Genomic DNA, 122,323 nt, shown 5'->3' on the forward strand with positions numbered 1-122,323 from the left:
AGTGCCTATTTGACCCCCAAGTAGAGTTACTGATATATGGGAGGTAGGAATCGAGGTCTAGATTTGAGATACAATTCTGGAAGGTATTGACATATAAATGGCAATTCTGTATGAGAGAGATTGAATCTACTTGGGGTGGGAGGCACATGGAGTGAGAAAAGGGTCTGGGACTCGTCTGCTACTGTTCTTTTTTCTCCTTTCTTCCCAAGACAAATTATTTTACAGGCTTATATATACCGGCTGCCTCTACTTTAACACTACCATTTCCTTCTTATTCCTCATATAGTCTGACTCTGCTTGAATTAGACCATCACCATTCTTGAACCCCCAATTCATAGAGCATCAACACCTGATAATAACACAAATAATTATGTCATTTGCTAACTGGAATCTTGTCAGTTTGGTCACTTCCATTATGGGGAAAATCAAAGCTGTTACCTAAATAAGCAAACGTGAACTTTATTACATGTTCAGTGTCTCTAAGCACTCTGAGACCCGACTCTTTCTAAAATCTTTGAGAGACTGAGTGCTTTGGAACTTCAGCAGACCTCTGATTCTTTGCCCCTCCAGGCTGTCTTCCACATATGCAGGCCCTGAGGCTTGCCTCATTTTGCTCGCAGTATTTGATAAATGCATAACTGTAAATGAGGTGAGATACTTTAGTGGGTATGTTTAGAAATCCATCGGAGTGTTCCAAATGATTTCAGAAGGAATCCTTTCTGTGTTTGTTTTTGTTCTAAGATGTTTTTGTTGTTGATTATGGATTGGTCCACAAGATCTTTAAAGAAAATTTTTTTTTCTATGTCGTATACCCCTGCCTGGAATATATTGTCCTGTGCCAGATAGAATGAAGCCACTCAAGAAATAGTCATTAAATTGAATTCTTATCCCTGGAACAAATAAATGGTATCCAAGAAGGATAGGGTCTAAATTATTGGGCTCTCTTTGAAGTGGAAAATTTGTTTCAGAAGTCAACTAGGTAAAGAACTGCAGTTGTTCTCTCCTGGGATGACTTTTGAAATGAAAGCTGACCACAAGGGAGATCACTATGACAGGCCTTAACCCTGTTGGATTTAATCACCTATGAAAGATCTTTCCCTATTGTGCACATCAGGAGGCTTAGAAATTGGATGCAGGCTACTCAATCACTTTCAAAAGTCAGCTCTCTACAAAGGAATTGGAAAGAAGGGTTTCATAATTCCTATAGTAAGAAGAGCTGCCACAGTAAAATAGCAGCAATTGGGGTTAGGTAGGCCCCCTTTCCCATGCAGATTCCCCACTAAGTGTTTTTGTTTCTTGGTTTTGTTAAAATAAGATCCAAATTATGGTTTCATAATTTCCCCATCACTAGCCCTGAAATGAAGTTACTACAGCCCTTAAACTGGAATGACTCCACTAGCTGCATAGCAAAGCTTTGTCCAAGATTCAAACCAAACTGAATGTTTGAGGGTTTGGGTTGTTTTGAGTTTTCTAAACTTCAAGCTTAAATTTTCATGAACCTTATTGCACTTCCTGATCTTTTCTGGGAGAGAGAGTGGAAAAACTGACCTTTTTGGTGCCAGTGTTAGAAGCGGCCCTCCAAGGGTTGTAACTAACTGCACGGAAAGAAGGTAGGCTTAGATAGGAATATAGTAAGATAGTCAACTCTGGAACTATTTTCTAAAATTGTCTAAAGGCTTCTCTTACACTCTATTCTCCTAATACCTACCACTTAATTCAAACATTCAGTGGCAAAACCAGAGTGCAATGTTCCTAAAAACCATAGCATAATGAAAAAAGCAAGCCAGCAATTTTAGTTCAGAATTGAAATAAAATAGCTATTACCTAGCATAAAAATAATAACTACTATTAAACAAGCATGGCAACATCCTCCATGCCATCTTGGAGAAGGAACTGGATGGGAAAGAGGGATGTTCCTATTTAAGCCTTTGGGCTTAGAAAAATTCATTGAATTCTACAGATCCATGAAAACGGGGTAGAATTGTATGAGAACAAGAAGTTGTGCCAGAAGCAAAGAAAGTAGAAGAAATAAGACTTCATGGCAGAGCCATCTGGTATAGTAAAGACAATGCAAGGCATGGATAAGACATAAAATCAAGAATTGTGTCATTCCCAGTAAGTGTCCTGCAGTCTATTCCTGGCTTGGATGGATGCCAACTCAGAGCCAACTCCATCAAAGAGAGAGTCAGAGTCCCATATTGATGGTTCATGTCAAGAGGGAGTTTCAAGGAAGACTGACCCACCAAAATCAAGGACGAGGAAAGGGCAAATGTAACCACAGCATCACTAGCGCTCCCTCCTTTTTCATCACTGTAATGGATAAGTTGCTCAAACACAGTTCCAGTGTGGTTAAATACAAAGTCAAATGCATCCGAAGTTGTTTGGCATAAACTTTTGCATAATAAACAAACACCATATTGACCCAGCCAAAGCCTCTCAGAGGAAACATACAGGGAGTCATTTGCAAGCAAGCCAAGTTCTGAATGAGATTCTCCACAAGGCCTGCTGAACGTCCTTATCTTGGAAGTACGTGGGACCTAGGCCTCTTCCCTTATCCCACTGGAACCCCCTTATCCAAGCAAAACCTGGGTATTTATCTAAAGAGATTAACTAAGGCAAGCCTGGTGCGTCATACTGAGATGCTTAGTCTCCCTCTACCACCAATATTTGGAGATAAAAAAACAAAAAACAACAACAACAAAAACCAAAAAAACCTTTTATTCAAATCTTTGTAAACATTGCCTTGAACAGTCCTAACTATCCATAACGACTCTCTGAAGGGAGTTAGTATTCAAACAACACTAACCACAGGAAAATCATCAGGTGTGGGGAGTTCTAGGGTCATGACAAAAAGGAAACTGCTAGTCACAGACAAAACAGGAATGTGGGAAATCAAGGAAGTAGATCAAAATATGCAGGAGGCAGTCGCAATCTGCAGCTGTGGAATCAGTGAGAATCAGTAACAGGATGGCCAGGGATAAAATAAACTATGTGAGTTATAAATCACTTTTAAAAAAGCTATTCCTCCATTAAACCATATCCCCATATGAATCCTGATATAATTAAAGCAGCGGGGATGAGTTGTTTTTAGTTCATTATTTTTCCATAACAAGGTTTAATATGGAAAATTCAGAATACAGATGAGCACAAAGAAAAGTAAATACATGTATTTTAACTAACTATAAACCTACTACCCAGAAATAACACTGCTGATATTTCAGTGTATAATCTGACACACACACACACACACACACACACACACACACATATGCTTAGTGTTTTTAAAAGGTATCCTAAAATGCTTTTGCAACTTTTTTCATTAAATATTAAAAACATCTTTTCATGTACAAAAATTATACCTACATCATCATTCTTAGTGACCACATAGTATGGCTCTACCATAACTCGTTTAGCCAATTCTCTACTTACAGTCATTTAAACAGTTTCTAATTTTTCAAAAAACATTTTTTTTTGTATATATATATATATATATATATATATATATATATATATATATATATATCTTGGCATACTTTCTGATTATTCCCTTAGGAAGGATTTCTAGATTTGGAATTACTTGGTAAAATGTATTTTGGTACAGAGTTTCAAATTACCTCCCAAAAATGTTACATCAATACATACTTCCACTAGCAGCATATACGAGTCCTTATTTATCCACATCTTCACCAGTTCTGACTTTTAGCATTATTCTAAATCATTGTCAACCTAATGGGAAAATTATAGGAACCTAGCAGCGTTAACTTGCATTTTATTCGTGGGATGACTTATTTTTTGTAGTTTTGTTGTTGCATTGCCGCACAGAAATTGGATTTGAATATTTACAAGGTATGAATATATTCTCTAATAGTTTACCTTTGGGATTACATATAGGTCTTTTCCTACCATAAGATTAACTATTTTCTTATGTTTTCTTCTAGTCCTTTTATAATTTGGTTTTTAACAATTTAAATATTCACTTATCTCTACACTGCATTTTCCTATAAGGACTAATAGAGTTCTAACTTTACTTTTTCCCAAATGGTTAGCCCATTTTCTCAGCAGCAGGCACACATTGTTACAGGAGAACTACAGAGCTATTCCCATATATAAAAGTGTCAAGGGTCCCCAAAACCACCCTCAAACTCAATGATTCACTAGGACTCAAAGGATTCAGAAATCATTTCACTCATGGTTATGGTTCAGAATAGAGAGCAGAAGTAGCAAAAGTAAAAAGCATATGGGGCACAGCCCAGAGGAAACCAGGCTCAAGCTTTCAGCTGTCTGCTCCCAGTGGAATAACATGGGATAGAATTTTTCCAGTAACAATGTATGACAACATATGCAAAGTGTTGCCAACCAGGCAACCAGGCAACTCCCAAGCTTGAGTGTCCAGGGGTTTTATTGGGATCATTCATATAGGCATACAGCACTTGTGTAACAGACCTTAGTTACTCTAGCTCCAGAATCCAGAAAGAAGGCAGGTGTTCACCCTAAATCACATTGTTAGCATAAACTATCTGGACAAACTGGTACAGCGTGGCTCAAGGCCTCAGGCATTAAAAAACATTCTTATTAGACAAAACATTCCAAGATCCAAGCTCCCAGTAGCCAGCCAAAGCCCAGTCCTGAAAATGGGCGTTTCTTGGGAATATGCAGGTTTGGCAACCTAGACCTGCTGAGTTAACCCTCTCTTACAGAATAGGAGAGCTAACGATTTTGAGTATTGACACTGGCTCTATCATACTGAACGTATTTGTCTGCAATTCTTTTGTGTTGATTTTTGTAGTCTTTCTAGCTAGACACTCATATATCATTTGTGAACCATGGCAATTTTGTCTCCTCCATTCTGTAAATACCAGAATATATTTTGTTTCTTGTTATTAATGCATTTCCTGAAATTTCCAGAACAGTGACGAATAATAGTGACAGCAATAATAGTGACCACATAGTATGGCTCTACCATACATAGGGCATTAAGTCTTATTACTGATAACAGTGGAATTGTTAATGTTAATTATTATATTGGTGTTGGTTGATGACATATGTTCTTTTTCATATTATTCCTAATTTATTAGGATTTTTTTTTTTTTTTTTTCACAAACAGCTGTGGAATTTAATCAAATCCTTTGGGGACATCAACCAAGATAGTCATAAGCTACTTAAGGAAATAAAATATGAACTAAGAATTCTATATCCAGCAAAACTTATCTTCAGTGATAAAGGGTACAAGTGATTAACAACATACAAAAACTCAGGGAGGATTGCCCCCGTGAGCCCTTCCTGAGGAATCTACCAGAGAATTAGCTTCATACAACCAAAATGACTAGAGAGACAACAACGCAAGTCTAGTAATGAGCATGAAATAGATAGTCAGCTGTAAAACTAATATGAAATGAGTAGTAAAAGGACAGAAGACAGTATGTAATGGTTATATGTTCAGATAATGGTCAATTCTTGTACAACTCCAAAAAATTGAGTGGGCTTATATAAAAAATAACACCTTCTTTAAACTCTCCGCAGTAATTATATTGGTAGTGGAAGTATTAGCAGATTAAAATTTTGACGTTGTTATGTGTATAATTTAGGATAAAATAAACGAGCAATTATGAGACTCTAACATCCTTTCATCTTTGCAAAGTGGGATTTTCAGTGGGAGGGGATAGGGAGATACAGATACAACACAGAAGACATTAAGTTAAAAATCCCTGTAGTTGAACTTGAAGAATCAGTATGAATTCATCAGATATTTTATTTAATAAATTATTTGCCGGCTTAGAAAAAATGACCAACCCAGCGGCAATAAGATCTCTGCTCCACATAATGTGGCACTGAAACTCTAATTCTCGCTTCAAGACCTCTTGAAGAAAGAAATTCCAGGTCTAGGGAATGATACGTATGACATGAACCTGGACCACCAGATAGCAAAGGAGCCATCAAAGGTTCAGGAGCCCCCATGAAGCAGCTCCCAATGGCCAAAGATGAGATGATTTGAGCTCCAAGTTGGGTGACAATCTTAATTGATTGAAATACAGCAAATATATTTAAATCCATGAGTTCAAATTGATACATAAAGAAAGTAAATGATCACCTTTTGAGGACGAGAGGGAATCAATCCATTATTTTGAACACTAAATAAAGTAAGAGAATGAAGCATTTATCTTTTGTTTCTTATATACACTATCACTGGGTAACAAAATATTAGGTGAGGAACGCATCTCTTATAAAAGTATTCTAAGTAATAAAAGATAAAAGTATTCTAAGTAATAAAAGATAAAACTTGAATTAAAATATCAGCCTTCTTGAACCCCCAATTAGTAGAGCATCAACACCTGATAATAACACAAATAAATATGTGCTTCAGATAAAAAAACAAACAAACCAAAAAAAAATACCTCACTTATACTCTTGTGAAAGGGATCAAACATGAGTCTTATCAAATCTCTGGATCCTACTACCAATTTTCCTGAAATAAGGAGGGCAAATAAACATGAATTTCACCGTGAGTACATAATCAGCAAAATCTTGACTGGGAAATTCTATAGGTCACATATTTCAGGTTAATCAACAGATAAACTCTAAGAAAAAGAAAAAGATAGAGGGGAAATCTGTATTTTAAAAGAGACTTAAGTTACGTCAATTTTTTAATGAGCAAGACTGTGTCTAGGCATGCACACTTGAGTATTAAAAGTACATAAAAATACGAAGAACTAGTTACTATCGTAGTTACATTGGGGGAGTGACTGGGTGTTGAGATTGAGACTGGGCACACAGGAACTTGTGGGGTGTATGGAAAAGTTCTATTTCTTTACCTGGGTGGTGGTTATTTTGTCTTATAATAACTCATGAAGCTATACATTTGTTTGGCTTTTGTCTGTATTTGTGTTGTTCTACAATAAAATGGTGAAACATTCCACTAATATTTGCTATTTGCATATATTTTATTGGTCAAATATGAATTGCCTAATTAAAATAGGTGCTTAGAAAATGTTGCTGTCATATTTTAAAACGAGCAATCTGAACTATATAAAGAAATAAGTCCAGTTTGCATGATGACATCCTTCATCAAATGGCATTAATCATTCATGCTAGTGTAACATTATCCTGCATTAATATAGAAACCACATGATGGACCTCTACTAAAGAAAGATAGGGCAATATGACTCATTTTAAAAAGATTTATTGGGTGCCTACTATGTGCTTGATTTTTCTTTCCTGAATGAATGATAATTCAGGTCACAGAAATATTTGACTAGCTACGGCCAAACAAAATTTACCAAAAATATTCCATTATTTACCAAAAATATTCCATTAACCAGTTTCTCCTTTATAAAAGCAAAGAGTGTATTTTCTTAGCTTTCTATGTAGCTACAATGAAGTTACAACTATACATCATGAAAGTTGACTCATCAGTAATTTCACAGTGTAAAACAGCAGAGTTTTCCCAACTGCCCACTGTTCACCAATAATAATAGTTGCTAGCCGGTGGGCAAGACTGTAAGCTACCAACACACTATCCATACTCATAATTTTCCTTACTAATAGAATTTCAATACTATTTGGGGTGCCAACTGGATCTAGCTAAAAATTATTCCCTGGCTTCCCTTGCAAAAAGGAGTGTGAGAGGTGAATAGACATACCTTGTGGGGCTTTCAACTGACATATGCCGCTTTGCCTTTGCCCTCTTCTGCCTCCCTCCAACCAGGAAAACAGATGTGATGACTGGAGTTGCAGCAACAACCATGGTGACCTTGAGGATGGAATCCAATATTAAGTGTGGCCAAGAAGAAAGAGGGAACCTAGTTTCTGATGACATCATGGAGTCAGCACACTGGCTCTGTTCTGATTATTCCCAAGCTTCTCTTTGCACAGGAAAACGAAGTCCTCTGATTTATTTCAGTACTGTTATTGTGAATCTCTGCTACTCAGCTGATTATTAACCAATACAGTAATCCCTCTGGTCATTGTGGGTATCAATGGTGTCAGTGTCCAACAAGAAAGAGCACACACAGATATACTACTTTAGAGAAGTTTGAATTAAGTTTCAAAAATCAACAAGAAGTAAATAATTCTCCGAGGTGAAAATTCTACTACATAGACCTTTGCATATTAAAGAAGAGTTGCTAGGACATAACAGCATAAGCAAGACTTGATGATTTGAAGGGGAAAATGAAATTAAAATAATAAGTAATGGTAAAGTGCCAATCTTCCTGGTTTGTTTTCTAGAACTTTCTATGGAATGTCATTGGCAACATTGGCACCAAAAATATTAAGTAGGCATCTATATAACTGCAAATGATACAGAGGTAAGTACTGTTTGAATGAATTCAACAGCGTAACCTCTGCCTCCTAGGGAAGATTCATATATGCCTATGTCACAACGTACAAAGAACTCCAAAGACACAATGATTGCCATCAACAAGGAAAATCTACTTTTTGACAACTATAACTGCCAGTACACATTTCTTTCCATCACTGGCAAGACCTTGGCTGGAATTCTTTTGGATCAGCTACTGTTCAATAATGGCAACTGTGTACTCCCAGAATAACTGTGGTTTTAAACCACAGGGCAACTGACATAACCTTTGCTCTATATCAGAAATTTAAAAAATACAGAAAACAGCCTGCATCTTACTAAATGTACTGACTGCAGTAAAACTTGCGATGCTGTCTGTAGACCTGAACTATGAATTACCAGGGAGCTGTGGGTGCCTCCAATTCATAAGGATTAAAGAAGCTGGTGGGACAGTGCGCATTAGCTAATCAACAGTCATCTAAACAGCTACCGTAAACCCAGGCCTATGCACATCAGTTATTTGTATGATTGTCTATTTAATGACTGTCTCTCCCCTTAGAATATAAGCTCCTACAGAAGGGCTGGGACTGCCTGGTCCATCACTGAATCCCAGCGCCTAGCAGAGCGCCGAGCATATACTTCTAGGTGCACTATGACCACGTATTGAATGAAGAAAGGTACAAGAGAGTTACAGGACACAATACACACATTACCCCACTGGGGTGACAAAACATAAAATAATTATATCTTATTATCTAGATTCATCTTCACAGTTTCCACTGTCTAGGCTGGTGTTATCCGAAAGAACTTTCTGTTGTGATGAAAATGTTCTAGATTTGCACTGTCCGGTATGACAGCCACTAGCCATATGCGGCCACGGAGCACGTAAAATGTGTCTAGCGCAGCTACACTGTATTACCCCATCCTCATCTTACGCTCTGTAGCTTCATTTGGTTTTTATTGAAATTTCAATTCAGAATTTCTTGGCGTTTGAAGTAGAGAACTGGGAATCCTAACGTATGATTTTCCATGAAAGTGTTCCTTTCTCTCACCACCACTGCCCCCAAAACTATACACAACTGAAAGAAATCTAAGAAAGATGGTTACTAGGTTGCTTGCCTGGGAATTCCACTCTACCAAGTTGTAGTTAAAGAAAGGGTAGAAGAGAGGTGAGTCATCTTTAACTATCTAGAGAACTAATAGCATTTCAAGTACACAATATTAAAAGTTAAGGTTACAAAATCAAACATTTAGAATACAAATAAATCCATGGAAATAATATCCCCATAATAGTGCTAGAGAGGCAGACCATATCCCAGCCCAAGCGGTGCTGGAGGGCTAACTGGACTGTCATATTGCAGAACAGCCATTCAGTTGTTTAATACACATTTATTGACTGCTTACTGTGTGCCAAGCATTATATAAAGCACTACGATACAACAATGAACAAACTGATGCAATCCCTGTCCTCATGGAGTCTACATTTTGGTGGACAGAGACAGCTGGTCAACAAAGAAATAAGAAAAATATACAGTATATCAGGTGGTCTTAAGTTAGTTCTCTGGAGAAAAAAGAAGGCAGGGAAAAGCAGCAGGGCGTGTAGGGAAGGGGCTGGCCAGGGAAGACCTTACTAAAGAGATAACAGTTAAGACAAGACTTGGAGGTAAAGGAGAAAGCTGGCAGATACTCGAGGAAAGAGAATTTCAGGCAGGGAAACAGCAAGTTCAAGGAACAGCCAATGGCCAATGTGCCTGGAGCTGAGAGGGCAAGTTTAGGAGTGCAGAGGAGATGAGAAAGTCAGAGACAGCACCAGAGTAAGGAGGCTCGGAGCTGAGCCTCATGATGGTGAGGGGTAAATGCCCATACAAGTAACAGGAGGAAGATGCTCCTGCCAGAGGGGGACAGGGCAACGATCAGGAGCCAAAATTAATTTCGGTGTATGAGAGGAACACAAAGACCAATACAGCTGGAGTGTGATGAAAAAGGGAGGCAGGGGCCAGGCCAGGTAGGACATTGTATCAGTAATCGCCTACTACAGCAAAGCTGTGCAGCCAACACACACAAACTCCATGCTGACAGCTTGTGCTTCTGGGGTCAGCAGGGAGTCCACTAGGCAGCTCTGCTGACCTCCACTGGACTTGCTCTACTGTCTGCTGTTTCAGTGGATGTCTGCTGAGCAAGGAGGGCCTCAGCTGTGGCAGCTGGGGCTCTGCTCCACGTGGTACTATCTTCAGCAGGCTAGCAGGGCCATGTTCTCATGGCGATGGAAGAGGTTCAACAGGGAATCCCCAATGTGCAAGACTGGTTCAAGCCTCTGCTTGCATCATATAACATCTCATGAGTTCAAGCAAGGCACCTGCTTGAGGTCAGAGTCAAGGAATGGGCAGGTCACCCTGCTCACACTGGGAAGGTAGTTATGTGGATGGCATAGGTATAGAGAACAACGAACAACTGAAGCCAACAAGGCAAGTTCCTACAGACACATAGGACCTTGGGACTAATGAGCATAAGAAATAATAGGATTCTGTTTTCTAAATAGGATAATGATGTACTACAAATGTCGTAGGAGTTTAGAAAAAGGGATTTGGCTATAATATTCGGGGAAAGCTGCAAAGAGGGAGAGTCTTGAAGGATATTTTCAATTTAGATGGGTAGAAGGATAAGAAGAGGGAATTTGAAGAGCAGGAATAACATGAACAAAGTTCTGATGGCAGAAAAGAGCCCTGTACATATACAGAATGAAAAAAAAACCCCGACATGTATACCAATAGCAAGACGCTTCCATCTGATCTAGTTTCTATTACAAACAGAAGAAAATGAAGTAGAACAAATGAATCTCATATTTATCCTACTTTGTGGAAACCACTGCATCTCAAAATGTTTTGAGTCTAGGGTTCTCAATGTGAAAATCAGGAATGTCTGAGGGCTGAAGGCAGCCAGGAGAGTACAAACATAAGCTTCCCAACATGTGTAATGATGAAGACACAATGCAGTATTTACCATAATGTGAAGAAACCTGAAATTATGAATCAATGTATAAATATAACAATCCTTTTTGGTAACCCAATGTTGAAAACTAGCATCAGATTGTTATTTTGGAAGCATGCTATCGGATGACTCCAAAATTGCTAAGAATCAAAACAAAATCCAAGAATCATCTTTGCAAGGCAACTGAAAAATTTGGCCTCAAACATGTTCATGTAACCCTTCGATGTTACTTATATCCTGATGTGTGGCATTAAAATTTTAAGGCAATTCTCAAGATATTAGTCTAACCTCTAAAAATGGGTAATGTACAAGTCACTAAAACTGCCTCTTCACGTGGCTCTTTAAACAATTTTGTTAAAATTGCAACATATCGTCCAGTAATGAGACTCGGGGAAACAGCCAGTCCACCAGCGCTCAGAGATGAATTTGAATCTTTATGCAATTAACTAAAAAGAGGAAACCATACGCAAAGCAGGCCCATAATTCAAATACACATTGGAGCCACATAAATATTTAAATCAACTTACTGCTGCAACAGTGGAACAAAGCTTGAGGATAACAATGTTCCTACTCACCTGGTCTCATATTCACCAGGCTAATTCCAGCAGAGCATCACCAACTCTCCCCACATCTCCCACCCACCATCCCACAAATCCACTGTTTTGAGCATGATAAGATATCCTACCCACCCCCATTGTTGGAACAAAATTGAAGAGCTCTACAGCCTCCATGACTCTCAGATGGACTCCATATTCATGAAGAATCGCTAAGCACTCCCTACAAGCCTGGATACAGGAAGCCTTGGATCATTCCTCTGAGCCCTCAAATTGAAGACAGACTCATGTTGATTCTTCTCACAAAGACTGGAGTCAACTATCAACCAGATTCAAACTCTCAGAAGTATAACCTCCTAATTCCACTGCTGAATTCGGATTGGCCTAAATGCCACCAGGGGCTACCCTTCCCTGACAACTACATAAACACCACCCACATACAAAAACACCACCTCCTTCTAAGGAAGTTCCAGGATTAATTCTCTTGCCAGCCAAATCCACCTCACCATGTACCCTATTGTCCTTGTTCTCCATCAAAATGTGAGCACTCTGGTCACCTATTTCCCCCACACTCTCATCTCCAAACAGCTCTGTGCTTCCTCTCCTCTCCCCTTCCAACCTTTGTACTATGCCTTCTGGGTAATAAATACCCTTAGCGCATTCTCCATTTCACTTATCTTTTTACCACCACACATACTTAAGGGTTGGGGAGGGGAATGAATGTCCTTTTTATTCCACACTGACAATAGCATGTAAAACCTTCTGTTATTTGAGTCCCACAAACTCAGCAATGCCATTTCTTTCTCTTTATTATCATGCTATGTCTTCCGTCTTTAAATAGAAATCTTCCCTTGGTGTCACACTCTCTTCTTTTCACAGCCTGATTTTTCTGCATGCCTCAGCATAAACTGTTTGTATATTGTTTATATTCACTATCTCCACTTATTCATTTCCCATTCTTCTGTAATTCCTCTCCTATAGGAGTTTGGTCTCTACCAGTGTCACTGGAACTTCAGGGGTCACCAATAACTACCGCATGGTCAAATCAAGGTGAAGTCTCAGTTCTTATCTTACCCAGTGGCATTTGGCACAGCTGATCACGGTGCTTCTCCGCATTTATTGAGATGATCAGATGATCATGCTTTTTTCTCCTTTAGTCATTTAATGTGGTCAAGTTCATTAATTTTTTGAAAGTTAAACCATTTTACATTCCTGAAATAAATCTGAACTGGTCATGAAATACAATCCTTTCCATACAGCTGAATTCTATTAGGTTTATTCTGTTTAGAGTTTTTATATGTATGTTCACGAAAAAGATTGGCCTATAATTTTTCCCTCTTTTAATGTTTTTGTCAGGTTTTGGTACCAAGTTTATGCTAGAGTCATAAAAAGAGTTGGGAAATGTATCAAAATTCAATCAGAGAAGCAGAACCACTCACATATATACACACATAAACATACATGATTTGTTACAGGGATTTGATCTCGGGCAGTTGTGGAAGTCAATTAAGCAGTCTCCATATAATTGTTCCATCTGATCCTGGAGTTCACAGGGCAGGCAGTTGGGAAGGAAAGATGGATGTAAAATAGGGAAGAGCAAGGACGAGCTAGAATCCAGAAGCATGAGTTGAAACCAAAGAGAATAGACTGAAACTCATATCCCATCTAGATGCATGACATTGATGATACGGATATCTTGCAGGAGAGCTAGTGCCCCCCCACACACAAACACATCCCAGGAGTGAGAGAAACTGAAAGTGGATCCAGGGGAGGGTAGAGCAGTTGAAAGCCTGACTGCTACCTGAAGCCAACCAGATGAGCCAGCAGATAAGCAGTAGCATGTGTGAGCTACAAAATGGCTGCTGCTTACACGTTTGTCCTCCAAATCTCATACAAGAATGTCTCTTATGGCCCACTCCAACTAGAAACAAATACATAAAGACAACATTGTGGAAAATGTAATTCAGCCCAGGCAAGTTGATGTATTATAAAACTACCACAGAAACTGTTTCCTCTTTTGCTATTTCTGATGTTTATGTAAGATTGGTGTTATTGCTTGGAAGAATTTACCAGTGAAGCCATTTGGGCTTGGAGTTTACTTTGTGACCAAGGGTTTTAATTTATGGATTCAATTTCTTTAGTAGATATAGCAATGCTTTGATTTCCTGTTTCTTCTTGTGCTAGTCTTCTGTCTGTATTTTTTCATACAGCATTTGTCTATCTCAGGGGTCAGCAAACTATAGCCCTAAGATGTCTGTATTTGTAAATAAAGTTTTATCGGGACACAGCCCATTAACATATATTGTGCATGGCTGCTTTTGTGCTGGAATGGCAGAGCTGAGTAGATGTGACTGTATGGTCCAGAAAGCCTACAGTATTTACTATCTGGCAGTGTTTACAGAAAAAGTTTGCCAATCCCTGATCTATCTCATGTAAATTGTCAAATTTATTGACAAAATTTGTTCATAATACTCACTTATCTTTTTAATGTCTATCTGTAGCAATGTCCCCTTTTCACATTCCTAGTATTAGTTACTTGTTGTTTTTTTACTTTCTTTTCTGATTAGTCTTACTACAAATTATTAATTTATTAATCTTTTGGATTTATACAAATTTTATACTGTATTATTGCTTTCTATTTTATTTATTTCTGCTCTTATATTTAGTAATTCTTTCCATTTTCTTTAGGTTTACTTTGCTGTTCTTTTACTAATTCCTTAAAATATAAGCTTAGATTATTGATTTTTCCACCTGTTATTTTTCTAAAATATGCATTTTAGAACCATATAATCCTTTATAAGCACATTAATTAAATCCCATCAGTTATGTCATATTTTCATTATTTTCAGTACAAAGTATCTTCTAATTTCTACTGCGATTGCTTTGTGACACCACACATTATTCAAAAGTGTGTGGCTTAATAATTATACATATATAGATAGTATTGACTATTTTTGTTATTAATTTCTAGTTTAATTTCAGTGTAATACAAAAATATACTCTATGATTTCAAACATGAAATTTATTGAGATATAGATTATCCAAAGCAGTCTCGAAAATGAACTAAGTTGAGCCATTTACACTCCTGACTTCAATATTATTAAAACTACAGTCATGAAGATAATGCAGCACTGAGATAGGAATCAACAATTAGACCAATGAAAAAAATCAGAGGGGCCAAAAGTCAGTCTGTACTTTTGCTGTTTAATTTTCGACAAAAGCACCCAAGCAACACACGGGGGAAGGGAAATCTTTTCAACAAGTGGTGTCTAAATAGCTGGATATCCATATGAAAAAAAGGACCTTAACACTTACCTCACACTCACACCACACCCAAAAGCTCATTTGAAGTGGATCACAGATCTAAATGTAAAAGCTTAAAGCCATAAAGTTTTTCCGAGAAAGTATAGGGGTATATTTTCATGTCTTGAAGGTACATGAAAAGGTTTCTTAGGACACAGAAAGTAATAATGACAAAGGAAAAAAAACTGATAAATTAGGCCTTACCAAAATTAAAAACTTCTGTTCATCAAAACACCAAGTAAGAAATGAATAGTCAGGACACAGACTGAGCCATAACACACACACACACACACACACACACACACACACTCATACACATATGGCAAATAATTAGTATTCATAATGTATAAGGAACTCTCACAACTCAATAATAAAAAGAAACAACCCTCCCCCCCAAAAAAGCAGAAGATTTAAATAGACACTTCACAAAAGAAGTGTGTGAATAGTTAATAAGCACATGAAAAAGTGCTCAACATCATTAGTTATCATGGAAATACAAACTAAACCACAACAAGATATCTCCACTCATCTACCAAAATGGCTAGAATTAAGAAGACTGACATCAAATGTTGGTGAGGAGGATGTGGAGCAACCAAAACTCGAATACATTCTTAGTTGAAGTACAAAATGGTATAGCCACTTTGAAAAACAATCTGGCAATTTCTTATAAATTTAAATATACATCTACCCTAGGACCCAGCAATTCTATTCCTAGGTATTAACCCACAAGAAATAAAAACACATGCCCACAAAAAGACTTGTACAAAAAAGTTTATAGCAGCCTTATTCACAATAGCAAAAAAAAAAAAAAAAGAAAAAAGAAAGAAAGAAAGAAAAAACTAGATATAATTCAAGAGTCCATCAGTAGGAGAATGGATAAACCAATTGTGATATATTCGTAGTAAAATAAAATAATAAAATGATGGAAACTACTGACTCACATAACATCACAGATGAAGATCAAACAAACTGAGTGAAAGAAATTTTATACAAGATTACATGATTCTAGAACAGGTACAACTAATTCACTGTGGAAAAAATCAGAACAGTGATTGCCTCATTGGGGTAAGGAATGGAGGTGGGGGAGTGATGGCAATTAACTATGAAGAGGCAAAAGATAACTTTCTGGGGTGATGGCAGTATCTTATCTTGAAGAGTCTGGGTCACATAGGTATATGTACTTGTCAAAATTCAGCAAACATACACTTATAATTTGAACATTTCATTTTTTGTAAATTGTACCTTAAAAGAAAAAAATTATAAACAAATATTAAATTCTGGTTAATGATATGCATGTGGAAGTATTTACTGGAAAGTGCACTGATGTATGTAATAGATTTTGAAATGCATTAAGTGAATATGATGATTAATGGAGGGACAGAAAGGTGGATAGGTAATAAAAACAAGTGTAGTAAAATATTAAAAGCAGAATCTAGACGGAGATATATGAGTTATTCATTACAGAAATTTGGGAAGGTATTCTAAATTTTCTTGTATCTTTTGTAAGTATAAGCAAGCAATCTTGGCTTTTAGACTCCTAAAATTAGCCATAAAGAAATGTAGGGTTCTCCAATGGTACTGTAATAGCTATGTATGGTGTCAGATGTTAGCTATTATCTGTATGAGGTGTGTAAATGTCTAATCATTATGCTGTTTTGTACACCTGAAACTAATATAAATAAATAAGTAAATAAATAAATAAAAATAAATTCTGGGTTCTTAATAAAATAATGACCAATCCCTATTTGATTTTCATTGAACTTGCTGGTATCACACGGCACAGATATGTTAATTGGAGGAAAGAGAATTTCAATTAAGTTATTTACAAATATATGGTGTTAGTAGTCGGTCTTCAGAAAATGAAGATCGCATTTCATATAAACATTTTCCCTTTCCTTGGTTTTCCGAACCACCCAAGCCCATCTGGCAATAGTTTTTCTTCTTCAAAGTTCCTTTCTGCCACTTGGGGATACTTAATTTTCAGCATCAATGGAAAAGAAATCTACTATGCTCCATTGCACATCTGAGTAACCAACATTAAAAAAAAAAGTTATCATGAAGAAAAATTGGAAACTATCTCCATAATTAAATGATTATGGGAAAACCTCACAATGTTCAGGGGCTATGACAATTTAGGCAAAATAAAACATTAACTAACTTTTCTCAACTGTCAAAATGGTTTGGATTCAGTCCGAATTTTGGGTGAAGATCATCATCCAGTGGAAATTCAAAACAAAATACATAATTATTGATATTTATTACACTTCCAGAATAGCAGCTAAGAAGAAAGGTTACCAAAAAAGGTTACCATTGACAAGGACTTTTGTAGATTAAACAGCCACTCTAAAGCAGGTTCAAACCCTGGGAAACAAACCAGGACACAACTAACAACATAAAAAAGATTTTTTTAAAAACCTACAAACAAAGAAGTCAGACGACTTCAGAGTCTTATAAGTACACTCTTAGAAAACATATATGCTTAATAAGATTTAAAGAATCCCATGAGAATCAACAGCTAACTACACCCATCTCTGATAAAATATACTTAAAGAAATCAGAATATTAAACAATACCATTCAGAACTTAAAATATAGCCCTATAACATCAGAATTAAAAAGGAAATCATTTAATATACAATACAAATACATTTTGTACAATGGATTCAAATTTGCTTACAGAGAGTTTTCCACTAAAGAATGAATTGAGATGTTCATTTATAGCAATGTGGCAGACTACTTATATAGAGACTACCTCTCAGTAAAAAGCACATTAGAACGCTACTTAAAAACATCTTTTATAAAGTATGGCTGAATTGGTGGTAAAATAAAGGAAACCATAACAGGCCAGAAAAGAGAAAGGAGGATATTTCACAGGATTTAACAAGGATTAGAGCCAGCATGGGTTCTGAGAGATTCTGTGAATTCCTGGTGACCTAGCGCTTGGTTTTAATGTCCCACATGTGCTGGGACAAAAGGCAAAGAAAGTTTAGGACCTATGTAAAACGAGAGATCAGATCAGAAACTCAAACATAATTCTGGGAACCCCCATAAAGATGTAAAGTAGAAAAATCAGCTAGAAAGAAAGGATGCTGGTGTCAACAATGGCTTTGAGAAGGGGGAGAGTGGGGAGAAATGTGTACAGGTCTGACAATTAAATTCCCGAACTTTGTTGCCAGGATTTTGCTAACCTTGTCTTTCTTTTTTTCTGCCCCCTTCTTCCGCCTCCCCACCACTCCGGTTCAAGCCGTTGTTTCTCAGCCTAGTTGGATACAGCTCCCTGGCCCATGCTGGTATAAGCCCTGCGCTCCACCCAGCTGAGGCAGTTGGTTGCCAGTCGTTGGTCACAGCACAGCAGCTCACTGTAGCCCACGGCAGCCCCCAGCCACTCACACTGGCTGCTGGCCACTCACGCTGGCCACCAGCCACACCTGGAAGCGCACAGTAGCCCGCGGCAGCACACACCAGCCCACAGCCACGCAGGCTGGCTGCCAGCCACTGCAGCACAGCAGCCCCATGGCAGCACACAGCAGCCCACTGCAGCTCACAGCACCCCAGCTCCAGGAAGAGCCATTGTTCACAATCTTAGCTGTAGAGGGCGCAGCTCACTGGCCCATGTGGAAATCGAACCCGTGATCTCTGCGTTAGGAGCACGGCGCTCCAAACTCCTGAGCCACCAGGCCGGCCCAACTAACCTTTTCTGATATCAGAGGGATTACTCATTAAGAATTTGTACCAACTGGACAAACAGTTAACCAAGTTTTTCTATTTGGAAGTGCTGAAAAGGCTGAGTGAAAAAGTTAGACGACCTGAACTTTTCGCCAACAATTCATGGTTCTTGCATCACAACAATGCACCAGCTCACACGGCACTGTCTGTGAGGGAGTTTTTAGCCATAAACAAATAACTGTATTGGAACGCCCTCCCTACTCACCTGATCTGGCCCCCAATGACTTATTTCTTTACCCGAAGACAAAAGAAATATTGAAACGAAAGACATCTTGATGACATTTAGGACATCAAGGTTAATACGACAACAGCTCTGATGGCCATTCCATAAAGAGTTCCCAAATTGCTTTGAAGGGTGGACTAGGCGCTGGCGCCAAGGGGAGTACTTCGAAGGTGACTGTAGTGATATTCAGCAATGAGGTATATAGCAGTTTTTCTAGGAATAATTCACAAATGTAACTGTCTGACTTCATATATATATATAGTTCTAAGAATTCCTAATGACAAAGTCATACTTACTTAGTTTGGTATTTGCACTGATTGTGACCTGAAAAGCTTCAAGCACAAATTTTAGTTTAATGTAGTACTGTAGTGGTAGTGCTCCAGGTGCCTGGCAGAAGCAAACATAAGAATGTCAAGAATCCCTTTGGATACAGTTCAATAAATATATGCACAAAACGAAAATTCACTAAATACATGAGGAAGACACCATGAGTTAGTATCAACAGAAATAACAAACTGCAGAATCAGACAGACAAATACAGCAGATACTGGAATAATTAGATACAAATATAAAATTAATGTTTAAAAAAAAGTTTTATAGATTTAAAATAATAAAAGAGATTTAAAGTGTGCTGAATAAAAAATATAAAACTGTAATTGACCAGGCAGATCTGAAAAGGAACCAAGAACTTTTGAAAATAAATTAAATTAAAAGCTCAATACACAGATTAAACCCCAGATCAGTTAAAAGTGAAAGTGCATTGGTGAACTGGAATATAACTCTGAAAAAGTTATTTAAAATGCAGCACACAGAGAGAAAGAGAATGTAGAAAAGAGAGGGTATAAGACACAGAGAAGAGAGTGAGCAGACAGGATATACATATCTATATATATCTATATGAATATATAGATATACATACATATATATCTATATATAGATATATCTATATATGGAATTCCAGAATGAGAAATAGAGAACAGGGAAGAGGCAATATTCAAAGAAATAATAACTAATAATTTTCCAGAATTCATGAGAAACACAAACCTTCAGATTCAAGAATCCAAGCCAGCATAAATTAAAAGAAATCCAGACACATCATGTGAAACATCAAAGTAGAACATCAAAGCCAAAGAGAAGATTTTAAAAGCAGCCAGATAGAATACAGATTATCTATAAAGGAATCATTATTAAAACTGACAGCTGAATTCTCAGCAGTAACAGTGAAAACCAGAAGAAACTGAAATAATAAAGTACTAAGAAAAAATAATTGTCAACGGAATAACTATAGTCACTGAAACTGTTTTTCAAGAATAGCAAAATACATTTAATTTAAAAAAAACAAACCTTAGTTCATTACTAACAGACCTTAAGTTAGCATCTAACTTAGAATACTTCAGAAAGATGTATGAACTGTGATCAGAAAATACAGTGAATGTTTATATTATAAAAAATTTATTATAGTAAAAGACACATTGCCATTAATCCCCCTCAAAATACTCCCCCTCGCTTCAAACATACTTATACCATCATTCTTGCCACTTTCTGAAGCAGTTCTAGAAGCTGTCTTTCATATCTTTAATTGCACTGTCATAGCTGTCTCAATGTCCTGATTGATTCAAAACGTTTACCTTTCATGGTCATGTTGACTTTGGAGAAGAGCCAGAAGTCATACGATGCCAGATTCGGTGAATAAGGTGGATGAGAATATACCATAATGTTTTTATTTGACAGAAATTGCCACACTAGAAGTGATGTGTGACACTGAGTGTTTCTGTTGTGATCACAAAATACAGTGAATACTGCTGCCGAGTGCCGTCCAACGGAAAGGCAAGGATCTTCAATATGGGAAACAGCGCGATGAAACTTAGAAACAGTATGTGAACTATGGTTCAGAGAAGATGTTTTAAAATGTGCCGTAAATCATCCTCCATCATGACAATGCTCCATGTCACACATCGCTCCTGGTACGGCAATTCCTGTCAAATAAAAACATCACGGTGTGTCCTCATCCACCTTATTAATTGGATCTGGCACCGTGTGACTTCTGGCTCTTCCCCAAAGTCAAAATGATTCAGGACATTGAAGGAGCCACAACAAGTGCAACTAAAGACACTCACAAAAGAGGACTTCCAGAAGTGCTTCAGAAAGTGGTGAGAACAATGGGATGAATGTGTTTGAAATGAGGGGGAGTATTTTGAGGGAGATTAATGGCAATGTGTCTTTTACTGTTCTAAATTTTTTTATTTAAACATTCACCATATTGTTTGATCACACCTCGTACTTCAGAAAGAAGATAAATGTTTGTTAAAGATCTCAGATGTAAAAAACAATGGTGAGAAAAAAATGTTAAGCTTGTAGGTAAATCTGAAAACTAATGGTAACTGTATAAAAAAATCTCTAATTTGTTCAATAAAAAATCAAGACAGAACTTAAATCTTAGAAAATAATAACATAAATTAGAAATAGTGGTGACTAGAGTTAAGGATTCTAAGGTCTTTACAATATTTGGGAGGAGGACAAAAAGCTAGTTAACTTTAAATGTAAAGAACTGAGGATGCTATTAAAATGTCTAGGGCACATTCAAAAGAATGAAAACTTAAACATAAACTAGAAGGCAATAAAGGGCAAGAGAAGGGAACACATTAGAATAAAATTCACAAACTATGATAGTAGCACTGAATCTCAGTAATTAAGTAAACAGAATAAATATAAACGGACTAAACTCGCCAAGTAAAAGATAAAGATTGTCAAACTAAAAATTCCAAATTCAGCTATATATTTGTAATAGACACAAATAAAACACAAAGGTACAGAAAAAGTGATAGTAATAGACACATTATTAAAGCTAGAGAAGGTCATTTTACATGGTTTGGTTTATGAGGAAAATGAAACAATTTCCAATTAGAATGTCCGATAACATAAGCCAAAACTAAATAAAGCAAAAATTGTGAACTACAACAAATTAGATTCTAGGCTATTATCATAGCAAAAGATTTACAGACATCTCTCTTAGTAATTGATAGCTCATGAGACAAGAAATCAATAAGACACAGAAGATTTAAACAACATATTAGCATGTTTCATCTTATGAATACATATAGAACCCTGCTCTAAACAATGTATACATATTCTTTAAAACATAAATAGAACTTTTTATGCAAAGTAAAAATTTTATAGGCCACAAGGCAAGTTTCTATATGATGAACCACATGAAATTGCTATTTGTACATCAAAAACGGTTGAAAATACTTAATTACACAAGACTGTATCTAAGGCAGATTTCAAATACTGTACATGTTAAGATTTCTGACAAAAACCCAAGTTAGTTGGAACTTGGTACTCTCCCCCAAAATTTCAATTCCCATATATTTGGAATGTTACAAATATCTAAGTAATTGATGGGTCAAAGAAGAAATAATAGTGAAACTTATAAAAACTTAGAACACTGGATATTCTTCCTATCAAAATTGTAGAAGTTAGCAAAAATGATACATAAAAGGAAACCTATAGCCTTAAATGCTGATTTGTTTTAAAAAGTCTAAATATTATGACTAACCTTTCCAATTTAAAAAGTTAGAAAAATAGCAAAATAAACCTCAGAAAAAGTAAAGACATAATAAAAAGAAGAAATTAGTGAAATAGAAAAAATATACAGTGAAGATCAACAAAGCCAAATGTTAGATTTTTGAAATGGCTAACAAAATTCATCAACCTCTAGCAAGCCTGATCAAAAGACAGTGGCAGAGAGGAAGACATCACAAATAAACATAATTAGAATTAAACACAAGTACAGATGGAGTGCGGCTTAAAATATTTGGAAGACAATATTATTAATAACTTTATACTGGCAAATTTGAAAACAAGTGAAATGGACAAATTCTACAATAACTTAAATTCTTAACACAAACTGAAAAAGAGAGAGAAGCTAAACATTAAAAAATTTCACCACGAAAACATCAAATCCAAATAGTTTTTGCAAGACAGAAAAGGAATAAACCTTGCCCCTCAGTTCATTTTATGAAGCTAGTACAACCTTATTGCCAAACCAGACAAAAGCAATATAAGAAAGGGAAATTACCAATCAACCTCATTCATGATAATAAATACAAAATGTACTAAATCACATATTAACAAATTGAACCCAATAACCTTTTAAAAGGTTTGTGTCATGAACACATGGTTGGTTTAACATGAGAAAAATCTGTTCATTTCATTTACTACAGGAAGGAGAAAAATGATAATGATCATCTTAATAGATACAGAAAAAGTATTCGATAACATTCAATAATTCAAGAAAAAAACTATTAATAAGGCAGAAATAGAAGAGAACATCCTGCAAGTTATAACGAATGTCTATAAAAAACCTAGAGCCAATCGCATGCTCAATAGCATGGTGAAACATTAAAAGCACTCTCCGTAAAATCAGTAATTCTGCAAAGCTGTCTGTTATCTCCATTTCCAACATTTACTGGAGGTTTTGGTCAGTGTACAAGTATATGCACACAAAGATAGACACACACACACACACACACAAATACAGAAGGACTTGCAAGGAGAAAATAAAATGCCATTATTTTATTATTTATGTAAATTGTCTTCTTGATAAACCCCAAAGAAGTAATACATCTATAAACTAATTGGAATTAAAAAGTTTAGATGTAAACTTTCCATGTAAGAGCAAATTACATGTATACAAACCAGCAATAATGTTAGAAAAGGCAAAATTTGTTAAAAGATACCATTGAGAATAATTAAAAATAAGGAGTTTAAGTATAATTAAACTATAAAGACATACAAAACCTTTATGAAGAAAACAATAAAATGTTACTAAAAGATTAAATTTCTAAATAAATATGGAAAAGTACCATGTTCATGGATAAGAAAACAAATTATCTTAAGGCTGTCAATTCCCTCCCAAAATCTATCTATAGAGCCAATGCAATTCCCATCAAGGTTTCTCATACAACTTGAAAAGCTGATATTCAGATTTATATGGAAAAGAAATGGACAGGAATAGCCAAGGAACTGCTATAGAAGAAAAACTGATAGGTGACTAGGGGGCTGAGAACCTCGTCCTACCAGATGTCAAAATTTATTTTAAAGTTATAATTAAGACTGAAGATTTGGCAGTGGAATAAAGAGTTCGGAAAGAGACTCACACATATATAGAAACCTGATATATTACAGAGATGGCATTGTCGATTATTGGGGTCGGGGGTACCGGATGAATTATTCAAGAAATGTGTAAGGACTTTTGGAAAACGTAAAATTGTATCTCTATCTTATATCATACACAAAATTCCAGAAAAAGTGAGAATTTAAATGTGAAAGAAGTCAAAACATTTAAACTTTTAGAATATATAGATATATGTTAATGAACTCAGGGTACATAACTAACAAAGAATATCCAGGATGTATAAAGAACTCCTATGAATCAATAAGAAAAAGACAAATGACCCAAAAGAAAACGGAGGAATATTGTTTGAAAGGCATTTTACATAAAAGATAAGATAAATGGCTCATAAACATATGCAAAGACACTCAACCTCTTTGGTAATTAGAGAAATACAAATTTAAAGGAGAACATGATACCCTAAAGTTGGCTAGGACGCGAAGCATTGGGAACTTTCACACCCTACTAGCGGGAGCATAAATTGTTTGCTACTACTCTGTAAACATTTTGGTATCAGTAAAGTTGAACATGCACATACTCCATGACCCAGGAATTCACTACCTACTAGAAATATATCCTAGAAAAACTCTCACACATATGTACCAGAATACATGTACAAGAATGTATTCTCTTACTTGGTGGGGTCAGGATTCGGAATTAACTCTGAAATGTTTAATTAAAAATCATACAACATACTCATCTTCCAAAATTAATATTTATGGAGCACATAAATAGTCTCTTCATGAATTTCTTATTCATTAATTGCTAAATATCAGTAATATCCTTTTGTAAATGCAGAGATAAAACACATCTGACAGGTCAATTTGAGATACAACATCAATGACTTTTTGTTGACACTGACAGCCATATCCCCATTAATCACTGAACACTAGATCAAGTATTTATAAAAGAAAATCCTTTTTGAAGATTATTTCAATTTAACCAGAATTAATAATAAATAAAACTTTTATCCGTATCACCATTTAGTGAAATAACTTTGGTTTTAATATCTTACTTAATCAGAAAACATACGGAAAGAAACAATAAGAATGTGGAGAGCCTGGTATCCTGTGGTCTTCCTTAATAACAATCCATTTTCAAGACACTATAATCTACTCAACAGGAAGCATTCTAGCAAGGATCTTAATCAGATTCTGAGAAAATGCACACTCAAACAATATGCCACTAAAACCGAAACAATGAAGGTATTAGCAGCTATACAAAAGGTTAGCCCCTATTTGATGACTCATTTCTGACATGATGAGTCTGTCTTTGAAGTGTTTTCTATTCAAGCTAGAAGATATATAAAGGTAGGAATCATTGATGAAGCAGGTTGAGGAATTTTCTTCATTTTACACATCCTTGTTTGCCTCTATGCAAACATCGAACTAAGAACAGCAAAAATGAGTCTCTCTTCCTACCTATTAATACTAACTTTTTCTTTGCTTTCTCAAGGCATTTTCCTTTCAGCATCAAAGTCCATAAGAAATTTAGAAGATGACATGGTATTTAATACATTTAGGCTGGGGAAAGCCTTTCAGAAGGAAGATACTGCAGAAAAATCAGTCGTTGCTCCTTCCCTGGAACAATATAAAAATGATGAGGGCAGTTTCATGAACGATGAGGAAAACAAAAATTCAAAGGTAAGTGGCAATATGACTTATCCTTTATTTTAATGTATATTTGAATGATTTTTATGAATCATATAAAAGTCAGTACTTTTATAAACAGAAATATGTGCAAATAGTCACAATATGCATTAGGACAATTGATGAAATTTCATATATACCAGGTTGTTCTTTCATCCTGGACAACAACTCTTATCCAAAAGTTCCCCCCCGCCAAAAAATAAAAAACCAAATGTGTATCGAAGTATTTTTTTAAAGGCAAAATGGTATGGAGCATCTCTGTATTGATCAATAAGAATATCATGCTATTGTATTATATTACCATTCCCAATAAGACAGTAAAACACAAATCAACCTTTTCTTTACAGAGTGCAGGATCCAAACATAATTTCCTAAATAATGGTCTGCCACTGAATCTGGCTATAAAACCTTATCTTGCTCTGAAAGGATCTGTAGCTTTTCCAGCTGAGAATGGAGTTCAGAATACTGAATCAACACAAGAAAAGAGAGAAATGGGGGATGAAGAAAACTCAGCTAAATTTCCTATAGGAAGGAGAGATTTTGACAGTGAGTAGTCTTTTCAAATTCAATTCTTATATCTTAATACAGAGTTTAACTGAGTTTGGATCCAATCATAACAAAATTAAGTAAGACCATGGTTCAGTGACACTTGATATGTGATCCCTGTCAAATATGTGGGATTAAAAAGCATTTATTAGTATTATAATTTTGATTTACTCAGAATTAGCTATACTAGATCCATTCTTTTATTTCTGATAAATTTTGTGTGATGACAGCAGTCCTTTAAACAATTTAAACTTTTTTGTTTTTCCATTAGTGCTCAGGTGTATGCTGGGAAGAGTCTATCGACCGTGTTGGCAAGTCTGATACCTGCTGGTCCACGTCATCTTTTCAGAAGAAAACAAAATCATTTAATTGCCTGTGGGGGGAAAGCCCTTAATGCTACTATGACTTGCATTATTTTAAATGTCTGTTTTAATGAAAATAGTATTAAGAGCTATCAGTAACCTAAATGATATGCTTTATCTGTGCATTAAACTTTGTGAATATTCTGCATAATTATGACTTAGTAGTATTTTTTAAACAAAGCTTAACATACTAACCTTACATACACTCCAGACCAAAATAATAAAGCATCATAATTTACACCTTGATCTCTTAAAAATTAAGTAATGTCTTTGGTGAACGGTTTATGTATGTACATAAATCTGAAGCACATAAAAGACAAATTCATAGTCTAAAAAACTGAGTTAACTTTGTCTGGCCAGTAATCAGTTTGTTCTTGGCGGTACACTTGTTGCTTTTTGCCACTCTAGTTAGTTTGCCATCCAATTTATTCTGCAAATCGTTTGATGTCTTAGGTATCTGAACATTTTTATGTCGAGGTGGCTCATTTCCACTATCACAGAGAATATTTTCATCATCTAAATCCACCTGTTTCCTTTTTGAGCTTTTCTTTCCTGCCTGACTAGTTGATTTTCTTTCTACTTTTTCATTTTTACTTCTGTCCAGATGAACATTTCCAGAACTTGTTCCAATTGTTGGTCTTCCAACAGATGAATTTACACCTTCTGTTATGCAAGATGAAAAGAGGAAGGAATTATATAATATTTAGTATTATTACACATGAGAATTTTACATAAACTTTAAAAACGGCTAAAGAATTTAAAAAATGTATGATTTGCATAATCATTTGTACATTGCATAAAATGTACAAATAATACAATAAATTACATGATTAACAAATACACTACATTACTATCACATTACTTTTCATTTTACCATATCACTTTTCATCCCCACAAACAACAAATACTTGCTTTGTTTGAATGTATGACATTTAATCCTTAAATGCTACAAGTTATTTCTTAAATACATTTAGTTAAATCAAACTGTGTCCTATTCCTATCTATAAATTTGTACTTAATTTTTTAAATAAACCCATCTTTGAAGATATACACCTTTACATTTCACATTTTACACTTTGCAAAAAACAATCTAGTTTCACTTAAGTTTTGTAAAATCAATTAGTACACTAGAATTAATGTTATTTAATTGTTCAATAAGGTCAGTTACCAGAACAGTCATTTTCCATGTGAGGAACACACAATGGCTTTGATGAGGAATTAACATTATTCCATGTATTCGTGCTTATCAGGCAGTCATCTTTATAAGTACAAGAAAACTGGGATCTAATTAAGGTTTGCTTCATCTGGTAATAGGAAGAAAAAAAGAAAATATGCAATTTATTCTTTATTTTTATTTATTTTTTCATCTAGATAGAAATATACTCTATAGTAATGACGGTATCAGAAAAATTTCCCTTAAAAAGTCCATTATTCATTGGGAACATTTAACCATTGATGTTTCAAAGTTTGCAAATTCATATTCATTGCTACAACTAGCATTTTTATTCATTTTAGTAATACCTATTTTATGTATATTTTTCATATTTTTGTAACAATTTAAGAAGATCAATTTTAGACTCTTCAGAGGACTTTTTAACACACTCCTGTGTCTGAGCTGCTTTAGAAAATGAGTTTTATAAGTTTAATGATAATATACATGATATACATAATCCTAGAAAAATACAGTTCTTCCTCCTAAAAGTTACAGAGTATAACTCTTTTAGGGGAAAAAAAACACACACACATGAAATTCAAGAAATTAGAGAAATTGAGGAAGAGAGAAATGCTCAGATGAAAAAGAGAACTAAGAGAGGGCAAAAGAAACAAAAATAGAAAACTATCAAAGAAATAAACTGAAAGAGTCAACAAAATGGTGAGTGAAAGACATTACTGATTAAAAACTTGGAATATTTAGGAAAATAAGAAAGATGATTCAAATAAATCATTCTAGGAAAAGTTGACCATGTAATTTAATGGGTGACTATTTAAAACATACTCTTGCATTTATCTTCAAACATGAAAAGGAGAAAAATTAGAAAGTAGTTTTGGAAATGTGTTCTGCAAACATAAAACCAGTAGCTGTTTGGGGGATAGAAATTAATTTCAGAACAAAGTAATCTATACAGATAATGCAAATTTCAACAATTACAGCTGATATGTAGTAATGCTAGCTATAAATCCTTCACAGAAGTAGACAAAGTTTAAATTTCAAATAATAAATGATTAAATGATTAAATAAAAAGGACTAACACTTCAAAGTATAACTATATTATGCTGAAGATTAGTTACAGAACATTTATTGATATAGTTCATGAAGTCTAAAACAGCATGACTTTATATTATATATTCAGTAGTTATATATTATCTTATATATATGATATACATATATATTTATATATCATATATAAGACATAATATATATGATATAGAAATATATATATAAATATATATCATATATATGATATAATATATGTGATATATAAATATACACATATATGTGTATATTTATATATCACATATATTACATAATGTATTAACCTATTCAGATATTTGCAAAGATAATGGCAGTAAATCCACTGATATGGTTTAGAAAAACAATTAGAATTTTCTCTGGTCCAACTGCTTCAAAAAGCAGATTTTCTCAGGGTGACAAACGTTATATCTGTCTCACTAATGACATCTATGAGAGCCTCCAGTTCCCAAATCACTAAAAATTATGTTTAATTTGCTTGAGGATTAGACCACTGGAGTTTATCTTCCATTCAGACACAAAAATACACAAAATTGAAAAAAAAATGCGAAAATGTAAAAGATCAAAACTATTTTTTTAAAAAGTCAAACAGAGTAGGCATAATAATGGATGGAATGACAACCTCACATCTTCATGAATGCACACAAATGCAACTACTATTATATAGTTTCCATCATGAGATGCCCTAAAATATAACTGAGTTTTAACTAGCCTTTTCTGGGCTTTATTCATTCCACAAATACAGAATTAAAGCAATTGACAAAGCCAGTCAATGAATTTTGTTAATAAAATGAACTTTATATTACATCACACCATTACTGTAGGAATGTCATCTAAAAACTTTTATTTCCACATGCAAAACCAGAACTGTTGACATTATCTTTTTACACAATTTTTCTTTTGTTTCACCAAAATTATTATTGCTTTAGAGAATTATAAAGTTATTGCTTATGAAGAGTTATAAAGAGTATGGTACGCCCATGAAAGCAAATGAATGCTGCTGAGTGGTTGGCTAGGATCACGCCCATAGTAACCAGACACTGATGGGTGGCCTCCCACCACAAACTCTTCATCAGAACCTTCCATAAAACACTTTAAATAAAAATACAATAATTATACTATTTAGTACAGCTAATCGATGTTTTCTCAATCTCATGGTTAGCATGAACAAAAATTTCTTTAGAAAGCTGTGTTACTTTTATTAATTTTTAACATATCTAAGTAAAAACCTTTCTTTGCTATGTAAATATAGTCACAAAATAAGTGCCACAGCTCTTCTTATAACTAGATTTCCTCCCTTCAGGCCCCCCATTGAGAAATTCTCCAGCCCTTAATGACAGCAGGGCAATTTCAGAAAAACTAGAGTTAAAAGGCAATAGATACTTAAAATACTGAGAATAGGTTCAGGTATGAAAGGAAAAGAGTTAACCAATTTACTTAACATGAAAAAATATTATTTATAAACATATCAAACCATAGTTTTATGGTAATCTTGGAATACTTATGTCCAAAAGAAATGAGAGTGGTTATCTTAAGGGTATTTTCTTCTTTTATAAAAGATTATATATGGGTTTTCTTTTCCCTACCCTATATAAAAATTTATTTTCTATTAATTTGCGCTTATTAAATTCCAACTATGTGACAGACATACAGTATACTAAAGAGAATACTAGGATGGCTCCTATAATCACAAAGACATTCTACTTATAAAATTTACTGTTGACACACAGCTGGAAGGAATAATAAATAAATTGGATAACAAAATCAAGATTGAAAAGATCTCAGAAGGCTAGAACCATAAGTAGAAAACAATAAGATGAAAATGAATAAGGATAAACAAAGTTCTGTATTTAAGTTCAAAATATCAGTTACAGATGTACTGGATGAGGAGAACCTCACTTAAAAACAACATATGAAAGAGAGTTAGAGGTTTCAATTGATTGTGAACTTGACTGGAGTCACCAATATAATGTCCAGCTAAGAAATCAGCACAGAAAGCAACGTGATAGGAAAGGTACCAGATTTGCAGTCAAAACAGCTGGCTTCTAATAGTGGCCCTATCACTTATTAATTAGATGACCTTGGGTAAACCTCTAAACTTCTCACTTATCCACACATAAATGGGAATAAATTTATCTCACAAAATTGTCAGGATTAAATGAAGTTAAAAACATGAAAGGACTATATAAACTCTAGAGATCTATGTAGATACTATGCAATTATTAATGTAATAACATATAGGATGACAGTATTTCTATAAAGAAATCTGTTGAATTAGTTTCTCAGAACCAGGCCAACTCTAAAATGATTCTAGGAATGCAGCTCAAAAAATGAACTTATAATCAGCGTCTTCATTTTAGTTATTAAAACAATACAAGCTACATTGGCTTGTATTTATAACTTAAAAAAGAATGCTTTTCCTTTGTTCATAAAAGTTGAATTTTTCTGCACAAGATTAGTGGCTACATAGAATTGAGATTACTTCCTGTTGCAAATCTTCCAAATCTCTCTGTGTATTTGATTTGGAATCACAAATAAGCAAAACAATTCCCTCTTGAAAGTGCTTTTGAAGTACTAAACAACTAAGAATAATGTCCAGATTCATACATGGCTGTTAAAATCATTTTATGTTCAAGTCACATGAGAGAAAAGGACTGAAAGTTTTCCTTTGTAGAGAGATCTCCCCCCTTTTGGAAAGATTTCTATCCACAGTAAAATTGCAATGAACTTCAAACTTGCCAAGAATTGGAAAAGTCCTTTGCCACAAGCTCTTTTTAAATTGAAATTATTAGTAGGTTCCCAGTTTGAGGAAAATAGTACTTCACATAGGAAAGCTTGACTCCAGTTAAATTAAGACGAATGAGTCAAAAATATTGAAAAGTCATAGACAGTCTCAGAGTTAGCTGTATTCATAAGAAAATCAAAGTTCTAAGCCCCCGTTATACTGAAAAATAGATCAACAAGTTTGAAAACAGAAATTATTCTCAACGTACCTATTAAATACATAATTAAAAATAAATATTCTAAATTTATCTTTTCATTCTTATTAATACATTATCATATTTCCAAAAGAACAGAGATTTGCTATCCTCATGGCATATGAATTTATAAATATATCAAATGATCCACTAGGCTATCAAGTGCCTAGAGATAGCCTGGTATCCAGGAGGCATTTAATACATGTTTGTTGAATGAATTAAGTAAAACTATAACAGACTATAACCAGTGTATTCAAGTGGATGGTATGAGGAAACAGAAACATGAGTAAGCAAAAGTTTGGAGGTAGAAAAAGACGTACATAATCATATTCTACTCTTTAATAGAGAGAAAGGAAACCACATGAGACAGAGAGAAGTAGACTGGCAAAGAATAGCTAAGTCACTGTAAGAACAAAAGCTTTGAGACAGAAAAACACGTACAGAGTAAACTACTCAGATCAGTAAAGTCTTGAGACCAATTTGGTATAGAAATGAGAGAAGTATACATGCAGAGAAAAGCTAAATCACATATAAGCATAGAGAACCAAACAGCTGAAGTCCTTAAGCTCCATTATATCCACCGTTCCTTTCAAGTTCTTAAATATTCCGCCTTTCTCTGGTTTCAATGTACCTATCCTTACAATAAGCTTTACAAAAAATAACTGTTCCTTAAAACCACAAAAGCCACACTTTCCTTAACCTTGCCCTACATTATTTATTCACTTATTTTGTACAACTACCCAATACACAGTCACTTTATACTAGTAAGGTAATCTAATATTTTCATCAGGTTATTTGCTCAGCCTGAAATGCTCTCTTCCATTCTCTCTCCCTATTTAAATCCTATTTATTCTAGTTTCTCATGGTCAGAGCGCCATTTCCTCTATTCATTATGGGTCTCTAGTTATTGAATCTCTAATCCACTAGAACTGCAACTATTTAATATGCTAGCCACATGTAGTTAATTAATTAAAATTAAAAATCCAGTTTCTCAATTGCAGTAGCCATATTCAATAGGCAAATGTAACTGGCACTTACAGTATTAGACAGCACAAATACAGAATATTTCCATAGAAAATTCTATTGGGAGAGCACTGGTTTAGAACAAAGCTTTATAATCTATGTCCTATGGCACTTTCATGTGCAGCAAATGAACTCTCAAAGGACTCTGGGGCATTATTTTGTTTTCTGGGTCCAGAATATTGCAACCCACATGCAACTTTGTATTAGTAAAGGAAACCCTGCATCTGTTCCCCATGTCTTCTAACTACTACCTGATGTGAAAGGACCAATTAAGCTTTGGAAAAAAATTACAATCATTATATCTTCAAATATTGTTTCCATCCTATTTTCTCCTCTCGTTCTGGGACTCCAAGTAGGCAAATGTTAGACTTTTTCTCTGTGTCGTGCTCTTCTCTTTTGTTTATTCTTTATTCTCTTTGCTTTAATTTGGAGATATTTCTAATGACTTAACTTCAAGTCCACTTATGCTACCGAATGCTATGTCTAGTCTACTATTAAACTCATCTAATGAGTTTGTGATTTTAGATGATGTTTTTACAGTTCTGGAATGTCTATTTGGTTCTGTTTTATAGATTTTAATTCTCTGTTGGAATTCCCCAATTTTTAATCTATTTTCCCCATTTTTTTCCTCTAATTACTTCTACATATTGAAAAAATTTTAACTCCTTGTCACCTAATTCTAATATCTGGATCATTTGTGAGTCTGCCTCTATTGTTAGTTTTTTCTCTTGATTAAAGGGCAAACCTTCCTTATTCTTTTCATGTTCAGTATATTTTATTTCATGCTGGATATTGTGTATAAAGAAACTGTAGATGAAGAGTCTTCTATCAAGAAGAGTTTTCCCTTGTCCCTGTTAGGCAGACACAGTGAAGGGCTGATAACCTCAATGCAGTCAGGGACTGAGCTGGGTTAGACCTGGGTTGCTGTTGTCATAACTCATATTTGACTTCTGGCTCCTATTTCTTCCTCAGGAATGTCCTTCCCAGGCTTTTAACCGAGAGCCTTGTGTATCTCTGTCACTTCTGACCTGAAAGTGTGGGGGATTCAGTCTGCCCTTCGGAAGTTTTTCCATTGTGCTCTTTAGCATCCCATCTCACTTCATTTCCAAACGTAGCAAATATCTTGAGAAGCAGCCAGCCATATGTTTCAGGCAGGTCCCACTCCTCAAGCAAAGCCTGTCTTCTAAATACGTACCATGTTTCCCTGAAAATAAGACCTAGCCAGACCATCAGCTCTAAATGCGTCTTTTGGAGCAAAAATTAATATAAGACCCAGTCTTATGTGTTATGTTATGTTACGTGATGTTATGTTATGTTATGTTATACTATATTATATTATATAAGACTCGGTCTTATAGTAAAATAATACCCGGTTATATTATATTATATTATATTATATTATATTATATTATATTATATTATATTAATTATATTATATTATATTATTCCTGGTCTTATATTATAGTATAATAAGACCTAGTCTTATTTTAATTTTTGCTCCAAAAGACGCATTAGAGCTGATGGGCTGGCTAGGTCTTATTTTCGGGGAAACATGGTACCTCAAGACCACAGGTGCTGTTAATACACTGGATTGAAGCTCCGTAGCCTTCCACTCAGCTCCAAAGTTCAGCATAGGTAAAAATAAGTGTGCGTTCAGGGCTCCTGAAGCTTCCAAATTGTTGCCAACCCCTTGAGACAGCTAAAGTCTCTGTTGGTTCCTCTTTTCCTTAGGAGAGTTCCTTTACATGGACCAACACCAATCCTCAGCTCACACCCAAAACTGGCAAACAATCCTTAGGAAGAAAATAGACTGCTCACCTCAGAAGAACTTTACCACCGCCCCCTAAGATTTTTAGTTAATTTACAGTGCTTTGCTTACATACCGTGTTTTCCTGAAAATAAGACCTAGCCAGACCATCAGCTCTAATGCATCTTTTGGGGCAAAAATTAATATAAGACCCGGTATTATATTGTATTATATTATATTAATTATATTAATTATATTAATTATATTAATTATATTAATTATATTAATTATATTAATTATATTAATTATATTAATTATATTAATTATATTATATTATATTATATTATATTATATTATATTATATTATATAAAACCCGGTCTTACAGATTTTTGTTTCCTCATTTATAAGTAGAAATAGATATTCCTCTGAATATAAAATCCTATGAACACCTTATGGAAAGTATTTGTTAACATATTCATTTTAAGTGCTCAAGTTTAAATGTCCTACTGTAGCTTACTTGTCTATTATAGTCAATTATATCATACATTATATTAAAATAAGATCGGGTCTTATATTAATTTTTGTTCCAAAAGATGCATTACAGCTGATGGTCCTGCTAGGTCTTATTTTCGGGGGAAACATGGTAGCTTTCCTATGTCTCTAAAATATATTTTCCCCAATTTATCTGCCTTTTATTTTGTTTCTATAGCAGAAATGGTATTCTACTATATCCCAATTAGAAACAGAAGCCTCCAAATCTTTGAGCGATTTCTTGATCCGGTTCTCTCCTTATCTGAGAGCATTTTATTTTTTCATCAGTTACACTTTCAAGACTACATACATTGTTATCCCTCATTTTTCTGTAGCCTGAGGAATAATAGAGGCTGAAGTACTATTTAGCTGAGGAGATAAGTAGTTTGAAAAATTTCTGGGTTCTGTGCTCTCTTCTAAGAATTTATTATGCATTATGTATATTATAAGACAGTTCACTCCCCTACTGAGGGATTGTATTTCATTCAAATGGAAGGAGATCATTTGCATAATTTCCCCAATTCAGTACGCAGCACTAGAGCCTTCACTTGTATACCCTTGAAAGTGTGTAAGCCCCAGGGTTAATTTTCCACATTTTATCCACATTACTATCCAGTTGCTACTTCTATTTCTCTGACAAGAAAGAAAAAATAAAACAAGAACACATATACTTAGTTGGCTTCTCAGTTTTGGAAATATTGGTGATAATTCTCAGGATTTTGTCAACTCACTAGTACAGTATCTGGGGAATGGAGCTAGATTAAGTCACTAAGTCAGGCAATGCTTCTTCACTCTGAAATCTTCAGTTTCTTTCCAACGCCACAGTTTTTGAAGTTTATTGTATCTAATTACATTTTCTCTGTTGTTTGCTGTTGAATATTTTTGCTAGCTTTTACTATTTTGTACTCACTTTAAGTATCATTTCGAGGGGAGGGAAATTCTATGAGTTGAACTCAGTCCACCATTTTAATTTCGATATACTCTAAGTTTTCTAATATCCTAAAGGTTAAACTTGGATATCGAATGAAGAATTTTCTAACACCATGAGCACTGGACTGCCCGGCTGCTTACAAAAGTAACATGTTGTACACCTGAAACTAATACAATATTGTATGTCAACTGTTACTGAAAAATAATTGTTAAAACAAGCATCACAGTTATAGCAGTCTATTTTTTTTTTACACTATCTAAATCCTAATTTTCACCATCCCAACTACTCCATGTTTTAAAGATCCAATATTTTCCTGATCAGCTCACAAGTCATTAAGTCAATTAATGCTGATGATTATTCTGACATACAATATAATATAGGGGGAAATATTAGATTCCAAATAAAGAAAAGACCTATATACATATGACCTTTCAGCTGCTTTAAACTAAGGTGGAAAGGAATAAAACAAATTAATTTACAGAGATATTTCCTGGAAAAATCTTAATAAAAAGGTATAAGGGTACTTGTATAAATTGCTTGGAAATTGGGGGTAAAATGGGGAGAAAACATTCTCTAAAGGTTCCTATCAAAACCATGAAGGTCTGGAAGAAATTTCTGATTTCCCACACTGGAAAATTTATTTGACGATAACAGACAAGTAAGCTACAGTAGGACATTAAAGTTGAGGACTTAAAATGAATATGTTAATAAATACTTTCCATAATGGTTTCATAGGATTTTATATTCAGAGGAATATCTATTTCTACTTATAAATGAGGAAACAAAAATCTAAGTAAAGTTAATTTGCCCCACATAATAATGCCATGGATATTTCACAATCAAGTATCATCTACATGAAATTCTAAGTTCCCTAATATTTTCTACCTTTCAAGTGTTCTTTCCAAGACAATATTTCAAGTGTAGATCATATGTTCTTTCCATGACAAAAAAAAAAAAAAATTGTATGCCAAACGAGCAAAAGTAACAGGATAATAAGGTAATAAGCTGTTAAACTACTTTTCCATAGTTACTTAGTAGTAAGTATTACCAACATTTTTTTGTTATTGCAACAAGTACTCTACCTGGCTATGGTTCAGCTGTATACCTGGCTAAACCAATTATTTTCACACTTCTCCTTTATAAAGAGTACTGTACTATAAAATATAATCATAAACACCAATTTCTTTGTTTTTCTATTGCCATTTAGTTTCAGAGCAATGTAGACTAGGCCAACTCCACTATTAAAAGACAAAAGCAATGCAATTATAATCTCATTAGTATTTAACCATAGCTTTGCACACTGGCATAAAATATTTAATGGTAGTTATGAGACTTGAATAAAGCGCTTTATCAGGATTCTTGTCTCATCTGTAAATGAGACTAGATTAGACAATCTCTCTTCTACTTCCCAAAACTTTCTAAATTTCTCTATACATTACATTTGTTTGTAATATACATTTTACAGTAGTTGACTCTTACCAATTTCTAAAAAAAAAAACCACCTCTTTCTTCAGATAAATATTTTCATTTGGATTTACTTAGTTCTAACAAAATATCCCAATGACCTTTAAATGAAAATATTAAAGTCTCTCAGTATCCATAGCAGGGAAAAAAATTAAAGAATTTATGTTACATTTCTGTTTCTAATCAAGTCCAAAGAATAGATGTTTTTTAAAAAATCTCATGCCTTGATTATAAATACTTATGGTTAATATAACAAAAAGTTGACAAATTTTATTAGAAAAAGTGTATAAAACTCAATGATATATTCCACAGGTATTAATTACTAGCAACTACTAATAACCAATAGAAAGACAAGAGTTGTTAATATATACAAATAAACTAAATGGGTTTGGGGTATGTAGATGAAACAGATAATAACAGAAAGCTTTGCTAATTGGAACTAACTCTCCAAAGGGGAATAAAAAGAGCGTACAAATTAGAGTTCTCGAAGTTGTATCAAGATGAATAGTTATTTGATAATTTAAAAACAGCTACAAATATTACTTGAAAATTTTGTTCAACAAATGAATGAATTCCTTCCCCAACCACAAAAGAGTGCCTGGCACATAGCAGATACTTAATAAACGTATGTTGAATAAATGAATGAGGTAAGACCGAGTTTCATTTTGAAAAATAAGACCAAAAAATTTTTAAATGCTTGAAAAACACATCATTGATTACTTCTAGGCACCAATGATTCAAATGAGGACAGAAAATCTTAATTTAAACCAAATGAAAATATAAAGAACAGCTCTTGTCAATGAACAATGTCAAATGTTCTCCTTGTCTCAATCTACAATTAATTATATTTTGCCATCTTCAGACAGGAACAAAACTGAAATTATATAGTCTCTGAAGATTCAGTTTAAGATGTTAGAAATGTAAATGAGAAAACACTTTTATTTCCCCCTTCATTCACTGAACAGATATTTATTGAACACTTATCATAGCAGGTGTTCATTCCTTTCCCTTTTAGACCCAGTGGACTGAATAAGTCAGAGACAGATTAGCCAAGATTATATAAAAGAAAAGTGTCTGTATGTCAACTGACATAACTCATTTTCCACTTAATTCCTGTTGTTCCGTGTACAATGAATATTTACAACAACCAGTTCAGCTTTATATATTTATCTCTTCTAAAAATAAAACAATTTTTATCATTTTCATAGCACTACATTAAATTGTACCTTAAGTGTTTTCTCTTCCATTGACTTATGGATGCGTTCTCTTAGGGGTTTCACTGATGAATTATTCACTTGTGTGGGAGATCTAGGACCAAAAACAGCAAAAGTTTAATAAACCAAAGTAGCTTTTAAGCTAGTTTCTACCCTTCCCCTATCCAAAAGCAGTTAGAGAATAAAAAACAACTGAATCTAGTTGTTTATAATACTATATTAAAAACATCAGTATTCTTATTCTAACAGTTCTAAATGTTAATAATTTACCAATTAATTCAGTCACTAAATAATTGAGCTTCTACTATATGTAAAATACTTTTTGTGAAAGGTATAAAGTTCCTTCACTCATCAGTCCTAATTAAGGCATTCTGAAGTCTAAGAAAGGAAAACAAAATATCTACCTAACTAAAATTCAAAATAAAAAGGAACAAGTGCCATAACAGAGGAAGTCAAAGGAGAAAAACATAGTTTATAAGGAGGGTCAGAGAGGGCACAATGGAGAAGATGCTGGAGCTCAGGGGCCAGACGAACATGGATTCCTCGATAAATCCCTTTTCAGCTCAACAGAGCCACAACCCCTTCAAGTCAAAAGACCATTATATAAAAATAAAGGACAGTCTATTCTAAGAAAGACTAGTTTATAACCTTACATTGGCATATATTCATACACCACATTTTCCTTAATTTTATCATGTCAATGCAGACCATCCAAAATTTACTTTACCATGGACTGGTTAGTTGTTGCACAATGAAAAAAGGAAGTGCCAAGGTAACTGTAAACCATTGAAATCTATTTGGTCACGTGATCGAATACAGAAAAATGTCTCTCTAAAATGGATGTGGGGATTAATTTTGAAAAAACTCTATAGACACAAAATGACTTTCTCTAAGAAAATGGTAGAGTTAAATCTTAGCGAAAACTTATATCATTTATATTTCTACCTAAAAGTAGACTCCATTAAACAGAAGATAAAAGGAGAAAAAACAAAGATTCATTTTCTTTATACTCTTTTCTAAGATTCTAACACAGGGTACAAGTTAATCATTGATAAAATAAATTTCCACTGTTAGGAAAATATTTGGGTATTTTTAATGTAGAATATGGAAGAATTGTATTACTCGCAGATATAAAAGAATAATCATGGAAAGCCGGTGAAGCAGGTGAGATTTAAAGGAATCAGAGGACAACACTAAATGATAAACCATTGAAGTTTCCCTTTAAAGAGAAAAGATAGTGAGGCACAGGAGAGACAGTACATGAAGTAATCATGGATGCACATGAACAATTTTAGACTAAAATTAGATTTCTAAAATGTAGCTCAAGCAGAAAACAGGGAAGATCAAATGGTAGGCTGACTATGTAAAAATTCTCCACAATGTACTAAATATAAAGTGGTTGCTCTAAAATTTTTATTGTTGTTATAAATGAATGCTCGTTAATTAAAAATATCATCGACCTCCTCAATTCTGACCTAACTGTTGTTAAAACTGGAGAGTATCAATGTCTTGCACAGAATACCAACACTAATTTAGTGCGTATTTTTCTTTATAATGTGAGAAGGAACCGGTAAATGTCAATTCCAATATAAGCTGGGTGTTTTGCTCTCTCCTTTTCTCAGGCAGAAGACCACAATCCTTGGAACAGAGACCTCGGGCTTTAGAGAAAGACATCTTTGCTACTTGCTAACTTAGCTCTCTTGGGCAAATTACTTAATATCTCTCTCAACTCTCTAATTCCTCACTTATAAAGTGAGGATACTATTAAAACAGTTGTTATGAGGGCTGAGATAACATAAGTGAAAGCATTTAGCAAAGCTCTTGACACACATAGCAAAGCAACTAAATATTTCCAAAGCGAAAAACAAGAACAAGAACAAAAAAACAAAAACAAAAAACACCTGTCGTACTCACACACAATACTACCTTTTTGTATAGAACTTCCTCACATTCAAATGTGCAAACTCTTTCTAACTTTTATTTTCTCTCTTCATACTTTTCTGTAGTCTCCAAGCTTCCTACCATAGCATGTATTTCTTTTACAATCAATGAGGTGCTTATTCAAAAGTTCCCTTTATAGGCTAGAATTAACATTCACATACATATAACTTCCACATTACTTACCTGAAAAGTGTAAGAATAGAAGTTCCATTGTGATGACTTGTGCTTTCATCGTTATATAAAAGCTCTGCTTTGTTTTTGGTAGGAGCCCTGGCTGCTTCTTCATCCAAAAGAACTAGTAAAGTTTTCACAGTATCTCTGCCACAGTATGCTGTGCCATGGTTTATGGCATAAGATTTTGGCTAGAACAAAAAATAATTTTAAGAAAACGTTATAATCACCCCAGCTGGGTCAATCAGTCACTCTTTTCCATTTCATGTGCCACTGTTCTCCTTCCTCCTCTGTTGTTTAAGTAATAAAAAATCAGCCATGAGAAGTGGCTTTAAGGTATGTATTTCTCCCTCAAGCCATACAAAAATCAATCTTATCAACTACCAGAAGCACAAAAGAATAAGAAAAATAGTTATCATCAAAGAATGACAATTAAGTTCTGGTCAAAATAACATTAGGTTCTAAGACAGAAAATTTAGCTCCTGTCTAGCTATGTGACCTCAGCCTTATGACATAATCTCTCTGTGTATTTTTTCTTTATTACCAAAGAGATGGGGTTCTAGTGATCTGAATACCAACCCCACAGATAGCTGTAAATATCTACTCATATACAAAATTGAAAAACTAGTTGACATTCATTCATTCAGGATAAGTACCGTGTTTCCCTGAAAATAAGACCTAGCCGGACAATCAGCTTTAACGCGTCTTTTGGAGCAAAAATTTATATAAGACCCAGTCTTATTATAAGACCAGGCAGAATATAATATAATATAATATAATATAATATAATATAATATAATATAATATAATATAATATAATATATACCAGGTCTTATATTAAATTTTGCTCCAAAAGCATTAGAGCTGATTGTCTGGCTAGGTCTTATTTTTGGGGAAACAGGGTACCTACTAAAAATCCCAAGCAGTGTGTTTGAAGCTAAGGCTACAAAGGTAAAAACCACTGTCTGAAGGAACCCACAGTCTCCTGGATAAAATTAATAAGTAATCAATAATTGCATTACAGAGTGTTAAGTGCTATTTCTAACAGAATGTATACACAGTGCAGTGGGAGCACACAAAAGGTAGTGATCAATTTACCCTAGAATCAAGGATGGCTTCATGGAGGAGGAGAGACACAAGGGTAGGAGAGAGCATGGTACTTTCAGGGACAAGGTAGCATGATATGACTACACAACAGGATAACAGAGAGGAAATTATATGAGATGAGCCTGGGAAACCTTTGTGTATCGGGCAAAGAAGTTATGGCAGTCTGTTACAGAGTTAAAAGTTCTTGGTTTATTAAGCCAGGAAATAAAATGATCCTATTTAGATTTTAGGAGAATGATGGCCACATGTAAAATATATTCCAGGGTAAGAATGTTATTACATCTGGAGACAGGATGACAAATTAGACTGTAGTAGTCCAGCTTAGAACTGAAGAAGATAGTAGCAGTGGAGATAAAGAAAAAGCAGATTGAAAGGGAAGAGCTGGAAAAATTTAGTAACTAGATAGAATAAGGGAAAATATATCATAACATAATATTATATAAAGCTATGTGTAAGCACTAACTCTGCAGGCATTTCTGGCTGGGTTTGATACCAACTTACTAGTGTGTGCTATGGAACTCTGGGAAAGCTGCTTGACCTCAATGTGTTCGGTTAAGTCACTGGTAAAATAGGGGTGATTATATTGCCTAACCAGTAGGGTTGTTAGACAGTGTGCCTAGATATTAAAGTTGGCCTTGCTAGGACATCCACTATAGCTGGGGAACTTTCCTCAGCTTTCATCAACATGGTCTTGGCCTCCTTTGACCACTTGGCTGACTCAGGCTACTGGTGAACTATAATGTATAACCACACTGGAATTTTAACCAATTACCTATCACAATCTGGTGCTTAACATATATATTTTTCATCAGAACCAGAGAAGTCCATATTGTTAATATTAATTTCATTGCGAATCACTGGAATGGATTTTTCAAAGATTTCTGATTTGGTTGAAAACATGCAATTAAGATCCACATCATTTGTGCTTTTATTTCTCGTGACAAGAAATGGAAAAGATTGATGCTCTTAATTATTTGAGTTGTGACAATTCCTGATTTATACTTCTAGTAACAACCTGGTTATCATTTGAGCCAAGCTAGTCACAGGAAGTGTTAACACACATGGGATACATGGGGCAATAACCCAGAATCTGCCCCATCAAATTAATCAAAAAAACATGCATTCTAATAAAAAAAATTGCTAAAAAGAGTCCCCAAGAGCTGTGAATAAATAAGCAATAAAAAATAAGCAAAAGTCTTTACACTGGTTATCACAATGACACCTAATGAAAAGCGGCTTTTGTTACTTGAATAATTAAACTGCAACAAATGGATGAATACTCTAAAATTGTGTTGTAGTAATAAAAACATGGTAGTCAATTTTTTAACTAATACTATAGTTATAATACTGTATGATGTTTGATTATCTATGTAAAAAAAAAATAAGAAAGAAGGGCATGTTGTAGAAATATATACTTAGAAGATTTCTAAGTATAGAGAAATTCCGAATGTTGGCAGTGGGCTGGCAATGGAGGTAAAAAATAAGAAATCATGGAGATGAAAAAATTCTATAAAAGAAAAATAAACTGCTGAATAGAAAGCACTACTATTGAAGTTCTATACACTGCCTAGTACTGGGTTCAGAACCAGAGAAAAACCGGACACTTATTTTATATCTGAGTAAATGGAAACATAATAGTTTTATCGGAATAATTATTGAAAAATATGACAAAAATATGACCAAAAAGGGACAAAATATATGACAAAATATCCCTCAAGAATTAAAAATTTCTAGTGCTCAAAGGGATACTGAAGAATATCCAATGCCCTACTTTAATACATACAATTTGGTCCAATGATGCTATGATTTAACCAAGTCGAACATAATCCTGCATAATCCTATTGAGAAACTTAAATTTTCAACAACATAACACAGGAAACACATTCTTGTGACTGAAGTGGCAATCGCAAACCATTTCTACAACAAGTAGAAGAGAAAATGTTTTGTTTAGCAGGAGAATAACAACAAAAAGCTCATTACCCGTGCAGGACTGATGTCAGTGGTGCAAACACCTACGTCTCCTTGTTGAGAACTGATAATATTTTTAATCCTTAAATCCAAATCCTGAGCAACTTCCTCTACTGCTTTATAAAAAGGGTCCCTGCTGTTGTGACCTTTAATCAACTGCATCTTTATCACTGAGAGTATCCGACTCCCTGCAATGCTGAAAATAGACATAAGATTGCCTTTGTCACAACGGTATTAGAAATGACAGTATGCTCGTAAGCTTGAAAATATAATCCTCAGAGTTAATCAACCCTTTTCAAAAACCATGGCTTTGATCTTATAAATCAAACATTAGCACATTTAAGAAACGGATGAGAACATTTAGAAGCCAAAGTAAAGTTTTTCTAAAAGCGAGTCATTTCAACAAGGTAACTTACTTCTTCCTTAATTTAAAACCTTAGTGATATATGATATATGATATAGATCAGATGGAGTTATATACACACAATGTACCTTTAGCTACAACTAAGGTAAGAAAACAACTACTTTCATTGAATATCTAGAATCCTACATCACTTTAATGTTGAAACCAATTCGAAAAGTATTATTACCCTTAAGTCACAGATGAGAACAGTGAGTCTCAAAATGGTTAACTAGTGTGTCTAAGAACACACACTGTTCTGGGCTAGGAAGGAGACTGACCTGAAATGCATGACATCACTTTACAATATGATAAGGGTTATTATATGGAAGAAGAAATTAAGCTAGTTAATATTGACGCTGGTTAGTACTGATGGAAAGCCAACCAAAGACTGAACCGACGACGGCCAGCAGACAAGCGTCTTAAAAACCCTGAGCTCCATTGTTTCTTTGTGCTAGCCTGAACCTGAATGATTGGGTTGCAGTTCCTGCTCTGGAAGGCAGACAGAAAACCAATGTGAGAAACAGAGAAGGAAGGATTCGGGTCCATGACACCAAGAAATTAGAGGCGTCCAACAATAGAAGTGGGGTTTTTTTGGAACTTGTGTGATCTCCATATCTCGAGGAGTGCCTGGGAAGGCTGCACAGTGCCCCAGGAGAGGATGGTGTGGTCTGAGTGTGCAGGCAGAGTGCCTGAGCACAGGTGGCAGCTCCTCTACTTTCTACCTTGGGTATGCGATTTAACCTCTCTGGGAATGTTCTAGTGGCATAAAGGAAATGATGAACTGAAGTCATCCTCACTGCCTCATTGCCAGGCTTTACGTTTAAGGGAACAAGCCAGGTTCCCTGACAATCATTGGAAATACAACTGCTCACATTTCAGTAGCTGGTCCAAACAGAGAAGGAAAGTTACAAAAAAGATTGCAGAGAGACTTATGTATGGTAGTATATGAGGCCAGTGTCTCCCACGTTTGCCTGCTCATCAGAAACATATTCAGTATTTGTTTAAAGATCAACTCCAGACCCCACCCTATTTGAATCACAATCTTCAGAGAAGGACATTGAATGGTTGCATTGTTTTAAAAGTGCCACAATTGATTCTTATGATTAGACAAGCTTTGGAAACATTTCAGGAACAAATTAACTCTTTGAGAAAGGAACTCTATTTTACTAATCTTCATATTACCAGTTCTTCTGTGTGATAATCTTCGTATCACACATAAGGAATGATTAATATGCTTGTTGAGTAAATGACCACTATCACACACAACAATCTGAAGTTTATAATAGTTAAGACAAAAGACATATATTTTACTATTATCTGTATTATTATTATTATTATTATTATTTACAATACAAAAGCACTTACGGGGTTTCTACTTACAATTCAGCAGACTAGATACTTTGGGGGAACATCTTATTGAGCTGGGCAGGAATTTGGGGAAATCTCCAAGTACCACCCAATCTCTCCCCAAGAAAGGAACAAGCAAGAGCTGAAGTGGGAAATTAGAAGCCGTGAGTGGTGAGCAAGCAGGATGAATGGGGTTTTCCTGAGGACAAAAATCTCTAGTAGCACCTTAAACAGGGCACAAAGCCCAGGGTGGGAGTGGGACCCCGGGGACTTTCAAATTGCATCTGAACCTTCCAAGGGGAAAGGAGCTAGTATGGCTTTTATGAGATTTATTCTATGTCCTTTATATTTGTAAAGCTATTTTTTTTAACATTTTCTATTGGTGATGGTGTAGAAATACAATTGCTTTTTGTTTATCGATGTTGTTCCCAGCAATGCTGATGAAATCTACTATTAATTTTAATAACTTGTCTTTAGATTCCTGGAGTTTTCTACATATAGAAACATACCACCATCAGTTAAGAGCTGTACTTCTTCCTCTTCAATTGTTATACCTCCTATTTCTTTTTCTTACCTTACTACAGTGAATTGGACATCTAATACTACACTGAAAAGTGATTCGAGCAGGAACTCTTGTCTTGTTCAAAATCTTAAATAGAATGCCAGAACATTTTCTCATTAAGTAGGTTTTCATAGAAACCCTTTATCAGGTTAAAACCCTTCTTCTTAGTTCATTTTACACTGAGGGGATAGCTGTGTAGGGTAGGTATGTATTGATAGACTCGTGACTTTGGGAAGTCCTTGGGCTTTGTCCTCTGTCCCCTCAGACTTTGGTGGCTGTAAGAACAGCCTCTCCAACTCATCACATTCAGCAAATACTCTCAAAATAAAAGCTGGCTTCCCTTCTAGACTTCCCTTTCTGGCTTTCTTCCTTCCCCTAGTTTTTGGCTTGTATTTTCATTACATTTTCCTGTTTATCAATGCATTTCAGAAGCATTTTAAAAATGTTATCCAGCATTATAAATTATTGTCAATGAAGGGCAGACTAGGTACGGCGGACCTAGTTTACCATACATCCACAATCAGAACCCTCATAATAGACTCTAAGAATTGTTTTACGTATACAGACACTTTCTTTATCAGTTAGTTTTTCCTTAATTTTCAATTAAAAGCACGGAAAGTAATTGGATGAAATGTAGCCAAAGTGAAAACACAATTGACATTATGTGCTTTACCTGGGAATTAATCTCTAATGGAAGAGTTCTGGGAAAGATTCAAAAGGATAATAAAATATGAGAGTGTCTTAGGCAATTACAAGAACGCCCCCTCTCCAAAAAAAAAAGCTTTAAATGATATTAGGTAAAAGTCACTTTTGCCTCCCTTTTCTCATTCCTTCCACAAGAGCAAATATACTAAATTTTAAAGATGATATAATGCAGTGATTGTATTTTATTTACAAAAAAATTGGTAAGACTTGTGTTTCAGACTTGTCAAGGTCAAGATGTTGACCCCAAGCACCACTGTTATGACTAGTCTGTTTCTATACATTCACTATGTACTAACCAAACATTAACTCTTAAATACCTGCTCAGCAACAGAGTGGCTAATTCAAACACTTGCTTCTAAATCTTAGAAACTCCTGAAGTTGTAACTCAAATTACACCAGGACATTTGTGCTAGGCACTGGTAATACAAAATGAAAAAAAAAACCTTTCTCTTTAAGAGGTCACCATTGACCATATGATAATGAGGTACTGAAGGTATAGAGGAATTTGAGTAGGGAGGTACTCAGGAAGGATTCCTAGAAGACCCATTATGACTATTCTGGATAAACATTAATAGAAGAATTTAGGTGAAAAGGTAAACTGCAGCTCCTGACTACGAAATGCATCACATTAGAGGCCTATAACAGAAAGAGAAAAACGAGACGAGTGAGAACAAAACACAATTAAATCCCTAAGCTTGTATCAAAACATAGTGACTGAAAGAGAACAATGAGCAATAACACAGACAAATGATTGGTACTACTTTCACATAATTATACTACCTTTCCTGTATACATAGTGACTGGCTTTTCTCTACCATCTTCATGAATTTCATAATTATTTGCTAAAAGAAATTCTATCTCTAATAGATAAACGTGGTTAAAGGTGCTACATACAAAGTAACAAAAATGTTTCTGAAATGTTTTTAAATGACAAAAATATAACATTAGGATTTTGGAATGGATAATTTCAACCAGATTTCATATTCTATAAATACATGATGTTTAGTCCAATATGTATAATGCAGATGTGCCATTACAAAGTTGTTGTGTGCATAGTCAATAATATGTTAATAACTCTGTATAGTGCCAGGTGGGTACTAGACTAGTCAGGGGGATCACTTCTTAAGTTATACAAATGTCTAATCAGTGTGCTGTACACCTGAAATTAATATAAAATAATACTGAATGTCAACTGTAATTGAAAAATTTAAAAAGGAGGGAAAAGGTGAAGGGCAAAGGAGGTCCAAATTTCCAGGTATAAAACAAGTAAGTCATGGGTACATAATATACAGCATGAGGAATATAGTCAACAATATTGTGATAGCGTGGTACAGTGTCAGACGATTGCTGGACTTATCGTGGTGATTGCTTCTTTAGGTGTGTAAATGTTGAGTAACTATGGTGTACACCTGAAAGTGACATAACATTGCATGTTAGCTACATTTTTTAATACAAATCTTTTTAAAAAGTTGTGCAATAAACTTGAAATACAGAATTTTAAACATTTGAACAATAGGGAACTAACTAATTTATGTAACCTGAAACCTCTCATTTAAGACATTTTTCAGGTAAAAGTATAGTATGCATTTTATGGTGGCACCTACTGGCAAAGGGTAGAAATGCAGCCAAGCTATAGCTGAGATGGTCCAAGGAAAATCTGGCAAGGGGGAGATAAAGGTGAGAATAGATTCTTTGATTTCTTCCCTGTCTATTTAGTCCCCATCCTTTTTAGGACGCAAAGATTATTGTGATTCCCTACCATCACCACCCTGTTATAAGACAAGTAGTACAAACTTATCCTCAGTTACAAAAGTTAAATACATTTTTATCTCTAAGTTTTAAGGTGGAGAGACAGAAGCTAGAGCTGAGAGACAGGCAGGAGTTAGAGTGTACAGAATTTGTATATCATATATCATACTGAGATTTATCCTGTACCTACGATGAAATCTTCGAAGGGTTTTAATCACGGAAGTGACATTTGCTGTATTAGACAGATCACTGGCAGCTGTGAGGGCAACAGGATGGGGCAATTTAAGATCAGAGGCAGAATGAACGACTCAGAAATAAGTGAAAAAAATTCAGGCAAGAAAAGATGAAAATCTGAAAAGAGACAGTATGAAGAATGGAACTAAGTTGCTATAGGAATAGAGATGAGAAAGAATACTAAGAATGTTAAGTAGGAAGAATTGATGGAGGATGGTGACTGAAGGGACAGAGAAAGGAGAAGAAGAGTTTCAGACATGTCCCAGGTTTCTGCTTGGGTGACTGTAGGGAGAGAGGCTTCATTAAGCTGTGGGCACTTAAAGAGAAGTAGGGTTTCAGAAAAAGATGAATATCCAATTTGGGACAAGTTTGAGTTGCCTTTGAGGTAACAACCTATAGGAAGTTAAAGGTACATTTTTTATAATGAATGTCAACTACAATTTTATACATATATATATATATATATATATATATATATATATATATATATATAGTTAGTTAGCTAGTTACAAGAAGCGGAGTACAGCATTAGGAATAGAGACAATGGAAATGTAATGGCTCTGGGCGATGTCAGAGGGTAGTGGATGGAGGGAGAGGGGGTTGCCACTGTGTGAGGGATATACATAATAAATGTCTAACTATTACATTGTTTTGTGCACCTGAAACTAATAAAAAAAATGTTTAAAAAAAAGACACATTTTTGAAATTCAGGTTTGAATTTCACTGAAATGTAGGTTTATAATTTGCATATATGTAGTCAGAAAGGTAGGTGGAAAAACAAGAGAATGAAATCTCAGAAGTTATGGGGGAAAGTTCTAAGAGAGAAAATGATCAAGTCTGAGGACTCAGAAGAGAACAAAGGCTACAACTCGAAGATTGGGAGTGATCTTTGGCAGAATAGCGTCAATGGAATGGAAAAGTGAATGACTGTGAATCATCTAAGTACAGACAAGTTACTAAATACTGAGTATCTACTCTGCCAGAAACTGTGCTAGGGCCAGGGAATAGCAGTGAAGAAAACCAATAAAGCCCTCTTAGACTTTACAGCCTAGTGAGAAATATATAACAAATGATTAGAAATTGGGAAGTGGAGTCAAGAACAGTATTGTTTTTCAAGAATTTCAGCTATAAAAGAAGAAGGAACTGAAAAAGATGATGGTTTGAAAAGATGGTTTGTTCGCGTTTTTTTCTTAAAAGCTTTGTAGACTATGGCTAAAGTACTTGTAGAAGAGGAAGCTGAAACTGTAAGACAAAATGAAAACCAAGGAAACAATGTCCCAACAGGTTACCCATATTGTGCCCACTGTAGGAAATGTGCTATCTTCTCCCCATCTGGGTTTCATTTCACCCCCATTCTCCCTATCTGGATAACTCCTTCAAGTTCATCCTTCAAGATTAAGCTCAACTATAACAACCATCCAGGTAAGCATTCCTGACACTCTTAGCCCTGGCTCCCAAAACCTAAGTCAACTGTCCTTTCCTCAGTATATCCTTCTATTGTCGCATGGGTAGGATATACGTTTTTAGGTTTTAATAACTTTACTTTTTAAAGTCATGAAATGAATATATGCCTAATATATACCAAAAAAATCCTAAAAAAGAAAATAAAGATGTCTCAGGTGGACTATTTAGACACCCACTTGAATATACCTATTATTTAGACACCCCCTTTTTCAGTGTCTTCACTGAAACATAGAGAAATTACTCATTATAACCAGATAGAATATCCAAAATAACTGGCTGCTAAGTTACTGAAGAATTTATATGAAGAATTTAAGTCTATTGTCTCCCCTTAGATGCCTCTAAAATGCGCGCCTACCCTGTCACACACATGTACATGTACAAACACACTTCTACCTTCTTGGTAACTTACCCCACCCAGAAATTTCTTCAAAGGGAATGTAATTATAATAAATTACCCTGGATTGAATATATGCATTTATATCTGCTCCCTCCCAAAACCAACCTCATTAAAATGCCAAAAAGGCAAGAAAGTTTTTTAAATCAATAAAGGAAAAGAGAATGGGAGAGGAGACAATAGGCAGTGATAGCAGAGACGTATCCTGAAAGTATGGAATGATGAAAAGCAGATGGACAAGTGGCAACTGACTACCCAGAACAGAGAAAACTAAAAACTAAGTAACTGCTAAAAGAGACACCAATAAGTAAGTACCATGTTTCCCCGAAAATAAGACCTAGTCAATCAGCTCTAATGCATCTTTTGGAGCAAAAATTAATGTAAGACCAGTCTAATTTTACTATAATATAAGACCTGGCCTTATTTTACTGTAATATAAGACCAGGTCTCATAATATAATATAATATAATATAATATAATATAATATAATATAATATAATATAATATAATATAATACCTGGTCTTATATTAATTTTTGCTCCAAAAGACGCATTAGAGCTAATTGTCCGGCTAGGTCTTATTTTCGGGGAAACATAGTAGCAGCCTGATAGTCTCAGAAATGGGAGGCCACAGTGAAACTATGGTAAAGATGAGGTTGCAGATAAGAAAGTTGGCTGAAAGTCTGCATAATGAACACTTAGACCCCTAAATCTCCTTTCCTCTTCTGACCAGTTAGGCTAGTGCACTTCTCTCACCTCAGCATGGAAAGCAGGATGACTCTGAAGAAACTAAGCCAGAGAGGCTCCGGACCTAGAGGCACCAGTACTGACAACAGAGGGATTAAGTAAAAGTCTGCAGCTCAACTGGGCGACTCAGCATTTACCCACTTGGCCTCAAATCCCGGAATATTGCTAGCCAGAGGTAAAGCTTTCGGAAAGAGACTAAAGGATGCCTCCTCTGTAGACATTTTGGGAAAGTCCCAAGAAAAGACCTACAGTTACTGACATTTGGAGAATCCGCAACACAGGAGACACAGACTAGCAAGCTATGATGAAGACCACTGCACAGAGCTGTTAATCAGCTTTAGAAGGGCCTCATTCTTAAATAGCAAAGGACAGTTCAGAATCAACATCCACTTTTGGAACACCTCTAACATGAAAGAGACCAAAACAAACAAAGACACTCAACTTTGATAAAACAAAGATCATACGGGAAGTAGATAATCTTAAAAATTAAAGATAATAATCTTAGAGCAATAAATGAAACATGGTAAGACCACCTATAATCAAATGTGAGAGTAGAATAAAGATATTTGCCTCCCATTTATTTTTTTCTCAAAAAGCTCTTTGTGCAAAATAAGGGGTTTACCAATTTAAAATAAAGTCATGAGATCCACAAAACAAGGTACAAAGCAAATTCACAAGGTGATGATAAAGCTTCACACTTGCCACTCTGAAACAGGCCTAGCCAGCAAAAATACAGATTGAATGAAGAAGATGGACTCTCCAGAAAGAATGTCTTCAAGGGCGAAAATCAGAATGGACAGATGACTAATATTAAGAAGAAATTATATAGTTTTGTTGACAAGCTCAATAAAGAATTGATGATAAACATATAGATAGTAAAGAAAAAAGTAGATATTAACTTTAGAAAACAACACAAAAATTTGTACAAAAAAGGAAGTATAACCACAGTACATCACATACTTTAGCTATAGGCAATATTTATAGAATCATAACTATATAAACCAAAGATTTAACCTGAAATTGTTATATAACTATATTAGAAGGATGAAGGAAGAGAAGTATGCGTATGTATCTCTGTCTGGGGGGAGGGGCAGTGATGAGAGGGTGAGTGGTTGATGAATGGGTTGCGAATCCTCATCTTCCCTGGTAGGAAGTTAACAGATAATATCTAAAACTGAAAAATCCAAAGTAGCTGCATTTAAATTTCGTTTAAATGAGGTAAACATAAAACAAACATACACAAAAAACAATTGGGCATTTTTACAAGTCTGTAGTACCATTTGACTTCAACAAAATATATGTACATCACTTTGCAAAAAATAAAACATTTTTAAAAATTAATTATCTACTATCTCAGGAGAAATAGCCAGCCTATATATACTATCTGAGTTCAAAAGACTTCACTGATACTGACCATAAGTCTAGTCAAAACCCTCTTCCAAATTTACTTTCTTATAATGAATATCCATATAAAAAGATATGTAGAAGGATGAAATCCAGAATAAAAGCCTGAAAAAAATTCTTCTTGGAACTTGAAATGGAAAAAAAATTCATAAAATAAAATGTAGTGGTTAAGAGAATGGGTTCCAGGGTCAGAACTGGTTGAATTCAGATCCCAGCTCTGCTGCTTAAAAACAATGTGACTAGCATAAATTACTTAATCCAGTGTTTCAGTTTCTTCCTCTCTAAACTGGGTCCCTACATAGTATCTATCATGTAAGGCTGTTGTAATACTCAAATGATAATCCCCATAAAGAGTTTAGTACACTGTCTGACACATAAGTGTTCAATAAATTCCAGCTATTTTTATTAGTACTGTGTAATGGCATACCAGCCAAATTGACAGATCTATCACAATTGCTAACATATACAATCTATTTCTGTCGCTTCCAAAATTAATCTAAAAATTATTCACCATCCAATACACTTATATTGTAAACGAATCTATTAGATTAAAAAGGAAAAAAAAAAACACAATCTCTTACTTCCAATGTCATATAAACACAAATTCCAGATGAACCAAAGATTTATGCATAAGAAAATGAAAAAAAAACAACCCTGAGAATTCATAATATCTTCATCACTTTCCTTACTCATTCTTGACATGGGTTTCCTTTACTGCTAAATAAAAAGTTTCAAGAAATTATCTATTAGGTCATTTCCAGTCCTAAAACATCTGTTTCTTCCAGATAAAGATAAATGGTAAACCCTCTTCTGTAATCGAATTCAATTTGAACTTGTCTTTTGACTCTGGCAAAAATGTTGGAATCACAGAGAGGCAAAACTTTAGGGGGAAAGGTCATATTCCATTCACTTAGATATTTTGTTTCTTCTCCCTACTGTTTGGTCTGATGATTGGTCATTTCAATAGCTCTTACATTCCTGCCTCTGATTCTGTGAAGTTGTAAAGGTAGATTAGTAAAATACATTTGCAAATTGTGAAAAGTCATTACCTTGGATTTGATATTTCTCCAAGAATCTCATGTAATTTGTCAGTGAAACTAATAAAATTATACAATCCTTTTACATGTGTCCTTAAAGGATCAGATGGTGATGGTGCATAGCCTTTCCCTCCAAGCTCCAGTGTTCTAATAAATGATGTGGCCACCTAGGAATTAAAACAAATGATTCAGTTATATTTAATGATTTAAAACTACAATTTACTTTAGGAAGCTCGGTATATTTATATAATTCTGGGCATACAAGTAAAGTGAAGCACTTTTATGACTCATACCACGCTTTAATTCAGAAGCAAATAATCAAAGAAACAGGTGCCATGTGGAATTCATGCCAGCAAGGTTGATAGCAATGCAGGTAGAAACCGAGAAGCTGAGTTAGGGGACAAATTAAGGGCACAATATGTTCACAGAAGTATATCATTAACTATAAAGAATTAGTATATATATGTATTCTTATAGAGATTGACAATTGGCTACTGGAATTGTTAAATTGAGCAAAGGGGTGTTTAGTGTCAACTGTTGATTTATTCACGGTTGGGCAATTAATTCAACTCTTCCAAACTGTAGCTTTATTTGTAAAATAAAGATTTAGATGAAGTAATTACTAAGTCCCATCTAGTTTCGTATCCTATGTTGTTTGATCATGCATAGTTCAAAAGGCTTGCCTTTATAATGATAAAAACACATATATGATGGCTATATACAAAAGCATCTCCATCAAAGATGAAATATTCTAAAGCAGTGTTTTCCAAAGTGTATCCTAAGACAAATTCTACGAAATTTGAATAAGTTGACGAAAAGTTCCATGGTCAAATAACTTAGGAAACAACAGATTAAATGATAATGTTAACCTAAGAAGATTTCTTCATGGCAGGACTCCTTGAAGCTTTTGATATACAAACATGAATTTATGCATATCCAATAAGGGTATACACTATTTCTAAACATTTTGCCCTTAGACACATTTATTCAAGAAGCATTTAACAGGAGCTTTTTGCCTTTGGCTAGCACTCTATAGAATACATGTAGAAAAACACTGCTTTAGAGAAATTCTCCCTTGCCAAATTTGAAGGACTTAGTAAAAAATAAAAATGCTATGGATTTTCAAATACAGCGGTAGGACATAAAATAACAATTTAAAAGTTATGTTATGGTAGTTACAATAATTCTATATTATGGAACATGGACCCCACTATTCAAAGAGTCTTTATTTTAAAAATCTTGAAAATGCAACATATCCATACCAAAAAGAGAGACATCTGTTTCTCTCGAGCAGCATGTTTCAAATCGGTGAAGGCTTCTCTTCCAAGTCCTCTATCAGGAATATTGAGAATATGAGCCAGAGCCAGGTCATTCTTTGAATTCACTAGCAAGTTCAAATATGAGTAGATAATTTTCTTTGCTAGTAACTTCACCTATACAATAAAATATTGTTATTTTATTTTCTTTATTGAAGTTGTTCTAAATCCGCACTTTTCATACGCAGTGAAAAATACTTGTGATCATTCAATGACAATATCTCACTCAGATCTTTGGAAAAAAGAATTGCCAAATAAACCCAAAGTTTGGGTTGGACAATTTATATATCCTTGCTCATGAAACCAACTTGCTGCAATGAAAGCTATGACTAAATACCAACTATCATAATTATTGAAAAATGGCTCTTAGAAAATGAGGGTAAAGGGGACCAAATATATGGTGATAGAGAGAGAACTGACTCTGGGTGGTGAACACACAATATGATATATAGATGATGTATTATGAATTGTACACCTGAAATCTATGTATTTTTGCTAACAATTGTCAACCATAATAACCTTGAATTTAATATACATATATAAACAAATTTTTAAAAAATGCTTTGGGGGAGGGGAGTTATCACTTTCTGAAGGGTATAAATGATAAATGTCTAACTATTACAGTGTTTTGTACATATGAAACCAATAACAAAAAAAAAGAAGAAAAAGGGTCAAACAAAAAAACTAATTTTGGAACAGAAAAATGACACATTACTCAAGAACAATAGTGCATCGAATACTGGGGGAAACAAGGAAATTAAACTGTGCTGAGAAAAAAGTGTGCTAATGTGACATGAAGATATTTAAATTAGATGCCTCAGCGAGCACAGAATGTAGCAAAAGAGTTGGAGAAAGAAGTTTGTCCCCAGTATTGTTCCAGGCAGAGGATAACCGGCTGGGAAATACTACAAAAAGGGAAAGAGGAAACTAACAGGAACACAAGAATGCTAGAAACTAATGCAATATCGAATGTCAATTGCAACTGAAAAATAAAATAAATAAAAGAATGCTATGCAAAAACAAAAAAATGCATTGTGAGAGCTGCAAAATTAAATAATGTTGAAAACTAAAAAAAAAAAAAACAACGAAAAAAGAGAATATGATATAAAAGACAGTCTAAAACCTGCATTTCTGATGAGGCCTAATCTCAATCCCCTGCATACATTTACCATTAAGTAACAGCCAATAATGAAGGCCCCTGAAGTGTAGGGCATGGGCCAACTGATACTATTTGTCCTCTGCCTACGTCCCTGACAAGAATATACATAAGGGCTGAAATTAAATGGTTAAGTATTTGGAGAATTACTAAGATACTGACTTTGACAAAATCAAATAACCAACTAAATATTAAAATGAAGAGATTCAACCAAATGCTAAGCAAACAGTTGATGTTGACATTAATAGGCCTAAAACAGAGCTAAAGATCATTCAAGCACAAGATAATATTGGAGAAAACTTTACATGGGCCTCAGTTATTTCACATATATTGTGCTTGTCCTTCACAGTCAGATAAAGGGCATAAAGAGAGTTAAAGATGTAGCAATAAAAAGTTACAAATCATTAGGAAGCCTCCAAATAATTGTTAAGGAAGTCTCAAGTTCATATACATCTGAAAAGCACTTTTAAAGATAATGTACTTTGAATTATTTAAATTCCATGTGAAAAACAATTCTTGAAACAGGGTCAATTTTAAAAAACCTCATTAGACCGGAAAAGGTTACCTTAAATATGGACTTGAAATATAATTTAATTAATTAAAAGACGTTAAAATATTAAGTCTATGAAACTTTTTTTCTTAAATATTAAAGATACTAGCATTTATTACCTTTGCCGAAAGGTTCCCTATTTTCCCAATATAAAGCAGCCAGCCATTCACATGCTCTCTTTCTTATCACTATTATAATTCTGCATATCAGCCAATTATAATTCTCTACATAGATCTTAATACTTTCAGATACTTTATTTTCTTAAACTTTCTAATACTTCATGAGTTCCATTAGAGCAAATGATGTATCCTTAGGGATGAAAAGAGTGACTGGCATTATATTAGGAAATCAATCCATTTTTGTTGATAGGTTCTCAATCAGTTTTTGTTCAATGATGAATGAAAAAAAATTAATACATATAGTAGGCTCTTTTAGATATTTCAAAATTGAAACTATTGATGAAAACTTAATGTAGGATCAAATAAGTGCTCATATGTTTTTACTACATTGCCTTAAAAAGACAAGTACTCTAAGGTGCAACTAAATTAAAATCATCTTTAAGATCTGCCCTAAAGTTTTATAAACTAAGATAGATCATAGTTTTCTGCATAGATTTCAAATATCCTTTTCTCTTTACTTTCACAGTAAATCACAATACTTCATGGGAATCTATAATACAAAGATTTCCATTTTAACCTCCCAGTGCAATACTCTGTCTAAAACATCTCTCTTCTTTATCTCTTTGACATTTGGGGAGAATAACACAATGTGCCAAAAATCAAGTCAGAGAACAAGTGATATTCACACTGTAATCAGAAATGTTTTTACTTTTTCTACATTTAATTTCATAAAACTACATTTAGTTTCACTGTGCTTCTGCTGTCCCAAATTAACGAGTATTTAGCAGTATGTGTATACCTGACCCTTACTGAGTACAAAACCAGGTCTTAAACTCCCACATCTACAACTTGATCTTTAAGGCTAGCAAATGTGTCCTTCTGATGCTAGGCAAACATCAGGGAAAAACATCTTGCCGTCCTCACAGTTAGAGTGTTTCTTTTAACTCATGGCTGCAATTGGAAATCTATCCCTATCATTATGGTCAGATAACATGGCAGTTATGGTTTCCTTGCTCTTGTATTTGCAAGTGGGTTATAAAGAAGCTCTCTGGAAAAGCATTTCACATAAATACAGTTACGATGTCCAGAAGTAAGGGCCTAAATTGAAAAAATCCACAAGATTGAAGCTTTCACCAAGATACCAAAAATAAAGATACCGTTCTATTCATTTGTTTAATGAACTGATTCTATCCATACCACAAAATATTTGCAATGTTTTAGAATTTGAACAATTTTACTTAAGCTTTCTGACAATTCCAAATTTCTCCTATTCCTTATTACTGAAGCACAGATATTCAATCTCAATTTGAAGTCAATTTTTCTAAATTAAGAAGATTAACAATTCATACAGGTATTGTTTACTTTCTTTGCCAACACATAAATTACTACAATAATGACCCCAAAAAAGTTGGATGAGAACTGGTAGAATTTTTTATTTAATTGATGGTTTTCTTTTGGGGCCTTTATTCTATTTTTCCCTTCATTACTTCAGAATTTCTAAAGCAATAGTTTCATATCTTAGGAAAAAGAAAATAAAAAGTAAAATAAAATAAGGAAACAAAAATATTGTTTCTCAAATGCATTCCATTCATCTATTTAAGGACTCTGGTGTGGCATTAATAAGTACATTTGGTGATAAAAATATATCTTTGGCTTTGCAAGACTGCAGACCAAAAAGTTAATTTGGAATTTTAAAATATATGGTCTTCCAAAAATACTTTGTAAAAAGAAAAATTAGAAGTCTGCAAGTAACAGAAAAATGGCTGAGGGTATGGCTGCTACTTTAATAGTCCTCGTAAAATCTAATCCATCAGCTAACTATTAGATAAAATTCTCCTAGAAAATAGAATTCAAGAAGACAAAAGATAAAAAGTAGAGGATTAACACAATGAAACTATCACTGTTTTTTAAATGAGAAAACTATATACTCAAAATAAAGACCCATAGATTTCTATATACTGTAATCCTTTTTCATGGGTATACCTTTAAGATGTTTTATACCTGTAAGCCAAAATTCTAAAAGCTTAGGTCACTTTACCTGCAAAATTAGCTAATTGCTCTTAATTAAAATGCACAATAACAAGTATTGTTTTCTCTGTGTAGAGTTTGTAAGACAAATCTAAAAGAAGAGATCTGTAAATGATCTACCTCTTGATATATGAATGTACTCCGTAAGTATCACTGGGAAAAGACCAGGTAATTTGGTAAGCGGTCTGCCAAGATTTGGGGCAGGAGAAAAAAATGAAGAGAATGCAAAATTAATTTTGAACATGAGAAAATAGTTACGAATCACTAAAAGGAAATCACAAATCTGAGCAGGAAACATTCAAAGGTGGGCTTGGGATATTTTCTTGTACCAGAAAAGGAGGAGTGCTCAAAAGTCTAACAGGACATGTAAAAAAGACACAAAAGTCAGCTTGAAGGGGATCCCTCTATTTTAGCATCAAAGATTAATGACTATAATTGATTTAAAAACTCCAAATAAACTCATAGACACAGAAAACAGTTTAGTGGTTACCAGAGTGTAAGGGGGTAGAGGATTGTAGAACAGGGTAAACAGGATCGAATACATGATGATGGAAGGAGAACTGATCTGGGTGGTGAGCACACAATGTGATATACAGATGATGTATTATAGAATTGTACACCTGAAACCTAGATAATTTAACTAACCATTGTCACCCTATTACATTTAAGAAAAAGAAAAAAAACCTCTAAATACATAAAACTCCATGAGTCCATAGCAATATATATAAACATAAAAAGGAGAAAGATCAATTTTAAAAATACCTAATTAGCCTTCTGTATTATAAATAACTATTAATTATACCAACTCATAAACGGGAAATTAAAGAGAAAGAACTAAGTAGTAACTCTGCCATTTTTAGGGAAATGTACTTCATCGCAGTTGATGAGTTAAAGCTCTTAGTTACTGAGAAATGGTAGCTAATTAATGAAAGACATGACAGAGTTAAAAACTCACCATTCTGAAAACTCTAAAGAAATCATTGATTCACACAAGCATGATCCACACATGCTTAAAACCATTGGGTGAAAGGTTGTTGGGAAACAGGAAATTTAGTGTCAAAGTATCACCCCACAGATCCTTGCTGACAGCAAAGGTAAAGCCACACCTTTATACTGGAGAGAACTGACAATTCGAGGCAACCTGAGTTTGTCTCCTGATGTGATACAAAATTAAATATTCAACAACAGTTATGAAGTATTTGTTCAGAAATGTTAAACCTCAATCTAAGCAAGCTTTTAGATGCAATTTATTGGAAATAGAGAAACTTCCAATTTATTGGAAATAGAGAAACAAGTTAAATAATACCAGTAGGCATTAATCTGCTAAATAAGGGAAAAAGTAAGACTAAGGGAAATTCTGTTACATTAAGAATCTAAAGAAACATAAAACCCATTTTGGGGATGAATCAAGAAATTTGAATAGGGAAGATAGCAAATGATATTATGGAATACTTAAGTTTTCTTATATATGATAATGATATTGTGCTTATGCCCTTATTTTCAGGAAATGATATGCTTAAGAATTTTAGGGATTAAGTGTCATGATGTTAAGTGTCATAACTTAACTTTCAAATACGATAGAAAAAATATCAGATGCAGATATAAAGCACATTAAATCTAGGAAGTAGGTATACAGGTATTTATTTGAGCGAAGTGATAAAACACATATATTTTTAAAGTGCTATCTGTATAGCATGGGACTTATGAGAGAACCTGCCTTTGCAATTTTTCCTGAAAAATGAAGGTGATTCATCAAATGTGTTAACTTACTGGGACAGTGGATTTGGAAGTCGGCATATTCTAGACCTTTTATATACTATATTTTTAGATATGTTGAACGTAATTCTACTGCTTTTTCCAATACTCTTAAACTTCCATTTTGTCAATGGTGATTTCATTAACCATAGAAACTTTCATAAACATAACTCCTATGGTTAGTTAGAGGTTACTATATTTAATTACGTACCTAGCATTAGCAGCTAAAGGTAAATTATATTAGACCAAATCTGTACTTAGCACTACTTTTCTCTGGTTGGTTTGTACAACAAACCTTGTTACCTAAGTTCATAATGCCGCCATTATTCTACTGCAAAGGGTACAGAACAGATTTCCCAATTGTACATATCTTCCCAAGAAGCAAAGAAGTAACTGAAGTTTACCAAATAGTCAGTTCTCTGTATCCGAATCCGCAGGTTCTGCACCTGCAGATTCAACCAACCGAGGATCGGTATTTGAAAACAAAAAAATGTTCCGTTGTTGCTGGCATGCACTGCGTAGTTGGGCCTATGATGATTGCATCTGTAGTGAATGTGTACATTTTTTTTTTTCTCGTCACTATTCCCAAACAATACAGTATAACAACTATTTACATAATGTTTACATTAGGGATTATAAGCAATCTAGAGATGATTTAAAGTATACGGGAGGATGTGTGCAGATTATTTGCAAATATTGCATCATTTTACATAAGAGACTTAAGCATCCATGGATTTTTGGTATCCCAGGAGGGTCCTGGAACCAATTCTCCAGTTACCAAGGAATACTGTACAAAGATTCAAAGAACTCTGACAATCTGGACCTTCAACCACTTTTCTGATACTTAGAGTGATACCTATTTTTGCACAGTGGCTGTTACTTTGACCTAAAAACATGAAGTAACTGATTATTATCATGCTCTTGCCAGTATCCATTGTATTACTCTTCACAAAGTTACTTAAACAAAATTTTTTTAAAATTTTTAATTAAAAAAATAACTATAATGTACAACCAAATGCATAGTGATTTGAAGGGGATCATACCCTGCTTTCATTTACTCACAATTTATCATTACCTTTTCATTATCCTGGTTGTGTTTACTCATTGATGATGTCGGTACATAAAGATCAGTTTCATCATCTATTGCATACTGTCTGCCAGACAGAAAATCCTGTAGTTGACTCTGTAGGAAATACAGAATATTACTAATAAAATGCTACGCCAACTCTAAAAAATATTTCACACCTAGCTCTGCTCAGTGTCCCTGATGGTCCAGTATACAGAATATTACCTGACCTTTGTTGGCAGTCAATAATATACAGACATGAAATTAAACTTCCTAACAAAGTGCTTCAATCTGTTTCCAATGGCATCTGTACTCAGAGTTTTACAAGTTTAGAGTTAAAAGATGACCTTAGAAATTGAATCTGAGCCTTTTATTTTTATGAAAGAAGAAAAAGACAAAGACAAAGTCTTATCTAATGCCCAGAATAAATGCTTCATTTTGGAATCTACATAAGTAAATCTGGTATCGTAAGCAGCACAATATTTCACACAAAATAGTTTCCATGAAAAAATAATTTATAAAGAGATATTTGCTTTCACCTTGCCATGCAACTCAACGTCTCCATATTATTTCATTTATTCTAAGGAATCTAAGATTACACACACACACACACCATTCATAATGAGTGAACTGGGAGCAAAGGTACAAACTGAATTAACAAAGCCCAATGAGATTGTAACCCACTTTTCCGCTTACATATTGAAAAGCTTTAACTAAAATAATACCAGTATATACTTCTTAAAAAGTAATAGCATTTGCCACAATTCTACTGATAGGATGAGCTGGTACTCATAAAGAGATCATCATAAAGAAAGAAAAAAAAACAACTAGAAAGCCTAGGATTTTGTCATATACAATTTTTCAATCTCAAAATTCAAGATCACTAAGAGAATTTACTACGTGACAAATTTTAAATAGAAGTACTCCTCACACTTCTGGTTCTGATGTTTTCAGAAAAGATGTTGAAAGCAAAAATTTACTTTTCTATAAATACAATATTGTTAATGGGACAATATTACCTCTGGTTAAAAACTGTTTTCATATTTAATTACATGTAAAGTGCATTATTCTAGATCAGTTCAGCGAATCTTAAAGTATTGTCCAAATTGAGGACCCATTTAGGGGATCCAGAAAGTCCTCTCTTTTCCAACTATGTGGCAATGTTAATCTGACTTTTCTTGATATACTTCAGAAAACAACATATCAAACAAAAACAGACATAAGAATCCAGCTATTTCTATCACACGTGACATTAAAGATATTTATAAAAATGTAAAACAATGTCACTATTCTCACAATTTTTTTGAAGTTATTCTTTGTTATTTATATTAACATTTAATAGGTGTATTATGAATATTTTTAATAACTAATGTTTTAAACATGTCTCAATTTAATGTTTAATATGGTACATATTGATAGATCTAACCCACATAAACAAAATTTCCTTGTAGTTCTAAATAATTTTTAAGAGTGTAAAGATGTTCCCATACCTAAAATTTTGACAAGGACTCTAGATAATATATCATAAAGCTTTCTGAGGGAAGCATAAAACTCACAATATATTGATACACCATTAATTCTACTGATTTCTTAAGTTGCTACTCATTCTATTTTTATCCTCTTATTAACTTGGAAAATGTACTATATTTTTCCATTCCATTAATGGCTACCTTCACTTTTTCTGTACTCAAATCAGACCCATATTTCTCTACTATTTTCAAGTAACATACCTGCTACTTACCTCCAACAAACTACAGTGCTTAGCAGTTTTCATTCTAAATATTAGAAACTCCCTCAGTGCAAGCCTTCCATTTTAGCACATATATTTCCAGTCTATTCATGTTATTTTAACTATACACACACTCCAAGTTTCACTGCTTACTACCATCTTCCCCTAGAGAGGTTATCTGTTCCATTTCATCTGTTTAGTTATTATGGTCTTTGGAAAGGTAAATTCTTCACCTGAGGTATGAAGATGACATAATTTAAATTTTTGCACATCCTTGCAATTTGGCTGGTGAATGATACTTGGTATCTGTTCCTTTTTCGCCTTCTGGACTCCAATCATTTGCATGTTAAATCCTCTGGATCTAAACTCCCAGTTTTACTTTTCCCTCATGATTTCTTTATATATTTTTCTTTGTGCTTTAAATATTTATTGTACTTGACTTTCAGGATACTAATTTGAGTCTGAACTTATCTGTTACATTAGGAAAACTTTTCTCTTTCTTCCTTTTTTTTTTTTTTTTTTTAACATCTAGAAAGTCTTACGTTTAGGTGTATCCTTAAATTCCCTTGAGTATGTATTTGTCGTTGTCATTCCCCTCTAGCAGCTGTTTGGTTGGGCTTGTGTTTCCAGCTGACTCATCTTTCCCTGGCTGCTGGAACTCCTTCAGCAGCTGCTGCTCTTTGTCATTGGCTCTTTGGAGCTCAGCTCAGACTGTGGAGGTACCTTAAGTGATGACAGTTCTGTAAGTTATGCAAGTTGAAATGGTCTCTACTCCTTATGGAGCAGCAATGGAGAAATAAACAAGCCGCCAGTCACCTGCGTAGACCAAGGGAAAGTCTTCTGTGGTCTCTCAAGCCTCACTAACAGTAAGTCCATCCATTCAGCTACTTGTTGGCTTCTTGAGAGTCCCCCAGAAAAGTCCCCAGATCTTTGATGGCTGCTAAGTTCTTCATAGGACCTATGATTTCTGCTCCTCAGCCCAGGTCTCTGATGTCCTACAGATAACTGGTCAGTTCATGAGAAAGCATGCTCGGTACCAATGCTCTTGATAAGACTCATTATAATCCAAGCCTTATATGCCATGGGTACCATGGCCCTGCATCCATGTTCCTCGCGAGAGGAAATATAAAGTAGGAAATAAAGGAGAAAGGTGGCTTGTTCAAATTATCATGTTCCCAGAGCTTGCCTGTCTTACCTTTATCTTAATTCCTCATAATTCCTGCCTTATTTAGGTGACAATAAATAAGAACCAAAGAAACCTTATCAGGATTATGAAATTTCAGGATCCTGAAATTCGGAACTGTTTGGAATTTATAATATATATGTTTAAAGACACTTTTAGCATAAATTAAATTATATTTAATGCATTTTTGAGAACTTAATTTAGGGATATGTTTTCCTGCTCACTTTTCGCTCATTGGAAATTTCCCTAGAGCAAAAGTAAGTATCGGAGATGAAGTTATTAGTCTTCTCTGGTTTAAATACAGAAAATTTTCTACTTCATGTACTGCCATCTCAGCAGCTTCCACTTCATTCCTGATGTTCTGCAGAGACATGTTGATATGTGGAGACACAGAACTCACTCAAATGTGGGCCCTTATATATCATACTATAAGTTGGTTCACCGAATGAAGAGACTTATTAGAGGACTCAGACTGGGGCAAAGGAAACATCTGAAAACAGTGTGTCGAAAGGCTGCCGGCAGATTATGCTCTCATTGGCTATCAGGAGATCTTTGGTGGTCCTACAATCCAATCCGTATTGGACTGTATGTTAGATTAGCCTCTCTAAATCGACTATGTGAAAAGCAGTCAAAACTCATCTCTACAAGCAAGCAAATAAAATACTGTGTTTCCCCAAAAATAAGACATACCCAGACAATCAGCTCTAACAGCGCCTTTTGGAGCAAAAATTAATATAAGACCCAGTCTTATATTATGTGAGACCCAGTTCTATATTATATTAAAATAAGACCAGATCCTATATTAATTTTTGCTCCAAAAGATGCGTTAGAGCTGATTGTCCGGGTAGGTTTTATTTTCGGGGAAACAGGGTATAGTTAGGGAGGATTAAAAAAAAAAAAACTATCTTCACGCACAAATTCCTTACCATACTGTGGGTGTGCATGTGTGGGAATATATGTAAATGGATGCATGTATGTTTTGAGAAAGTAACAGTAGGGCAAAGGTTTCCATCATAACCCAATGAGGCAGAGACAGCAAAGGGCCCACCAATATCCATTCTCCCCTTCTTCCTTAGTAACAGAGCTTTTTTTTTTATTCTGGCATGTTACTACCCAGGATAAAGACTATATTCCCCACCCTCTCCAGCATATCATGTGGCCATGTTACTAAGCTTTGGGCAATGAGATGGAAGAAAAAGAGCTGTGTCTCTTTAAAAGGAGAGTGTTGTGTTCTGTTACTACTTCCTGCTGCAAGGAATGCTCATCTGATATCTGGAGCTGTAACTGCTATCCTAGACTAGCAATAATTTTGAGGGTAGAGGTCAAGAACTAAGATGTGAGAGTAGAATGGCAGAAAAATCCTAGGTATCTGATAACCATGGAGCTATCACATCAGTTCTGGATGCTTATCTTTAGACATCTTTTTATTAAAAAGTGAAATAAACTTCCATTTTCTTAAACCACTGTTATTGTAGAGATTTCTATTACAAGCAGCCAAAACACTATTCCCAAGTATCAGATAGAAATATTTATAAAATATTTAATGTCTTAGAAAATACAGTAAACATTTCCTTCTAATCATAGCTATAATTACTTAGTTATTACCACTATTTAATACCCACTTTATTGACAACAGTAAATAGTAAGATAAAAAAATATTTTCAACACTTAAAAACTAGACATATCCAAATGTATTCTAAAACAATTTATTATTTCTAATGGAAACAAAACGAAACAGCAAGGGTTGCTACTCCATTAATTTTAAAATTTATACTCCATAAAAAAAAAAAATAAGACAATGTATGTATGTGCAAAAAAGGAATAGTGTATATTACCTCATGTATATTTTATCGTGCTATCCTCACAAAATAATAACCCCATATCAGTAAAATAGTATTATTAATCCATAGAAAGAGCCATAACAATCATTTAAACAACATATGCCAAATAATGTACATTAAAACAAGAAAGTAAAATATAAAAGCAATCGTTGACATAATTCAAAAAGAAATCATGCATTTGGGGTTGATTTCTTTGTTAAAAACTTTATTTAATAAGAAGCTATTCTTATATTGCACCCAAACAATAACACAGAATTTACCACCAAACTATTTCTTTCAAGTAATGACTAGCTTTCAGGTAGCTAAATTTTCCATTCTTAATATCCGAAAAGCAAAAGCATTTGCAAGTTACTAATAAATGCTGATACCATAGTTTAAAATAAAAACAAGTCTAGCCAAATTTTCATTTGATTAAGATAGAATTGTTTAAAAAAATACTTACGGGGGATATGTTAGCATTAGTTTCACAATTAGAGGCAACGACACTACATTTTTTATAAACATCGATCAGGTCTAACATGTTACTATTTTTTAAGAAAGCATCGTAAGTCCTCCTAATGTCCTCATAATGGTCAATCATTTCCATATTTTCAACTGGTAAGTTCAATTTCTCATGTAGTAAGTATTTCCAGGTCAATAAGACATCGCTGAGAGAGACTGTAAATTCTCCACTGTGCTGAAAGAGACAACGCCAAAAATGAAAAGATAAAGTTGGGTGCCAGAATATTAACCATCTTATAATTGGGATGGAAAGTACAAACTGAATTTTGTTATAGCAAAGTATACATTGAATTCTTGTGGATTTGAAACGGACATCCAAGTTGAGCTATGGAATAATTTTAAAACCAGATATAAAAGAAAAATTTTCATGATTTTATAAAATATGAACAACTAACTATGGTAAGGTTGCACATGACAAAATTGACATATAGTTATTGTCTATTACCTGAACTTTACTAAATTTCTTCTACACAAAGCGGGAGAATGGGTAGGCACTGAGCTGTACTTTGTACTAGTGAAGAGGGAAACATTTGATTCTGTTAATATTTGGTTCATTTTAGTTCTTCTAGCTAATCTAGTATTTTTAATCTCTTACTTAAAACTGTCAATGCCATAGTGGAATTCCACATAAGGGTTAGTCTTAAAACGTGATCATAAAATTAAATTTTTAAAAATTATGTTTCATTTCTTTTTTTGCCATTGTTTTCATTAAAATTTATTGGGGTGCCAATGGTTAATAAAATTACATAGGTTTCAAGTGTACGATTCTGTAATACATCATCTATATATCACATTGTGTGTTCACCACCCTTCACCATATATTTGACTCCCTTTACCCTCTTCTATAATCTCCCCTCCCCCCTTACCGTCTGGTAACCACTAAACTGTTGTTTATGAGTTTTTGTTCTTTGTTTGTCTTATTCCTTTCTTGCTTTCAGTTTTATATGCCACATATTAGTGAAGTCCTATGGTTCTCGACTTTTTCTGTGTGACTTATTTCGCTTAGCATAATAATCTCAAGATCCAACTATGTTGTCGCAAATGGCACTATTTCATCTTTTCTTATGGCAGAGTAGTATTCCATTGTGTATATATACCACATCTTCTCTATCCAATCATCCATGGAAGGGCACTTTGGTTGTTTCCATGTCTTGGCCGCCATAAACAAAGCTGCAATGAACATTGGAGTACATATATCTTTACAGATGTTTTCAGATTTTTTGAGTATATACCCAAGAGAGGGATTGCTGAGTCATATGGCAATTCTATTCTTAATTTTTTGAAGAATCTCCACACTGCCTTGCATAGCGGCTGCACCAATCTACATTCGCACCAATAATATATGAGGGTTCCTTTTTCTCCATAGCCTCTAACATTTGTTATTATTTGTCTTGTTGATGATAGCCATTCTAACCAGTGTGAGGTGATATCACATTGTGGTTTTTATTTGCATTTCTCTGATAATTAGTGATGTTGAGCATCTTTTCATATGTCTGTTGGCCATATATATGTCCTCTTCGGAGAAATGTCTATTCAGGTCCTCTACCCATTTTTTAATTGGATTGTTTGTCTTTTTGTTGTTGAGTTGTATGAGTTCCTTATATATTTTGGATATTAGCCCCTTACCGGAGACATTGTTTGCAAATATCTTCTCCCATTTGGTTGGTTACTCTTCCAGGGAAAGAAAATATCATTGCTAAAACCTTGGGTCAGAGAAGAATTTTGATTCTTCCCCGCTTCAGGGACACACTAAACTTTTGCAAAGGATTGCTAAAAAGCCATAGTCAGGTTTCTTACTATATATTGTCAGATGTTACTAATCAAGCAAAATTTTCTTTTTTTCTCTTCTTTAATATCTACATGATAAATTAGTTCAGTGGACATTTGAAAGCATTTTTTGATTGCATTCTGCTCCCACTTTATATCCCAAATATTAATAATGGTGCCCTCCAAAAAATGTCAACCCTAATTCAGTAAAAAATCCTAACTACTCCTTTCCAATGCTGCATGAGTATGTGGTTTTGTGAAATGTACCGATGTTGCTCTCTTCCACAGTTAAGCTCAGTTAATATGTTAGCAGTTTCTGCTAACACCTAAAACTTTCCAATAATTGTATTTAAAGATGGGTGGATATTTAAATAGAACTATAATTCACTGGAACTAAATTGTAACATCAGATTTAGCCAATGAAGAATAACAGGAAGAAATCAAACAGAACCAAATAATATAGTACTATTTCTAAATATCTGACTCTTTCAAATCTATATCTTTGTATCTCTTATAAAAACCAGCCACATTTTCTAGTTACTATCCAAATTTAAGACAAAGTGTACAAACCGCCTTAAAATAATTAACTCTTTGCTCATCCATATGAAAGCAACTAAGAAAATTATCCTTATTGTCTTGAGAGTGGGGACCTGTTGAGTCATAGTTATGAAAATTAATTATATTTCATGGAACTAGTTCAATAAACAAAAAAATCAGCAACTCTGAAACCTTGGATCCATAATCCAAACACAAGACCGATTTTCTAATTTCTCAGCATTGAATCAAAAATTTTATACTTTACTTCCCAATCCCACAAAGGTTACATACTACAAAATCTCCAAGTGGTATTTAAATTAAATAAACCCAGTTATTTAGAGTTTCAACATTAATTGTTTTATCTCAAAAATTCCTATAACTATTTTGGAATAACATCCTTCATGTTAAAAACAAATTAAGATTTTGCTGAATGTAAATGTACAATTTATTCTCTCATTTTGTTGACTAGAACTAGTTCAAGTGAAACTATGCAAGCTCTTGATCTTGTGAGAAAAGGTTTTGACTAGATTAACAGTGTTTATACTGGGATTGTAAAAACATTTTAAATCCAAATAAAAATGCACTCTAGATATCGGTTTTCATGATCAGGTGCCCACCATGACAGCATATTCTATTATTCAAACCAGTAACAACTGATTGAGAGAGAGTCTGTGGTCAAATCAGAAAATGTTTTGCTAGGAAAACATGCCAGCTGGCTAGTATCTGAAGGAAGTTCAAAATGTTCAATGCTTTAATTTTTTGATGGACATAAGGATTGTATTTCACAAGAATAAAATGAGAAAAAGCAAGAGTCAGACTTTTTTCAGAACACTTGCACTTTGTATATTTTACCAAAGTTATTTATAATTATTCAAAATTTGAAGTAAACTTGATGTTTTTACCTCACTGGGATTTTTGTTATCAAAAGAGAAAATATAGCAGTCTACATAAGAACATTAATTGGCTGTGTGAACTTGGGTAAGATACTGAAATCCCCCGGGTCAGTTTCCTTGGTTATAAAATGAGACTATACAGGTTAAATAACACCTGATAAATCGTAGGTAATAAAAAATGTCAGTTTCCTTTCTTTTCCTATTCAAAGTAAAATAATTGTTAGTTTACTGGGGGAGGGGTGGTAGATAAATATAATACAAGTTTTAAAACTATTTCTTATGATGTTACTCTTAAGTCATTTTCATATCTGACAGTCAACCACAGGTGCTGTGATTGTTTTCCATGAAGTTATAAAATTAATCTTTGTTTTATCCAATAGGGCATTTTTAAAGTTTTTAAGGCTTTTTAGGTGAAAAATAGCCGTTATAACATAATTGCCAGACGGAGTCAAACTATGAAGCCAATTCCAAAAAAAGGAAAGGCCTAAATATTATTTGCAACCTAATGAAGTCATATATACGTTCCATATAATGAAGTAGTGAATGAATCTATAACAGGTTAAATCTTTAGCAGCATAAAACTGCCAGAGAGATGTCATATGATTTAAGCTAAAATATCTTCCTCCTTTGCCCAAAACCTAAAACTCAAAGATTATTTTCTTTTTCCCCACTAAAGCTATTAAAAAAACAAACATGCTAATAGACTAACAATTCTACCAGGTATTCAAAAGTTTTAGTATAGTCAAATTCAGTTATAAGGACTATACTTTAAGGACTCATGTTCTGAAACTTCAGAGAATTAAAAACCTAAATAGACTGCACACACAGGGTGCAAAAGGTAGGTTAAGGATACATACAAACAAGTCCACCCTTTTATTACTGTATGCCGCTTATGAATGCACCTACAGGCATATATGTATATTGTTTCATATTGCTGAGTGACTTGGTAGTCTGAGCACAGCTGGTGATGCCTGAGCTAACTCTGTACATGGAGAGTTAAAGCAAAACTGAACTGCAAGCCGCCATCTCCACTGCACACATGCACACATCTACACAGGCTGTGAAAAGCTCAGTTGCAATTCACCCCTCCTCCTTTCCCACCCAGAGTCTGAACTTTCACAGTGAATAAAGTGAATTAACAAGTAGAAAATTAACAAGTAGAAAAAAACCCGGCATGAATGCTACATGGACAAGCCCTGAAGGAAAATTGACTTGGATTATTTCAATATGTCAAAATTTTTACAATGAGAACTAAAACTTTTTAGGCTATATTCTAGTTAGCTTGTTGATATACTTATTTTTTTAATTATTCATAAACAAGCAAATAAACAAGAGGTAGTGATTTGAATATGCTCTGTTTGATTCCAGAACAGCCTTCGATCACTAAACAATAGTGATTCTTAATAATTGCCTCAATTTGTCTCTCTCCTTATTTCCCAGTGTATGGTCATCAAGATTTAACCTTCAGCTAGCCCGTTCCACTTAAACAACATCCTCAGAATCTATTGCTTACCTTAATACATTTCTTCAGATTATTAAAGAAGGACAGATTTCACAAAATGCTCAAGCAGTAACATTGGCAAAATTTGGATACAGATTGTAATGGGGAGCAAAGGAAAGAGACTGTACAATGACTCTTAGATTTAGTCACTGAGTGAACGATGACACAGGCCACTGAGACGAAGAATATGAATAGGAAGGTAAGCGGAAGGAGCAAACAACGTGGTCCAAAAACTGACGGGGAGACAATAATGGGACATTAAGGTAAAATGTCCAGTGAGTCCTTCATCACACCAAAGCCAGACTCAGTAGAGAGGTCTGGCACATAACTACTGGTGAAACAACATAAGGGAAGTATATCCAGTGGAAGTGGGTAAAATGGAGCACATTGGAAGCTATCGATAAAGTGTATAACAAAGAGAGTACCTAAAATACAAGTAGAACACTTTCAACGAGTAAGAATGAGATGAAAGCAACTAGAAAGCAAAATAGCAAAGGATAGAAACAGTTTAAGAAGAGGATATCCATATGATCAACTAAGCATTTAAAAAGATGTTTAAATGCTCCAGTTATCAGAAAAATCAAAATGAAGTCCTTTTTCTCTTTTCTAATGAATTTTGACAGCATCTAAATTGGAGAGGTAAGAAAATGGTATTCTACACCATTCACATAAACGTAATTCTAGCAGACAAGTTGAAGAGCAGCAGGGTAGTATCAAGTCAAATTACAGAGGCATCTATCATATGACCATATGGGACCTAGAGAACCTCTTGTTCAGTGAATAGACATCTCATTTCAGTGCAGAAATGTTTGTAATATTAAAAATTTCAAACAACCCAGAGGACTGAAAATGAATAAAATATATTAACAAAGGATGACTGCTAAAATTAATGAATCAGGTCAACTTTTCCATCAGTACCTGAAGAGGTCTTGAAAACAATGTGGGATGATAAAAACAAGATGCAGAAAGAATGTATAAAGAATGTATGCCATCTGTTATAATTGTATAATAGACACATTAACATACACGTATGTGTCTGGATCTGCAGATAAACCCCTCCTAGTAAGAAATAGCTAAAACTACAGGAGAAAATAGGAAAAGCATGACTGAATTGTCCGTAAGAGAAATTACAAAAGGTCAAAAATAATAAGAAGTGTCAATATAGAGGGGTAAGCAAATGGTGGGGCCTGCATTTCCCTGGTATCTACCAGTCCCTGGCACTCAAGAAAACCTGGTTTTTATGAAACCTGAGCACAAAGTTTAAGAGACAGAGCTGAGTACAAAAAAGGCAGGAAGCTGGACCAGAGACTTTCCCTGCCCATACAAGCCAAAGCCTCTAAAGGCCAACTCTCTTATAATATGTCCAATAGAAAAAAAAAATATGCATGGCGGAAGGTGGTGGTTAAGACACCTTCCTGTGAAGGCATTTCTGAAGTATCCTCAGTATGTGCCTACTAGCTAATTTCTGCCGAGATGGGGACAGCACTCATCTACCTTGGCATAAAATTGGAGGTTTATTCCCTGGAGAGGATAAAATACAGCCTACAGACTGAAGGGTGCAGCTGAGGAGAGGAATACCTGAATGAAAACCATAGGAATCACATGACAGTTTATATTCTAAATTTTGACACCCCTTTCAGGCTCCCAACACATTGCTAGCTCAACTTCATACGATTCATGCAGGAGGAAAGAAGACTCTCTTCTGAGGAAACTGTTCCAAAAGGGATTTCCGAAATATATCACATTAAAGCACCCCCTCCGCCAACCAAATGGCCAGGTCAGATCAGGATGACAAGCCCTAACCCTGGACACAGAGCGTCCAATGAGCATTTCAGTGACTCTAGTGGCCCAGGATCATCAGGGAGAAAGTCTCTAATAGGAAGAAAGGAAATCCTTCCCAAATAAAACTAAGAAAAACAAAAAACTTAGAGGAAACAGATTATGTAAGAAGAAAAAATACCTCAACAAAATATTATTAATAATCTCAAAGGAGAAAATACATCCTTGAAGCAAGAACAGTATATTTTAAAAAGAGAGATAACAAAACAGAAGAGCTTTTGGAAATAAAAAGGATAACAGCAGAAAATCCAACAATTATCAAACCAAAAACTATTAAATATTGAATATGTTACTGAACATTGGTTGGAAGAAAAGCAAAACAGGGTGAATGAATAAATAAACTGATAAAGCCACACAATGGAAAATTATTCACTGTTAAAAAGAAATGAGCTATGAAACCATAAAAAGTTATGGAGGAACTTAAATGCATATTACTAAGTGAAGAAGCCAATCTGAAAGGCTACGTACTGTATGATTCCAACTACATGACATTCTAAAGAAGGCAAAACTATGGAGGCAATAAAAAATGGTCATCAGGGATTGGGGAGAAGGAAGGATGAATAGGTAGAACACAAAGGATTTTTAAGGCAGTGAAACTATTTTGAGCAATACTATAATAGTGGTTACAAATCATTATACATTTGTCAAGACCCATAGAATGTACACCAAGACCAATAAAGACTCAAGTCTGCTGCTTACTATCAAATGGTTCATACAGAGTAATAATAACAATATGTACATACATGTGTATATTTTTATTTATGTATACATACAAAAATATAAAAGAATGGTATTGCAAATGTGACAAAATGTTAATAATTGGTGAATCTAAATGAAGGGCATAAAGGAGTTCAGTGTAGTATTAGTGTAACTGTTCTGGAAGTTTAATATTTTTTCAAAATAAAATGTCAAAAAAGTACTACTTCCATTTTTTTTCAACAAACCTAAGTAAAATTGAATTTTAACAATGACTGGAATTAAAAACGAGGAGCAAACAAATTGGACATATAACTACGATCACCATCATCCTGTCAGCTACACCGGTCCTTGCGCATGTTCCCAAACTCTTCTCTTTGGTCTCCTGCCACAGGACCTCTGCATATGCTGTTCCTCCATCCTCATCTTGCCCCCCACTCATCTGCCTAGTTAACCCCTCTCTTTCCATTAGGGCTCCGCTTGATCTGACCAGGTCAACTCTCTGGTCTCATAGTATCGTCTACATCTTCTTCCAACAGGTATAATTTTGCATTTCTTTGGATTCTTTTCTTCTTAACGTCTGCCTCACCTACGAGGCAATAAGCTTCAGGAAGGCAGGAGCCATGTCTGGTTTGCTCACCATTTTTTAAATAACTCCAAGACTTATCACACTGCCTGGTGGCACATAGTAGAAGCTCAAAGAAAAAAAAAGAAAAGAAAGGAGAGAAGAAAAGGAGGGAGGAAGGAAGGGAGGAAGAAAAGAAATCTGTGGAAGGGAGGAGGAGAGGAAAGAAATTAATATTTCTATGAACAGCTATCATTGGCCTCCTTGCTGTTCCTTGAACATGCCCTTGTTATCTGCTGTTCCCTTTGCCTGGTAGTCCCTTTCCACCTAAATCCCCATGACTAGCTCCTTCTTCCCATCTTTCAAATCCGTGCTCAAATGGCAACTTCTAGATGAGGTCTTTGACCACCCTATTTCAAATTGCAAGAGCTCCTCCACCCCAAACTCCTTCTACTCTTTAGTTGGATCTCTGTTTTGCTTTTCTGTGTCGCACTTATTATGACATAAAATACTAAATATCTTACTTAGTAGAGTATTATCTATTTCTCCCGACTAGAGGATTAATTCCATAGAAGCAGGGATTTCCTTCAGTGCTATATTCCTAATATTTAGAAAATTGTCTAGCCCCTAGTAAAAACTCAGTAACTATTTGTTGAAAGAATGACTGACTGACTGACTAAATAAGAGAATTTTGTCAAAATTTTTCTATGTTCAAAATGTATCTTCATGTACATTGTTTTAAATATGCAAAACTGCCAACTATCCATGCGTAGGAAAAATCATCTCTTGTTTTAAGATCATATAATTCCTAATTTTTAGGTGTTAAAATATTCTTCCTTTTTCAAAATGATGGTTCTAGTAATTATTTTTTCCTCAATGGCCTTATTTGCCAACATGAGAAACGTTTGAACCGATCAACGTCCAATTTTTTTTGGAAATTTTACTAATATATGAAATCAAAAAGCCTGTATTGACATACAGGATTGCAATAATACATCAGAATGTCATTTCACTATCTAGCCCAACAGACCCATGAATACCAATTCCACCCTTCCAAAATCTTCTTCCCTAGTCAAGACGGTTCTCCTTCCCATCTTCAAACCATCATGATTTTGATGCCCCTGGCTGCTTCTTCTGAGCTTTCCATTCTTTCATTCCTTCTTTAAACCCTTCCCATCCAAAGACTACCCTTCCTTTATACTATCTAAAAGTCCACAAGTCTTTCCTTACCACTCAGCCTACATTTATCCTTCTTTCATGGGTACACTTCTACCCCTTTAGGTAGAGCTCATTCCAAACACTAGTTTGGGCCACACCAACTACATAAAAATCACTTCAGGGAGATTAAACAAAGATGATTTCCATAGTCAATGCAGATTAAGAGAATCAGAATTTCCAAGATTGGGACACAGGAGCCAATATATTTCAAAAGCCCTCCAATTATTCTGACTCATAGCCTGGCTTAGGAATAATTAATCTATACCACAGATTCTTAAATTAGTCGTAAAATACTTCGCTTATATTTAAGTAAACATTATTTATGTGTGCTTTCCAGAAACTTTCATCTCTAGAGACGAAAGGAAGTCATAAAATAAAAATAATTTTTAACCCTAATCATATTAGTTGCATGTTTAACTTAGGACTTCAAACTAAACATCAAATGTGCATATCCCCTATGTTAAATTATACATAGGAAGACCTTAATTTCGAAACAAATCATTTCAAATCCAAGAGTAACTTTTGATACATATATGCAGAAGCATTTGTGAATGTCCATTGATATTACCATAGGAGGACATCTGTTGCAAAAAAAAAAAAAAAATGAATGTAATGAAGTTTATTCAAATGGGCAGCAACCAAAATTCACTCAAAAAAAAAAAAGTTAACCTAAATACAGTCTACTGACCTGTTTGTTGTTCTCTGCCATGCAAAGCTGCAATGTCAAGAGCATGGAGTCTGCACCACATACAGTAGTTCTCTCCGAATCACAAAGTGTGTGCCAATTCCTTCTGAAGTCTTTAATCATATCCAAGACAGACTTCTGATTAAGCACAGACATCCTCTTAAATTAGGACAGAATGCAATGTTAAAAAGCCTTATTCTAATTGGAAATTAATATTTAACATGTGTAGCAAGCAGAGTTAGAGAAAAATAAGTAATAAATGAGAGGTCATTTCATATTTACTAAGATTGCTTTTAATTAAATTTAGGAGAACAGAATAAAACAATTTCTGCCCAATCATATTTTCCTCTCCTTTCATTTCTTAAGCCAAATCTTTTGAAACAACAAAATACATCTTTCAATCTGAAAATTCTTACAAAACAGATATACCAATTCTACAAACTTATAATTATAGACACAGACATAGCTAATTAAAAATATTTGTTTTGAAATAGATGGTAATATCTGTGGTAGATTGGGGGGGGGGGGGAGCCAATTTCCTCCCATCCTTATATTATCCCCAAAGAGATGGTGTATTTTTCCACCCCTTTGAATCTGGGTCGGTCTTGTGACTTGATTTGGCCAATAGCATGTGGCAAGAATGACACTGTGGGAGTTCCAAGCCTAGACCTCAAAAGGCCCATGTAGAAAGGAGTTAATGCAGCAGGCCTGACTGCTATCCTTTCAAAGGCCTGCTTACAAGGTTGGCCCTTGGCTAGCGTCTGGGAACTTAGATTTCAGGGGGGTTTCCGGTAACAGTGGCTCACTGTGCCCACACTGTTTGTACAAACAATACAGTTTATGCTGAACACATGCTGCCTTCTCAGTCTGGAATTTTGGAACAGAGACAGAGGGTGCCTACGTGTTCAGCCCCAGCAAAAACCCTGGGCACTGAGTCTCTAAAGAGCTTCCCGGACAGACAACATATGTGTTGTCACAACTTGTTGCTAGAGGAATTAAGCAAGTCCTGCATGACACCACTAAGAGGACTTTCGGAAGCTTATGCCTGGTCTCCGTTGGACTTTGCCCCATGCACTTTCTCCCTTTGCTTATTTTGCCTCGTATCTTTTTGCTGTTATAAATTACAGCCATGAGTATGACTATATGCTGAGTCTTCTGAGTCCTCTTAGCAAACCAAGGCGGACTTAGCAAGACCAGGTGGTCTTGAGGGCCACCTGACATAAAACCTTGAAGCTTTAGTTCTTCCTCTCCTGCTATTCTCAGATGTGGAGAAGTCCAAGCTAGTCTACTGGAGAGGTCATGTGAAGGAGATCCAAGGCGCTCCAACTGACAACCAATATCACAGAAACGTCAGTGAGGTTATCTTAAGACTACCTAGCTCCAATCAACCTGCCAAATGAACTGCAGCCACATGAGCGATCCCAGAAAAGGCCAGCAGAACGACCTCGCTGAGTCCAGCGCAAATTGCTGATCCACAGAATCAGAAGCAAATACGTTGTTTTAATGCCGCTAAGTTTTGGGGTGGTTATACAGCAATAGATAACCAACAGAATAGGTAATTTAGGAGCTTTCTTGGCGCCAAATCCTTTTTAAGAGCTTAAGATTTATTACCTCATTCAATCTTCACAAGAGTCCTGTGAGGAAGGTCTATTATTATCCCCATTTTACATCTAAAGAAAGTGATGCCCCATATCACTCAGCTAGCAAATGGTCAAACAGACCTAAACCCAAGATGCCTGCCTAACTCCCTAAGCTGTGCTCTTTAATCACTATGCTACCTAACTTCTCCTGATAGACAAAAGCCTTTTTAAATAACTGGATATAGTTCCAAGGTTTTACATACCTAAGCCTATGTAAGGCATTCAATTCCTTTCTCTGAGTTTACAGAGATGCCTAAAAGTTTGGGGTTTTCTTCCTACTTTAAATATCCAAGTCTCCAACATATTCACAGATCATTATCTTATTTTGGGCATTTTACCATACACATCCCATTTACTTACTCTTTCTGTGATTTTTTTTCTTCTTTTTTTATGTGGCATAAACAAAATCCCATATATTTACTGTGTATCTTGGGTTTATGTGATAAAAAAGAGGGGGGCATTTAAAAAAAAAGAAAATGGGCATATGCCATTTACAGAATAGTAATTCATAGACATAATTAGCGATGTCACTTAAAAATACAATTATAAGAATGTATATTAAAGTATCTATATAAATACAAATCCTAGTAAATAGCTAAGAATTATATTTCTCTTCAAAATATCCCCCTAGCTCTCCTAAGAAAAAAAAAGCTTCGGTGATGTGATCAATTTGTCTAAAATAAACCTTTAGTAGTAAATTATTCACTGGTATTATTTAAAGGTACTGTGAGTTCAGATTGCTAAGAATGAAGACTAATCTGGAATTAGACTGTTCTAAATCCTGGCTCCACTTTCTAGTTGTAAGATCTTTACCAAGTTATGTCACTTCTCCCTGCCGCAGCTTCTTTGCACTGAAAATGAAAATATTAACAGTTCCTATCTCACAGGGTTTTGTGAAAAGTAAATGACACAAATATAAGACAAGCTTTTAGAACAGTGCCTGGCACACATAAAAGCCAAACATCTCATCCAGGAGTCAGCACACTTTTGGGAAAGTGCCAAATAGTAAATATTTGAGGAGTACAGGCCATAGCCTCTGTCACAACTACTCAACTTGACCTTGCAGTGTCCACGGACAACACATAAACAAATGAGCTCAACAAAACTTAATAAAAACGGAAATTTGAATTTCATATAATTTCCACACTTTTTCACACGTCACAAAATATTCTTCTTCTTTAGATCTTTCTTTTCCCCCAACCATTTAAACATGTAAAACCCATTCTTAGCAAGGGAAATGGCTATTCAAAAACAGGCAGTGCCCAGGATTTGCCAACCCTGCTCTAGTCTCAGCTCTTCCAGTAGCTAGCTAGCTGTGCGAGCCTAGTCAATAAGCTTCACACCTGACTGCCTAGGTAGAGGTATCATCAAAGAGAAAACAGGAATAATACCTTCCAGCCAGTTTCAAGGAGTCAATGAGAATGAACATGCACTCTGAGTGTCAGGCTGCACTACACAAAAACAATAGAAGGCGGCAGCCATCATTACTCTTGTTCTAAAAAACTGGATTAGAAGCTGTACTAGGCCAAAAATTGAAAAACAGGAAATCACCACTGGGGAAGCAGTGTGAGATGATTAAAAGAACTACACTTTTGAGTCAGACAGACGAGGGTCCACATCCAGGGTCTCCCATTTATTAGCTGTATGCCTTTCGGTATTTAAAATCTCTGATGAGTATTTATGTCTTCATGTACAAAAAAGGGGAGGATATCTCCTACTTCATAAAATCATGAGACGTCAGTGAGACAAGTAAATAATCCACCTAGCGCCTGCACTCAGTAAGTACTCAATAAAAAAATAGCAGTCGTTGCTGCTACCGTTATCATTGTCAGAATGTGTGCCCTAAATGTCCCCTGAGAGAACATAAAAGGGAAAGGACGAATGGAGCGAATTGGAGTCTGCCTATGCTTTGGGAGTGGGACCCTGGCTTCCTGCCTAATGAATCTAAGTAGGGCACTGAGGGCCTCAGTCTTCAGCTCCACTCATTACTAGACACGGCAAACTCGGTTCAACACACCCAGACCCAGTCAGGCTAAAGAGCGAAGCCGCGGCACAAATAATACCCTAAACGGTCACATGACGCCTGGCTGTCACCGGAAAACTGGCGGCCTGAATCGCCACTTAACGTGTGACAGGAGGGTAAGGAAAGGCGAGACTCACCTGGCTCGGGGGAGAAGCTGGAGGTGCAAATCCAACAGAAGTAAGGCGCCGCCCAGCTGCAGTCTCTCTACAGTTCGAATACTCCCGGGTTACATTTTAAATCTCGCGGGAGCGTCTGGGAGCCAATCGCCGCGCCCGCCCTCTGACCCGGAAGCCGAATCGACGCGAGCCGCGGGAACCCTGGGTGGAGACCCGCTACCCTCTGGCCGCTTCCCGGTTTCCTCTGGTGCGTATCAAGGAGCCCAAGGGGTCGCGCCGCTTCGCTACCGAATGCCTCAAGCTCCCCGGGCGGTTCTCCACCCCTCTTCCCTCCGACCTCGGGCTCGGGGAGGTGGTAACGGGGTCTCACGGGGCCTGCCTGACCCTGGGAGAGGCGTCGGGGCTCTTTGCAGTAACTTCTTTTATTCCCTCCCTCCTCTACCCTTCCCGTTTTAGAGGGGCGAGTGCAGCCCGCCCTGTACTGCGAGACCCTGATCATGTAGTGAGATTGGGCACTACTTTAATGGGCAGTAGGGGACCGAATATCCTAACATCGAATCTTTTGCACTTCCCATACCACTGTGCCTCTGAGGGCATCTCACCTGCTGGTCACCCTTAACAAATGTTGTGTCCAGGACGCCCACTTGCGAGAATACTAGTTTATAGGCACCCAGAGGTGGGGCTCATCTGAATCTCAGTAAATACTCATCAGGCACTTCATAATGTTTGTTGCCGAGCCCAACTTTTCAGGACCACTGCATCCAATTAAAAACAACAACACAACTCTTTAGAATCGGTAAATCTCATCTGGGAGTGCTACTTCCAGAGTGCACACCAGACCACTATAGGTTAGTTGACTTTCGTGCCTGGTTTTATGAATATTATTTTTATATTACACATTTTGGCACTCCTTCCAGATCCTGTATTTTGTATCTGCCAATGTTGTAGAACTTTCACACTGAACCTTAACTTATCCCTGGATTGTGAGCTCCTTCAAGGTCAAGAGCTCTAGCACTGGTGTCCAGCACATAGTAAAGTTTTCAAATTCTGGGTTGTCTTATGAGCTTGGCAAACTAGTTAATGTACTTCATCTTGATTTCTTCATCTATAAAATAGGAACCATTGGTAGTACCTCCCTCTTAGGTTTATGCAAATATTTGGTGTGACAATGTCAGTAAAATGCGTAACATGGCACCTGCAGTTAGTGCTCTGTCAATGTTAACTATCATTAATTATTTATAAATATATCTAGTATTAAAGTGATTTCACCTTCATGTACTCTTTTAGACAGTCTAAACAAAATTATGGTGATTTATGCTGCAGGTAAAATTCACAAAGTAAATAAATACATTAACTTTTTGAGCTGTCTTTGGAATTTGCAATACCCTGTTCTTATTTTGATTCGTTTGCTGAAAGAGTAACATGTTGCTGGTTTCTATCCAACTGTATCTGTGCTGTAATCCACAGTTTCGTGACCTTGTGCAGTAGAAGGCTGTTTTTACAACTGCTCAAGATTTGACATACAAGATGAAGCAAGATGCCACAAGAAATGCTGCCTACACTGTGGATTGTGAAGATTACGTGCATGTGGTAGAATTTAATCCCTTTGAGAGTGGGGATTCAGGAAACCTAATTGCATATGGTGGCAATAATTACGTGGTCATTGGCATATGTAACTTTCAGGTTAGTGTACAAAACTACAGAGAATCACAGTGACACTATTTCACTGATAAGAAAGGTTATACAAACTTTAGTAAAATTTTCCAAAACTTGGAAAATATATTAAGTTTGAATGTTAAAAAAAAAAAAAGACAGACATGAAGAACTACAGAGAAAGACATTCTCAGTAATATATGCCTGAGATTCGTGTAAACATTAAATAGTGAAAAAGAAGAATATAACATTTCTTGTTTGCCTCATGATTAGAAATGGAATATTTTCACAATTGAAGGTTGTGATTAACTGACTATTAGTATATAGGGAAAACACCAATTAAAGTAGATCTAATTAATTATTTAATCCAATTTTTCTACATCCCACTTTGAGAAGGAAACAAACTAATGTTGAGAGTCTAAAAAAAGATCCTCCAGGAGATTTTGTAACTCATGATTTCCTTCTTTCCTATTAATATGCTCTCATACTTTTCATCCACCTAAAGCATACATCTAGAGTATACAAAGTATGGAATCATATTAATTGAACAGGGAGTTTAGCATAGTCATTAAGACAGTGAACTCTGCTGTCAAAATGCCTATGTTTTTACTCCTGTCTGGCTTTACCTCTTAATAGATATATGACGGTCAGCATGTACTTAACCTCTCTTCTATAAAAATGAGGAAAATAATTGGGTTTTTGAGAATGTAATGAATTAGTACGTGTAAAGTTCGTGGAAGGCATCTGGCACTCTTAATACATGTTTTAGCTGTCATTGATTTGGTCAACAGTGACACACAGGCACAGACCCATATTTAATCACCAAACTTAAGATTGCTTTGTGGTGAGCACATCCATGTTTTCTGACAAGAAAGCAGTTCTACATGTAAGAGAGACTGAACAATAAGGGCTCAACTATCAGGAATCGCTGATTAATCTTTTACCAGAATGTTATTCGTAGCACAGTATTTCTCAAATTAAGGTTAATCAATGAGGTAATTTGAGAGTGACCAATTTTCAAAGATTTAAAATAACTTTATCTCACTAGAGTGATATAAACATTGTAAATAATATTTCCTCTTTATTTAGGAGGCAATTCAGTATCTTTCAATGTTTTGACATCATAAATGTAATTTAGCACTTTACAATAAATGTCTAAAGTTATACAAAATTAGACTGCATGCATATTTATCCTAAGGGGAAAGTATGAATAAAAGGCTTCAGTTTGTTGGTTTCTGAGTAGAAATTATTCCACATTGTCTTTTAGGGTTGGGTTAGGAATTTCTAGCTTTTAGGCTAAATCTGACTCTTAGACTGACTTCAGCTGGACTACCAGGTTAGGATCATAAAAAGTCACATGATTAAGAGAAATGATAAAACACTTGAAAATGTGTGTTTTTCTACAAAAGAACCTACAAGAGAATAAAGCAGCCCCCTGTAGTTGAAACTGTTTACTTCATTACTTTTTAAATTAATGGCTGTGAACATAGAATTGTATTCAAAAATACTGAAAAAACATTAGGTGTGTCTCTAGTTTTACATTCAGCTAAGAAATATTGAGAAAGTCAACAAGGAAAAAAAAATTAGGAAAAAGGTATGGCAGAGGTGATGGGTAGCAGAACGAGAGAAGTTGGAGCAAAAGAGGGAAAATGACAAAATGAGAAAAAAGAACTAGCAAAAACATTTGTAATGCTCCATTATGGTTTGTAGGCATATGCATTCTCCCTGTTGATCCTCAGACCTGTGAGATTGGCAGTGTAGGTCTTATCCCCAAACTTCCTAAGGAAAGAGTTGGATTTTTATTAATTTGGCAAGTAGTGAACACAAATTATATTCTGTGCCATGGACTGGAGATATGATTAAACAACTGTTCCTGTCCTCATTGCGTTTCTATTCTACTTCAGAGAAGTTCACAAATTTGTGTAACTGGTAAATGAAAAAACAAGATCTAGACCCCATTTTTAAACCCCCTTCTGTGCTGCTGCTCAGATTAAAGCCATGGTTCAAACATTTTCGGAGGAGAATTGATTTCTAATAATTTGCCCTTGGGGGTTCAGAATAAATTGCTGCTTCCCTTTGACGTTATTTTTTACCTAATTTAACATTACTAAACATTGTTCTTATTCTTTCATGTTAGAACCTTCAAGTTCCATTGCACCCAATTTCATGCCTCCCACTTGCCTTCAGAGAACACTAAAGGTGAATTGAAAGATTCCCACATTCCTCTCAAAAAGGCAATCCTCATTCTAAGACTTAGGAACACACTGCCGATTGCGTGAATTTGAATTTCAGCAAAGCATTTTTCAGAGTCTCATGGTAGAAATTGAATCTGATGGAAATTTGAGCCGAATGATAAGTAGCATTGATTGGTATCAGGCATTTGAAGTGCAGATCAGGTTCGGGGAACTGGTGATAAGTATGCTAAAAAAAAACAAGGACGTTGCTCTCAAGGAGATGTTTAAATGTAAGAAAATTTTATAAAAGTCCTGTGTGTAAAGGGGAGAGGGAACATGAAAGTTTCCTTTCAAAAGGTCATCAATAATGAATCAAGTCCTCTGCTGGGACTTGGGTGAAAACACTTGATTTAGGCAAGTACATTCAATTTATATAGAACATGAAGCTGAGACAAATACCTAATGCTTTGAATAGCAGACTCATTTAACAGTTCTTTTTGAATGTCGTGTGCCAGTCTCTGCTCAGAATGCAAATATTGTGTAATAGAGTGAATTAACGGCCCACTTGAACAAGCTAGAATTTAATAAAGATGAACATAAAGTCTTAAAATCATGACTGCTAGAGCTAAAAGGGAGAATTGTGACTTCTGGTTTTTAGTCACCTGGATGTCCACCATGAATCAGCGCAGTGATTCAGCTGCCAGAGGAGCTAATTCAGTGCTATCCAACAGAAATATAATACGAGCCACAAATACAAATCTAAATATTATAGTAACCACATTATGAAATTAATTTTTTTATCTAGCATATCCAAAACATTTTATGTACAACCAATATAGAAAAATACTAATGAGATACATTCTTTTATGCTAAATCTTTGAAGTCTGGTGTGGAGTTTGCACTGTATAAAGTGTACACATCTCAGCTTGAACTACTGGCCACACAGCAAGTGCTTAAAAGCCTCCTTTGGCTGGTGGCTACTGTACTGGACATCACAGCTCTGTATCTTCTGTAAATTGACAGTAATGTTTAATGGGTATCAGTTCTCAGTAGTGTATTAATAATTCAAAGGAGATTATAATTATTTAAAGACATATTTCACAGTGGTATTAAAATGTTTAAAACTCACATAAAAAAGGGATTAGACTCAGTGGTAAATATATTTTGTAGTATTTCTCAGTTCTGTTGGAGTGGAACTGCTGCTTTAAGACTGGTGCTGAATCTCCTCCTTTGAGTGTATTCACCTAGGGGGAATCAGCTATGGCCAAGTATTTGCCATCACTGAAATAGACTTACTCTGTATGGTTCCAGAGAGCAAAATTTAGAGCCATGAGTAGAATTTACATTGAAAAAGATCTTGGTTTAATGTTAAAGAGAACTACCCTCAGTTGGAATAAGCTCCCCCAAGAAGTAGCCAGTTCCCTCTCACGGAAAGTGCTCAGAGGAGGGTTGTGCAGTGTCCTTTTTCAGATGTGGTATTAGAGATTCAAGCATTCGATGAAAGAAGTGGACTAGGTAAACTTTACAGTCTTGTCTAACTAAAATTCTGTATTTGGCTTTAAATGGGTGGGGTGGGAAGGACTGCCAATTTCAAATCCTTAGAATAGCCCTTTCATCAACTTGGCTTTACCCCAACCTCAAATATGCTGGAGCCTCGTATAATGATTTGTATTATAGCAAGTTTTCCAAAGTATCTTAATTTCCTGCCTATACAATACTGCCTACACCCAAACTAAACCCAAAATAGCATTTGTCTGCCGATACCACACACACACCCTGGCCTTTTAGTTGGCTCAATGGCAGACATTGCTGCCAGGAAAAAAGGTTTCACTGGTAATACATAAAGCTCAGGCTATACCGTCCCTGGTTTTCTTCATCCCACGACCACCCAATAACTCCATATATACTTTGGATAACAAATCACAGGACCTAATTGTCAACACCATTGTTACAGTAGCAAAATAATGTGTGTTTTGATGGTTAAAAACTTCATATTTAGAAGATTGATTTGTCAAGTGTGGAAAAATAGATGTAACCCAAACTATGAAGTCAACTGTGATTAGGCTTCTAACATTATTTTAAAATTGCTTAGTGGTTGCTGCCTTGGCACATCTGGCTATTAGCCATACAGTTATTATATACACAAATTATGAAGTAATAAAATTTGACAGTGTTTTTCTTTTCTTGATAAATGCATTTTTATCCTGTTTTCACTTACAGAAAAATTTTTTGCTGTTAACTCTTAAGTTCACCTGAAATGTAAATTTATTTTCAAGGGTTATCTGAATTATGTAGAGAAAGATATGTAATATATTTGTGAAGCGACTTCGCTAAGATCTCAAAGGCTATCCTGGAAAAATCAACACATCCACTAGATTCGATTAAAGTATATGGTATAAAACTTTGCATTTAGATTCAAGATGAATGGAATTCTTAAAACCATCCATCAGATAATTCCATTCCGTGTAGGTATTCTATTCCATTAAATATCAAGTTTCAGCTGCTCTAGATTTTTTTTCCCTGATATTTTGTATTCCTATACATTTTTATAAAGGATAACTATAGTCACTTAATACAAAAGGTTACTTGGGAAAATTTGTCACATAATTTTTGCTTTCGTCTCTAGACCCAGTTACAGTATTGATTTAAATAACAAAACCATGATTTATTGGTTTTTAAAATCATATTTTAAATTTATAAAATGTATTTTAAAATATGTATTAAAAGAATAATTAAATAGATCCCTGTATACCTACTACTTAGCTTAAGAAATGGAACATTAGCAATTTTTTTTGAAGCCCCCTTGGGTATTCTTCCCTTACTGCCTTTCCTTCTCATCCCCAAGAGGGAACCGTCTGAAATTTTGTGTTGGTGATTCCTTGCTTTTCTTTATAGATTTAACCATATCTGTAGGTGTTGCAAATCAATGTTTTTCATGTTTTAAAACTTTATGTCAATGAAATTATTCTGTATTATGTCCTTCTATAGTTTGTTGCTATTGACATTATATTTGTTAGGTTCCTCCATGTTGTATATTATACACTGTCCCAGTCTGAGTGAGGATGGTGTGAGTGGCTCCCTGTGATGGGAGGGCATCCTGTCCAGGGTGGGCTCCCATCTTGTACCCTGAGCTGCGGGGAGAGGCTCTTGCCACCCAGGACCCTTAACTGGAATAAGCAGGGTTGGAAAATCATTATCTTGTTATTAATCTTTCTTACGTGTATGTATAGCTTATATTTATTTCATTGTTTAATATTAGAAATGTTTAGAGTCTTCTTTAGAAGATTGGTGATGTTTTTGTGACCAGAAATATGCCATAGGAACTTAACTCTTATTTATATCAATTCGCCTCTGGTGAAACTGGGCTCATTACACATTGTTCACAGGTTTCAAGAACCTGTCGATGACATTCAGTGAGGACTTACATGGCCTCCTGACAAAGTCTGCATTATAATGAAATACACAGTAGTGTTTGTTCTCCTAACTTATTATAACATTTACTATGTGTGTTTAGGAAGAAGAAGCAGACATTGAAGGAATTCAGTATAGAACACTACGAACCTTTCACCATGGAGTCAGAGTCGACGTCATAGCTTGGAGCCCAGAGACGAGACTTGATTCGTTGCCCCCAGTAATCAAGTAAAGTTTAAAATTATTAAATGCAGTATTTATTAATGTCCTCAGTTTTAAGTGATCTAAAGCCTTTTATCGTTAGAGACTTTTTTCCTCTGTTTGCATTTTCCCCGACTCTAGATAGTGGAAGATACTTTAACATTTGCAATTATTCCTAATTTAATTCTAAATTTGTAATTTAAATATGTAGCCGTGGCAGTGATGCCTTGAGCACATGTTTGGGCCTAACTACAAAGCTCTTTACCTGAGATTCATCTGAATCATTTCAAGTCTTCACAGATTTTTCACTGAGTTTACCACTTACTGAAAGTACAACTCTTAAAATAAATTTGGTTGAGTTATCAATCAGTCTTACATTTTTATGTTTAACAGTACATAAAGCTGTAGTTCTGGTAAACCTTGGGCTTCAGTTTTTGTGAAAGCATTTGAAAAGAATGATTGCTTTTTTGAGAAAAAACTCTACCTGCTAAGGCCCTCTTCACAGGGGCAATAATATGTCAGATTATTTAAAGTCTGTTACAGAACACTAGCCTTGTTTCCACAAATGTCAAATCTAAAAAGTATCTTCTTTTAAAAAACAGCCTTTAGCCAACCATAGTTAGCTCTTATTGAGCTAACCTAATTTTTTTTAATTAAGGGATAATTTACATAGAGTGAAATTCTCAGCTCTTAAGGATACAGTTTGATCAGTGTTGACAAATGCATACACTTGTGGTATAACCCACTCACTGGTAATACACAGCATTTCTTGCACCCCGAAAGATTTCTTTGTGCTCCTTCCTAGTCAATCCCTGCACTCCATTCCCTAAAGCCACCATTGATTCAGTTTCTATTATATTACCAGAAATGAGTTTTGCCTATTCTACCACTTCATGTAATGGAATGATACAGAATGTATTTTTTGTGTCTGGCTTAATGTTTTTGAGATTCATCCATGTTGTGTATACCAATGGTTCATTTCTTTTTATTTTTGAATATTCCATTACATTGTAGAAATATACCCCATTTTGTTTATCCATTCTCCTATAAATGGACACTGGGCAATTTGCAGTTTTCAGCTATTATGATTAACGCTGCTATGAACATCTCTGTATACAGCTTTTAGTGGATAATATATGGTTTCATTTCTCTTAGGAGTAGAATTACTGAATCAGAGGGTAGATGTATGTTTAAAATTTTTTAAAAATACCAATTTCCATAGTGGTTCTACCATTTTATATTCCCACCAATAATGTAAGGATACCCACTTTACCTACTCTCCAACATTTATTGTTGTCAGTGTTTAATTTTAACCATCCTGTTTGGTACCACAGTGACATCTCCCCGATGTGAAATGAGTTGAGCATTTTTTCATGTGCATTCTATTTCCTATCTAAGGAATTTTTGCCTACAGTGAGATTGTGAAGATGTGCTATGTTTTGTTCTAGAAGCTTTAACAGGTTTTAGCTAACTGAATTTTGAATATCTCCACAATAGTCAAAATACATATGTCATTGTTAATAGCCAGTGTGCTGTTCATTTTCTTTTAAATTAAAAGGAAGTGTTCACAGACTCTGGAGCTAAAGAAGAGTCAGTCAGCAGTATGCATTCTCTAGCAGATTTTGATAGCTATAGAAACCGTGTTCTTCCCATGGTTTTGCTTGGCGCCTGTTTTCCTGTCCTCTTAATGGATTTGCTGTAGTGTTTCATCTTTTTTGTTGCTTTTGATAAGCTGCCTCAAATCCTTTTTGGGATTATGCCAATATAAATAGTAAATTCAAAACATTAACCAGCTATTAATTTTAAAAACAATAGTTTGAGAACAAGCTGACAGCACAGTTTTGTTTTCAAATAATTTATGTATTTTTATTATAAAAATAATACGTGCTTACTATATCAAATGCCCTTTCCATTTTTTTCATAAATAATTTTATACAATTTTGATTAAATTATATGTAAATTTTTATACTTCTTATTTTGCTTTACTTTTTTTCATAGTATTTCACAGTAAATGTTATTTTTTTCAATACTGAATAGTGGTCAATCAAGATAACTGAGGTGTAACTTTGTATCTCTCTTACCATCATTAACTTTTATCTTACAGTTAGAAAGAAACCCTTTCTAATGTTTTATCTTTAGCATTTAGTTGCCTTAAATTCTGTTCTCTCTCTCCCTACCTTCCTCCCTCTTTCCACACCCCCCCAAACTTGCTACTCTTTTTTCATACCCACTTGATGGAGAATAAACTGTTCACCTTACTTCAGCTCTGTGAAATTTTCTGGTTTAATTTAAGAATAACTTAATTACCCTTAACATGTATAAACTAAAGCAGCAAACATTTAGAGAAAAGTGGAACAACAGAGCACTGCCCATAAAGTTTTGTGGTTTGTTTGTTTTTATCCTAATAAAATTCTTTCATTAGTTTTCTTTTTAAGTAAAGATACTTTGACCCCTATAATTTCTTTGTTCTCTGGTGTTTTTACTGAAGTTAGCCTCATTTTCTACTAATACCTTCTTTACAAACCCTTTTGCTTGAGATATTTCTCTTAACACCTGCTAAAATAGCCTTTGTCTATTTTAGAAATGAGATTTTAAACAGAGATTTTGAAGTGATTTCTTTAGAACATAACTGTGAGGAAACCTGCTTTAGTAGACCCTCACATTAGTAATGTTATATAGCACATTTATTCTGGAGTCTCCGCTGAGTGGGGAAGTAATGAATACCCAAAACAATAATGGAACAAATTCAAAGGAAAACAATTAGGTAGAATAAGTTTTGTTTTTCAGTTTTTCTTACCTTTATTTGTATGTGTGAAATATAGCATACATGCCCAAAAGAGATATATATTGCTGAGGTTCTCCATGTACCCTTCCCGTCAATGGAAAGAGCTGTGGTAGCAGAGCTCTACCAACACATCCAGGTCTATAGATTAGGAGACTTGTTGTTATTTAAATTTTATTAAATAAATTAATTAGTTGAGGAAAAAATGGCTAACTTTAATGTAGTGAAAACTAAAGAAATTTAGATCTGTATGATACTCATTTACCTAAAACAACTGGAAATAAACGTTACTTGTCAACTTGTAAATACAATGTTTATTTCTTCCCCATCTATAATCCGACATGCTGAGAATCTAAAAATTTTAGGATTTAAGTTAAACAAGTTAAAAAAATAGTTGTTTATTGCTTACATTTTATTTTTTAATTGATGAACTACTAGCAAATATCTCAAAGTTTAGGGTCAGTACAAATAATACTCCAGTTTTTGGTAGATATAAAAATATCACCTTTTATAGGTATAAAAGTGTTATCTTCTTTCATCTAATTTAATTTATTTAGAGGAATAGAAAAGGTAAGAAGGCTAATGGATAACTGAAGAAGCCAAAGACTCAGGCAGATGTGCAACAGTATTTTTAATATCTAATATTGACCTAGCTAAAATGAAGATACTTTTTTAATATATTTTTTATACTTTTAAGAAAAAGTTAAGAATTGAATTCATAATTTGTAATAAAATTGTACACTTTTGTTATTGAAGAGACATAGCCAGAATATACTAATTTTTGTGTGTTTTCACAAAAAATAATTTAAGTACCTTTTACTTTCAGTAATGGCTATATAACATATTTTACAACAGCCACACATACCCCTTCTGCCCAAAAGAAAGCATGATTATGAGTTATGAAAGTAGCTGTAGTGACTAGAGTGGGGATAGACAGGAGAGGAGCTGGAGAGCTTTGACTTACAGAGGCTGAAAGTGGGTTTGTTTTTGTTTCTTTTGCTTCCAGATTTTGTACTTCGGCTGCTGATATGAAAATTAGAGTGTTTACTTCAGATCTTCAAGATAAAAATGAATACAAGGTATGTTGAACAGTATAATTTATAAATTTATAGTTTATTTTAAAACATATATTTATTTTTGCTTTTTTAATTGGATTTACCCCAACTTAGAATAACTTATGGTCATCTTTAAAGTATGTAATTCACGGTCTCATTGACTCTATTTTAGGCTGTAGTATCTAGGTTCTTAGTAAGGACTATGGATTATAAATCTGATATCACTTGATGAAATTCAAGGATTAGGGAGGCACAGCAAATGAGGGAGAAATAAGAAGTCATAGTTGGTATAGTAGGACTATAATAGACATGAGCACACTTTGAATATGAGTCAAACTTCAAGGAAACAAACCATCAGTACAGCATAGCACACAAGGCAGGGTTACAAACTGGTTAGGAGCTGGGACACAAGAGCCAACAATGTGGGTTTGAAGCCCGGCTCCACCACTTTAGTAACAGTGGGACTTTGGTCACCTTCCCAATCTCTTTGTGCTCATTTCCTTATCGGTAAAATGGGATAATCATAGCATCTGCCTCATAGGATTATGAGCATTGACTGAGCTAATTTGTATAAAATACTTAGAACAATGTTTGGTATATAGTAAGCCTTAGATATGTGTTTTTTTATTGGTATAAGAAATTGCCCTGTAAAATAAGACAGAAAAGAACAAATAGAGTTGACCCTTGAACAATACAGATTTGCATGGGTCCACTGTTATACACACATTTCTTTCAGTAAATACCTGTACTGTTTTTGATCCACTGTTGGGAGTCCACGGATGTGGGTCAATGCATTGATCTATGCCATTTTATATAGAAGACTTGAGCATTCGTGGATTTTGGTATCCACAGCATGGGGTGTGGGGGGTCCTAGAACGAACCCCCAGCAGATACTGAAGACTTGAGCATTCGTGGATTTTGGTATCCACAGCATGGGGTGTGGGGGGTCCTAGAACAAACCCCCAGCAGATACTGAGGGTAGTTAAGTTTTGGGGGAATCAAAAATTATACCTGGATTTTTGACTGTGCAGGGAATCAGCACCCCTAACCTCCATGTTGTTCAAAGGTCAACTGTACTGTGTGATCTCATTTAAAAGTTAACTACGGAGTAGAGTGGTGGTTATCGGGATGGGGGTGGGGACAATGGGGAGATGTTGATCAAAGGATACAAACTTCAAGATGAACAAGTTCTGGAGAGCTAATGTACAGCATGGTGAGTATAGTTAACAATGCGTATTATATGCTTGAAAGGTGTTAAGAGAGTAGATCTTAAGTGTTCTCACCACAAAACAAAATGGTGATGGAGGTATTAACTAACCCTATGGTGGTAATCATTTTGTAATATATATGTGTATCAAAACATGAATGTACATCTTAAACTTAACACTGTTACTTGTGTCAATTATATCTCAAAGCTGGAAAAAGAAATAACTCTCAGTTTGAATTGAAATTGCATAATGTTTTTTATAAGAACAGTATTGCCTTCTTGGCTTTCTAATAAAAAACGAATAATGTTATGAAACAGATAAACTGTAATGTGATATACAGGTGATGTATTACAGAATTGTACACCTGAAATCTATGAAATATATGTAACTTTACTAACAGTTATCACCCCAATAAACTTAAAAAAAATCAGCTATAAACCTGTCCAATAATTTAGAAAATAGTGAAAAATATGCTCTAAGCTATATGTAACGGGCTATATACAATTGTACAATAATACAGTGTACTATATATTTGCTAATTTAAGGGTACCAGTGGTAGCCCAGTGTACAAATGGCACATAAAATTAAATTTTTTTTTACTCCATCAAAAGTTAATGTGCTAGTTACAATAGACATTAAATATTTAATATTAATTTAGTTTGTCTTGTAGGCTGTGGCATAAGTTTTAAAGAATGATATGGAGGACCTAGGTTTATTAAAGTTACACAAGAATGTTTAAATCAAATCCTTTTTTTTTCCTCTTGATATATTTCTAAATAGTAAGCAGTTTCAAATAGGACCACTCTATTAATCTTAATACTGAAATCAAATTTTTGGAAGGAACGAGGGAAGCAAAAACAATATCCATTAAAATGTTTAAAAATCTGATGTTTGACAGATCTGTTTAAAGATTTCGATTATAAAGATTTAAACTAATTGAACCTTGCTTGCTCACATAGCCCTCCATCTTACATCTTCCCCTTCATTCCTTCTGTGGCCAGAAGAGGATTTCTGGGTTGTCTTGATTGTGGGCTTATAATACTCACTATCCCCACGGCTGGCAGTCACCTTGAACAAGTGAATAAAGGCCTTAGAAGGTGATGTTCATACTGTGTTTATTAGTTAGCATTGAATGTGCAGAGCAGCAGGTATGAGATAAATAGTTGAGGAGGGCTCTCTCTCAGTGCCCCTAGAAAGTTCTCCTAGCTTTAATTTTTATTTAAGCTTTATGTAATAAGTAAGAACGGAGGTGATATGAGGACAGGTACAGTAAAAAAGTGTGTGTGTTTTTGTAAGAAATGCATACTAGAAAAGAAAGATCAAGCTAATAGCAGTGTGTTGAATAATCAGCTTCTTTCCAAGATAAACCTTCCAGAAAAGTGGGTGTATAAATCATGCTTTAAAAATAGCAGATTGCTTAAGAAATATTTATGGAAAAGAGAAGCATGCAGTGAAAGCTTTTAAGGCAGTGAAGTAAAAAATACTAGGTAGGAATATTGTAGATTTTTTTCCCTGCGTTCTTACTAACTTTTCCCCTTATTTCAGATTTTAGAGGGCCATTCAGATTTCATTAATGGTTTGGTGTTTGATCCCAGAGAAGGCCAATCAGTTGCAAGTGTGAGTGATGATCATACCTGCAGGTATATTGCTTATGATACAAGCACATTTTTAAATTTTCACCTTTAATAAGAATTACATTTTTAAAATTAGAGAAAAATGTACTTTCTATATGTACTCCACAAGCTGTTGTAAAAGAAGCATACTTCATTTAAATTGTAAGTATGACACAAGCATGAATTTCAAAACCAGTGAGTTAAGTTCTCATCCCAGTTTTGGAAACTTCCCTTGCTGATTCATGGGTACCTCTCTGCCTCTTATTGTAGATTTGTGCATGTATGAAATCTAAATATGTATATTGAGTCAAATTCTCCAATATTGGGCAAAAGCAGTAGGATAATAAAAGCCAGTTGCTATATTGTGAAGTTATTTAACAGATCCTGTCTGATAAGTTAGTGTTTATTAATAAATTGTGAATCTTATATACTTCAAGACTCATGGGAAACTTAGTATTTTGACAAATTCGAAGGTCTCTATAAGGTTTTCTGTGTGTATAATACATTTCAGTATCACATTCTTCCACCTCACCCACAACTGAAACAGATGAGGTAGCTATAACATTTTAATAGTGCCTGAGGCTAGAGAATATCACAAGTAAAAAACAAGATGAAGAGCCAGAGTGGGAGGTGGAAGTAAGCTATGGAGTCAGGAGTGAAGTCAGTGAATCAGTCATTATAGGAAGGCCAATTGCTTCATTCGCTTGAACAGTAGTGTGAGGGGGGAAAAAAAAAAAAACCACTGCTCTGCAATTTTGCATTTAGTGTTAATGTTTGACAAGGCAATGACAAAATCATTAGTATTTATAAACACTTGTACACATACATAGCTATTAAATATGTGTCCTTTCACATTGGAAGTAAAGAGCCTCTAGCTGCTTTTTAAATTTTAATCTTCATAAGAGCTCATCTTTTTAAAGTTATAGAGTCATAGGCCATTATTCTTTATGTACTGCCTGTTAAAATTTTCATATCAGGGACATGAAAGATTTACACGACATTAAGATTCTAGGGCCCCAAGTATTACAAAACCAAGTTTATATATAGACCTGAAGAGTGAAAGGGGCCATTTTTAAGATAAAAGATTAGATCACTAAAAATAAATAATGACATTATAGTTCTCTCACACATGGATTTTCCTCATCACAAGCATTTGGAAAAATGAAACCTGAGGAGGGGGAAATGAGTGTCTTTGCAAGCCTCTGAATACTGAAAGAGTGGCCTCTGAATACTGATCAAGAGCCAGAGAGACCTGGGATTACATTCAGTGGTCTATGATTATTTTCTTACTTGTAGTAGACTTTGGGATTTTTGTAGACTAGTAAAATTGTCCTGAAATTTGGGGGACCAACAGAGAGTTGCCAACTTTTTATTTTGTTAAGTAATAAGAATTTTAAAAGTTCTACTGCCTTCTGTTATTATAGTAACTATAAAAGAAAGAACATTAGTACTCTAAAAAGGACAAAAGGCTTAACTTCAAAGTAAGTCCTTTAAGTTAAATAAATTTAACTTTTTGAAAAACTCACTATGTTGCCCCTAATTGTCTTATTTTGTTAGACTGTGGTTGATAGTGTTGTTCAGCAAATACTTGTTCTCCCTTCCCCCCCCCCCCCCCAACACACACACAGAAGGAAGAGAGTTTTCCCCACTCCCTTGGGTTGACCCGTGTGAGTTGTTTAGGCCGGTGTAATGTTAGCAGGTCTGACACAAGCAGAAGCTTGGAATGTTTTACTTGGTTTGTCTTGACCTACTGTGTCCTGTCTGCTATAAGGTGAGCATGTGCTAGATAGCTACCGGTCCCAGAATGAGAAACACATGGAGGAGATATGGCCCCATCTGGCAGTGTGACATAGAGCTTCCCACAGGCCCGTGAGCAAGACATTTATGCTTATTTTTGTAAGCCAGTGAGATTTTGGAGTTGATAACATCAATGTAGCAATAGCTGGGGAGCTAAATTTAGAATTCATCAGCTTAGTTTGCCAACCAGAAGTAAAGGACAGCTCTGACTGGTTATTAAAGTCAAACCTCTTGGGCCAAAAGGTAAACAATATAGATAAGATGTTTAAACGAAACAGAAGATTCAAGTCAACCAAGAAGTTTCAAGTAAGGAAGAGTAGTAAGTATCATACAGTCTCACAGGAACAAAGGAAAGAAGGAATTCTGAGAAGACAGACTGCAATAGAAAAATGTTTCAACTATCTTTATTATCTCACAGTATAGAATTGCCAAGTTACAAATAAAGACACCAGCCAAATAGCAACTGTGTAATTTGAGCACAGGAGATAGCCATTTACATCCCAGGAACCATTCCTATTACTGTACTAAAGTAGTGCTTCCTATAATCTCAGTCTGCATGGGGAAGGTACATTGGTGAAATCCTCGTCCAATCCTAGTCAAAGCCTGTGTCATCCTGAGAGTAGTTTTATATTCAGGTAACTCCATACTTAAAAAAGAGAATAACTAGACTGAAGGTGAGTAAGGAAGTAGAGGATCTGAACAACATTATAAACCAACTAGCTCAATAGATGTATGAAACACTGCAAATACTCCCAACATCAGCAGAATACACATTCTTCTCAAGTGCACACAGGACATTCTCCAGATAAAACCATGTTAGGCCTCAAAATAATCTGAATAAATTTTAAAAGATTGAAATTGTAGAAAGCATCTTCTTTGACCATAATAGAATGAAGTAGAGATCAGTAACTGAGGAAACCTGGAAAATCTACAAATACATGAAAAGTAAACATCACACTCTTAAGCAGCCAGTGAGTCAAAGAAGAAATCATAAGGGAAATTAGAAAATACTTTGAAATGAGTGAAAATGAAAGCACAATATGCAAAATATGGGATGCCATAAAAGCAGTGCTCAGAGGAAATGTTATAGCTACAAACACCTGTATTAGAAGAGAAGAAAGAACTCAAATCAGTAACCTGATTTTATACCTTAATGAGCTAGAAAAGAACAAAGAAAACCCAAAGCTAGCAGAAAGAAGGAAAAAAAGATTAGAACAGAGATAAACAAAATAGAAAACAATGGAGAGAATCAATGACTCCAAAAGTTGTTTCTCTGAATCAGTGCCAATTAAAAAAAATATTTATCTGATAAATTGAGTATTTTGATCTATGCATATTTTATGATGTTTGACTTAGGCATTTCTAAGAGACAGACAGTATTATAATCAAGTAGGACATTTGTGGCCTTAGGGACACCATTTCAATATAATCTATCCCCTGAACGGGTTCATAAAGTTTATGTATTTTATTGAAAATTGCCAAATTCTGAATCCGACAGAATGAAGATCGTTCTCATTTTCACTAGTATGTCATCTATCCATTAAAAAGTTGTCATTTGTTTATCTCTTGTTATAGAAAACAAATAAATGTATAGGCAGTAAATTAATGTATAGATTAGCTCGTTCAGTCAGCAAATATCAAGTGTCTGCCACATGCCAGGCACTGTGCTAGGTACTTGGTAATCACTGATTTATTTTTAAACCTGTAAATAATAGTTTCAGAACCATTTCAGGCTTCTCTAAGACTGACAAAGGTATTTATTTTCTATATATGAGTTGCAATATTAATAAGTAAATATGATTAAATATTGAGTGCTTTACTGTATGCTCACCACTATGTAAATGTACTTAATTTTTGCAACTCTGCGATAAGTACTGGTTTTATCCTCATTGTACAAGATGAGGATACAGGGCATAGAGAGGCTAAGTAACTTGTGGTGAGGACACAGCTGTTAAGTAGAGGACCAAGAGTATCCGGCATCTGGCTCACCTGCACTCACTCTTAATCACTCACTCTTTAGCTTTAAATCACTCACTCTTTAGGGACAATCTTCAACTTTATCCTGAGATGGTGTTTGTCTCTAAGAATATTTTAGATCTTTCTTACTTCTCTACATTCTGTAACACAGCTATTCAAACTATGAACCAAGGTGCGACTCATAATATTAAATGTACTTAGAGAAGAAGACAGATTAAATTTTATAAAAGATTCCATCTAGTTTTAGTATTCTATAATCTGCAAATTTATAAGAAAATTGAATTCTCATTTAAGTCAGTGGTTCTTTCCCAATCTCAATACCCCCTTTTTTTTTAACATTTTATAATGCCTACTATACAATCTGAAATGAAACTCATAGAAAATATCACCTATCAAAATACATAATTACAAAAATTATTATAGTACCTTAATTGTATTATACATTTCTATAAAAAAACAAGACAGCACAGTGTACATATACTCAGATGTGACTATATAAGAAGACATAGTGAGGTAGTCTTTGTCCCTTTTTACAATAAATACATTTGAATATCAGAAAAATAAGATAACAGGAAAATGTAAAGCAGAGACAAGGCTGCCAAGCCACACAATTCCAGGGATTTGGTTTGCATAGTATACAATGTAAATAGTGCCATCTGGAGTCCTGCAGTGTCATAGCCCTGAGCACAACTAGTTTTTATCCTAAGATAAAACTCCTGTGTGTAGTAACAGAAAAAAAACTAAATGTGGTAAGTGAAAGAAGGAAATAATGTTAATCAAAATAGAAATAGTAACACAAAGTGTAGGATGTCAAGTTGAAAAAATAAGGGAGGATGATCTTGCAAATCAGCCAGTTTTTCATATGGATGGTATTAAAGTAATTCACTGTTACCCCATGGGTGGAGAACTAACAAAGATTGCAAAAAAAGCATCTCCTATCTTGAAATGTGGCCACTTTTTGAAGTATTTCTAAATTTCACTCTGACGTTCGAAAGTCATGTAGAATGTCTACCATCCCTGTTTCTCATTCACCAAATGCCTGTAGGACCCCAATTATTAGGACAATCAAAAAATGCCCCCAAGGTGTTAGAACCACCACGTCTTGAGAATCATTGATTTAGATAATAATATGTGACCAGGCACTATTCTAAGTGATTTATATGAATTAATTCAATCCTCAAAACCCTTGTGGTACATCCTCTTATTATTCCTGTTTTACAGATGAGGATCCCAGGCAATGTGGTTCTGAAGCTTTACACTATTGTGTTTCTAACTTACGGTTCTTTAAGAAGTTTTCATCTTTTTACATTATTGAAAAAGCAGCTGTTCATATTACCTGTGTTTTAATCAAAAGCAGGCATTGTGTAGTGCTTAATAAAATTGATAGAATTGTACTTAGAGGCATATTTACAGAAGTGTTACCTTCTGCTTGTGAAGAATTTATAATTTTTGAAAGTACCTTTGCTAAAACAGTAGTACCAGTTCTTGAAATGAAGACGTCATGTTCCTTCTTCATACTTCTTTAACTCAGTTTTCGGATGTGGAAGAAGAGGAAAAAGAAACACACTTTTCTCAAGGACGAGGAGAATTATTCTAGAGTAAACTGCCCTGGCTCTTTCACTACAGAGGTATTTTGCGGAGTCAGCCATGCTTTACTGCCTTAGCATCATCCCAGCGCCTAGAAGAGTGCTCTTGCGGCAGGTCCTCAGTGAGGGAATGGGTGAAGGAATGAATAAAACTATTTGTCACCACATCTTTAGAAAAAAGATGCCATTACCAAACAAAGCATCTGACAGGAGATGTGTTTAAGAAAGAAATTCCCAAGTAAATCATGGGATTGCAAACCCTTCAGCCTCATGTTCTATACCATGTCCTTTATGGCCTGTCATCATATCTATTATACCATATGCAAATACACACATAAACATACATACATGTACACATATCTACATACATATGCACAGGAAAATGGAAATACTAGTATTCATAATTATGACCCAGAATCAATAAAAGGTTAAAATTATTGTAATATTTGAGAAGTAAATAAGTGCATACTCATTTCGAAAGATTTATTATCCCCTACCTCCAAAACAAGGTAAAAATGGTGTTTAAGTATTTAATGGGTTAAGCTTATTATTTTAAAAACTCACTAATACAGAACATCTCATTCCCAGTCAGTGCCAAATAACAGATGTTCTTGTATATTAAAAACAGTACCGTTCTGTAAGAACAAGTCAGATCAACAAGTATTTATTAAACACGTTTAGTATAGCCAACATTTAGTACTTTGGGAAATACAAATGAAATAGAAGACTCAGTACTCACTGTAACTACAAAGGATGTCCGAAGTAAGCCCCTGTCCTCCTACTCCTCCCCTGCAAATATCTTTTAAAATATTAGATAAAATTTATGGTGAAGGAAAATTGGCTTCTAGAAACCAAAGAATTCTTAGTTTAAGAAGAAGATAATAGAGGCATGTAATGTGCCATTCACTTTGACTGTAAAATATGGCATATTAGTAGTTGTCATGTTGTGGCTGTCATCATTTTCTTAAAGAATAGGAGGAGTGGGGTATTTAAAAAAGAGAGTAAGGTCTCTTTTTTTTTTTTTTTTTTTCAGGAATATAACCCAATCACTGGATAAGGGAATACTAAATAACTTAAGATATTCACTAAACCAATAGTATCGTTTCTTGAAAAATTTTATGAGAGGAAAAAGAATGTTTATCAAATGTTTTCTCTGTACCCCATGCTAGCTGAGTGCCTCTGTTCGTGTATATTTGAGAGTCTTCAAGAGCTATAGATAAGATGATTGTTCTTCCCCCACCATCACCCCAATTGGGATCACAAAATATGTGACCTATTTAAAAACACTCCTTGTGGGAAACGGAAAGAAGGGGAGGGCCTTCTGAAGGTAGGCCAATGAAGCATTCCATGGGAGGTTAATCCCCATTGAGAAGCAAATAAACTGCATAAATAATTCTAGGTACAAAGTGAGATCAGGAGAATTTATATTATTCCTTATAATGTCATGGTTAAATAATGCCAGAAACAAAGTTCTCAGCTTTTCTTCTAAAATTCTCTCTAATTTTTAGTAACATTTTGAATCAAGATCAGTTATTGCATAGATGTAACAAGAGCTTTATTTTAAGAATAATTAAAAGTAAGCAGTTTGTGTTGAGTTTGGTAATAGTTTACCTCCAGCGAACGGAACACAAGAATGTGTCTTTATAAGAACTATCCAAAAATTATACTAAAACCTGTTGATCACATTTGCAAACTCTTTTTAATTCAATGCAATGAAATAATACGTTAATGAAAGATTATAATTGAGTAAAAGTTATATAGTGATGAAAGAATTTTCTGAAATTTTATATGATCTTGTACTGGTAACCCCACTCTGTAGTAGTCAATTCTTTGTTCTCGCATGTGCCCTTGTGGATGAAATACAAAACCAGTACTTCATAAAGTGTATTACCATATCAGTGATTGCAGTGCCGTAAGCCTGCTTTATGTGGCCCTCGTGTGGTTGCAACAAGTGAATTGTATGAATGAGAATGATCTCCATAAACATTTTCAGGTTTATTTTGAAAGTCCACTTATGTGACTAATAGGAGTACTTTCCCTCATTTACAGCATATAGTCAGATTTTAAGTTATATCAAAATATTTCTTGGAAGTAATGAAGTGCTGATATTTCCTGGGTAGTATTACTCGTGTATATATATCTAAGAAAAATCCTTTTACTCTGAATTCTTTGAAGACGAAATCATATATGATCTGTTTGAAAACTACCATATGGTGTGTTGTTTGTAGTTGAGAGTTTAATTTTGAGGTTTATTTTTAAATTTGACAAAATTTCTCACAATTCCTATCCTTCAAAAATCTATTTATCTATGTAAGTTAAATAATGCTCGTATTTTAATTCTCCTCTGGGGTGGCCCCAGGTAGTTTTCTCACCTCTGTAATGAGACACTTGTAGCTTCTACTGAAAATATTTATAATTTCAAGAAAACAAAATGAAGCAACAACATGTAAGCTCATAAGATGTTTTTTAACCTCTCCAAGGCTTTGTGAAGATGTGTATAGTAGTAGATTATTTTTAGTATGGCATAGTTGGTTTATTAGTGTTATGTTTGAAACAGGCCACTTCCTTCCCTCTCCAAAACACACAGTCTTTGATTATTGACTGTATTTTTTACTCATTTTTAATTATTAAAGGGTAAAATAATAAATATGCAGTTATCTGTCATTTTTCACACTTATAAGTCTTCTTAATCTCAAATCAGTAAAATTTCTTGTAATCCATTTCTTTTATCATTAATACTATTAGTACATTAATATTATTTGCTTTGTAGTCTCAAGTATTAAAAAAAAGCAGAATTATGTGATATATAGATAATGTATTTTAGAATTGTACACTTGAAACCCATGTGATTTTACTAACCATTGTCACCCCAATAAATTTAATTTAAAAATAAAAATAAAAAAAGAAAGCAGAATTAGTCTAATCTTTTTTCTAAATATATTTGAAACACTGACACATACTGAAAGTACTCTTCACAAAATTCTTATTTTATACTATTATGCCATTTTGCTGGCCTCCACTGTTGAGGCTTTTTGCCTAGCTACCAAAGTTGTCCATAGTCTAAACCACAGGGCAACAGTTTCTTTATTCACCATTCTAATCTACCATACCTACTGTCAAGATTTGTCCATCTAATCCCTAGATTTGTGCTTTCACTTATATGGCTCCACACCTCTAAACTCCTTTTGCATTTAAAACCAGATATTTTAGCATTAAATTATTTTGTAATTTGTTTCCCTTTGCTTCCTAATTGTTTGTTCACTTACTGAGGAAATATACCATGTCTATCCCTGTTTTGAATCATCCATAGCATGATGAGTAATTTAGTGATTGATTATTTGGAAATGTGAAGGGGGGGAATCTTCATTTTGCTATCACAAATTCAGTGAAAAATATGTTTCTTGTCTAAAAATGGTGGAGGTCATAGACAAAAATCTAAAATTATAAATTAGAAGAAAATATAGGAGATAATTTTTCACCTTGGCTTAATCAAAGGTTTTAGATATAATACCCAAAGCACAATCTATAAATTTAAAAAAAAAAAAACAGCTAAATTGAACTTCATCAAAATTAAGAATTTCTGCTCTTTTTAAGAGTCTCTTCAGAGAGTTAAAAGATAAACTGCATACTTAGAGAAGATATTTGCAAATCACAGATGTGAAAAAATAAATAAATAACAATGTTGGAGGTCCCTTTCCTCCACCCAGTAATATTGTAAATAAAGTGCCTTCTCATCCTTATAACTACATCTCAGTATTACTTTTGTTCATGTTTTCATATTTAACTAATACAGTAATTCATGTGACCCAGGCATGTCTTTCAGATTGTGGTTTGTGTTTTGTGCCTTACCAGTTACAGAAGGCCAAATGAACACAGATGTGTCTTTTAATGTCATCCATTTCTTCTTTGTCCATGTTGTCAAAAGTATTTGGTAGCAGAAATTTCCTTCTACAATGAACTCCCTAACAGACAATGCGTGCCAATTAAAAGTGGAGTCTAAGCAAATAAAAAGAACAGAGTATTACCTAGGAGATTTCATTTTGAATTCTCAGAGAGAACATCTCCTATCTCTGTCTACGAATTGTCAATTTAAAAGGCCCTTGAGAATATCTAGGATATCGTCAGTATTTCAACACCCAATTTATGGAATCTTTTTATTAATTAAATGGGACAACTACATTTAAATAATATATGGTAGGAATACTTAATGCTGTGCTAAAAAGCACTCAGGCTGAAATGATGTAGCAGTAAACTACCAAATAATTTTAACAGTAAACTAGTAAAAGTAAAGTGTAATTCATAACCTTAGATCTGGATAGCTTTTCATCCATACGTTTTACAGCTACATCTAGGTGTTCTAAATAGGACCACAGAGTTGGGTGGAGTTGAAAATGTTTGTTACAATTGTAATCGAATTGGGTCAAAACTGTCTATTTTACTTAAAGAGTGATGCTATCTATACTCCAATGCCTTTTGATTCAGTCTGTATTACTGGCTTCATAATATGTCAGCAGATTACTTTAAAAGCTTTTTCTTTGAAATTTCCCTTGTAAACATTTAAATAGGTATACATGTATATTTCATATAGCTCCTGATTTTTGGTCAAGTTAGTTTAACTTGATAATGTTATATTTTTATACTTTTATAAATGGTCTGTTATCTTGCTATATGTTTGATTATGTGTATTAAGAAGGCTGTGTATGAACCCTTACAGCTTTTCTCTTTCTCTGATGTACACTTATCTGAAAAGTACGTTTCTGTGGTTATAATTAACTTTTAGGTAATTTTATTTATTATAAACAAATGTACTAATAAATTTGAAAATATTAAAATATGAATTTCCAAATTTATGAATTTTTTTTCCCATTACAATAGAAATTCTTCTTAGCTAACATGGTGTAAACCTGTAGTTGCTCAGATAAGCAAAAAGTCAGTAAACTCAGAAAATCATTTTAAACACGTTGCGTACGGCGGGGTTTAAATCCCTCATGAAGATTCTCGTGATCCATACGCAACGTGTTAAAGGAATGCCTACAACCTTGTTTTCATATACATCATATATGAAAATCTATCAACTGGCCATTTGCCCAGTTTTTGACATTAGGCCAGGTATTTTTCCTTATGACTCTGTGGATTAACGTTGGACCTCTTTTTTTTCATGAGCCACACCCATAATACAATGTCTACAAAGAAAATTACTCTTGCTAAGCAGTTTTAATTAAAATATAACTAGATTTTTATGATTTTTATAACTTAATCTTCTGTAATTGTCACATGTGCCTAATTTAAGAGGTTTTTTTTTTTAATTTAGAAACTTGCCTTTAGTTATTTGTCATCAACTTAGTTTCACAAAAACAACTCTCTCACCTTCAGATTCTGTCAGCTCATATAATATTATTTAAGTATGTACATTAATAAACATGGGTTTCTATCACAAACAGTGGTCTGCTAGTAAAGAACCAATATTCCCTCTTGGTGAGCCTACAACAAATGCTTATGTAAGAATATTAGAAAATGGCCTTGTTCTTATCAGTTCTACAGAGAGAAAAAGGAAGTCTGTCAGAAGGAGGTCAATTAAGAGAGCTTTTACTATCTACATTGAGTTCACTACATTTTAAAACTGATGCACATTTATCCATACATCAATACATGAAAATAACATCAAATGCAAGACAAAAGGATGATTTGAGAAATCTACCTTACAAGTAAGACCAACTGAAAAGTTGTATCTTTTGCCCTTTAGACAAATGATTGTTTTAAGATTGCTTTTGTCAGAAAATGTGTTAGACAAAGGTTAGTCTTTTTCAGTTGGTAATGAAAAAGAAATATGAGACACAAAAGAAAAATGAGGTACAGCAAAGTTGGAAAACTATTTGACAATACCTGCTAAAGTTAAACATATTTGTAAGCTATGACCCAGCAGTTCCACGCCTGGATATGTACCCAGCAAGGGTGTGTGTGTGTGTGTAGGGGTGAGTGGGTGTGTGGGTGTCTGTATTCACTAAAAGATACGTGCAAGGTTTATAGCAGCATTATTGATAATGACCAAAATTTGGAAACATCTTAAATGTCTGTCAGCAGTAGAATGGACAAATACATTGCAGTTTACTTAATTAATGGAATACTGTATACAACAATGAGAATGAACAAAGTTCCACAACATGCAGCAATGTTGGGAAGTTTCACAAACTCTAATGATGAGTGAAACAATGCCAGACCAAGAAAGTACGAGTATATACCATCTGATTCCATTTTTCTTGTCTTCAAACATGCAAAAGTAAGCTAAGGTTTTAAAAGTCAGGATGATGGGCACCTTTTTGTCAGAGGGCAAGGAAATATGACTGGAAGGAAGCACAAGACAGCTTTTGGAGTTCTGGAAATATTTCTTAATTTAGGTGCTGTTCTCCTTGACCATGTTTTCTTTGAGCTGTATGCTTAAGATTTGTGTATTTTTATTATGTGAAAGATATATCAAAAAAATGTGACTTTATCTGCTGAATTAATATTAACTAGAGAAGACATGTAGTAAAGACGCAGAAAAATGTGTTGAGCTCCACAAAAAGGATTCAAGAAGAGCTTGATTATGGAATTTTATCAAAAAGGGAAATAAGATTTAACAACTTAAAGTATACCATCTGTAGCTAATTTAGTTATGCTAACTATTTTTCAGCCCAATTTGTTGTATTTTGCATACTTAGTACTTGGATTATGCAACCACTAAGAATTATTTAATAAGCATATAATTATAAACCATAAATCATTTTATCCTACTCCTACAAAGTAATCTGGATCATCCTCCTCATTTTCAAGTCAGTTTTTATTTAAAAAGTATCAAGTTCTGTTCGGGATAAAATACTATTTCAAAATTAGAAAAAAATTGGTTCATTGGACAGAAATACACTTAATTGACCTTTTTCTGATAGAATATTCATATTTTCTGCCTCTGGTTTCCTTCATTTGAAAGGGAAAAATATTCTGTCTGGTATCTATTTATTCAATTCATATAATAGCAAATAAAAATCAAATACATATTAGAATAAGATCAAAACAATGGAGCCTTTAAGCCATTTTCTCATGGAACTCACTGAATTTGCAAGACAAATTCCCACTATTTCAATTGTGATAAAAATATTAGCCAAACCCTTTATTCTGCAAAAGGCAATAGAGGAAAGAAATACTCAGTTGCCATAGTTAATGATCTTATTCATTGTGTGGAGTGAAATAACTACATAAACCCTTGGTAGATGCAATTCCCCTCTTCAATTAAATTGTAATTTTCTCCCTTGTATAGTAAATATGGATGAAAAGTTGATTTGATAAGAAGAAAGTGTGTGGTTCTAAATTATCTAATCAAGTATATAATCATTTGGAAAACATTGATGTTGGTGTATAATGTTACAATATTTCAATATTGGAGACCCTATAATTTCCCTAAGGAAGAAAAAATGTTTGGAATAATGGGGTTTGGTACAGGATAGTAGTATGTTCAATAAACACATCTACTTTCTTTGAAGTAAATTTTTCCCTAGACTTTAAAAATATATTCTTTAAGTTTGTTGAAATTTGTTATGTTCCCTAAGAGGTATGAACTATAAAACCCAGAAGAAAAAGTCCAAGGCATTCTAATGAATGAGTTCAATGCTTAAGGACCAGAATTGTGTAGGCACTCTGCCAACCACCCACCAACTTCTGTCCCCTGCCATGCTAACACTGTGCCACACTGTATTGGTGAGATGTAACAGTGCCTACGTGTAAAGAATGAGCTGGAAAACTACCGTTTTGATTGGTGGATAGCACTTCTCACAACAGGTGCAATTACCGAGATTTCTGAGTCTTGATGTCCACCAGGGTGGGAAAGAAACTGAGATAGAAGGCCATGTCAGTGATTAGCTTGGTTCTTGTTACTGTGGATTTGTAGGTATTGAGGAGAAGGAGAGTGGGCGGAACCAAGTGTCTTTTCCTTCAACCCACCTTTAATCTGATAGCTATCAATCAAGGCCACCTTTGAGAAAGAGAATTGGGGAAGTAAGCCAAATCAAAAAGATGTAAGATAAGGAATAGCCCCTGGCATGGAAACCGAAAGGCAGAAGAAATAAGCAACTATGGGAAATTACTATCTCCCTAAATTTGTATCACCTCATACTAGCTTCTTTAATGTTATTTTGAAAATGTAAGCACTGGTAGGTGGGGGTGGGGGTGTGTGTGTGGCACCCCTGGTAGAAATTGTTAATTGAAATAATGTGGGATTGCAACCTGATTAGGTTAAGATTTTGCCCACAAAATGAGTATATGAATAATTTAATTTGGTTACTATGTTGCTCTGTTAAATTAACTACAGAGAAAATGTATTTGACTGTTTTTCCAAGATTATGGTAAAAGTTAAATTCTTCATACTACTTTCACATCTTCTAAAATAATTATAATTGTGTTACAATTTTCTTTAAAATGTATACTTTATTAAGTACACATGTCTACCTTATAATCTGTAGTTATTATCTTTGAATAGATTCATGGAAATTTTCTTTTTTTAGTAGTAACGTGTCAAAAATATTTAAAATTATACTCCTATTCTTTTCTTAGGATTTGGAGCTTGGAAGGAATCCAGACAGCTCAGTTTGTTCTTAATTCCCCTGGAATGAGTGTGTGCTGGCATCCGGAGGAAACTTCTAAGGTTGTTATTTATAACTTAGCTTTCTTTTATCAAGCTGAAAAGACATACATGTGTAATGCATGTATACATAAAGGGGGGAAAATCAATGACTTTTCCTACCTCAGACACTCTAATTGTCACAAATGTATTTAGATTAGCCTAGAGATCTGTACCTTAAAAGTTCTATATAATTTTTAATTTAATAACCACCACCCATAAATGGCATTTATTCAGAGTACACTTTCTCTGCTCTTTGCTAAATTACAATGTAAAAACTGACGCCCAGGCTACCTAGCAGCAGAATTTGTTTTTTCAAAAAAAAGTGAAATCCATGCTTGTGAGCCGTCCTGTATGAACAGAAAGCATCGGTGGCATAAGGCACATTCTACCTTGCTGCAGTGGTGTTCAACTCCTATTCAAAATAGAGCTTTCTAAAGTTCTAAAAATGTCAATTGGCCTTAACTCTTATTTCACTGTGAAGATGGGAACCGTTCAACAAGAGTTCTCTCACTTTCCAGTATCTTCTCCTGGGCATCACTCATTTTATCTTTCCCTAGAATCTAAAAAGTTACCACATTTGTCTTCTTAAATAAGGTTAATCTTTCAGTTGTTTAGAGCTGGTGCCAGTTCCTTAGGCATCCTGTGTTCATAGCCCTCTAATGTCTTCCTGCTTCTCCAATGACTCTTTTCTGTCCTCATATTTGCACAAAAAGGTAAGCTTGCTTGATCACAGCAAACACATACTACTTACTTACATATGCTTGGCCCATTGTCAGCATTTCATGTATGTTAGCTCATTTCATCCTCATGACAACTTTATGAGATAGGTGCTGTGATGATCCTCATTTTACAGGTGAGGAAAAACCAAAGCTTAGACAAGTTAAATAACTTGCCCAAGTCACACAGCTGCTAACTGGAAGATTGGCATTTGAACCTAAGCAGCCTACTCCATAGTTCTTGCTCTTAACCATCCTTCTGTCTCCCCTTTCCATTTTAATCTGCCTTTCTCACACATTCTATTTCCAAATGTTTGAACTCTTCAATTCCTTTTTCCCCATTCCTTGGTCTAACTCTATGATCTCATTCAGTCTCCACTATTCTCTCAGAAGTCATCAGTGTTATTTTTTTTAAGGGGAACAGGACTTTATTGGGGAACAGTGTGTACTTCCAGGCCTTTTTTCCAAGTCAAGTTGTTGTCCTTTCAATCACATTCAGCCTCAAGTTGTTGTCCTTTCAATCTTGTTGTGGGGGGCACAGCTTAGCTCCAGGTCCAGTTGCCGTTTTCTAGTTGTAAGGGGCACAGCCCACCATCCCTTGCGGGAGTCGAACCGGCAACCTTGTGGTTGAGGATGCATTTCAACCAACTGAGCCATCCGGGAGCTCAGCGGCAGCTCAGCGGCAGCTCAGCGGCAGCTCAGCTCAAGGTGCCGTGTTCAATCTTAGTTGCAGGGGGTGGAGCCCACCATCCCTTGCGGGGACTCGAGTTGAACTGCCAACCATGTGGTTGAGAGCCCACTGGCCCATGTGGGAATCAAACCATCAGCCTTCGGAGTTAGGAGCATGGAGCTCTAACCGCCTGAGCCACCGGGCAGGCCCCATCAGTACTATTTTTAACAAATCCATTCTTAATCTCAAGGCAGCTTTTTGCTCTGTTGTTCACTTCTGTCTTGAAACCCTGGTCACTTGATCTTTGAAGCTGCATTATTCTGTCCTCTTGAGCGTCTTTCCATGTATCCTCTCTCCACTGTCAACTCATCTTTCACCATGTATTTGTGAATTGTCGCAAGGGGTAGTTCTCAACTGCACTGTACCCTTTGTTGTAATAGAGGATAAAAGAAGAAATAAAGACCATGTTCTTATTATATACTGACTCGTAAGAAAGAAAAACATGCAAAGACAACAACACATTTTAAGTGTTAGAATCAAACATCTAGTGAGTAGATTGATGACATAAAGAAAGATTAATCAGACAGATCTGTTTACAGCCTTCATAGAGGAGAGGAGGTAATCGTGAGCTGAGATGCCCCAGACTGTATAAGTTCTCTGAGCCCTGGAATTCCCTGAAAACTTGTTTCAGGCCTATTGGATCTTTCATCAGTAGAGTTATACTCTGTATATGTGCGTGAGTGACATTTTCTAATTTTTCATTTTATATATATGGGGGTTGTTTCCATGTATAAGTATAATTTCTGAATCCAGGTCGTAAATTTTATTTTATACCTAGATTTCTCCCCTGTAGCAGTGAGTCTTCTTGAAACATAATCAGGGATCCTACTAAATATTTTTGATGTGTTACTACTACCAAAATATTCATATCTCCATGTATAAATACAATAGGCTGCTTTTTAAAAACTGTGACCTAGAGAAGAAATGAGAATGTTTATTACAAACTCTATCCCAAAACATTTATCTTAATACTTAATTGGTGGTTATTTCAGATCCATTTCTTCTATATGCTTTAAGATAATTTCTGTTTTTCTTTTATGTGTCATTAAAATTCCACTCCATCCCATCTCTGTTATTTTTTTATTATTTTTTTATTTCCATAACTTCAGAATGTTTGGAAGTCCCTGTTCTAAATCGTATAAACTCAGAATCATAAAGTTACCTTTGATATCTTACATCCCTACAACACAGACTTTTTAAAATCTTTTAATTTTTCCTTCGCTGTCACTAGAATACATTCCTCTGTGTCATAAAGTACATTCTGCACATTTCTGTTCTCACAAGTAGCTCTTTCTAAGCCTTAACTTGTTTCAAAAGTCTTTGGCTCTCTACTCTGATTCTTCTTGCCTACGTTAGATAGACTAACCTTAAAATACCAGTTTCAGCATGTCACTTCTAAACTCAAAAACCTAGGGGCCGGCCCGGTGGCTCAGGCGGTTGGAGCTCCGTGCTCCTGACTCCGGGGGCTGCTGGTTCGGTTCCCACATGGGCCGGTGGGCTCTCAACCACAAGGTTGCCGGTTCCATTCCTTGACTCCTGCAGGGGCTGGTGGGCTGTGCCCCTGCAATTGACAACGGCGACTGGAACTGGAGCTGGGCTGTGCCCTCCACAGCTAAGATTGAAGGGACAACAACTTGACTTGGAAGAAGTCCGGGAAGTACCCACTGTTCCCCAATAAAGTCCTGTTCCCCTTCCCCAATGGAATCTTTAAAAAAATAAAAAAATAAACTCAAAAACCTAACGTACAGAGAGACGACACAGAGAAGTGGGTAATAGTATGGACTCTTGAGTTAACTAACTGCCTGGAGACATATCCCAGTTCACCACTGACTAACTGTGTGATCTCTGGCAAGTTACAAAAGCTCTCAGTCACTACTTTCACTTCCTCATCCTGTAAAATGGAAGCTCATGAAGATGAAATGACTGAACACGGATGAAATCCTTAAACGAGAACCTGACACATAATAAGCACTGAATTAATTTCAGCTGCTTGTCGTAGTAGAGTTATTACTATTACTGACACAATTTGGCGGTTCTCGGTGGTCTGCCGTATCAGATCAGGCCCAGCATTTTTGTTCTGCTGTTCTTGGTCTTGATGACAATGAGGTAGCCAGAGAAGACAGCAAGAGGTAGGGCCATGATTGCCTATCTCATAGACTTCTTATGACAATTATATGAGATATAAACTACGCAAAAGAGTCATGTAATCTAGAAAGCACAAAGCAAATGCTAGCATTTAATAGTAAAGGATACAAAAGTCAGAAATTGAGCTCTTAAATCCAATAAACCACAGTTGGAACTACAATTTTAGAAAGTGGTAGCAACTAAACAAAGAGTTTAGGATGTCATGGGATCAGAGAATTGGGATTGAGGACATTTCAGTCTCTGACCCAAAGAAAAGAGAGGTTACAGAGCCGCTGAATGAAATGAGGTGTAATAATCAGCAGTTGTTGAATGCTTTCTCGGTGCCAGGAACTGTGCTCAGTACTGTACACATGTTCTCTCGTGGAATTCTCACAGAACACTCTGAGGTTGGTAGCATTTTTCTCACCATTTGGTAGCTAAGAAAACTGAAGCACCAGAAGTTTGTGTGCCCAAGGTCACACAGTCACAGATTTGACCTCAATCTGCTTCTGCACTACTTAATGTAGTGTGTATTATTATGGTTCTGAGAAGTCCTAAAGGAAAAATTCCCCTGTAACATTTTTAGATCCAGCAGTTCCCAAACTGAACTTTTTTACTCTGCTCTTTTAACAACAAAAAATCTATTGTCACAGTTGAGCACAGTTTTTAGAAATAATAAATAATAAACTTTTTTTTTTCTAGAGCTTAGTTTTCAATCTGACTTCAACTTATAATAATAGTTAATGTTTTTTGAGTGCTTACTCTGTGCTGTTAAGTTCTAAGTGCTTTACACGTATTAACTCATACCATCCTCCCAAAAGTCCTATGAAGTAGCTACTGTTACTAGCCCTTTACTTATTAATGAGGACCCGAGGCACAGAGATGTCACTTGCTCCAGATCATTTGCTCCTGAGGGCAGAACTGGGACCCACCCAGGCTGGCTGGCTAAACAGGTTGCATACTTTAACCTGCGATCCTGTATCGCCCTCCTACTTTAGGACCTGGGCCCAGATAGTGTTGGCCCTTCTATGGTCCATAAGTTATACTTGGAATCCCTAGGATTTTCAATCATGTTCAAAATCTCAATTAGTTTTACTAGGTCCTGGTAAGTCTTTGGTCTCCTCCATTTCCAGTCCTTTCCCACCCTCAACTACGCGTATATAGCGCATCAGACCACTCAGCAGTCTTCACAGTCTAGCCTTGTAGTATGGAACACATGTGCTCTGTAGTTAGACAGACCTGGGTTCAAGACCTGAGTTCAAATCCAGGCTGTGCCACAAGCTAGCAGTGAGACCTCCAAAGTTCCTTTAATCATTCTGAGCAATCTCTTCTTCTGAAAAACAAGATTAATGATAAGTTCCTCCTACAGTGATTATGAGGATTAAATATGGCGGGGCATGTAAAGCTCAGTGTTGCTCTTGTTTTTGTTGTGTATTCATCATTGACTTCATGTTATTGTTAGTAGTGGTAGTATTTCAACCTGCTGTCTATTCTTAAAGAATGGTTTTAAATTCCCCCTTTTCTATTAAGAATCTCATAATTCCAAAGAGTACCCATATTCTAAATAATCCCTCCTTCTTTTACATTCCAGGGTATGTGGCCTTCAATTATGGCCAGTGCTTTTTCATAATTCTCTTCTCTAGATGGAAGGTTTCTTGAGATCAAGGATTATGTCTTTTGCATTTGTGTTCTGTTGAAATTAGCATACTATTTTGCATATGTGTGTGTGTATACAGTTGATCTTTATTATTCATGGATTTCATATTTTCAAATTCGCCTGCTCGATAAAATTTATTTGTAACCCCCAATTCAGTACTGTGTCACTTTCAGTCACAGACACGTGCAGAACAACAAAAAATGTGAGTAAGCAAAAGTGCACATTCCCACCTAAGGCCAAACTAGGCTGCGCTCTGCCTTCTCCTTTTAGTTCCCTTACTGTAAACAGGTGTCCTATGCGTGGTCTGGTTAGTGCCACATTTTGGTGATTTTTTTTGTTGACTTCACTGTGTAAAATGGCCCCAAGCATAGTGCTAAAGTGGAGAAAACACATGTGTTACCTAAGCTTTGTTCAGACATAAGTCACAGTGCTGTTGGCCATAAGTTCTGTGCTAATACATCAATATACAGTTGATCCTTGAACATAATGGGAGTTGGAGGCACCAAACACCCCACATACGCACAGTTGAAAATCATAAGACTTAGGACTCCCCAAAATGTTAGCTCCAATCATCCCTCTATATTCACAGAGGATTGGTTCCAGGACCCTCCACAGGTACCAAAATCCTCAGATGCTCAAGTGCCTTATATAAAATGGAACAATGCATACAGTCAGCCCTCCGCATCCAGAGTACCAGCCTCGGATTGAAAATACTGTTTGATCTGTAGTTGGTGGAATCATGGATGTGAACCCTGGGCCAACTGTATACTTATTGAAAAAAGGCCACATGTAAGTAGACTCAAGCAGTTCACACTTGTGTCGTTCAAGGGTCAACTATATAATATAAGGTGTCTTTAAACAGAAACACATAAAACATGGTTATGTCTTGGTCAGTTGACAAAAATGTGACTCAGAAACCCAACCCTTCATTTCCTCTAGGATCAATGGTTCAGTATTCACTAATTCAGCACCTTTATAGAACCTAATGACCGTAAATAATGAGATTGTGTGTGTGTGTGTTCACACATATAGTAGATGCTCAGTAAAGTTCCCTTAGATGAATAATAGAATAACTGATGAAGTTCTAAGACTTGATCTAGCGTATTAGAAATATCAGAATACTTTTATGATGTTTTATGTGTCTGGGACAGTACTTTTATATAAAATTTCACATTTTAGCCACACAGGAACTTTCTGAGTCTGATATAATGATTCCTCATTTTACAGAAAAGAAAAAAGAAAATATCAGGTCACTCAACAGACTAAGTAGTAAAACCCAGTATTGTGACTCTAGTTTCACATTCTTCCCAGGCTGCCACTCCTACTTCACACTTTCAGGAATGTTTTCACTTTAACTTAATCAGAATTAAAAGAATATTCTTTAAAAGTAAGAACTTTACAGAAAATACAGTTTTTCAAACCCTTTTGCACAGTAAACAATTACTTATGCACTTAAATGTTCACAGCTGTCTCTGTATCTTAGATCCCACAAATGTGTATGCTAGTGCCATACTTCTTTGAGTCTGAAAAACAAATTTTTTCACATTTTAATGTTTTGTAAAATTGGAATTTATCTTATAATTATTTTGTGCATTTGATAAAGTATTTCTTGGTTAGGGAGGGAGGAAAGATACTAATTTATTGAACATCTTAAATCAGCAGTATTTAAAGGGGATGTTAAAGTAATAGTAATTACTAGTGAGGGGCTCCTATGTCAAGCATCATACTGGGTGCGGTACATGCATTACTCATTTAGTCATCATGGTAGTGCTATAGCTGTTCTTCTCCTCACACATCCATTTTAGAAATGAGAAAACTGCCAATCAAAGCCTTGTAATTTGGCAAGTCATTCAGCTTTTAAGTGAAGAGGACAGCCTTACTCCCCAGTCCTGTCTGTGCCCTTGAACTATGCCATGCTGCCTTCCCTTCTGGAAACACACTTATCTTGTGTAAGGATGTGTAACATATAAACGTATCCCTTTTGCGAAATACACACTTAGCTATCCTTTCTAGGCAACATAACTTAAAGGTAACTTCCCAGAATAAATCCTTAGGCTCATTTATTTCTGGTGACTGTACAACATTTAAAATTGTACCCAATTTTCTTGACTCTTTTGCCAGTTTTCTGTAAGGTTTTTGTTTATATTTGATAGAGATTTTTACATAGTCTTTTCTTCCTTTCTATTTGATCTTCCATTTATAATATAGACAAATGTTTGCATGTTACTATATAAATTGAATCTGCCTACTTCGCAGATTTGGCTAGTGAATTAGATAGTTAAATTTTCTTTATTTTTCTGTCTTACAGCTGATGGTTGCAGAAAAGAATGGAACAATCCGATTTTATGATCTTACAGCCAATCAGGCTATTTTATCTCTTGAATCGGAACAGATGCCATTAATGTCAGCACACTGGTGCTTCAAAAACACCTTGAAAGTCGGAGCTGTTGCAGGGAATGATTGGATAATTTGGGATATTACTTATTCCAGGTACTACCTCAGTATGTTTATCTACTGCTTACCAAAAAAATAGTCACTACTGATGAATGATCCGTTGAGCCATTCTTGAATACCTGTTCCTCACTGGAGAGCAAAAACAAGTCCCTCTTGTGGAAGGGCCAGCCGCTATGGGTTTTTACATAACAGAAACAGGCACGTGCTTTTCAGGTTTATTTTTATTGTAACCCAGAAAGAACAGTGTACAGGGAGGAAATCTTTGATCTGAGCAATGTTTACTTATGTTAAAAAAAAAAAAAAAAAAGGAGAAGAAGAAGAAAAACACTGTCCCTGTTGACTGATGGTATTCTGTAATGGTTCTAATTCACGTTATGTCTATATCATATTTCATCTATTTTAATCCAGTGCTCATTTGGAATTTTGTCACAGTTGAAATATGTTGGACCTTGTGTCCTTTAAAAAGAAAATACCTTTGAAACCTTAACTTAAGTTCCTCTACTTGAGACCAGCACATAATTCATAAAATTGAAAATATTATCTTTTAGTTACCCTCGAGAAAAGAGACCTGTCCACATAGATCGAGCCTGCTTATTCAGGTAATATACTATTTAGTTGCAGTTGTCATTTGATTTTCTGAGTTTGGTTCTTTTATTCATGTTTATACCACCCTCTGGAGTACTTTCCCAGTCCTCTTTTGTGGGGAGATTCCGGGGGGGGGTGGGGGGGTTGTTTGTGGCTGTTTTTTTCTGATCGTTTTATAAATGACTATTTTTCCTTTCCTAAATAAGTTTTTGCTTTTGTCTTTTGGTTTAGGCAAGGGAATGATTTGTTTTTCAGTATTCTTTTTAGAAAAGTTTTTAAAACACAAAACATGTTGCCACTCCAATACCACCCCAATAATTTGGAGCATATACCTCCTTATTTTCAGTGCTGATAAAAATATGAAATGTAGGTGGACCCATATTTATATATATATATAAACTTCATTTTTGTACTTTAAATGAGAACATGCTAGCTATTATATTTCTCCACCTTGTTCTTTCTTTGCTAAAATTAACATACATGTCTACCTTATTCTTTATAATTCATTTTTGCATTATAGTCTATTGTATAATGTAGTCTTTAGGGAGCTTCCAGCTTCAAGTAACAGGAAAACTTACTAAGAGACTAAAACCAGTAGGACATTTATTACAGGCTATGTTATATCAAATCTAAAATATCCCCAATAAAATTGTAGAACTTGAAGAAAACACTATTTTATGTACTCCTAAGAAAAAAATATATGAGGTGTGATTAAAAAATACTATGACTATTTAAATTTAAAAAATTATTACAGTAAAAGACACATTGCCATTAATCCCCTTCAATATACTCCCCTTTGCTTCAAACACTCTTATCCCATTGTTCTTGCCACTTTCTGAAGCAGTTCTGGAAGTCCTCTTTCGTGAGTGTCTTTAGTTGCGCTGTCATGGCTGCCTCAAGGTCCTGAATCATGTTGACTTTGGGGAAGAGCCAGAAGTCACACGGTGCCAGATCCAGTGACTAAGGTGGATAAGGACACACCGTAATGTTTTTATTTGACAGAAATTGCCGTACCAGAAGGGATGTGTGACACGGAGCATTGTCGTGATGGAGGATGATTTATAGCAAACTGTAAAACACACCTTCTCTCAAACATAGCTCACACCTGACTGACCGCACCGAACAAGTTGAAACTTGTCACACAGTTACTAAGGTTCGATGTGCTGCTTCCCATATTGAAGATCCCTGCCTTTCCGTTGGATGGCAGTTGACAGCAGCATTCACTGTATTTTGTGATCACAAAGGAAAATCTCTGTATCACACATCGCTTCTGGTACGGCAATTTCTGTCAATTAAAAACATTACGGTGTGTCCTCATTCACCTTATTCACCAGATCTGGCACCGTGCGACTTCTGGCTCTTCCCCAAAGTCTAAATGACCATGAAACGTAAATGTTTTGAAAGGATTCAGGACATCGAGGCAGCCACAACAGCACAACTAAAGACACTCAAGAAAGAGGACTTCCAGAACTGCTTCAGAAAGTTGCAAGAACGATGGGATAAGTGTGTTCGAAGAGAGGAGGGTTAATGGCAATGTAACTTTTACTGTAATAATTATTTTTATTAAAACATTGACCGTATTTGTTGATCACACCTTGTACTCAACTAAATATAAGAATGCCATGGATTATAAAATGCATTCTGATTTCAGAGATGTGAGCAAATACACATTTTAAAATCAGTGAGCTGTGGTAGTTAGCAAGAAGTCTGGAGGAGGCAGTCTCAGGATTGGTTTCGTAGCTTATCAGCGCTGTCAAGAGTTGAAACCTTTCCCTGCGGCCAATGGCAAGGCTTTGGACTTGTTGCTTCACAGCCACAAGACGACTACCAGAGTTCCAGGCATCGTAGCCTTGTACCACATTGACCAAAGGAAGAGGAGAGGAAGCAGCACTCCCTGTTCACTGGGGATTGCTGTCATTGTCTTAAACCAGTTGTGTCTCATCCCGTGGAGTTGGACACTGTGCTAGAATGCAGTTGGGGTTCAGTTAGCATGGAGAAGGGCAGAATGACTGTTGGACAAACAACTAATAATATCAGCCACACTTTTTTTTTTTTGGTCAAGGAATGCTTTCTTTTTTCTTTTTCTTGTATCTCCTCTACTGCACTTATACTAGTGCTGGGCCTGTCACTGGAGCTCCATTAAAACTTGTTGATTCACTGATTCGTTGTATTCCAATGTCTAGGTTGTCTTGAAACTTAAATACCCAAGGTACCAAAAAAATGTATACACATCTTAAGAAAGGAAAAAACAGTATTAAAATTGTAATACAATGAATGACGCTACTAGCTTTCATTTGATTAACACCATCTTTTGAACAAACATCATACTACACATTGCTAGTCATTCAATCCAACTTTGAAATGTAATATACATAGATAACATCTCTTAAAATGTGTACATTTTTTCGGTACCCTCGGTATTTAAGTATCTAAATATTCTGGGTGTTTGCATTACCCCAAGGAGTTTAAACATGAGTTTTATCACTAACATATAACAAATGTCAATAAGAACATTAGATGTGTTCTTTTTTTTAATTTATTGGGGAGACAATTGTTAGTAAAATTACATAGATTTCAGGTGTACAATTCTGTATTACATCATCTATAAATCCCATTGTGTGTTCACCCCCCAGAGTCAGTTCTCCTTCCATCACCATATATTTGATCCCCCTTACCCTTATCTCCCACCCCCCCACCCCCCTTACCCTCTAGTAACCACTAAACTATTGTCTGTGTCTATGAGTTTTTGTTTCTCATTTGTTTGTCTTGTTCTTTTGTTGTTTTTGGTTTATATACCACATATCAGTGAAACCATATGGTTCTCTGCTTTTTCTGTGTGACTTATTTCGCTTAGCATTATACTGTCAACATCCATCCATGTTGTCACAAATGTTCCTATATCATCTTACCGCCGAATAGTATTCCATTGTGTATATATACCACAACTTCTTTATCCATTCATCTATCGAAGGACATTTTGGTTGTTTCCATGTCTTGGCCACTGTAAACAAAGCTGCAATGAACATTGGAGGACACATGTCTTTATGTATAAATGTTTTCAGATTTTTTGGGTAGGTACCCAGGAGAGGGATTGCTAGGTCATACGGTAATTCTATTCATAATTTTTTGAGGACCTCTACACTGCCTTCTATAGATGTGTTTTTTTAATGTGTTATACTGTGAAATATTTTGTATCTGTCTGATGCCTTGTTTGTGTCTCCTACCACGCTGTCAGCCTTTGGTTGTAAGAAAGGAACTGCTAACCTTGTGTAACTTTGGAACTTAACAAAGTGGCACACAATAAGCATGTAATGAATATTCACAGAATAAGAAAATATAATTAACTTCCCGGAATTCCCAGTCTAATTGTAAAGCCAGACTATCAAATTTAGGGTTTAAAATTATTGTTTTTGTGCAAAAAGGAATAACCTGGTTCAGAGAAGCGTAGTTATCAGTAAGATACTGTTCTTATTTTTACCTTTTCTTTTCTCAGGTGGTCCACAGTTAATGAATACTTGTTTGCTACTACTGGTTATCCTGGCAAAATGGCAAGCCAATTTCAAATTCATCATTTAGGACACCCTCAGGTAATTTGGAAATATTTTGTGGCATATATATTTTCAAATTTACGTTTTCTTCTTTTCTACTCATAGCCCCCAAATTTGTAATGTGTAACTAAAGATATTTATAAATGTCTGTTATTTGCATGAGTTAGAAAGAGAAGGCTTTTTTTTTTTTTTTTTTTTTTTGATGTTTAAATCACCGGTGGTAATAGACTTTTGTCAATATTCATGTAAAAGGCATTTTATTTCTTGTATTATATTTCCTCCTTCATTTAAATATAATGATTTTGCTTGCTTGGTTGGTTTAGACTGCAAAAATATTTGAGTCTGGACTACACCATTTATTCATAGATTATTTGTATCCTTCATTCTAGCCAGCTACAAACAAATAATGCATATTTCACCTATGAGGAAGCACATTTTTAATTCTGTTTCTGCTATAAATAGACACTGTATCAACGCATTTCTTATTTTTGAAGGGTAGTTTTGTTTATCAACTTTGATGATTTATTGAGCTTCTTTAATTCTTCACATATTTTATAGCCCATCCTCACAGGTTCTGTAGCCGTTGGATCTGGCCTTTCCTGGCATAGAACTCTCCCACTATGTGCAATTGGAGGAGACCACAAGCTGTTATTTTGGGTGACTGAAATGTAAAATAAATTTTCTGGATACCTTAGATCCATAAACTTTGTATTTTTAGTACATATTTTGGAGAATTCCTTATTTTTATACCAAATATACTGTAAGCTCTAGAAACATCTCAGTTGTTGTTTTTGTTAAATAAAATGTTGATGGTTTGAAAAATTATTTTCCTACTCTGGTGTGTGCGTGTGCATGTGTGTGTGTGTGTGTGTGTGTGTGTTTAAATCATCTCTTAAGGCTGTAATTGACACAACAGCTCCAGAAAAAGAGATGACTAGGGAAACATAATGCTTTTGATTTTTGTTACAGGATTTTTCCAAAGTATATACTATCTTCTATACTTTATGTATAGGTTAGTTTCCTAATTCTCAGGGACACAAACATTTACAAAAGAGAAAATGTCTCTGCTTTCAGCATTACTCTAGAAGTGGTTGAATGTATTTATGTGGATGTATGTATTTTTTTAGCAATCTGTTATGCGTAGGGGGTCTTACAACTTCTTCAGGTCTTATAAAACCATTAAATTTAACATAAAAATGACTTTCAGTTTCTTAAAAATGTGGCTGATTATGTTGTTCAACCCTGTTTACTGTATGCAAATTCCTTTTGACTGGACACCTCAGCATTCTTAGAACATCTGGTATATAGGATAAAGCTTACCTTGAAAAATGACATCATTTAGTACTTTTTACAGCCTTTGCCTTTTATGAATTTTTACTATTCTTATCAAAAAATTTAAATGTTTTGGAGATGACACCTAGTGGCAATAGAACTTGATTCACCATCTCAAAGCTTATTGAAATCAGGATTATGTAAGGCAGCCATATCAT

General features: G+C 34.9%; 3 protein-coding genes across 6 annotated transcripts; 2 read left to right on the forward strand and 1 right to left on the reverse strand.

The window, feature by feature from the left end:
* Window positions 1-25,572: 25,572 nt before the first annotated feature.
* On the forward strand, window positions 25,573-26,967 carry PMCH (pro-melanin concentrating hormone). 2 transcript variants are annotated; one of them, XM_019732083.3, is made up of 3 exons: window positions 25,574-25,902; window positions 26,256-26,454; window positions 26,726-26,967. In XM_019732083.3, the coding sequence occupies exons 1-3, from the start codon at window positions 25,663-25,665 to the stop codon at window positions 26,773-26,775; spliced, it is 489 nt and encodes a 162-aa protein (XP_019587642.1). In that variant the 5' UTR covers window positions 25,574-25,662; the 3' UTR covers window positions 26,776-26,967. The 2 variants fall into 2 exon arrangements, with proteins under 2 accessions (XP_088653342.1, XP_019587642.1); XM_088797216.1 differs by lacking the exon at window positions 26,726-26,967 and having other exon boundaries at window positions 25,573-25,902; window positions 26,256-26,462.
* Window positions 25,904-81,072, reverse strand: PARPBP (PARP1 binding protein). 3 transcript variants are annotated; one of them, XM_019732082.3, is made up of 11 exons: window positions 80,934-81,072; window positions 77,137-77,292; window positions 67,374-67,607; window positions 62,188-62,295; window positions 55,451-55,621; window positions 54,201-54,355; window positions 44,156-44,339; window positions 41,081-41,259; window positions 38,969-39,050; window positions 27,985-28,120; window positions 25,904-27,479 (listed from the first exon to the last, which is right to left on the reverse strand). In XM_019732082.3, the coding sequence occupies exons 2-11, from the start codon at window positions 77,287-77,289 to the stop codon at window positions 27,139-27,141; spliced, it is 1,743 nt and encodes a 580-aa protein (XP_019587641.3). In that variant the 5' UTR covers window positions 77,290-77,292; window positions 80,934-81,072; the 3' UTR covers window positions 25,904-27,138. The 3 variants fall into 3 exon arrangements, with proteins under 3 accessions (XP_019587641.3, XP_088653335.1, XP_088653337.1); XM_088797209.1 differs by lacking the exon at window positions 67,374-67,607 and having other exon boundaries at window positions 26,992-27,479; XM_088797211.1 differs by lacking the exons at window positions 62,188-62,295; window positions 67,374-67,607 and having other exon boundaries at window positions 26,992-27,479.
* NUP37 (nucleoporin 37) lies at window positions 81,056-121,658 on the forward strand. The gene is made up of 10 exons (XM_019732073.3): window positions 81,056-81,159; window positions 82,380-82,595; window positions 88,254-88,378; window positions 92,140-92,212; window positions 94,942-95,036; window positions 108,950-109,040; window positions 116,555-116,736; window positions 117,249-117,299; window positions 120,779-120,872; window positions 121,392-121,658. Exons 2-10 carry the CDS (start codon window positions 82,440-82,442, stop codon window positions 121,503-121,505), a joined length of 981 nt encoding a protein of 326 aa, XP_019587632.2. The 5' UTR covers window positions 81,056-81,159; window positions 82,380-82,439; the 3' UTR covers window positions 121,506-121,658.
* Window positions 121,659-122,323: the final 665 nt, after the last annotated feature.

The sequence above is a fragment of the Rhinolophus sinicus genome, chromosome 1, assembly GCF_057876585.1.
Source record: "Rhinolophus sinicus isolate RSI-liver-muscle chromosome 1, RSI-T2T, whole genome shotgun sequence".
Classification (NCBI taxonomy): domain Eukaryota; kingdom Metazoa; phylum Chordata; class Mammalia; order Chiroptera; family Rhinolophidae; genus Rhinolophus; species Rhinolophus sinicus.

Coding starts and splice junctions, on each gene's coding strand:
- PMCH (XM_019732083.3), top strand. CDS start 25,663: ATGAGTCTCTCTTCCTACCTATTAATACTAACTTTTTCTTTGCTTTCT. Junction 25,903..26,255: donor AGGAAAACAAAAATTCAAAG/GTAAGTGGCAAT, acceptor TTTTCTTTACAG/AGTGCAGGATCCAAACATAA. Junction 26,455..26,725: donor AGGAAGGAGAGATTTTGACA/GTGAGTAGTCTT, acceptor TTTTTCCATTAG/TGCTCAGGTGTATGCTGGGA.
- PARPBP (XM_019732082.3), bottom strand. CDS start 77,289: ATGTCTGTGCTTAATCAGAAGTCTGTCTTGGATATGATTAAAGACTTC. Junction 41,260..44,155: donor CTGACATCAGTCCTGCACGG/GTAATGAGCTTT, acceptor TTTTTGTTCTAG/CCAAAATCTTATGCCATAAA. Junction 39,051..41,080: donor TCTATTCTTACACTTTTCAG/GTAAGTAATGTG, acceptor TTTTGGTCCTAG/ATCTCCCACACAAGTGAATA.
- NUP37 (XM_019732073.3), top strand. CDS start 82,440: ATGAAGCAAGATGCCACAAGAAATGCTGCCTACACTGTGGATTGTGAA. Junction 116,737..117,248: donor TGGGATATTACTTATTCCAG/GTACTACCTCAG, acceptor ATTATCTTTTAG/TTACCCTCGAGAAAAGAGAC. Junction 117,300..120,778: donor GATCGAGCCTGCTTATTCAG/GTAATATACTAT, acceptor TTCTTTTCTCAG/GTGGTCCACAGTTAATGAAT.